At 34.9% G+C, this 144179-nt stretch overlaps 1 protein-coding gene across 1 annotated transcript; it reads right to left on the bottom strand.

Annotated features, from left to right (window-relative positions):
• Positions 1-24003: 24003 nt before the first annotated feature.
• LOC148950813 (discoidin domain-containing receptor tyrosine kinase B-like) lies at positions 24004-141637 on the bottom strand. Its single transcript, XM_089090019.1, has 11 exons — positions 141523-141637; positions 131761-131919; positions 129289-129394; positions 79217-79448; positions 71657-71804; positions 55920-56081; positions 54292-54419; positions 48454-48643; positions 40790-41296; positions 28421-28572; positions 24004-24372 (listed from the first exon to the last, which is right to left on the bottom strand). Exons 2-11 carry the CDS (start codon positions 131858-131860, stop codon positions 24298-24300), a joined length of 1800 nt encoding a protein of 599 aa, XP_088946145.1. The 5' UTR covers positions 131861-131919; positions 141523-141637; the 3' UTR covers positions 24004-24297.
• Positions 141638-144179: the final 2542 nt, after the last annotated feature.

The raw sequence follows: 144179 nt of genomic DNA, 5'->3' as shown, positions 1-144179 counted from the left end.
GTTTCAGACAACAAACACCTATGAGGGACTAAGAATCCTAGCTCTGAAAAGTCCATAAAGCAAACTACACATCCCAAATCATAATTTTCTGACAACACACACCTATGAAAGGCTAAGAAACCTAGCTAATAAAAGCCGGAAATAGCAAATTAACCATCCCAAATCGTAGGTTTGAGACAAAACTCACATATGAAGGACTAAGATATCCAGCTCAGATAAGTCAAAAATAGCAATCCATACATCCCCAACCACAGGTTTCAGACAACACACACCAACGAAAGACTAAGAAATCTAGATCAGAAAAGCCCGAAAAAGTAATTTACATATCCCAAATCATACGTTTCAGACAACACACACCTACGAAATACTAGGAAACCTAGCTCATAAAAGCCTGAAATAGCAAACTATTCATCCCAAACTATAGGTTTCAGACAACAAACGCCTATGAGAGACTAAGAATCCTAGCTCTGAAAAGTCCAACTAGCAAACTACACATCCCAAATCATAATTTTCTGACAACACACACCTATGAAAGGGTAAGATATCCAGCTCAGAAAAGTCAAAAATAGCAAACTACCCATCCCAAACTATATGTTTCAGACAACAAACACCTATGAGGGACTAAGAATCCTAGCTCTGAAAATTCCAAATAGCAAACTACACATCCCAAATCATAATTTTCTGACAAGACACACCTATGAAAGGCTATGAAACCTAGCTAATAAAAGCCGGAAATAGCAAATTAACCATCCCAAATCGTAGGTTTCAGACAAAACACACCTATGAAAGTTTAAGAAACCAGCACATAAAAGTCATAAATAGGAAACAACCCATACCCAATCAGAGTTTTCAGACAATAAACATCAACGAAAAGCCAAGATATCTAGTTCAGAAAAGCCCGAAATAGTAATGTATATATCCCAAATCATAAGTTTCAGACAACCTTCACCTACGAAATTCTAGGAAACCTAGCTCATAAAAGCCTGAAATAGCAAACTATTCATCTCAAAATATAGGTTTCAGACAGCAAACGCCTATGAGAGACTAAGAATCCTAGCTCTGAAAAGTCCAACTTTGCAAACTACACATCCCAAATCATAATTTTCTGACAACACACACCTATGAAAGGGTAAGAAATCCAGCTCAGAAAAGTCAAAAATAGCAAGCCACCCATCCCAAATCATAGGTTTCAGACAACACATACCTATGAAAGACTAAGAACTCCAACTCAGAAAAGTCAAAAATAGCAACCCATACACCCCAAATGATAGGTTTCAGACAACACACATCAACAAAAAACAGGGGCCGGGGAGGGCCTTTGAGGGTCTGGGGGGCCCTTAAAGGGCGGGGTGGTCCTTTGGGTGCTTGGGAGACATTTGTGGACCGGGGGGTTCGTTCGGGGTTGGGTTAGGGGGATCGGAGCCCTTTGGGGTTGGGGTAGAGGACCTCACGACACTGTTCAAATGGAACTTGTGTATTATAACGACTACAGAGTTTCACCCTCAAATCCTCTTCTAAAATCTCTTCAAAAATCATCTTTTAAAATGTCTCTAACTGTTTCGCCGAAATAATTCCCTAAAATAATAATTTGTTCTGAAAAGATATAACAAAGCCTTAAAAAGTATTAAAATGGGGGCTCAGGGGCCTTTGGGGTGCCGGGGGCCCTTTGGGAGCCCGGAGAACCTTTGAGAACCGGGGGCTTCCTTTGGGGTTGGGGTGGGGGATCGGAACCCTTTGGGGTTGGGGTAGGGGACCTCACGACACTGTTCAAATAGAACTTGTGTATTATAACGACCACAGAGTTTCATCCTCAAATCCTTTTCTAAAATCTCTTCAAAATCATCTTTTAAAATGTCTCTAACTGTTTCGCCGAAATAATTCCCTAAAATGTCTAAAACGGTTTCGCCCAAATAACCCCTAAACGTAATTTCAGTGTGTTCCTTTGTTTTTGGCATCTCTGTGGTGTCACATTTCAAATTACTATGAAACATGATTCCCACACTAAAACAATTCATCGCTAAGATCAAAACATCCGCTCGGAAACAATTCTCTTGGTAGAACTCCAAAGACATTAATATAGACATTCGCTCGGAAACAATTCTCTTTGGAAACAACAAATTAATTCCCCTTTCGTGAATCAATAATTCCCCTTAAAAACAACAAATTAATTCCCCTTTCGTTTCAAATCAATCAATCATGACATCAGCTGTCACGTGTGATCTAAACTTTGCTCTGGAAACAATTCTGGTCGAACTCCAAAGACATTAATTAACCATGACGTCACCTGTCAGACATTAATTAACTTCCCCTGAAACAATTTGATTAATGACTGACAGCACAGGTGTTCCATGTCATTGACCCCATTAACCACGTATTCTCCCTAATGACTCTATGCCAATATTTGGTGTTAAAAAAAGTTGTAGGTGGCAGCAGGGGTGAGTATTCTGACCTCCTGAGGCCTTTCTACTCACTCCTCGAAAAAAAATGATAATAAAGGACAAAAAACGTATCCGTTCAGGGGAAAATACAGAAACTCCCAGCATTCCGTTCAGGGGAAAAATTTCTGGTTATGGTAGTTTCATATATCAACTCATGGGTACTCTTTACAATGCAAGCAAAAGTTTACGGCACATTTTTACCGAAATTACCCCTTATTAAGTTGTTTTCTATAATGACACGAAATTTCTGGTGCAGTAATAACTGAACTAATAACTAATTAACAAACACATATTTAGGATCACCATAAAAGCTGACTCTTAGATTTAATGTTATCAATAGTTAGTCTTTTGTACTTTCTTTATTCACAAGGATCGTTATTTACTTACCATTTGTTACTATGAAGAATTCCATTTTTTTTTTATTTTTTTTTTTTTTTCGAACCAAATCATATAGCAAAAATGTTTATTCAAAACTAGAAAGGGGTCACTTAGTCACAAATTAGAATTTATAATTTCCTTATTAAGGGTCAAAATCTATTGGCAGGCAGCCAACAAAGGGGCAACACACATTTTTTTCATAATTTTCTCCTATTATTCTCTTTTTCCTTGGGTTTCCTTATAATTACTTTATAGTCCCAAATTTCCAGGGGGGGGGGCATAAGTCCCCTGCTACTCCCTACCAGCGCCAATGCCTGAATTGGTCATATGCGTACATTGTTATAAAAATCCCGTTGTTTAGAGTTTTTCTTATTATGAATTCGAGTTGTTACCACGGACAGTTAGATAACTTTTTCTTCAAAATGACTGACGTTACCAGGAAAAAAGCTTTTCTAGGAAATTACCGTTAACCATTATGAAGCAATATCGATAATATTAGACCAAAATAGAAAATACCAAATAAAATTTTATATAAATTAAAATTGCCTTTCCCTCCCCCTGTAATTCAATTTTTTTAAGAATTACGTAGAGTAAAGAACACCGTCTGTTGACGTTCAGATATTTTCCTTGGCGGAAGTCATATTCAAACTTCCATTCATTTTGCTATTCAGGATACTGTACTTTAGTTCTTTTCAGAAAACCAGTTAATTAATACAGAAGCTTGGAGGTTCAAACTTTAAAAAATAGAATTTAAGACACTTTAATATTTTAAATTCAAAAAAAGGAATAATTTTTTTATAGCCTCGAAAAATAATTCTTTTCTGGTGTTCTCAGGAGGGAGGTTTCTTTTCCACCAAAACACTCAGAAATATGTGTAAAAATTATATTTTCATTAACTTAAAGTATAAGTTTTATGAATAAGATATTCTTGGAATTTTTTTTTATTTATATCGAAGAGGTTGGCAGTTTAGGAGAAGGTGCCATAATGTAACAGTATTTTGTGGTTAATTTTGTGGGAAATTTTAGAACAATCATAGGGATTCAAGACTCCAGTCAATGATGTATGTCCCAATGCCCCTCCTACTCTTGAATAGCCTGCATGCTTATCCCTACTCATCAAACAGTTCGTGGTAACGAACTGTGAGTAAGGAACGACCCGGCTCGATAGTAACCGAAACTCTAAAAAACGGAATTTTGATACCAATAGATACATCAGAAGAATCGAATTTTAATTCCGATTTCCAATATGTAAGCTTCATCAAGTTTAATCTTGCCTATCATAAGCTACGCGCATGAGAAAATGGTGCTGATTTTGAAAAAATGGGGGAAAGACCCCCTAAAAGTTATAGAACCTTAATGAAAATCACACCATCATATTCAGCGTATCAGAGACCCTACTGTAGAGGTTTCAAGCTTATATTTACAAAAATGTAGAATTTTCCATTTTTTGCCAGAAGATAGATCACGGATGCGTGTTTATTTGTTTTTTGTTTTTTTTTCCCCAGGGGTAATCGTATTGACCCAGTGGTCCTAGAATATCGTAGGAGGGCTCATTGGAACGGAAATTAAAGTTTCTAGTGCCCTTTTTAAGTGACCAAAAAAATAGAGGGCAACTAGGCCCCCTCCCACGCTCATTTTTTTCTCAAAGTCACCCAATTAAAATTTTGAGATAACCATTTTGTTCAGCATAGTCGAAAATTTAATAAATATGTCTTTTAGGATGACTTAATCCCCCACAGTTCCCAGGGGAAGGGCTGCAAGTTATGAATTTTGCCCATTTCTTACATATTGTATTGGTTATTGGGAAGTATACAGACATTTCCAGGAAGGATTTTTCTCTGGTAGGGGGGCTGGAGGAGGGGGTTACTCAGGAGAATCTTTCCGTGGAGGATGTTTCTTTGGGGTAAGGGACATTTCTATGAAGGGGGCGCCGGATCTACAAGCATTATTTAAAAAACGATTAGAAATTAAATACAAAAAACAAGTTTTTTCAACTGAAAGTAAGAAGCAACATTAGAACTTAAAACGAACAGAAATTATTAAGCATGTGAGAGGGTTCTCCGCCAAGTCAATACCTCACTCTTTACGCTACAGTTTTTTTTTTAGTGCTTTCAAAAGAGCTATCTATTCTAATCAAACGGCCTTTATGTTTCAGGGCTTTGTGAATTAATTTTTTTTTAATTTTAACATAAAGAGCGTTGTATTCACTAAGAGGAGAACCCCCTTATATAAGTAATAAAATATGCGTAATAAAAAAAAAAATAAAAAAAACAAGCGACACGGCTCAATAGTAATCGAAACTTTTAAAAACGGAATTTTGAGGTCAATAAATGTATCAAAAGAATGGGCTTATAATGTTAATTCTAAATATATAAATTTCATTAAGTTTAGTATTACTCATCAAATGCTACGAGCCTGAGAAAATTTACCTGATTTTTTAAAGAGGGGGGAAACATCCCCTACGAGTGAAAGAATTTTAATGAAAATCACACCGTCAGATTCAGCGTATCAGACAACCCTATTACATAGGTTTCAAGCTCATATCTGGAAAAATCTGCAACTTTGTATTTTTTGCCAGAAGAAAAATATACGAATATAGAGGTTCGTTACGTAGGTTAATTTGTAAATTACGTCAGAACCAAATTTAGAGACAGCCATTTAGCAAAAGAAAAGAAAAATTTTTATGCAAATTTTGTTTACTTATTCAATGACGATGAGCCAAAATAAAAGCTGCATTAACTAAAAAAGATCAGAAATTAAATTAAAAAAAACAAGTTTTTTAAACTGAAAGTAAGGAGCGACATTAAAACTTAAAACGAACAGAAATTATTCCGTATATGAAAGGGACTGTCCCCTCCTCAACGCCTCGCTCTTTACGCTAAAGTTTGACTCTGTCTCACAACTTTATTTTTTAAAACAATAAACAACTTTAGCGTAAAGAGCGAGGCGTTGAGGAGGGGACATATCGTAAATTGTTTTTCCGCTATTTATAACCTCAACTGATTGCAGGACCAAAATCTCTTTTCATAAAGACTCTCTTTGTTCGCAGCATTTTCATAAAGACTGGCAACCGCAGTCGTTATGTGACAATACTCTCAGAGAGAAACATTAGGGGGGCAAGTAAGAGAGTTTATAGCGTAATTTTCTCTCTTTCTGCTAGCTTATTATTAACATTGGTCTAAAGTTTCTCTGCGTACTCAAGAATAAATTTTCTTTTCTCTGTATTCTGGTTTAAAGTTTTCTTTAATTGATTCTTTCCAAGAAATCCCCTTTGGCGGTCACGGCAGGGCTGGTATTACTTTCCCATGATAATTTCCTTAGTGATTGTCGTCTCCTCGATTATTCACTTTTCTGATATTTGAGTTTAAGAGCCTTTTCTGGTACGTTGGTCCCCCTTCTATCTTGGTTTACAATCATTCTGCTAATTTACTATTAACTACTGAAAATCATAGGTTATTATAAATTATTGATTATTAAATTATGTTTTGATTTATTATAAATTATAAATTATTAAAGAGCTAAAATAAAATAAAGAAGTAAAAATTATAATATGTAGCAGTAATTTCCTTACAAATTGTACAGGAAAATATAAAGCTATAAATAATAAATATGCACATAAATTAAATAAATAAAATTAGTTTTTTTTTCAAATGAAAGCAGAGAGCGAAATTAAAACTTTCGAGGGAAAAATTATTCTGTTTAATTTCCTTGGAAATTATTAAATTATTTTTAATATTGAATAGTATTATTAATATTACAATATTGTTATTGTAATATTATTCTTAATATTATGTTCAATATTATTATTAATAATTATTATGTTGAAATTATTCTGTTTAAGTCTAAACTTCCTCTCCTTTATGTTTAATTTAGCTTTAAATTTATTGAGAACCCGATCAATACCCAAAATAAGTAGGAAAATCTTAAAGAGCAGGAGGCTTAGGATCGACCTATATTGCATCCTCCCCCCCTTAAAAATTTCTGAATCCACCTCTGTGACTAGGGGGCGAACCCCTCATGTACGTAATATTTTCTGTTCGTTTTAAGCTTTAATATTGGTCCTTACTTTCAGTTGAGAAATCTTATTTTTTAATTTAATTTCTAATTGTTTTTTTAAATAATGCTGGGAAATCCAGTGCCCCCCTAATATAAATTTCATTTCCCCCATGAAACCATCCTTCATGGAAAGATCCGCCCACTTAGCCCCCTCATCCAAGCCTCCCCCCCAGCAGAAAAAAATCCCTCCTGAAAACGTCTGTTTACTTCCCAGTAGCCAATACTATATGTATACAATGGGCAAAGTTCATAACTTGCAGCCCTTCCCCTCGGGACCTGGGGGGATTAAGTCATTCTCAAAGACATATTTATTAGATTTTTGAGTATGTTGAACAAATTGGCTATCTAAAAATTTTGATCGGGTTACTTTGGAAAAAAATGAGCGTGGGAGGGAGCCTAGCTGCCCTCCAATTTTTGGTCACTTAAAAATGATACTAGTACTTTTAATTTCCGTTTGAATGAGCCCTCTTGCTATATTCTATGGCCACTGGATCGATAAGATCACCCCTGGGGAAAAAAACAACAAACAAACAAATAAACACGCATCCGTGATCTTTCTTCTGGCAAAAAATACAAAATTCCACATTTTTGCAGATAGGAGCTTGAAACCTCTATAGTAGGGCTCTCTAAAAAGCTCAATTTTATGATTTGTTTCTCATTGAGATTTTACCACTTTTAGGGGATGTTTCCCCCTGTTTTCGAAAACAAGGCAAATTTTTCAGGCTCGTAACTTCGCGGGTAAGACTAAACTTGATGAAACTTATATATTTGGAATCAGCATAAAATTTCAATTCTTTTGATGTATCTACTGGTATCAAAATTCCTTATTTTAGAGTTTTTCTCTAAACTCTTGAGCTTACTTACACTCCTTACTTACAGTTCGTTACCACAAACTGTTTGAAATAACTTCTCACAAAAACGTGGAAAATGTTCGTCTATAAATGCAGGAACCCTCCTCAACATAGAAACATAACTGATAGTTCTTTCAATAGTATCATTTGACTCTTCGTGTTACTACATATACGTTTAATAATATATCCGATCGTTTGTATAGACCGTATATTTGTTTAGGAAGGAATGCAGTAACCGCACGGTAATACGACTTTGGAGCAGGGAAACCATTTAGGCACCTTTTATGCACCATTTAGGCACCTTTTAAGCAGAGTATTTAGCAGGGAAGCCATTTAGTTTTAGTTTTAAGCGTTAGGTTTAGCATTAGTTTTAAGCAGGGAAGCCATTTAGGCACCATTTAGGCACCTTTTAAGCAGTTTATTTTTAGGGTCTTTCTCAGCAATTTTACTCGATAGAATTTTGGCCGTAATTGGGCCAGAATTGTTGTTTCACAGTACAAAATGGATGCAATAAGATCCATCTCACAAAAGTGTAAATCCACTAGTCTAAAGGGATTATCTCTGGTAAAAAAAAGAAACATCAGGAATAAAGACAACAAACAAATAAATAAACACTCAGCCGTGGCCATCCCTTGATGGAAAAATTGAAACATTTTGTGTTTTTTTTATGTATAGGGAATTTGAAAGGTTCTCGGGTTAAATTTCTAGATGATTTTTATCTATATCACCTCTCCTTGGAGACGCGCTGAGAAGTTGCCCTTTTTGCATTCGCATCGCACGAATCGCCACAGCTTGTTACCACGAACTGTTCTAATGACGCAAAATGGTTATTCTATGAATCGTCTTATGTGGTTTTGTAAATTGATATTCTTCCTCCAAAACTCGGATTTAATTTTTATGTTTATTCGATACAAGCATACATGTAGCTGTTGTATCGAATCTAAAAATGTGTTGCTGCGGTATGTCACGGTCAGATCAAATTTCTCAAAGATTTCTACAATTGGAAATAAGATTAATTTCTAAATTTTCAAAAATATTCCCTTTGTCCCTTAAGTAAAAATTGATGCTTGATGTTTCGAGAGAAACCTCTATATTTTACATTTTATGTAAGTCCAATTGTATGCTATAATTGTGTTTCTTCGAAGTACCAATGACATCGAAATGAAAAGTTATTTTGCTCTTCTGGACCTATCTTTGGTCTATTTATGCTTGAAAACCACTACTATCTAAGATTCTTCAATTGAGCTCTCCAAAACTTTGAAGTTTTTAGAGCAGTATTACGTTTTCGTCAGTGTTGCCAAGTTGAAGGGTGAAAATAACTAAGTGCATTTTATCTTTATTTTACTTTCTTGCTTTGAACGGCTATCTGATATATAGCTGAAAAACTCAATTACTTTTCTTCTGCAATTCACTCTCTGCAAAATTCTGTCTTTTCGATGTCCGCTGTAAAAAAAAAAAGGTTTCACCCTCGGTGTTTTTTTTTTTTTTTTTTTTTTTTTTTTTTTTTTTTTTTTGTCGCAAAAACTGAATATGGAATCCTTTTCATGCAAAATTTAATTCCCGATTTTTACTAATGTTTGAAGATAAATGCAGCTGTTTAAGAATCTACTTAAACAATTCAAATAACCAGACTTCATTTCCATTGTCCATGATACTTTAAGGAAATAAAAAAAAAAAAAAAATTCAACTGAAAGTAAGGAGCAATATTAAAACTTAAAACGAACGGAAATTACTACGTATATGAGGGGATTCGCCCCCTAGCCAATACCTCGTTCTTTAGACTAAAGTTAGAATTTTGTTCCAGTTCTTTAAGAATGACCCCTGAATCACAAAAGCCGTTTGATTAGAATAAATAGCTCTTTTGAAAGTACTAAAAACAACTTTAGCGCAAAGAGCGAGGTATCGACTAGGGTGCGAACTCTTTATAGGCCTATACGTAATAATTTCTTTTTGTTTTAAGTTTTAATGATGCTCCTTACTTTCAGATGAAAAAACTGTTATTTTTTTAATTTAATTTCGGCGCCCCCTTCATACAAAATTCCCCTCCCCCACGAAAAATTCCTTCGTGGACAGATTCTCCCACGTAACCCCCTCCCCTCAAATCTACCCCACCAGAAAAGTACCCCCTGAAAACGGTTGTATATTTCCCAAAAACCAATACTGTACGAGGTTAACAATGGGCAAAGTTTATAATTTGTAGCCCTTCCCCCAAGGAATGTGGATGATTAAGTCATCCTCACAGACACAGTTGCTAGATTTTTCAACTATACTGAAGAAAATGGCTATCTCAAAATTTTGATTGGCTGACTTTGGGAAGAAATGAGCGCATGAGGCGGCCTACTTGCCCTCCAATTTTTTTGGTCACTTAAAGAGGGAATAGAACTTTTAATTTTAGTCTGAATTAGCCCTCTCGCGATATTCTAGGACCCCTGGGTCGATTCGATCACCCCTGGAAAAAACCAACAACAAATAAACACGCATCCATGTATCTTTCTTCTGGCAAAAAAAATGCAAAATTTGACATTTTTTCAGATAGGAGCTTGAAACCTCCACAGTAGGATTCGCTGACATACTGAATCTGATGGTGGGATTTTCATTTAGATTCTATGGCTTTTAGGGGCGTTTCATCCTTTTTTGAAAATAAGGCAAATTTCCTCAGGCTTGTAACTTTTGATAGGTAGGACTAAACTTGACAAAACTTGAATATTTAAAATCAGCATAAAAATCTAATTCTTTTGATGTATTTGTCGGTATCAAAATTTCGTTTTTTAAAGTTTCGGTTACTATTGAGCAGGGTCACTTACTTACTTAAGTAAGGTCACAGACTTGCTTACAGTTCGCTACCACGAACTGTTTGATTAAATAAAAAAGAAAATTCAATTGAAATTACTTCAACATTAGGAGCAACACTAAAACTTAAAACGAACAGAAATTATAAAGTATATGAGGGGTTGCCGCCTCCTCAGTACCTCGCTCTCTACTTAAGATAAACTTATTTTTCGCAAAGTATTTTTAATTAATTGTTTTTTGTTTTGATTGCAAAAAGTTTCAAGTTTTTAAAAATTCCTTATTTCAAAATCAAACTTAAAAAAAAAAATCAAATGCTCATCAAAGTACCAAAACTGGTATCAAAGTAACAATATCAAAGTGAAGAATGGGTTTGTGTGAACCTCGGAAGTTTTTTTTATATGATGTTTGAATTATTTTTAACAAAATGGCTATCTCAAAAATGTTTTCTGAATTAATAAAAAAAAACTTTCCAAAAAATAATTTTTTCAAAGAAAAGTAAAGGCCATTTTAAACTTTAGCTCAGCAGATTCAAATACCTGTTAAAATTCAAAGTCAAAACGACCAGAAGCTACTATTAAATAATAAATGAAATCCAAAACGAACAGAAATTAAATAAACAATCATAGCAAAGAACATTCAACAAGTAATATTATAAATGAATAAATAGATCTTACAGCGAGTAATGCTTAGATAGAATATGAAAATCAACCTGAAAACGTAAAAAAAATATTTTGCTATTGAAGTATAATTGAAACTTAAAACAAACAGGAATTAAATAAACAATCAATGCAAACAAACATACAATAGATATTAATGTATATTAATAAATAAATCTTAAAACGAGTGAAACTTAAATTGAATATGCAAAGCAAGCTTGAAACGAATAAAAATCACTACAAAGAAGATTGCAAAAAGTTTCAAGTTTAAAAAATTCCTTATTTCAAAATCAAACTTTAGAAAAATAATCAAATGTTCATCAAAGTATCAAAACTGGCATCAAAGTAACAATATAAAAGTAAAAATGGGTTTGTGTCAACCTCGGAGTTTTTATTATCTGATGTTTGAACTATTTTTAACAAAATAGCTATCTCAAAATTTTTATCGGATTGGTTTGGTGAAAAAGGACGGGGGGGAGACTAATTAGCCTTCGGTTTCTTTTGACTCTTTGAAAGTGAACTAAAACGTTCTATTTTCAATCAAATGAGCCCTCTCTGAAGTTAATACGAGCATCCCTTCTATAAGAACCATATATATCCCCAGAATATAACTTAGAGCGCCTGTCCCTGGGCCCTGGGGGGTTGTGTCAACTCTGGAGTTTTAATATCTGATGGTTGAACTATTTTTAACAAGATGGTCACCTCAAATTTTTATCGGATGGGTTTATCCATCCGATAAACCCTAAGGCGTAGAGGGTGGGAAGGGCTAGTTACCCTCCGATCTTTTTTTACTCTGAGAGAATGAACTATAACTTTTAACTTCCGTTCAAATGAACCCTCTCTGAAGTTTATACGAGTATCCCTTTCATAAGAACCACATACCACCCAAGGAAACAGCTTAAAATGCCTGCCCCCATGGCCCTGGGGGGTTGTGTCGACACCGGAGTTTTTGTTATCAGCCTTTGAACTATTTTGAAAAAATGGCTCTCTCAAAGTTCTTATCATATGGGTTTGAGGAAAATAGGGCGTGGAGAGGGGGGCTAGTTGCCCTCCGATCTCTTTTGACTCTTGAAAAGTGAACGACAACTTTCAATTTCCAATCGTATGAGCCCTCTCCGAAGTTTATACGAGCATACCTTCCATAAGAACCATATATGCCCCCAGAGCAATACTTACAACGCCTGCTCCGGGCCCTGGGGTGGGGGGGGTGTCGACACAGGAGTTTTTCTTATCTGACCTTTGAACTATTTTTAACGAAATGGCCGTACGTAAAGGAGTTTTTGTTATATGACCTTTGAACTATTTTTAACAAAATGGCTACCTCAAATTTTTATCAGATGTATTTGGGGAAAAAGGGCTTGGGGGACTAGTTACCCTCCGATCACTTTCGACTCTTAAAAAGGGCACTAGAACTGTCGAAGTCCAATCGAACGAGCCTTTACGACGACCCCTTCTATATGAAGTGCCTCTGGGAAAAAAATAAATGGAGTGTGGGGGGAGGCTAGCTGCCCGTCAATCACTTTTGACGCTTAAAAAGTGAACTACAACTTTCAATTTCCAATCAAATGAGCCCTCTACGAAGTTTATACGAGCATCCCTTTCATAACAACCATATATGCCCCCAGGGCATAACTTACAACGCCCACCCCTGGGCCCTGGGGGGCTTTGTCGACACCGGAGTTTTTTTTTATCTGAACTTTGAACTATTTTTAACAAAATATCTATCTCAAAATTTTTATCTGATGCAATTAGGATTTGGAGGGGGGGGGGTAGTTGCCCTTCGATCTCTTTTGACTCTTAAAAAAAGAACAAGAACTTTCAATTTCCAATCAAATGAGCCCTCCGAAGTTTATATAAGCATCCCTTATAAGAACTTTATATGCCCCTAGAGCATTATTCATAACGCCTACCACTGGGCCCTGGGGAGTTGCGTCGACACATGAATTTTTCTTATCTGACCTTTGAACTAGTTTTAATGAAATGGCTATTTATCCTCCTGGGACCTGGTGTCCACGTCTGTGGACACCCCCATAACATATTTTTTGTGCAAAGGCCTCGCCACCTAGCAAAGATTTCGTTGTTTCAACATGCTTTTTGGACCTGGAAAGTCATCTACAATTTTTTTCAGAAGTTTCTGCGACTTTTAGTGGTGTTTTTACAAACTAGAAATGGCTAAAATTAGGAGATGAAAACAAGTAAAGGTAAGATAAAAGAAAAAAAAAGAAAGTGATGAGAACGAGCTCTGAAAAAAATCTGGTGTACTCTGTTGATTCTTCACAGTACTTAGATAGTTTGCAAAGCAGTTAGTTTGAAAAGTGCCATCATTTGGAACTTGAAAAACCTCCATGTCCACGTCTGTGGACATGCGGATCCAATCGAGTGAAAATCTAGGGTTGATTTTTGTAGTTCAAATCTAGATTCTAATGGGGATAACAGAGGCCATTGATTGTTTTATTTACTAAATTGGCGACAACCTAGCCGCCACTCACCCATAAGAAATCGCCACCCCTGTAAAGTGTCCCCACCCACCCCCAATCTGTCTCCCATACCCCTTTCTTCCTTACTTTATAAAAAACTTTTATTACCTTTTTTTCAAATAAAATCAAACAAAATCACAACCCCTAAGTCTGCTAAAAATTAAAAGATTTTGTATATATTATTTTTTCATTGTTGAATATTTGGTTATTTTACTTGTTACCCTTTTTATCTTTTTATATTATGACCTTTAAAATATTTTATAGTTATGACCTATATTTATGACTTTTGTATTTCGTATTTTCTGACTGTTACCTGTCGTGTTTTTGTTACAGTGGTAACTATGTGTTGTTATTGTATTATTTTGTTATTTTATTTTTTTTTTACTAAGAAAAGCAAATTTTGTACACTAGGGTTTGTGATAGTTATTTTTCCAATCAGTATCTATCTATCTATCTATCTATCTATCTATCTAGCTATTAGTTTCAAGCTTACTAAACCTGTTCCTTTATTGTAGTTTCCCTCGATGACGCCCTTGGAATGCTCGATGAGAGTGACCTGGACATCTCTGATTTAGATGATGATGAGGAATGGATAAAAAACCACTCCTTGTCGTCTTCAGACTCTGACGGTGAACCAGCTGTTGCAGCCATTCTGTCATCAAGCAGTTATGCTGTTCCTCCAAATGTTGAAAGTGAAGAATCTGATGACAACGCACCCTTAGCAACCCGTGCCAAACGCTTGAAGGCTGACAAAGTATCAGCAACCTTGTCCTGGAGGAAGTCTAGGCGGTTCGATAATCATCGTGGCCCGGACGTGGGCCCCGCTCATTTCCAGGACCACGACGATTGGAGTACAGAACCATTCTTTTTGCAATATTACCCGGAGAGCTTCTTCGAACGTATAGCTTTTTGTATGAACTACAACTATCAGTTGGCCCACCACAAAAGCTTGAATGTAACTCCAGACGAGCTGAAAATTTTTGTTGGCATTGTCATCCTGATGGGGAACCTCAAGTTTCCTTGGATCCGCATGTACTGGTCTGGGAAGTTTAGGGTGGAAGCCATATAACAAAAGATGACTCGAGACATATTCTTCACAATCAGGTCTAACCTGAAGTTCGTTGTTGATTCAGAAATCTAAGACGAAAACAAAAAAAAAACTAGACTTTGAAAGGGGCAGCTAATTCTTGACAACTTCAGGAATATCTTCCTCCAGTTGCCACTTCACATGAACTGTTCAATTGATAAATTGATGATACTTTTTCAGAGTCTATCAACTCTCAAGTACTATACCCGTAACAGGCCCAGTCCGGTTGGATTAAAGGATTTTGTCCTTGCCAGTTCCTCTGGGCTGATAGTCGACTTCCAAATCTACAAAGGAGCCACCACCCTAGGAGAACAGCTGGTAGCACATGGCCTGTCAGCTGGGATCGTACTGCGCTTGTCTGAGACCCTACCAGAAGGTACATACCTCTATTTTGACCGATTCTTCTCGTCTGTTAAGCTCTTCGACATGCTGGCTGAAAGAAAAACAAATACTACCGGAACTATCATGAAGAACCGTTTGGGCGCCAACGGTCCAGCGCTTTTTACCGAAATAGAAATGAAAAGAAAGGGCAGAGGAACCTCTGTCATGTCTGTGCGCTCAGATAGAAAAGTAGCCGTGACCCATTGGTATGGTAACAAAGTGGTTCTCCTGTCTTCAAACTGCAAAGGTATAGAAGAGGAGACAGAGGTCAAACGGTATGACAAGTGCCAGGGGTCTTACGTGCAGGTCAAATGTCCACAAGTAGTCTCCGACTACAACACCTACATGGGTGGGGTCGACCTTCTGGACCGCATGGTCAGCTATTACCGATTTGAGACGCGTACTAAAAAATGGACTGTGCGTCTGTTTCATCATTTTGTGGATGCTGCACTAGCCAATGCATTTCATGAGCTGAAGGGCCATGGGCCAGAATTTTCTGGTGACCTCAAACAGCTCATTGATCTTCGTTTCGACGTGGCCGAGTTTTTGCTCAATTCTGGAAGCTCGGAGTCACGAGGTCAAGAAAATAGCAACGAAGAGCCATTGGGTGAAACTCAACACCGTGTTTTGAGTGTGAAAAAGAGGCCAATCCCTCCACCATATGCCAGAGCTGCACTGCATCTACCAGAATTTTGTGACTTGGCGAATGCAGCCCGGTGCAGAAGGCCTGGATGCTGCAAAAGGTCAAGATGGATGTGCTCGCAGTGTAAAATCATTCTCTGCATGACACGAGACAGCAACTGCTTCAAGAAATTTCATGAAGAGTAATGTTTTGTTTTCAACGTTTTGACAAATCTCTTTTAATAGACGAAACAGATTTTTACTATACTCTTAGCTCGATAGGGACCCAATGTCCACACCTGTGGACATCCTCCAGAGGGAGGGAGGGGGGTTCAACTTTTTTTTTTAGTTGATCAATGGTCAAAATGATTTTTTTTAAGTAAACTACAAAGAAATGAACATAATCAGAAAAGTATTTCTATGGTCAGGTCTCAGGAGGTTATAAAAAAAAATTTCGGATGGGCTTGGGGAAAAAGGGTGTGTGAATGCCTTTGGATGTCTTTTGACTCTTTAAAATTGAACTAGAACTTTCAATTTTCAATCAAATGAGCCCTCTCTGAAGTTTATACGAGCATCCCTTTCATAAGAACCACATACGCCCCCAGAACAACAATTACAACGCCTATCCCCCGAGCCCTGGGGGGAGTTTTTGCTATCTAATTTTTGAACAACAATTTCCGAAAAAATGGCTATCTCAAAATTTGTAACAGATGGGGTTGGGGGAAAAAGGGCTTGGGGGATAGTTGCCCTTAACTCTCTTGACTCTTACAAAGTGAACTAGAACTTTGAATTTCGAATCAAACGAGTCCTCTGTGAAGTTTATACGAGTATTCTTTTCATAAGAACCATACATGCCATTAGGGCATAACTTAGAACGCCTTCCCCTAGGCCCTGAGGGGTTGGATTGACACCGGATTTTTTCTTATCCGACCTTAGAACTATTTTTAACAAAATTTCTTTTCCAAAATTTTCATCAGATGAGTTTTGAAAAAGAAGGCGGGGGGGGGGGCTAGCTGCCCTCGGATCTCTTTTGACTATTAAAAAGTGTTCTCGAACTTTCAATTTCCAATCAAATGAGCCCTGTCTGAAGTTTATACTAGCATCCCTTTCATAAGAACCATATATGTCCTAGGGCATAACTTACAACGCCTACCCCCGGGCCCTTAGGGGTTGTGACGAGACCTGAGCTTTTTTTATCTGACTTTTGAGCAATTTTTAACTTAATGGCTATACCAAAATTTTTATTGGATGCATTTGGGGAAAAATGGGTATGGGGGGGGGCTAGTTTCCCTCCAATCTCTTTTGACTCTAAGAAACTGAACTAGAACTTTCAATTTCCAATCAAATGAGCCCTTTGTGAAGTTTTTACAAGCATCCCTTCAGTAAGAGCCATACATTCCCCCAGGGCATAACTTAAAACACCTGCGCTCGGGCCCTGGAGGGCTGTTTCGACCCCGGAGTTTTCGTTACAAGGTCTTTGAACTATTTTAAAAAAAAGCTATCTCAAAGTTCTTATCGGATGGGTTTGACAAAAAAAAAAGCGTGGAGGGGGAGCTAGGTGTCATCCATTCTCTTTTGACTCTTAAAAAGTGAACTAGAACTTCCAATATCAAATCATATGAGCCCTTTTTGAAGTTAATACGAACATCCCTTCCATAGGATCCATGTATGCCCCCAGGGCATAACTTACAACGCCTGCCCCCGGGCGCTGGGGGGTTGTGTCGACACCTGAATTTTTGTTATGTGATCTTTGAACTATTTTTAACAAAATAGCTATCTTAAAATTTTTATTGTATGCATTTGGGAAAAAAGGGTTTGGGGGGGGGGAAGATGGTTACCCTCCAATATCTTTTGACGCTTAAAAAGTTAACTAGAAGTTTCAATTTCCAATCAAATGAGCCCTCTCTGAGGTTTATACGAGCATTCCTTCCATAAGAACCATATATGCCCCCCGGGTATAACCTAAAACCCTTGCCCTGAAGACTGTGGGGGAGGGAATTGTTATCCTCAAAGACCTAATTTCCTGAATCTTCAACCACGTTGAACAAAATGGTTATCTCAAAATTTTGATTGGATGTGTTTGGGGAAAAGGTGGGCGTGAGAGGGGGGTTAGTTTCCCTCCAATCTATTTCAACTATTAAAAAGGGCACTTATATGCCCCCAGGGCATAACTTACAACCCTTGCCCTGTGGGCAGTGAGAGAGTGTTCTCCTCAAAACCATAATTTCTATTTGGAAATCAATTACGCTGAACAAAATGGTTATCTCAAAATGTTGATTGGATGTGTTTGGGGAACTGGTGGGCGTGGAAGGGGTGTTAGTTGCCTTCTAATCACTTTTGACCCTTAAAAAGGGCACGAGAAATTTTGCTTTCCAATCGAATGAGCCCCTTTTGAAATTTCTACGACGACCCCTTCCATATGAAGTGCCTCTGGGAACTTCATAAAATAAATAATAAAACATTGGAGCCATATGGCCTTTACTATAGGCAACGGTATAGTTTTGCCTCTGAATTATCCAGGTAGAGTACTTCAAAATAAGACTATAAACATAAGAGCCATAGAAATAGCAGGGATACTGTTACCATTTAGTATAACAATGCATTATATTATAGCTGTTCCTGAGATAACAAACAAACACCCTTTTCGGTCTTTTGACTACATAGATGTACAAAGTACCTTCTGATTTTGTCCAAAATACCTAGGTATTTTGGGGGCTAGTTCCCCTCCGATCACTTTGGCTCTTAAAAAGGGCACTAGAACTCTCAATTTCCATTCGAATGAGCCCCTTTTGAAGTTTATACGACGACACCTTCTATATGAGGTGCCTGTGGAAAAAAAAAATGGAGGGTGGGGGGAGGCTAGCTGCCCTCCAATCACTTTTGACTCTTAAAAAGTGAATTACAACTTTCAATTTCCAATCAAATGAGCCCTCTATGAAGTTTATACGAGTATCCCTTTCAGAAAAACCATATACGCCCCCAGGGCATAACTTACAACCCCTACCCCCGGGCCCTGGGGGGCTGTGTCGACACCGGAGTTTTTGTTATCTGAACTTTGAACTATTTTCAGAGGCAACACTATAGCGTTGCCTATAGTAAAGGCCATACGGTTGACTCTATAAAAGTGAACTAGAACTTTGAAGTTCAAAAGAGCATCCCTTCTAGAAGAACCCTATATGTCCCCAAGTCATAACTTACAACGCCTGTCCCAGGGCCCTTGGTGGCTGTGTCAAACCAGAAGTTTTAAGATCTGTTTGAACTATTTCTGATTTTATTTTATTTTATTTATCCATTAATTTTATTATTTTATGGATTTGGGAAAAAAGGGCGTAGAAGGGGGGGGGGCTAGTTGCCTTCTGATCTCTTTTGACTCTTAAAAAGAGCTAGAACTTTCACTTTCAAAATAAATGAGCATCCCTTCCATAGGAACCTTATATGGCCCCAGGGCATAATTTACAACACCTGTTCCGGGGCCCCAAGTGGTTGTGTCAACATCAGAGTTTTGTTTTCTGACAGTTGAACTATTTTTAACAAATTGGCTATCTCAAAATTTTCATTTGATGCAATGGCTACCTCAAATTTTCTATCAGATATATTTGTGGAAAAGGGCTTGGGGGGGTCTAGCTGCCCTTCGATCTCCTTTGAATCTTAAAAATGGCCTTAGAACTCTTGATTTCCAATCGAATGAGCCCCCTTTGAAGTTTATACGACGACTCCTTCTGTATAAAATGCATCTGAGAAAAAAAATAAATGGAGTGTGGGGGAGGCTAGCTGCCCTCCGATCCCTTTTTACTCATAGAAAGTGAATTACAACTTTCAATTCCCAATTAAATGAGAACTCTATAAAATTTATACGAGCATCCTTCCATAACAGCCATATATGCCCCCAGGGAATAACTTACAATGCCTGCCCCCAGGCCCTGGGGGGTCGTGTCGACTCCTGAGTTTTTGTTATCTGACTTTTGAACAATTTTTAGCTTAATGGCTATTTCAAAATTTTTATTGGATGCATTCGGGAATAAAGGGGCGTGGGGGGGGTAAGTGCCCTCCAATAACTGAACAATAACTTTCAATCTCAAATCAAATGAGCCCTCTGAAGTTTTTACGAGCATCCTTTCCATAAGTGCCATATATTCCCTCAGGGCATAATTTACAACGCCTATCCTCAGGCTCTGGGGGGCCGTGTTAACCCTAGAGTTTTCGTTATATCGTCCTTGAACTATTTTAAAAAAAATGGCTATATCAAAGTTCTTATCAGTTGGGTTTGAGAAAAGCAAGGCGTAGAGGGGGGGGACTACGTGCCCATAAAAAGTGAACTAGAACTTTCAATTTCCAATCAAATGAGCCCTCGCTGAAGTTTATACAAGCATCCCTTCCATTAGGACCTTATATGCCCCCAGGGTATAACTTACAATACCTGTCCCCGGGCCCTAGGGGGTTGTATCAACATCAAAGTTTTGTTATCTGACTTTTTAACTATTTTTAACAAAATGGCTATCTCAAGAATTTTATCTGATGCAATGGCTACCTCAAATTTTCTATCAGATATTTTTGTGGAAAAAGAGCTTGGGGGGGGTCTAGTTACCTTCCGATTACCTTTGACTCTTAAAAAGGGCATTAAAACTCTTGATTTCAAATCAAATGAACCCCCTTTAAAGTTTATACGACGACCCCTTCGATATGAAGTGCCTCTGGGAAAAAAATAAATGGAGTGTGGGGGGAGGCTAGCTGCCCTCCGATCACTTTTTACTCATAAAAAGTGAATTAAAATTTCAATTTCCAATCAAATGAGCCCTGTATGAAGCTTATACGAGCATCCATTCCATAACAGCCATATATGCCTCAATGGCATAACTTACAACGCCTACCTCCCGCCCTGGGGGCTGTGCCAACAATGGAGTTTTTTATGTCTGAACTTTGAACTATTTTTAACAAAATGTCTATCTATTTTTATCTGATGCATTTATGGCGTGAAGGGGGGGGGGAGGCTAGTTGCCCTCCGATCTCTTTTGACTCTTAAAAAATGAACGAGAACTTTCAATTTCCATTCAAATGAACCGTCTCCGAAGTTTATACGAGCATCCCTTCCATAAAAACAATATATGCCCCAAGAGTACTACTTACAACAATTGCCTCTGAGCCCCGGGGTTTGCGTCGCCACAGGAGTTTTTCTTGTCTAATCTTTGAACAATTTATGATAAAATGGCTATTTTAAAAATTTAATCGGATCGGGTTGGGGAAAAAAGGGTGTGTGGGGGGAGGGGGCTAGTTACCCTCTGATATCTTTTGACTCCAGAAAAGTGAACTAGAACTTTCAATATCGAATCAAATGAGCCCTCACTGAAGTTTATACGAGCAGCCCTTTCATAAGAACCATATACGTCCCCAGGACAACACTTACAACGCCTACCCCCGGACCCGGGGGGGGGGTGTTGACACCGTAGTCTTTGTTATCTAATTTTTTAGCGATTTTTTAAAAACTGGCTTTCCGAAAATTTGTAGTGAAAATGGGCGGTTTGGGGAAAAGGTCGTGGGGGAGGGGAGAGGGCTTGTTGCCCCTAAATCTCTTGTCTCTTATAAAGATGAACTAGAACTTTCAATTTCAAATCAAATGAGCCCTCTATGAAGTTTTAACGAGCATCTCTATCATAAGAACCATACATACCTTTAGGGCATAACTTAGAACGTCTTCCCCTGGGCCCTGGAGGGTTTTATTGACACCGGAGTTTTTGTCATCCGACCTTAGAACTATTTTTTTTTAACAAAATGTCTATCTCAAAATTTTCATCAGATGGCTTTGGAAAAAGAAGGCGTGGGGGGGTCAATCTCTTTGGATTATTAGAAAGTGAACTCGAACTTTTAATTTACAATCAAATGAGAACTCTCTGAAGTTTATACGACCATTCCTTTCATAAGAACCATGTATGCCCCAGGGCATAACGTCTGCCCCGGGCCCTATAGAGTTTCGTCCGACATCTAAGTTATTGTTATCTGACTTTTGAACAATTTTTAACTTAATGGCTATCTCAAATTTTGTATCGAATGCATTCGGGAAAAAGGGGCGTGGGGGGCCTAGTTGCCCTCCAGTCTGTTTTGACTCTAAAAACCTGAACTAGAACTTTCAATTTCTAATCAAATGAGTCCTCTCTGAAGTTTTTTACGAGCATCCTTTCCATAAGAACCATAAATTCCCCCAGGGCAAAACTTACAAACGCCTGCCCTCGGGCCCTAGGGGGCTGTGTCGACCCCTGAGTTTTCGTTATATGGTATTTGAAATATTTTTAAATAATTGATTATCTCCAAGTTCTTATTATATGGGTTTGAGAAAAAAGGGCGTGGAAGGAGGGCTAGGTGCCCTCCGATCTCTTTTGACTCTTTTGAAGTTCATAATAGTATTCCCTCCTTAAGAACCATATATGCCTCCAGGGCAGTGCCTATAATTCGTGCCTTGAAAATTATGAGGGAAGTATTATGCTCAGACACATAATTTAGGGTTCATTTAATTGTGTTTCCGAATGCAACCGTCTCAAAATTTTTATTTAATGTGCTTGGAGAAATGTTCGATTTAGAACGGGGTGTTAGTTGCATTCCAATTACTTTTGACTATTAAAAAAGGCACTAGCCATTTAAATTTCTAAGCGAATGAGCCCTTTTTGAAGTTTCTACGAAAACGCTTTCTATAAAAAAAAAAAACTTATATGCCCCCAGGGCATAACTTACAACCCTTGCCCTGAGGGCAGTGGGGGAGTTTCCTCCTCAAAACATAATTTGTATTTGGAAACCAACTACGCTGAACAAAATGGATATCTAAAAATTTTGATTGGATGTGTTTGAGGAACTGGTGGGCGTGGAAGGGATATTAGTTGCCTTCCAATCACTTTTGACCCTTAAAAAGTGCACTAGAACTCTCGATTTCCAATCGAACGAACCTCCTTTGAAGTTTTTACGACGAACCCTTCCATATGAAGTGCCTCTGGGAAAACAAATAATAAATAAACAATAAAACATTGGAGCCGTATGGCCTTTACTATAGGCAACGCTATAGCGTTGCCTCTGATTTATAAAAAGCTTACTATTATAATTAAACAGTCCTTGTATATCAGGAGTCATTATTAAATACTTAGAACAAAAAGTCAAACTTTAGCGTAAAGAGTGAGGTACTGAAGAGGGAGCAACCCTCTCGTATACATAATAATTTTGTTCGTTTTAAGTTTTAATGTTGCTCCTTACGTTTAGTTAAAAAAAAAAAATATTCAATGGTATGTAGGTAGGCTCTCTAATATGCTGAATCTGATGGTGTGATTCGCATTAGGAACACTTGATGTTTTTGGGTGTTTCTCTAATTTTCCAAGAAGTGAGCAAATTTTCTCAGGCTCGTAACTTTTGATGGGTACAATTAAACTGAATTTAATCTATTTTGAATCACCATCAAAATTATATCATTTTGAAGTATATATATTGTTATCAAGACTCTATTTCTTAGAGCTTCATTTACCAATGAGCCACGTCGCTTCTTACTTATAGATTGGTACCATGAAGTGTTTGCTTACTGCTATTGACTCGTTGCAGCACCAATTCCTCTACGGTGAATTCGGCTGTGCACGGTCTTTCTCCAGCCGAATTTGACAAGAAATCCACTGTTTGCCCCTTCTAATGAAGTTCTAGTTTCTTCTAGATTCTTCGTAATGGTATCAACCATCCCCGTTCCAGGGACGTCCTACTTTTTGTTTGACTTTTTAGTAAAGACGGAAATTTAGTATTTTTCAAATTCTAGGAGGAGGCGAGGGTAATATTTTCAATATTTTAAGTAAAAATACTGAAAGATGTATCTAAAAAATATAGGGAGGCAATAAAAGCTAGGGAAATCCCCTCTCCTCCATTGGCACTTTTGAAACCTAGATGAAAAGCCAAAAGGTCAGATTTTAGGCTTGTCATTTTCAACACAAAACACAACCTAACCATCTTAACCTCTCATTCATTATAGCCATAGAAGATGAGATGGAGCCAGACTTTAAAGGTGAACTTAAAAGCACTTATAGATTAGCTTTAATTCAAGCAGTCTAAAAACAGAATCACATTCGCTATTTATGCAACAGTACAGCATTGATAAATTAAATGATAAACTTTATCAGTAATAAGTTAAACTTGCCAATGGTAATTGATACATATCTACAAAATTAAGGCGTATTTCTTTTTTAAGTAAGTTTGAACAGTCCCCAATTTACAAAAATCCTACCTTCAAAAAAGTTCAAGTAGTCTAAAAGAGAATCATGTTTAATATCTATATTACAGGAGTATAGCATTGATAAATCAACCGATAAACTTTATCAACATTAATTTAATTTACCAACGGTAATTGATACATATCTACAAAATTAAGACGCTTTCTTGTTGTAGTATGCTCGAACAGCCGTCTGCTTTCAAAAATTTTGTACACTGGATGGAGGAACTGCACTACGCATGATTTGAACTTTGCCATGCGTGGAAAGAGAAGTGGCGATCTTACGTGCAAAATAGGTAGCGGACAATGAGCAGCACCTCGTCTGAAGGTTTTCAGGATATTTAGCTATAACGGCCATTGGAGTGAGTATAACCATTGTTTTCAGTGGCCACTGAGCATGTGGTTGGATCATAAACCTGTATGGGACAAAACTAATTTAAATACATTAAGAAGCAATTAAATATTCAAGTTTAAAATCATCAATATTCTAGTTTTTTTCAGTAACTCATAAGTATTCCATTTTTTCTTGCTATTGGTATATGAAACCCTATATTTGTTAATATTTTAAATTATCTTATATATTTGTATTTTACAAGTCGTATGATATCCTATTCAATGTAAATTGCAGAAGAGGTTAGGTATGGATGCAAGAACTTCAGGGGGACGTGCATTTCCTGAAGGATCCCAAAAACGACCCAAAAAGGACAGACAAACTATACGAAAAGTACAAAATCCTGAGCCCCCGCCTTGATCACAAGCCTAGCAGGAAAAGATTCCCGGTTGCACGCGTCAATATTATGTCATACCTTCTATCAAAACAATCTCATCCCTCTATCAAAACAAACCCATTCTTCCACCAGGTCATTTCGAAATAAAAATTACTAAATAGAAAGGTTGTTTGAAGTTGGCTCTACATAAATTGCACATCTAGAATAGTTGTTTTCTAAATAGCTTAAGAGTTTGCAAGAAAAGGATGAATATGTACATACTCAGAAAAGAATAGGCAGATATACTGTAACAACTGATAAGTACATAATTACAAAAAACAAACTACTAAATAGAAAAGTTGTTTGAAGTTACATAATTTGCACATCTAGAATAGTTGTTTTCTATATCGCCTAAGAGGTTGCAAGAAAATGATGAATATGTACATACTCAGAAAAGATTAGGCAGATATACTGTAACAACTGATAATTACATAAATGAAGATATAAAAATGTATGAACACTGCCGGTACTTTTGAAGTTGGACTATTTCTGCCTGGGCTACTCAAAAGGTGTTATATGGGAAAACATGAATCTTGCAAGAGTGCTGAAAAAACTGAAAAACATGTTTCAAAATTTGGGTACGTTGTTGAGAACCATATGTTTGAATGAAAAGGGTATTTTTTAGCATCCAAGATCCGAAAACAAACAAAAACAATTTTAAGAGATCTATTTCCCAACTGTTTCTGTTGATTAGAAGAGAGCTGACACTTGGGAAAAACAGAAACGTGTAAACATCTTGAGAATCAAATATAGGAAAATGGAATAATCGATAGAACTTGCTTTCGTCTTTATTTCGTGCGATGATGCTTGGAATTTGTTGGGCTGATGAAGTACACCACAACAGGATCAGGTTTATCACTAAGCAACCTCAAATAACCTATGAAGTTCAACTTAAAAGGTGGCGATACTGTGGGCACAAGAATGAAATGAGGCAAGGACAACTTCCCTATGACGTTTGGCGCTGCCCTCCTCTGGGCCGCCAAAAGAGCGGTAGACAACAAATCACCATTGGTCGTTCCCTTAAATCGAGGCAAGAGTAATACGATCATCCCTCAATGAGCTATGGTCTCTGGCTCAGATAGTCCGAAGTGGTGGTCAAACATTGCTGCCTTATACTCCATAGGTGTGGGAGCATCTGAGTCTAATTAAGTAAATTGTTAGCTAATTACTTTATAATTGCACGAAGTGCCTAGTAAACTTGAGCTCAACTTAGAAATTTACGTTACTTAGTCTTATTATACGTTATGGAAAAGTCACTGTAACAGCAACAAAATAGAATTACTGGATGAGCAATGTTTACATTTTTGAATAATTTGCTTGTGTTGATTGTGATTATTTAAGATGGTGATTAAGATGAACTTGTAGAACGTATTGTTAGCTTAGAGTGAAAAGACCCGTTAAGTGTGAAAGGTTTTACTTAATGTAACTTAAACACCTAGCATAGAAAATTACTTCCGAAATGTGAAAGCTTCCTAATAGTGAGTAGTGTTTGATTGAGCATATGTAGCTGGTTCTATTTTTTGATGCAAGTTCTGGTCTTTTTCCATATTTTTTGTTTAAATTTGTTTTTGTTTTTAACTCCATTCACTTTAATATGAACTAATACTAAAGAAAGGTCAAACACATTGTGGGTTCAACTCGTAAATTGCAAAACTTCCTCCACTCATAGTCGTAATTCTACGGCAATTTAAAATTTTGTAGTCAAAATTCCATTCGTAGTCGTATTCTATAATCCAATTCGCAAATTCGTAAATTAACATATATTTTTACATGTTTCTAATTCTTTTGGTCTTTTAAGTAAATGGGCAACAATGCTTCAGTACGTTTATTGGGGAAAGGGTCTCTGAAGGTGGTGGAAGCCCCCTCCAATACCTGGCAACTATTTCTCCTTTCAATATTTAATCATTCTCTACTTAGATGCAAAAATTGCTGTATGTTTATTTACAATAATTTAAAATTGTCTAGTATTTGAATCGATATTTTTGCATAATTAACTCTGTTAACACACACATTCACGGGATATTTTGATCCAAGCTGTTTGAGGAAATTCGCAACTTCTCGTCCATCACACTGCTTTATACGCAATTAGTTATTTTGACCAATTGCTAGTTTTAAATTCATTTCTTTGGCTGAATCTGGATCCCTTTTTTGTAGGAAAATTTTTGGGTACTGTTGGTTTATATGGGCCTTTACAAGGAAACCAGTCACGAAAAACCTGCCCATTCAAGAGACCGCTATAGAGTAATGCAATGCAAGGCTTAGTTTTCATTGTGTTTACGGTATTTAAACTTTTGTTTTTTGGGGTTTAGGGGGGGGAGGTACCTAGGTTAGGTTACGTATTTAATATATGCTATGTTTTACCCCCGCCCCCCTAATGTGTAAATATATAGCCCAAATTTGTTTCTAAACTATTATATATCCATCCTATTTTATTTTATTTGATTAGCATCAACCAAACTAGACTTTTTAGAAAGGCCCATATAATGCAACAATACCAAATTTTGTTATCTTCAAAATCTTTTGTATCTATAAATTTGCTGTTTTTCTTTTAATACTTTTCAATTTGTCTTATTTTTTGCTCAAGTTGTATTTTGCACATAAAACTGTTATAGGTATGTCATTAATACTTCGCTAGAATAGTCCTAATTAGCCCATTCATTATACAGCGTCAAATTAACTCATCTGTCTTAAACCTGAACCTAACTGTTACGACAACAAAGGAACCCAATTTTTCTCCTTGTCAAGATAACTACCATAGTCAAAATAACCATGCCAGTGAACAAATTAGCCTACTGAAAAAAGAAGCTATGCCCGAGACAATACGCATATTGTTGAACAGAGGCAAACATATTCAAAGTTTATGTTATGTTTTTTTGCTTATTATTGACAAGTATTATTAATCTCATCCAGGGGTGGATCCAGGATTTTTTAGGGGGGGGGGCAAAATAGGTTGATCCGATAAACGCGTCAGGAGTAAGTTTATTTAACGCAAAATTGCGTTAATTAAGTAAATTACACTACTTTAGACTACGTCGGGGGAGCGCCTTCTCGCCCCTCCTCTGGATCCACCACTGGTCTCACCTTAACTTGATTGTACTTAAAAAAAAAAAAAAAAAAAAAAAAAAAAAAAAAAAAAAAGAAGAAGAGTTGACTTCTTGCTGATGGGACGACTTTTGGGAAAGATGACTTTTGGAAAGTAGACATTTTAGCCATTGTCTTTTCTAAAATCGGACCTTGTGTTTACAAATTATCCTAATATTAAAAAATAGCTACAGATATTTCAGTCGAAGCACTCACAAACCTGACGAGACTAAAGAAAAAGGAGGTTAACACTACTGGGATTGCTTTTCAGACATGAAAAAAATGGAAAATTCTAGTAATGATACGAGATAAAAACAGTGAAAAAGACGAGAAAAGAAAAAAGTACATCATACATCCTTGATTTTTCTGAAAAGGTGTCCAGAAAAGGTTAAAAAAAACTTGTAGCAAAATAAAAAGCCGTAACACAAAAGAAACAGAAGCAGTACTTATTTCTGCTTAGTTTCTTTTAAAAAGAAGTACATCTGATCCTAGGTTATCCGAGGACCCTTATCTGTTGCTAGACCCTATTGCCCTTTGATGTGTATTGTTGGTTTTACAAGTCAACATAAATACATGGCTTTTAAATTAGTAAGTAATATAAAAAAGAAAAAAGTACCTTCAAGATATTGGAGGATGCATAATGCTTTTCTGGTAACCGTGCAGGAGTCATATAAGATGAATATATCACTTGAGATTGGCATAAAGGTTGAAATGGGTATCTAACGACATTTTGATTGCCAACACTTCGACAAGACGGTGGCTGAAAATCTATGATGAAAAAACATTATATACAGTTCTGATACAACAAGCTATACACCAAACGTTAAAGTAGATCAGAGAATTAAAGGGTTTTCTTTTGGGATTTGGGAATTATTTCAGTTTTCTGCAATAAACGAAAAGTGGCTGGTACAATGAAGATTTTTTGGAATTTTAGATAATTTAAAATTGATTTGATTTCAAATGCTCCGTTCCTTAACTATTTCTGTGACTTGGAAAAGAAGATCCAGTGTATTTTGAAAAAAAAAAACAGGAATTTTATATACCTTGAGCTAATATAGAAGTTAGAACGTAAGTCGAGAATCAAACAGTTCGTGATAACGAACTGTAAGTAAGGAGCGACCCGGCTCAATAGTAACTGAAACTCTAAAAAACGGAATTTTGATACCAATAGATACATCAAAAGAGTCATAATTTTATGCTGATTTAAAAATATATAAGTTCCATCAAGTTTAATCTCACCCATCAAGTTACGCGCCTGAGAAAATTTGGATTATTTTCGAAAAAAGGGGAAACACCCCCTAAAAGTCATAGAACTTAAATGAAAATCGCATCATCAGATTCAGCGTATCAGAGAACCCTATTGAAGAAGTTTCAAGCTCCTATCTGTATGAATGTGGAATTTTGTATTTTTTTTCCAGAAGAAAGATCACGGATGCGTGTTCATTAGTTTTTTTTGTTTGTTTTTTTTTCGCAGGTGTGATTGTATCAAACCAGTGGTCCTAGAATATCGCGGGATAACTCATTTGAACGGAAATTAAAAGCTCTAGTGTCCTTTTTAAACAAAAAAAAATGGAGGGCAACTAGGCCCCCTCCAACACCCACTTTTTTCCCAAAGTCACCCGATCAAAATTTCAAGATAGCCATTTTGTTCAGCATGGTTGAAAAATACAATAGCTATGTCTTTGAGGATGACTTAAACCCTCACAGCCCCCAGGGGAAGGTCTGCAAGTTATGAACTTTGCCCAATGTTTACATATAGGTTATTGGGAAGTATACAGAAGTTTTAAGGGGGATTTTGTCTGGTAGTTTGGGAGAGGGGGTCGGGGGTTACGTGAGAGGATCTTTCCATGGAAGTTTTCATTGGAGAAGAGACATTGCTATGAAGGGGGTGCCGGATTTCCCAGCATTAAAAAAAAACGACCAGAAATTAAATAATAAAAAAAACAATTTTTTTCAACTGAAAGTAAGAAGTAACGTCAAAATTTAAAACGAGCAAAAATTATTGCGTATATGATTGGGTTCGCCTCCTAGTCATTACCTCACTCTTTACGCTAAAGTTTTTTTTTGTACTTTCATCAGAGCTATTTATTCTAATTAACGGCCTTTGTGATTAAGGGGGTCACTTTTAAAGAATTTTAACAAAATTTGAAATTTATCATAAAGAGCGAGGTATTGAACAGTTGGCAAACTCTCTAACATGCGCAATTAAAACACACTAATATAGAAGTTTGCTACGTAAGTTAATTTGTAAGTTACGTCAGAACTAATTTTCGAAAAAGATATTTCGTCAAAAAAAAAAGTAAAATTAATATGCGTATTTCATTTTAATTATTCATGTACGGTGAGCCAAAATCAAAGCTGCATTAATCGAAAAATGTTCAGAAAATTAATTAAAAAAAACAAGTTTTTTTAGTTGAAAGTAAGGAGCGACATTAAAACTTAAAACGAAAAGAAATCATTTCATTTATGAAAGTGGCTGTCCTCTCCTCAACGCCTCGCTCTTTACGCTAAAATTTGACTCTGTCTCTCAACTTTATATTTTAAAACGATAATAATTTCTAGCCTAAAGAGCGAGGCGTTGAGGAGGGTACAGTCCCTACCATATACGGAATAATTTTGTTCGTTTTAAGCTTTAATGTCGCTCCTTACTTACAGGTAAAAAAAAACTTTCTTTTATTTAATCTTAAAAGAGGGCTCTAGATTCGACTGACAAGCCTGTCATTTTTATTTGCACCCTTACTTCAATCTGTATTAATAATGTATATAAACTAGACTAAATAACATTATTTGTCTTTTAGCAGGCACATTCAAATTTAAAGCCTGAATAAATGGAACTTCGTTCATTTGGAAAGCCTCTTCTGTTTCAAATCTGAAGATGTAACCCGACTGTAAGCTTCTTTTAAGTAATATGTGCTATTTCTGATTAATTTGTTTTCTTCATCTATCTTTTTGTGCTTTTTGCCTAAATATGCTGAACTATAACTTAGTTTGTGTCCCTTAGCTGAATATAATTAATATATAATATTTTTAGATATTATAATTTGGATCTGCAGTAATAACTTATTTTTTAAATACTTAAGAAATGTAAATTTTGCAAAAAAAAAGGTAAAGACCAACATTACAACCTACATCGAGCAGAAACTAATCCATATAACACGTCAATGACCCGAGAGCAGAAAAGGCTGGGGTGGGAGAGGGAGGCGGCTGTCCACCCAGTTCCCAGTCAAAGGAGCCCCATCTCCCATAAGGCTGTGTGATTGCACCTTCTATACAATCTGGCCGGGAAAAAAGTAGGCTAATAAATGGAAGAGAAATTGCTCCTTACTTAGTTAGCGTTATTGCGATGACTCGGATAAGCTGAAAAATCTTTCTATAATCCAGCAAGGACGCTCTACTACGCAGTTATATTCTTTAAAGCAAGGCCATACCCAGGATTTTTTTCGGGGGGGGGGTTTACTAAAAAAATTGGGGGGGGGGGGGGGGGGTAAACCAAAAAACCTCAAGAAACGCATACAAAATATTTTTACGTCCATTTTTGCTACTTTTTTACAAGTCAGACAAACATTTCGGGGGGGGGGGTCGAACCCCCTTACCCCCTTTCCTGAATACGGTCTTGCTTTATAGCATCCTTTATTTTTAAAAACCCCCTTTTTTATAATCTGAAGATACAACCTCTTTTCTACTTCACGCGACTGACCCGCAGTTTATTTTAGTTGTTCTTTTTTTTTGTCAAAATATTTTGAGCTGAAATTTGGCTTAGATCTCTTAGTTTTTTCCAAAGAAAAAAAAAGTTCTTTTCCTCAAGTTAACTCTTCGTGTCTCGTAATTCAATCACGGACAGATTGTGACTCTGCATCTTGATGCTGAATTAAGAAGCAGTAAAATACAAATAAACACGATCTGTAAATTGAAAAGACAATATTAGAATTCAGTTTAACACCTTACAAGAAAAATAACACTTGAATTCCGCTATCAAAAAAGTAAATGTTTGTCTGAGAGGAAGTTGTGAGACCATTTATACGTGAAAAACAACAGGCTACTGATAAAAGCCTCCAAGTTTGGATTTCAGCTATGCAAATATTTGCCAAGCAGGCAGAATTGGAAACTTCAATTTAATAGAACTGAGAGTTCTGTGAGAAATTAAGGCAATGGCGATAAGAATCAGAACAACAACAAACACAAATAGATCAGCAACTACTCAAACCTCACCAACCTCATCTTAACAAAACTCAAGAAAATCAAAGTCTCTTAAACAGCACGGAACGCTGTCAATAATTTTTCCAAGAATTAAATCAGTTACCTACGCATTATACTGACCATACTGTTGTTCTCAATCTGTTTAAAACCGGTTTCTCTCTGAGCACTTGAAGATAATCAGCTTAGCCTGAGTAAACTACTATGTAGGTATACTTCAGATAAGATAGGATAGATAAGATAAGATAAGTTTTATTCTTCATTAAATACACATACAATATTAGATGTTATAAATCCCTCAAAGGCTCATTGGCCTGTACAAAGAGGGAAGACATATGAATTACATACTCAAGGATAAAAAACATACTCAATATGAATTACATACTCAAGGATAAAAAACAAAAGAAAATTTAAAATGATCACTTAATCACTTGTTGTAGTTTCCTTCAATTAAATAATTAATATATACAGTTGGTTGTGTTAGGTATTTGATATAATGCTACCTGGACGGCCTGCTTTCCGTAATTCTCTGTTGTAGTTTCCATAATTTACTTACTAAGTCTGGTATTTTCATCATATTTTGTATATTTCATTATGACTAACCTAATTTTAGGTCTTGAATGTGGTCGGTATAATACGTAGGTACCCTAAATCAGGTAAATTTTTCTCAGTTTTTAAATCTGTGGGGGGGGGGTAGCTTTAAAATTAATGAATTTTAGGTATTTAAAATCATAATAAAAAGCCAATTCTTTTTATTCATTATTTTTCTCAAAATTCACTTTTTTAAAGTTTCAGTTACTACTAGCTTGAGTTGCTCCTTACTTACAGTTCCTCACCCCTAATTGATTGATATCTTTATTGTAGTTCCTCTGCACGGTGTTTTCAATTATGTCAAAGGAACGTAGTATAGAACGTATATAGAATGCATTATAACCAATACCCATATTGTTACGATCTTCAGTGTATGTTTTATTTATTCTGCTTGAGTTTACTATGACAAATACCTCTTTCTCTCCTCTCCTTTTTGCACATACGACTGTGGGCAAAAGTAACATAATGATGATTTCAAATGCGTGTCATGGCGTTAATAAGTGCTCTAAATCATGCACCATCAACAGTTATTACTATAGAACATATTCTTTATAATCAGTTAGATAAAAACAAGTTTTCTCAACTGAAAGTAAGGAGCAACATTAAAGCTTAAATGAACACATTTCATTCCGTATAAAAGGGGGCTACCTATCCCCAATACCCCTCTCTTAACGATAAAGTTTTTTCTTAGTATTTTTGAAAAGGGTTCTGATTCTAATTAAATGATCCTCGTGTTTCAGAAACCGTTCTTAAAAAACTGGGACAAAACGACGAACTTTAGCGCAGAGAGTGGAGTATTGAGGACGGGGTAGCCCCCTCATATACAGAAAAATTTTTGTTCGTTTTAAGTTTTAATGTTGCTTCTTGCTTTAAGTAGAAATAACTTTTTTTTTGTTTAATTTCTGATCATTTTTCAAATAATCCCAGGAAATCCACCTTTCCTTCCATGAAAGATTCTCCCCATGAAAGATCCCCACCAGAAACTTCCTTCCACTTAAAATCCTTCCCCCGGACAATTCCTTTCTCGCTGCAAATTCTCCCTAGAATATTTTTTTTGGACGATCCCGCCGGAAAAATACTTCTTAACATACTTCCACTTGAAAAAAGACTCATTTTATTTTAATGTCTGATCGTTTTTCACGTCACGGTGGAATTTTCCGGACCCCCCCCCCATTGGATATTTTCTCCCACAGAAAGTTTCCAAGTGAAAAACTTCTCCTGTTGATAAATTTCCCATGTAGAATTTCTCCCAGTGAAATTTTCCCCTCCAAGTAAAAATCCCCCAGAGGATTCAACTTCGCCACAAATTTTCTCCGGACAGTTTCCCCAGATCATTTCCACATGTAAAATGGGGTTGCCAATGAGGAATTAAGACAAATAAAATGAATTTTGTATATGAATTCTGGCAAATTCCCTTCGTGTAAAATTTCCCCTTGAAAGCTCAACCCCAAAAATGTCCATCTCGATGGGAAATTTTCCCCGTAAGAAATCCACCCCACCCCCACCCCCAAAAAGTACAATTCTTAATAACAAATACGATATGTAAACAATAGGGAAATTTCATAACTTGAAGCCCATCCTTCGAGGGCTGTGGGGGGTCACGCCATCCCCAAAGACATATTTATTGGACCTTTCAACTATAATAAGCAAAATGGCTATTATAAAATTTCGATCGGAACATTTTTGGAGAAAAGGGGTGTGGGAAAGGGCTAATTGCCTTACAATTTCTTAGTTTTTTTTAAAGTATACTAGAAATTTTAATTTCCATTCAAATGAGCTCTCTCTTAATCTTTTAGGATCATTTGTTCGAGACAACAGCCCCAAAGAAGAACTCATCCGTGATATTTCTTCTAGCGAAAAATACAAAATTCATCATTTGTAATTATGTGGGCTTGAAAACTCTGCAGTAGGGTTCTCTGATTACTGGGTCAAGTAGTGCAATTTTTCAAAAAATTCCTTGAATTTTGGTGATGTTTCTCCCCCTTTTTCGAAAACCAGAAAAATTTTCTCAGGCTCGTAGCTTTTGGGTAATACTAAACTAAATGTATCTTATATATTTGGAATCAGCACAAAAAGCCACATTCTTTTAATGCATGCATTGTTATCAAACTTATGTTTTTTGGAGTGTCAGTTACTATTGGGCCGAGTCGCTCCTTACTTACAGTTCGTTACCACGAACTGTTTGATATAGACCTAGAGAATAAAAACTTTGTGCAATAGTCTTAAAACTTTTATGCAGTAAAATTTGGTTTCGCTTTGAATTGCCGTAAAATTGCCGTAAAATTTCGCTTTATGTTTGATCTTTCGCAAACAACAAAACTTGTCTTCATCGATCACCATTTTGAAAATTTCCTATATCCTATATCCGAAGCTTTGAAACATAAAGGTCCCAAAGTCAATTCTTCGCTTATTGCCCAATTAGTGTATAGCTCGAACCATCTTTCCTTGAATATCTAGATGATAGATTATAGTAAAGTTCTAAGCCATTTTGAGGAATTGAATTTTTCGGCTATTCAATTCTAATAAAAAAATGAACTGCAAAATTGGGGGGGGAGTTCAACTTGGCTGTCTGAATCTTGCCATAAGTAACAAGTACTCCCTAAACAAACTTAAATAGCTATATTTCTAGACTAGAAGTGGGTATAGGTCAATGAGTTGTGAAATCTGGCACATGTTGTTGAATGTTTAGCCTATTGAGGCTACCTATTAATGTGTAGCCTAGGTAACCTATGAAAGTTTAGCCTAAGTGTAGCACACTAACAGACTACTCAAAGTTATTTTTCTCTTAGACTTGTCTGAGGATAAACTTTACTTTAGGTAGGATATAAAGTTTGAATTACAGACGCTTTCAGTAAGATTGATAATAGATAAAAAACTAGAGGATTTTATAGAGATGTAATATTATTCTCTTTTTCTCCCTTTCTACAAAGAAGATAACCATGGCTAATGTAAATAGTTGTAAGGCTAACGATGTCGTTTTGGAGTGTATCGAGGGGGATATCTTTTTCTAAGGATCATTAATTTACAAAGTATTTACTAAACTATAAACATTTCCCAAACATCGGTAAAAATGAAGTATCCTCAGTTTGACCCCAAGTCCTTTCCACTATGATACACTTGATTCCCCTCCCCCTCTAAAGGAAAAGGGAAATTACTTTCCTACCCAAGATTTCCTAAATTTTATAAAATAGCGCATCAAAGTCTAGCAATGTCTCTCTTCCCGTTCTAGAGAAAACAAAAAATCTCTGTTTTTTGTCCCGTTCTAGAGAAATAAATACTTGGCAGAATTAAAAAGATAAAAATCCTTTTAAAATACAATTGCTGGATACAACCCTAACTTACTTGTTTCAATCCATGAAAAATGTATTTATTACCAGAAAAAAACGAAGTAATCCATTTATAGAATTAGAGAAACTATAAGAAATATTTCAGCTTAACAATATGTTGAGTTGTATAGAGGAACCAAAGAGACCCCTTTTGCGAGTGTATACACACCCATTCACACAGTTATATTTTACTAACACTAAGATTTAGCTACGGCTAATTTGAACCAATCAGAATTTTTCATACGATTTTTCAGCCAACCAGAAAAATCTATGAAAAATCTTATTGACTTGAACCGCTTATTGATGTTATTGACGTTAAACATCTTATTGACGTTACATCAGCTCTTATTGATTAAACTCTTATTGACGTTAAACATCAGCATCATTAAAGTCTCTTTTGTGAATGGGTCTGACTGGGAATCCAGTGAGTGACTCGGTTGGCCTGTAGGTGTTGAAATCGGAGGCTGGCGAAATGGCTTCTTAGTGTCACATTAGTTACGTTAAATTATAAATACTTAGCGTCACATTAAAATATAAAGTGTTTTTACTTTTATAACTTTAATAGATCAAATAATATTTACATTTTGATTACTAAATATCAGTATATGTATATTAAACTGACAAAGCACATTCATTTGTATTTTTTTCAGTAAAGTACAAAGTTTGTTCTGGCCTCGGGAGGGCATAGGGGTTTTTGAGCCCAATTTATGCTAATTTCTGCTCGCTTTGAGTTTGACTCGGTTATTTATTGTAATTTCTGTTCGTTTTGGGTTTCATTTATTTATCGATTGTGATTTGTGGTAGTTTCACGCTTCGTAGATTATTTGATTTTATTTTTGCTCATTTTTTGTTTAATGAAGTTCTTTACTTTTTTTTGAAAACTCATTTTGTGGAAAATTTTATTTTTATTAATTTCTTTGTTTTATATTTACATAGTCTTTTCAGGGAAAAAGAAAATAATAATTTAAATCTTTTCGTTTTTTAAGACTTTATAGTTTGGCCTGCTATTTGTATGCTGGAGAAAAACTTTCAGAAATTTTTAACAACATACACCCTTTTAAAAATCTGGACCCAAATAGTAGTGTTTAATTTAGTTTCATACCTCCTCTAGTTGACCTGAAATAGAAAACTTAATACCATTCGCAAAAAAATCTGTTTACTTTCTTTGATAGCTTGGATACACTTACGCTATTTTGATTTGGTTGAATTTTAAGATCAGAAGTAGCCCCGAAAGCTTAAATATAATACCCTCAGTCGTTCTTGGGGTACTGCTGAGATGCCTTATTGGGAATTAGCATTAACACAGTGTTTTTTGATTTCATCTTAAGGCAACATTTAGTTTTAAACATAATGGGCAAATGGGAGGGTGGGCGTGGGAGAGAGATTAGTTGCCGTCCAATCACTTTCGCCTATTAAAAATGGCATCAGCCCTTTCTATTGTCAATCGAATGAGCCCTTTTCGAAGTTCCACGACAACTCCTTCCATACGAAGTGCCCTTGTCTAAACAACAACAACAACAAAAATAATACATTATACCCACATCGATCTTTACTATAAAAATGACAAGGCTTTAAATCACTTTCGACTATTAAAAAGGGCACTAGGCCTTTTAATTTCCAATCGAATGAACCCTTTTTGAAACGACAACACTTTCTATAAACACCTTATATGCCCCCAGGGCATAAATTACAACCCTTGCCCTAAGGGCTGTGAGGGTGGCTGTAATCCTGTGAGACTTAATTTCCGGAATTTTCAACTACTTTGCACAAAATGGTTATATAAAAGTTTTCATTGAATATGTTTGTGGAAAGGGTGGGCGTGAGAGGGGCGTTAGTCACTCTCAAATCACTTTCAACTAATAAAAATGGTACTAGCCCTTTCAATTTCTAATCAAATTAGTACTTTTGAAGTTTCTACGACAACAATTTCAATAAAAAGCTTGCCCCCAGGGCATATCTTACAGTCCTTGCCCTGAGGGCTGGCAGGGGGGGATGGTTGTCATTCTCAAAGACCTAATTTCCAGAACTTCCAACTACGTTAAACAAAATGTCGAACTGAAAATTTTGATTCGATGTGTTTGGAGGATTGGTGGGCGTGAGAGGGGGATTAGTTACCCTCCAATCACTTTCGACTATTAAAAAGGGCACTAGCCCTCTCAATTTCCAATTGAATGAGCCCCTTTTGAAGTTTTACGACAACTCTATCTATAAAAACCTTATATGCCCTCAGGGGATAAATTACAACCTTTGCCCTGGGGGCTCTGGGGGGTTTGTCATCCTTAAATACATGATTTCCAGAACTTTCAACTACGTTGAACAAAATGGCTATCTCTAAACTTTGATTGAATATTTTTGGGAAAATGGTGGGCGTGAGAGGGGGGTTAATTACTCTCCACTCACTTTTCACTATTAAAAAGGCCAATTTCAATTTCCAATCAAATGAGCCCTTTTTGAAATTTCTACAACAACTTTTTATATAAACCTTAAATTAAACCCCGGGTATAACTTACAACCCTTGCACCGATGGATCTGAGGGGGTTTTTATCCTAAAGGACCTAATTTCAAGAAATTTCGTCTACGTTGAACAAAATGGATATCTCAAAATTTTGATTGGAAGTGTTTGGGAAAATGGTGGGCGTGAGAGGGGCGTTAGTCACTCTCCAATCACTTTCAGCTATTAAAAAAGGCACTGGCCCTTTCAATTTCCAATTGAATGGGCCCCTTTGAAGTTTCTACGACAACGCTTTCAATAAAAACCTTATACGTCCCCAGGGCATAACTTACAACCCTTGCCCTGAAGGTTGTGGGTGGGAGGGGTTATCATCCCTAAAGTCCTAATTTCCAAAACTTTCAACTACGTTGAATAAAATTGCTATCTAAAAATTTTGATTGGATGTGTTTGGGGAAAAGGCAGGCGTCAGAGGGGGGTTAGTTGCCTTCAAATCACTCTTGACTATTAAAAAGAGCATTAGCCCTTTGAAATTCATATAGAATAAGCCCTTTTTCAAGCTTCTAAGACAAAGATTTCAATAAAAAATTCATATATCCCGAGGGCATAACTTATAGCCATTGCCCCGTAGATTATGGGACGCGTGTCCTGCTCAAAGGTGTAATTTCCTGAACTTGAAACTGTGTGGAACAAAATGGCTATCTAAAATTTTTATTGGATGTGTTTGGGGAAATGGTGGGCGTGGAAAGGGTGTTAGTTGCCCTCCAATCACTTTTGACCACTAAAAAGAACAATAGCCCTTTAAATTCCCAATTGAATGAGCCCTTTTTGAAGTTTCTACGACAACGCGTGCTATAAAAACCTTATATGCCCCCAGGGCATAACTTACAACCCTTGCCCTAAGGGCTGTGGGGGGGGTTGTCATCCTCAAATACACGATTTCCAGAACTTAAAACTATGGTGGACAAAATGGCAATCTCATTACTTTATTCCGATGTGATTTGGAAAAAGGGGGCGTGAGAGGGGGGTTAGTTGCCCTCCAATCACTTTCGACTATTAAAAACGCCACTAGCCCTTTGAATTTCCAATCGAATGAGCCCTTTTTGAAGTTTCTACCAAAGCAAAACCTTCTATGCCTCCAGGGCATAACTTACAACCCTTGCCCTGAGGGTTGTGGGGGATAGTCCTCCTCAAAAACATATTCTCTATCTGGAAATCAACAACGCTGAACAAAATGACCATCTCAAAATTTTGATTGGATGTGTTTGGGGGAATGCTGGGGGTGGGGGGGGGGCTAGTTGCCCTTCAATCACTTTCGACTATTAAAAAGGGCACTAGCCACTCCAATTTTCAATCGACTGAGCCTTTTTCGAAGTTTCTACGACAACTCCTTCAATACGAAGTGCCCTGGTATGAAAAAAAATAAAATAATACCTTGTGCCAACATCGTTCTTTACTTAGGCAGCGCGATTGCTATGCCTATAATTATTAACGAATTGTGTCACAATGTATATGTATTTCTTCTCTTATTTCAAAAATCATTTTCAGAAACCTTCCTATTTGTTAATGTTCCTTGGCTTATTCCAGTGTTTTATTATTGTATTATGTGGCACACTACAAGTCAAGCTTCTTGGGCGAAATAGCCGTTTTAGATTGTAATTGTTTATTTTTTTAGTATTAATAAATGATTGATTGATTGATTGAACGATGTGTTGATTCGCAAAGACAACTATGCCTTCAAAGGGAAGCTACACCATCTTAATCTATTTGGTGGCATATACTTTCAGCTTATATTTTTTCTGGTCCCCCCTTCCCCCTGTTTCATTTTTTTTATTTGGCACCCACTACTGCCCGAAATTGCATAGTTTACTATGCAATTACATAGTTTACCCGAATTTACTTTTTTCCATTAAAAAGTAAATTCCTGATTTTTCTTGATTTTTAAGACATAATTATATGGTTGAGTAAGTTTCCACCCAACCAATTCAATTGATCAGATCTTATTTTTCACCATCCTTTCTACTTTTTTCACATGTTCTTGGTAATTCTCTTCTCTTATTTCAAAATCATTTTCAGAAACCTTTCTATGTGTTAATGGTCCTTGTCTTACTCTAGTGTTTTATTATTGTATGTGTTTTAGTGTCTTATAAAAGTCCAGTGTTTTTTTATTTACTATTTATTTTTATTTATTAATTTAATTTTTTATATTATTGTATTATATTGCCCACTACAAGTCAAGCTTCTTTGGCCAAGTAGGCGTTTTAGGATTATAATTGTTTTGTCTTATTTTTCACCATCCTTGGTTTTCCAAAAATTTCCTTGGTAATTTTACAAAAATGAAAATGTTATACTTACTTCTTGGTGTTAACATGACGCTTCGGTCTCTCCTAAGGAAATTTTACAAAAATGAAAATGTTATACTTACTTCTTGGTGTTAACATGACGCTTCGGTCTCTCCTCATCAAAGTTTCCATCTCGTCTTGAGAAACAACACTGGTATGATTTATAGGTAAAGTTGTGGCTCGATATGGTTCTTGATAAACAGTTGATGAAGTGTCACTATCCGATTCACCTGACATTCTAGCGAACCCATAAAGTTCATTAGAAGGCTGAACTGTCCTTCGCTTACACCATTTCTCCCAACAGTTTTTACCACCTATTGCCTTCTTTTTTTGGAAACACTTCACTATTAGCCAAATAAAGACCATTGTGGTAATAACAATTCCAACAGTGAGTATAGCAGCAAGGACTGCGACATATGTGCGATATTCTACACCAATCAACTGAATCGACTGATCCTTTGATGTATCTCGTTCTGGAGTATTCCTAGACATTGAGGAACTGGTAGTCAGAACTGAATGAATTTTTTGCATATTTAATGGTGGTTTTTCAAATTCCTCTTCCTTGTGAGATAATTTTCCGTTGAATTCGTCTGAAAAGCATATCATGTCAGAGTCATTAAACAAAATTAATGTGAACTTGCATAGAAATGAGAGTTACTGCAAATGGTTAAATCTGTATCACTTGGCAGCAGAGCCTGCAGATCAGAGCAAACGGTAACGTAATGTCCTCTGTGATTAAAAGAGGGAAAATATATCTTGCCCCCTTTACCTTAAAATACAATTCATAACCACCTTACCCCCCCCCCCCCCAAAAAAAAATTCAAGAAAGTTGCAACTAGATATCCTAGTCGTGAGACAAAATACGTTAGACTTTCCAAAGCCAAGCATAAGATTCTTCACCATTGAAGTGAAACCTACTGAATATACAAGGAGAAATACTCGCTTGCCTACAGGCACCCGTTGCATAATTTGGCATAATTTATTCATGGGCTGAAGACTCGTGATTGGCTAAAAGTTGCGAACACTTGCCAATTTTATAGGTAGTTATTGCAGGGACGATTGCTAGGCAAATAAATAAGCCAACAAATTCGGGTACAGAAGTAACTTAAAAACAAAACTATTTTTCATGATTAACTTTCCATTAAGTCTTTAAGGAGAGTAGACGCTGTCATTATTCTTACACAAAATATAAAATAACAAAGAAATGGAAATTACTTTCTGTGATTAAAAATAACTGTCAATTAGCGTTGCCAGTTGCTTGGTCAAAGTGAAAATGCACCGAAAGCTCCATTTTTCTGGTGAAAATGCGCCAAATGATCGATTATCCCACTGAAGAAAATGCGCCGATTCAAAAAATCCAATGCTAAACCGCCACAAAAAAGCGCCAAAATGGCGCAAATGTGCCCCGTATGGCCAACGCGTCAAATATTTGTGTAAGGTAAAGGTTAAAATGTTAGCTGCTGTTCGCCAACAAGGCTCTAGCAGTTTTCCCCATGCGCAGTGATTTAATTTAGGTAATGGTTTATATGTTCATATGTTAAATGGTTATGTTTATATGTTAAATATAAATATATTTATATGTTATTATATTTATATGTTATTTATATGTTATTTATATGTTAAATATATGTTAAATATATGTTTATATGTAAATGTTTATATGTTCAATGTTAAATATGTTTATATGTTAAATGGTTATGTTTATCTGTTAAATGTTGTATGTTTATATGTTAAATATAAATATATTTATATGTTATTTATATTTATATGTTATTTATATGTTAAATATATGTTAAATATATGTTTATATGTAAATGTTTATGTTTATATGTTAGATGTCGTGTGTTTATATGTTAAATATAAATATATTTATATGTTATTTATATTTATATGTTATTTATATGTTAAATATATGTTTGTATGTAAATGTTTATATGTTAAATATGTTCATATGTTAAATGGTTATGTTTATATGTTAAATGTTATATGTTTATATGCTAAATATAAATATATTTATATGTTATTTATATTTATATGTTATTTATATGTTAAATATATGTTAAATATATTTTTATATGTAAATGTTTATATGTTAAATGTTAAATATGTTTATATGTTAAATGGTTATGTTTATATGTTAAATGGTTATGTTTATCTGTTAAATGTTGTATGTTTATATGTTAAATATAAATATATTTATATGTTATTTATATTTATATGTTAAATATATGTTAAATATATGTTTATATGTAAATGTTTATATGTTAAATGTTAAATATATTTATATGTTAAATGGTTATGTTTATATGTTAAATGTCGTATGTTTATATGTTAAATATAAATATATTTATATGTTATTTATATTTATATGTTATTTATATGTTAAATATATGTTTATATGTAAATTTTTATATGTTAAATATGTTTATATGTTAAATGGTTAGGAAATGGTTGTGATTGGTCGTCATGACTAAACTAAACATGAACCACAGCTCAATTTTCCGCTAAAGAGTAGAGAGTTTTTGAGCCATAAAAAGCATTTTGAGCCTTTTGGAGCCTGATTTTGCCTTTAAAAGCATCATAAACACTATTTTGCCTTTTGAGCCGTAAAAAAGGACCAATGGAAACTAGAGCTTACATAAAAGGAAAAAGCAAGGACTGCTTCGCTTTATAAAGCCATAATGAAGACATGGCGTAAAACCCTACTGAGCAAGCAGTAATTGGCTGAGAAAAATGGCCAGAATATCTATAAGAAATGTAAGAAAACCTTCTTGACCCTCTTAAGTGGAGAAAAGTTGTCACTAAGCAGTTCCAGCCAGTCTGACTTAAGGAAAACACTTGGATTTGATGTTCAAAGTCTTTTCCAAGAGGCACGGGCATTGGTTTCTCTTGGTACAAAATTTAGGCTTTGAGATTATATACAGCTAGCTCTTACTGGTGTAACATACTATTAAATTGAATCAAAATAATCAAGAAACTGATAAACTTGAGTAACCTTACGGATTATAATCAATTAGATTTTGTCCGTAAAATAGGCAGTGCCAAGTACACCCGAGCAGGGGCGTAAAAAATGAAAGAAAGAATAGGGAAAATTGGGTCCAACTTTGCCCCCAAACCGGGATTTTGACAAAATTACCCCACTGCACTCCAGCTTTTCATAGAATTTAACGTTCCACGTGTTTATGTTATGCATAAAAAGTAGAAAGAAATAGATTTACTGGATAAATAATAGGCTAAATAAATATTGACAGTTAATCAATAAATTTTTCTTTCATTCCAAATTTTGAGTTTTCGAACAGTTTGTTTATGATGAATATATTGATATTTGATAAGAGAGAGAGAGAGTGAGGAGAGAGAGAGAGAGAGAGAGAGAGAGAGAGAGAGAGAGAGAGAGAGAGAGAGAGAGAGAGAGAGAGAGAGAGAGAGAGAGAGAGAGAGATAAAGAGGGCGAGAGAGAGAGAGAGAAAAAGCAAGAGAGAGAGGGGAGACAGAAAGAGAAAGAGAGAGAGAGAGAGAGAGAGAAAGGGAGAAGGATTTATTTACAAATTGCATAATAAACAAAAACTATTACTACTTCCCCAAAAAAGCAAAGCTTGTCTATGGGTGAGGTAGAGAATACAAGATCCTTAAATTAAAAAAAAGAACACTTGGCCACCGACACGACTAATACCGTCACGCTTAAGAATAAATAATTAAAAAAACGTGATTACTTTACTTTTCCTCCAGGAACATTATATTATCATAACCCCCACAATAAATAAACCAAACTCATATTCTACAAAAATCAGTTTCTTAATGGTTTTTCTAAATATGTGGAGGGGGTTTAATAGTCGATGCGGCTCAATAGTAACAGAAATTCTAAAAAAACTGAGTCTTGATAACAATGGATACATTAAAAGAATCGGATTTTGATGCTTATTCAAAATTTTTAAAATTCATCAAATTTAATGGTAATCATGAAAAGTTTTGAGCCTGGAAAAATTTGCCCAATTTTTGAAAAAGGGCAAACAGATCCCCAAAACATCAAGTGATCTCAGTGAAAGTCATACCATCGGATTCAGCATACTAGAGAACCTGGCTGTAGAGGTTTCAAGGTCTATGTACAAAAATGCGGAACTTTGCATTTTTTGCCAGAAGAAAAATCACGGATGCTTGCTTATTTGTTAGTTTGTTTTGTTTTTTTTTCTTTTGTTTGTATTCCTCAGGGGTGATCATTTCAAACCAGTAATCGTAGAAGATCAGGAGAGGCCTCATTTGATTGGAAATCAAAAGTTCTAGTGCCCTTTTTAAGCGACCAAAAATATTTTAGAACAGCTAGCCCCCTCCCACGCTCATTTTTCCCCAAAGTCACCTGATAAAAGTTTTGAGATAGTCAATTTTTTAGCGTAGTCAAAAAACCTAACAACTATGTCTTTGAGAATTATTTAACCCCCACAGTCCCCGGGGGAAGGGCGGAAAGTTATGAGCTTTGCCCATTGTTTACAAATAATATTGGTTATTGGGAATTATACAGACGTTTTCAGGTGTGGCTTTTCCGTTAGAAGGGAGGGGTACGTTGGAGGATTTTTTCATGGTGTAATTTTCATGGGGGAAGAGAATTTCTCATGGAGAGGGAGTGGGATTTCCCAGCACTATTTAAAAAAACGATCAGAAATTAAATTAAAAAAAACTTTTTTATCCACTGAATGTAAGGAGCAACATTAAAACCTAAAATGAAAAAAAAAATATTATTTATATGAGGGGGGTCACCCCCTCGTTAATACCTTGTTCTCTACGCTAAAGTTTTCTTTGGTACTTGTAAAAGAGCTTTTTATTCTAATTAAACGGCTTTTGTGGTTCAGGAGTCATTCTTATGGGATTGGGACAAAATTCAAACTTTAGCGTAAAGTGCGAGGTATTAACGAGGGGACGCCCCCCCATATGTGTAATAATTTTTGTTCGTTTAATTTTTAATGTGTCTCCTTAATTTCAGTGGAAAAAACCTCTTTTGTAATTTAACATTAAAGATTATGTTTAACCTGACAAAATAAAAAAAAAAACAAGTTTTTTACAACTGAAATTAAAGAGCAAGACCAAAACTTAAAAACAACAGAAACTATTACGTATATGAGGGGCTTCTTCCCCTTGGTGTTATTTGTATTAAGATTCTATGGCTTTTAGGGGGTATTTCCCCCTTTTTTCGAAAACAAAGCAAATTTTGTCAGGCTCTTAAGTTTTGATGGGTAAGAATAAACTTGATGAAATTTATATATTTGAAATCAGCAAAAATTTGATTGTTTCGATGTATCTATCGATGTCAAAATTCCGTTTTTTAGAGTTTCTGTTACTATTGAGCCGGGTCGCTTCTTACTTAGAGTTCCTTGCCATGAACTGTTTGATAAGTGAACTACTCAGCATAAAAAATTAAATACGAACAATGTCAAAGCAAGAAATAAACGAATTTTTCAAGTTAAATTTCGTTCCTAAGAGAAAATCTTTTCAGCTCTTAAGGTTTATTGATTACAAGAAACATATAGTTTTTATCTCACCGAATAATAATTGAATTTCGACTTGAGTATTCTCTCAGGTAGAAACTAAAAAGCAAATATTTAAACTATTTCTATAAATCGCTCTCTCAGACTAAAGAAAAAGTCTCTCCATCCAGGCCCAAATGATTCTTTATGCTTTTCGTTATGTAAATTGCGTGTTAAACAAATTTTGGAATCAGATTCTCTTTGGGTTGAAAGCTAACTTGTCAAGAATAATATTTAAGCAAGAGAGAAACTTAATTCAAGGTTCTGATTAGCAATTTCCATTTTTCCCAACAATACCTCATCTATATTCACGTTGGAATGATTAATAATCTTATTTACTCGCTCGTATTATTTGGCTTTCGCTTTAACCGCACTGTCAATAGAACTCATAACGAGGCCCTTTTCCTTCCGTATGACTATTAAATAGATCTCTATGGCATTCCAAAACTTATCAAATTATCTTTCGAACTAAGTAAATATTATTTGAATCTGATGTATAGCTTTTTAGCTAAATTTGGTTCCTAAGAGATCTTTTCAATTCCTAAGGAGCTTTGATGGTGCGGCTTAAAAAAACAGAAGTTTTCTTATTCTGTCGAGTAGTAATTGAATCTTCAACTTCAGTGTCTGCTCAGGCGGCCTTTGGAAAGAAATTGATTTCTAAACTCTTTTTCAGTTAAAAACTTATTTTTACCAGGTGCTTCTACGCTTTATTGGAATACAATTAGAATAAAAAAGCATATACAAATTGTGTGCTGCCGCAAATATTTTATTTTGAGATTGTATTCAATATTGATAAGCTTTTGAAGATCGCCCAAGTTTTTGCTCATAGTTATTTTTTGAAGAGCTTGAATACTATTGCAAACGGTCTGAGAGGAATGAGAAAAGAAACAATTGAATTATCACAACTCGCTGCACATAAAAAATGTGACTTATCACAATTGAAAATTCAAAACCCAAATAATCTTATATCGTGAGTAAAAAAAAAACGAAAGACAGAAAAAAAAGAATTTTAAACATGTTGGCAACAACTGACAAGCCCTGTATGCAAGCATTTTTTTTTCTTTTTTGAAAAATTTTGTAGATAAAATACATCTAAAATTTCGTTGGTGAGCTTAAGAAAAGTCTGTTCTGGCACACACTCGGCAATTTATTGAGGAGGTTGACTTCAGATTAAACCCCAAGGTAGGGTATTGTACGGAAAATGTATGAGCCTACAGGAAAATCTTGAGATTCGAGGGGGGATTGCATTAAGAAAAAGAACTCACTGCTTAAAGGGCAAAAAACAAAGGTGGATGAAAATGAAACTTTTGTTTTCAGTAGAAATGGTAGAAAACCCTGAAGCAAAGGCGAGCGGAAATATAAATAGTCACTGAAATATATCATTGTATTAGCTCACATTAAGCTTTTTCTTGAGAATTTGTTCAAAAGTATGGAAATTGGGACCTGCTCCCTGCTGATTTCTAATTTCCTCATCAGCAGAAAAAATAGTCGCAAGAAGCTAAGAAAGAGAAATGTTTCGGCTACTAATTAAAAAATTAAAGAAATTAAACCTGTAAGACAAATTAGTTTTCCTGAAATAAGTAACACAGGGTCCTTTTTAGGTTTGTATCAAGGGAATATTATCAAGTGAAGTATGCCACTATGCATGTGCGCTGTCTGTCATGTTTGTATATATTTCTATATATAATTATTGTCCTAATAATATGTTATATTCTAGAAACAATTATTAGAAAAATCATTTGGAAATAAGCACATATTTACAATTTACCGTAAACGAAAACAACATCAAAATTGTTTATCGTTAACTGAAACTCTGAAATCCTTTATAGTTTAATATCCTGAAGTAAAAAACCAGAATGAAAAATGTAGGTAAATAAAATATAAAATAAAAAAAACGCTTTACTATGCATGAAACAAAATAGAAAATTAACTGTAACATAAATTCCCGCAAAAAAGTGCATCAGGGCCTCAGAAATCTCCCCCTTCCCACCTCACAAAGCCCTCGGCGGCGCCCCAATATAAAATTCCATACGAGTCAAAAACTATTGTAATATTCGAGATGAGTGATTGATTGATTGATAATAAAAATTGATTGATTGATAATAAAAAAAAATTGATTGAACCCTTAGGTCAGTTCCCCCCCCCCTCTTTTCCATAGTTTCATAGGTTCCCGGACAATTCAATAAAATTAACAAGGCAACAACAATCAACCATTAATAAATCAACCAACTTACCGGAACTGAAAGCTATTTCACTTATTGCCACTTTCTGTCTTTCAATGAGGAATATTACTTCCAAGTTTTGACAGATTTTCTCATTAAGTGGTATTGTCAAATTGCTCAAGTACTCTTCACCAGAAACGACTGGCTTATAAGCCAAGAACGGAGAATATCCAGGGATAGCAAAGTAAATTGCTGATGGCAGCTAAAAAATAGGGGTCATTAAGAAATCACTATTGAAAAAGGGGACAAGAGCCTGAAATAAGTGGTACTACCAGCAGGGATAAATAAAGAAGAAAACAAAAGTGTTATATATGTTATAAAATCAATCAAAGTCAATAGGATAGGCACTATATATCACTCCATGATTGTCAAATGCCCGGTGGCGTTTAGCCAAGACTAGGCAGAACTAAATGAAGGTTCCAGGGGGGGGCTCCATAATTCAAAGCCTTATGCATCAACGAATTAGACTGGACGACACCCTAGTTGGTGCACTTGAGAGTCATTGCATAAGCGTATTCTAAATATCCCAAAAGGAAAATTTCCCAGAAACTAATCAATGCTATTTAAGCCAACCTTCGTAACCTAAGAGTTGATTTTTTATACTGATTTTTTTCCTTTTTGACTTGTCACGTTTTCGAGTGAAATTGGGCTATCCCTTGCATCCTTTCTCTTTCTTCTAACCAGAATTGTGCTATTCAAGGGCTTTCTAAGGGCTGTTTATGTCATGAACCAAGGGTAAACCTGTATAACCTATCCAGTTGGACCAGTTGTGAACCTGGATCCAAAACGACTGATGTCACTTTTTGTCTCACCTATGGGCTCCCTAAGTTGCACTTTCATCTAAGTTGCGACTCTCCCCTAAGTCGTAGATTAAATAAAAATAAAAACAGATTTTTCAACTTCAAGTAAGGAGCAACATTAAAACTTAAAATGAACAGAAATTATTACGTATACGATGGGGTTCGCCCTCTCCTCAATACCTCGCTCTTTACGCTAAAGTTAGAGTTTCGTTCCAAGTCTTTAAGAATGAACCCTGAATCACAAAAGGCTACTTATTCTATGAATAGAATAAGTAGCTCTTTTGAAAGTACCAAAAAAATATTAGCGTAAAGAGCGAGGTATTGAAGATGGGACGAACCCCCTCATATACGTAATTAAATAAAAAAACAGGTTTTTTCAACTGAAAGTAGGGAGCAACATTAAAACTTTAAACGAACAGAAATTATTACGTATATGAAGTGGTTTCGTAAAGAAAGAAAAACGAGCAAAAAAGGTGTTTTTATAGGCCAAATGAAAATACTGAAAAAATACAACAAAGCAAATATTTCGAGAGTACAAACGCCTCTCTTCTTCAGCGCTGAAACGAAATAATGTATCCAAGGAAAGTACCGAGGAAAAAAACAACAAAAAACAAACGCGTAAAGTAAATGTTAAAACAACCCAAATACGAATGAAAAAAACCAAAAACTGAAAAGATGAAGAAAACTGGATAAAAGCCAAAAATTGAAATAATTAAAACCAAATACCAAACAACAATAAAAGCGAGTTATTCGCCAATATGCGTGATTTGCACAAAATCCAAAAAATGATGAACTGTCATCGGCGGATACTAGCGAACAACTAAGAAATAAGAAAAAAAAACAATTCATTCAATCAAAAACAAAGCGAGCAAGCAATTAAATAGGTTGAACTTTGTCATCTGATTTCGGATTTTAATTGCATTTCTTGCAGACACCCTGTGAGACCTAAGGGGTTGTTCACGTGTTTGATTATATGACTGGGAAAGTGGTTCAAGGTTTATTTCAGGGATTACTAAAGTATCGGCTTCTCTTTTGAGAAAACTGAAATATGACTCATTCGTTTTAAAAATTGCTCGTTTTTCTTGCTTTATGTGATGTCAGGCCAACGTGGTTTAAAAAATTATCTTTATGAAGTGGTTTGTCCCCACCTCAACACCTCACTATACTTTAGGCGAAAGTTCTTAGTACTTTTAAAAAAGCGTCTTATTTTTCTAATTAAACGGCCCTAGTATTTCAGGAGTCATTCTTAAAGAATTGGGACAAAATTCAAACTTTAGGTAAAGAGTGAGGTGTTGAGAAGGGGGGTAACGCCCTCCATATACGTAATAATTCCTGTTCGTTTTAAGTTTTACTCTTACTCCTTACTTTCAGTTGAAAAAACTTGTATTGAATTTTGTTTTTATTTAATTTCTGATCATTTTTTAAATAATGCCAGGGAATCTCGCCCCAACTCCACGAAAAAAACCCCATCCCCAAGGAACTATCCTCTAGACATTTTAATGCCGGTTAAAATATACCCTTAACATTTACTCTTAGCCCCTCTGCGTGTAAAATTGAGACGGAAAAGAAAAAAAAAGAAATCTGAAAATAATTTTGTGTTAGAATTCTGATAAATTCCCGCCAAGTATAATTTCCCCTGGCAAGTTCACTCCCTGAAAACTTCCCTCCCCTTGGAGAATTCCCCCGTCGAAAAAACCCCTACAGAAAAATGTGTCCCCCCACCCACCCGAAAATGTATGCATGAATCCCAATAACAAATACTAAGCGTAAACAATGGACAAATTTTATAACTTTAAGACCTTTCCCCTGGGGCTGCGGGGGGGATAATTTTATACCCAAAGGCACAGTTATTAGGCCTTTTAACTATGATAAACAAAATGGCTATCTCAAAATTTTCATCAGATGATTTTGGGTAAAAAAGGGGCGGAGTAGGGGGCCTAGGTACCCTCCAATTTTTTGGTCACTTAAAAATGGCACTAGAACTTTTTATTTCCGTGTCAATGAGCCCTCTCTTGTTATTCTAGGACCACTGGGTCGATATGCTCACCCCTGGGGTGTTCATATCGACAAAAAAAAAAAAAAAGAAATAAACACGCATCCATGATCTTTCTTCTGGCAAAAAATAGAAAATTCCACGTTTTTCCACATAGGAGCTTGCAACCTATACAGTAGAGTTCTCTCACACGCTGAATCTAATGGTGTAATTTTCATTAAGGTCACTTGAATTTTACGGGGTATTTCCCTCTTTTTTCGAAAATCAGGAAAATTTTCTCCGGCTCGTAACCTTTGATATGTACGACTAAACTTAACACAGTTTATATATTTGAAATCAGCATAAAAATATAATTCTTTTGGTATATTTATTGGTATCAAAATTCCATTTTTAGAGTTTCGGTTACTATTGAGCCGAGTCGCTCCTTACTTATAGCTCGTTACCACGGACTGTTTGATATTTTCCGCTCGTTTTAAGTTTTAATATTGTTCCTTACTTTCAGCTGAAGAAAAAATTTTTCTTGTTTAATTTCTGATCGTCTTTTAAATAATGCCGAATCCGTTGCTCCCTTCGTGGAAAGCTCCTCCCATGAAACCCCCTCCCCCCAACCAGAATAAATCCCCCCTGAAAACGTCTGTATACTTCCCAATCACCAATACTACTATATATAAAGAATGGGCAAAGTTCATAACTTGCAAACCTTCCCCCGGGGACTGTGTGGGATTATGTCATCCTCAAAGACACAGTTATTAGATGTTTAGAATATGCTGAACAAAGTCAAAATTTTAATCAGGTGATTTTGGGGAAAATAAGCGTAGAGGGGGGCTAGTTGCCCTACAATTTTTGATCACTTTAAAAGGGCACTAGAACTTTTAATTTCCGTTCGATTGAGCCATCTTACGATATTCTAAGACCATTGGGTCGATACAATCACCCCTGGGAAAAAAACAACAAATAAACACGCATCCAGGATCTTTCTTCTGGCAAAAAATATACAATTCCACACTTGTGTATATAGTGACTTTAAACTTTAACAGTAAGCTTTTCTGATATGCTGAATCTAGTGTTATGAATTTTACGAGAATTTTTCTACTGTTGGTAGGTTTTCCCCTTTTTCTAAAATAATGCAAGTTTTTTTAGGCTCTTAACTTTTGATAGGTAATATTAAATTTGATGAAACTTCCATACTTAAAATCTGCATAAAAATTCAATTCTTTTAATGTCATATATTGGTATCGAAATTCTATTTTTTAGAGTTTCGGTTACTATTGAGCCGGGTCGCTCGTTACAGTTCGTTACTACGAACTGTTTGATAATTAATTTTAACTTCAAGTTTGGACTAAAAGTTATGCTTTTGTGATAGCTTGTAAAACAGTAATATTTTTCAATAGGTTTTTATTTAAATGTAAAACAGGCTGAAAAAATTCAGAGAGATTCGGAGAAAGGTCTGATAAAAACTTCCATTTTTTAAAAACCGATTCAGATTGACTAAATTACTTGATACAGCAAAAATGAAAGATGTTTATAGATTGAGATAAACATAGCCATTTGAAAACAAAAGATAGCTATTTCATGCCTGGATTAATGAAATGATACTAACCAGTAAGGCCGTATCCACAGGGGAGATGTAGTGGATATGTACCCCTCCCCTGAAATTTTTGCCCGACTTGTAAAAGCGTAACAAAATGCATATAAAAGGATTTTAGTTAAGTTTTAAGTTTTTTGTAGACCCCTCCCTCCCCTCTCGAAAAAAATTATTGATGCGCTCTTGCTCACCGGAGACATTAAATCATGTTATTTACAGGAATCCGTTGACTACTATATTCTATAATCAATAGTGGCTACTGTATAAGGACAATCAATCACAATATAAGAGCAAAGGGAGGTATTAATATTCTAATTCCTGGCGGTATAATCCTCAGGCACAAGTGTCTTCCGAGGATAATAAAGAACTTTTCATTACACGTTTTTCTGCCTGTGTTAGTGGATGTAGGTTAGTTATTGGAAACGAAGGAGGATTAAGGTCTTATGGTAAAGGTATTTTTTCCACGCAAGGACCTGATCTATAGTAGAAATATACAATTGTCATCTCAAATCATGGGTGGAACTGCCAGGGGTGCAATGGAAAACAGGTGTCAGGAACAGAAAGGTGTAACTGTCACCTCCAGGTTATGGGTGGAACTTCATTAATTTTGTTCTCACACATATTTTTAAGAATAGGCTACATTTATGAGTTTATAACTTCAACTTTTTAGATTTTGGATTTCTTTATCAAAGTAACTTTTAATTTTGCTCGACGAAAATCCCTTATTTTTAGATTTAGCCTACTTTATCATGTTTTAATCTAAAAAAAAGGACTTTAGTAATATCGTATAGTTGACTAACTTGGACAAACATCAGCCTAAAATTATCACAGTATCTTCCTAGCCCCAACATTAGGTAAAATTATAAGGACAATTTCGTTTATTATGGATCTACATTAAATTGTAAAACGATTTTTAGGCCTAATTTTAGTTAATTTTATATGAGCTTGTTTTTTTTTCTTTTGGGTTACTTGATACTGCTATTAATAGCTGAAAACCGAAGTAACAGCTTTGTCAATTCCCTTACCTCAACAAAACATATGATAAAAAAAATTGATAAATTTTTTGATGTTCCTATTAATCGCAAAAATGAAACATGAACATACCATTCTGTGCAACGTTTGACGCAGATTTCAATCGCTATAATTGCAGTAATCACTACACTACTCACTATTATCACTAATCACTAGTCACTAATAATCACTACAATTGCAAACATACCGCCAGTAATAGAAGAGCAATAGACGAGCAATAGTAATAGAAGATATATAGTAATAGAATATAATAGTAATAGAAGAGTAATAGAAAAACAATAGAGTAGACGCCAGTAATAGATGAGCAATTGAATAATAGAGAAGCCTCCAAAAATTTTGAAAAAACACATCTTGTTTAGGTACTTCAATCAAGAAAATCAAAAGAAAACTGACCCTCAAAGAGGTAGAAAAAAAAGGAATAAATATAAGACGATGCTTACCGAGTATTCTGAGGTTGTAGCAAAACTAATGGTTAGGGAGCGGAACTTTCTAAGACTGTGAAAGCGGAAAGTGACCGAAAAGTTCTTTCTCTGACCAGACTGAAAAATCACCACTCGTTGCGTTAAAACTAAAATAAAGTAAGGTTTAATAGCCAAAAGAACTAAAACTAGAATTTTAACTAAACTAGAAGAAAACTGAAACTTTCATTTTTGTATACATTAATATTTTAATATTTATATCTATAGAACTAAAATTAATAAAATTATCTTGAGTTTATATGCTGGCGGACCAACTGCGACCCGCAATGGATTATAGTTGGTTATAGAAAAATGAACGCTTATATGTGAAAAAAAAACTTATTTATTACTTAATTACAGGTTTTAGTTACAAACTCAATCATAAAAATAACGAGGCATGTATCAATCATTATCTAACGAGAAAATTAGCTTTTTTGATAAGACAGATGAGTAGGCTCATACCATTTATTTTATCGGATCCATGAGGGGAGCTACTTTATTCTGGACATATCCCGAGGGACTGCAGAGCTAGTAATTTTGAAAGACAGTGAAATTACGATTTGTATTTTAGAGCTAAAACACACATTGGTTAAACTTCAAAAAGGTCAAGGGACTAGGCCACAGGGGCTTAAGGATCTGTGCCCCCGCCCCCAAAAAAGAATTGAAGTTGTTACGGTATTCTTTGTTTGATCTTATCGTTTGATAAATCACGTATCTTTTGAATTTTCAAACGAATTATTCCCCCCCCACTCCTTGAAGCAAAATCAAGTGTATGTGTCTTGACTATATATTGCATTTTTTTATTTTATTTATCCTAACTTTGTTGTCATAAACAGTATTCTCAATATCAACTTAAAATGCTATAGAACCAATTCACGTTTGGGGGAAGAAGTTATATACACCTATGATAAACAGTGCGTAGCCCTTTGGCAAAGACCACGTCCATCATTACTTGATTGACTAATCATGGAGTTAATGGAAAATCAGTTTTATATTTTGAACAGAGATAGTAAACTAAACTTAATAGCCTCAGCTATACTGTTAGAGCTAACTTAACCATATATTCGACCAATCTAATTTTGTCGGCCAATTACCGCGGACGTAACTTAGTAATGACCGTTTTTTGGCTGGCTATACGATCGTGGTAGCTCGTACCTGTGCCCAATATGAACATCACTTTTAAGATTTTTAAATTACACTTTTTTTCTTCTTTTTGCTTTTTAAATAGTTCCTTCAAACAGTTCACTTTCTTTAAATTTTTTGCTCCTTTGTGAAGAATCTTATCATAATCTGTGTTCTTTTGACCATCAACTGATTGCCACCATTCTTATTAGCTTTGTTTTACCTCATCACATCCTGAAAAACTTTTCTATATTATTTAGTACCTATTCAGGGAATAAAAACAGATTTCAATTTAACAGACTTCTCTTTACTTTTCCCTGAGCAGCCTAGCTAGTGAAATTGTGTAGCAACTGAGCGTATCTGGCAGAAGGTGCATGTCGACCAATAATTTGTCTTTATCTGAGTTGATGACGCTTCTAGAACAACTTTCAAAAATAAATTTAATTTTATTATTTAAACTAGAACGTAGTCTTAACACAATTACTAACCGTTTTCCTGATCTTCTTCTTCATCAAGCGGATCAAAAGCTTCAACAGCTCCATCAGCTAAAGTACCAAGTCCACCCATGAGTAGTTTGTCGTCACTTTTGCCATCGTAGTACCCATAATGAACTCCAGTATCGTTCAAAAGTTCATACGAGTCCAAAGGATCTAGAAGTAAGGTATGCACTAGGAATCATAAAATCATACATATTAGAAAGGTGTTTGACAATACCCATGGTTTTGGCCTATTCCATAGCACTTACCTTTATATAGAACGTCTGCATGAACGTGCAAAGATAATTGACATATATTTTTGTTCCGAAGGGCACCAGTCACCAAATAAAACAAAACAAAGGGCTCATTCCCATCTCTTCCAAGTTTCAAAAATTAACCATGCATCTTCAAAATTCAAAAATATGTAATGAAAACCGGGCAGAAATAGGTTTCTTGCAGTCTTGAACCCACCTTTTCCATATTTTTCTCATTTACCCCCTTCCTCCAAAGAAAAAAATTACATATCTACATAGAATTGAATCAAACAGAACGCTTGATATGTTATAAAGATCAGAAAATGTGAGATCAGCGGTGTTCTATAAGGAAAGATGAGCAAAGGCTGGATGAAAACATGAAGATGCTGATTCGCAGAACATGCTGATACAGACAGAAGTTTCTTGAAGAATTAAATAAAGAAAACGAGTTTTTTCAACTGAAAATAAAAAGCAATATTAAAACTTAAGATGGCCAGAACTTATTATGTAGATGAGGGGGATGGCCCCTCCTCAGTATATTGCTCTTTACGCTAAAGTTTGACTTTTTGTTCTAATTATTTAAGAATGACACCTGATGCACAAGGACCGCTTAAATAAAATAACAAGCTTTTTACAAATTAAAAAAACGCTTTAGCGTAAAGAGCGATTTACTGATGAGGCGGCAACCCCCTCATATACTTAATAATTTCTGTCCGTTTTAAGTTTTAATGTTGATCCTTACTTTCATTTGAGAAAAACTTATTTTTTTATTTAATATTCGATAGTTTTTAATTAATGCTGGGAAATCCAGCTCCCTCTTCCAAGGAAAATTCCCTTTCCCCACAAAACTCCTCCGTTGAAAGATCCTTCCAAGTAAGCACCCCACCGGAAAATCCCCCCACCCCAAAAATATCCTTATACTTCTCCATAGCCAATATTATATGTAAGCGATGGGCCAAGTTCATAACTTGCAGCCCTTCCCCTGGGGGCTGTGAAGGGTCAAGTCATCCTCAAAAACATATTTATTAGATCTTTTGATCATGTTGAAGAAAATGGACATCTCAAATTTTTGTCGGACAATTTTGGATAAAACAAGGAGGTGGGAGGGTCAAAATGATCAAAATGAAAATTTTGATCCGATTTTATGGTGACTTAAAAAGAGCATTAGAACTTTTGATTTCCGACCAAATAAGCCCTCACCTAATCTTCTAGTCTTCTAATCTTCTAATTACTGGTTCGATACGATCACCCCTGGGGAAAATAAATAAAAAACAACAACAAATAAATACACATACGTGATCTTGCTTCTGGCAAAAAAATCAAAATTCCACATTATGTTTAGAGCAGCTCTAAACCTCGACAGTAGGGTTCTCTGATATTCTGAATCTCAGGATGTGATTTTTATCACGATTAATTGATTTTTAGGAGTATTTCCCCCTTTTTCAAAAATTACTCAAATTTTCTCAGGCTCGTAAATTTTGATGGGTAATATTAAACTTCATGAATTTTGTATATTTTGAATAAGAATCAAAATTCGATTCTTTTAATGCATTTATTATTATCAAGACTCTGTTTCTTATAGTTTTGGCTACTACTGAGACGCATCACTCCTTCCTTACAGTTCGTTAACATGAACTGTTCGAAAGTTAGTTACCACGAACTAATTTGTGGACTTAGAAAGAATGCCTTGACCAACCAAATCTGGAATTTGATTAAATTGCACCATACTCCCTCTGAAGCCCCGTTGGAAGAAAAGCTATTTTATTTTTGTTTTGGCAGAACTAAATGAAACTTACTGTGTAAGTTCTCTTGTCTGAAACTAGTAAGATATGTATATTGAGAGTCTAAGATTCAAAGATTAGCTTGAAAATTAAAGTTAAGAAGACTAAGTCGGTTAGACTTAAACAAGGAAAAATGAAGGTGAAGAGGTCATGTTGGGTAGCAAGAAGATAAATCAAGGGGATAGCTTTACTTACACGGTTAGTGTTATTAGTAAAGACGAGGAATGCTCTGAAGACGTTAATAGTAGAATGGCCAATTCCCGGGATGTTTTTTTTTTTACAGTTGTTTTAAAAAGTTTTTTTTTTTAGAAAGTTTGTAAGAATAGCAAAATAAGTCTGCAAACCAAGATTAGAATATGCAAGCTAAAATGATGATAGTTGTCAAGCATGGCTTCTGAAGAACCTCGAAGGAGGTACTTCAAAAGAGGGAGAGGGATCAAATGCGGAAGTCCTCTGACAAAACGGAGTATCTACAAAAAATTCGAATTTTAGTTAAGAGTGGATCCCGCCTAATTAGACCAGAAGGAATCCAATGGTACAAACGAAATTATTCTCCGATGCTTAGTTTCGTTGATATTACCTAGTATCTACACAGGAGTTCACCATTGTTTTTGTGTCATACCTAGTATGTACATACTAGAAATCGACATTTATGCATAAATCTAGTATCTGACAAATTACACTGTATCAGTGAAAACAATCAGCAGCACCATACAGTGAGCATCATCACTCCATTGTTAAAAAAAAGAAGTTTTTTAAACTGAAAGTAAGGAGCGACATTAAAACTTAAAACGAACAGAAATTATTTCGTATATGGAAGGGGCTGTCCCCTCCTCAACGCCTCGCTCTTTACGCTAAAGTTTTTTATTGTTTAAAAAAAAATAGAGTTGTGAGAAAGTCAAACTTTAGCGAAAAGAGCAATGCGTTTAGGAGGGCACAGCCCCTTCCATATGCGGAATAATTTTTGTTCGTTTTAAGTTTTAATGTTGTTCCATGCTTTCAATTAAAAAAACTTGTTTTTTATTTAATTTTGAACGTTTTTGAATTAATGCAGGTTTTGATTTTGGCTCACCGTACATGAATAATTAAAACAAAATTTGTATATTAATTTTACTTTTATTTGGTTAAATGGCTTCTTGAAACTTGTTTAATTTATTTACGAATGTTCTTATTAGTAATAAATATACGTAACTTACGAATTAGCTTGCGTAACGAACTTCTATATTCATAGATTTTTAATACGTATATTAGGGGGTTCACACCCTGTTCAATACTTTGCTCTATAAGCTAAAGTTCGAATTTTGTTCCAATTCTTTAAAAATGACCTCTTAATCACAAAGGCCGGTAATTAGAATAAATAGCTCTTATGAAAGTACTAAAAAAATTTTAGCTTGAAGAGCGAGGTATTAACTAGGGGGTGAACCCAATCATACACGTAATATTTTCTATTCGTTTTAAGTTTTGATGTTGCTCCTTACTTTCAGTTGAAAACTTTTTTTATATTTAATTTCTGATCTTTTTCTTTAATAATGATGGGAAATCCGGTACTCCCTTCATAGCAATGTCCCTTCCCCCATGAAAAATTCCTTCATGGAAAGATCCTCCATATAACGCCCGATCCAGCCACCCCCCTCGCCCACCTACCAGAAAAAATCCCCCCTGAAAACGTCTGTATACTTCCCAATAACCAATATTATATGTTAACATTGGGTAAAGTTGATAACTTTCAGCCCTCCCCCCGCGGACTTCGGAGGATTAAGTCATCGTAAAAGACATAGTTATCATATTTTCGACCATGCTAAACAAAATTGCTATCTCAAAATTTTGATCGGGTGACTTTGGGAAAAAAATGAGAGTGGGAAGGGGCCTCCATTTTTTTGGTCACTTGAAAAGGGCACTAGAACTTTTCATTTCAGTTCCAACGAGCCCTCCCAAAATATTCTACGACCACTGGGTCGATAAGATCACCCCTGGGGAAAAAAACAAAAAAAACAACAAATAAACACGCATCCGTGATCTTTCTTCTGGCAAAAAATGCAAAATTTCACATTTTGTAGATAGATACTTGAAACCTCTACAGTAGGGTTATCTTATACGCTGGATATGATGGTGTGATTTTCATTAAGGTTCTATAATTTTTAGGGGGTTTTTCTCCCTTTTTTTGAAAATCAGCCAAATTTTTTCAGGCACTTACCTTTTGGTTAGTTAGATTAGATTCGATTAAATATATATATTTGAAATCAGCATTAACATTTGGTTCTTTTGATGTATCTATTGGTATCAAAGTTCCGTTTTTTAGAGTTTCAATTACCATTGAGCCGGGTCGCTCCTTACTTACAGTTCGTTACCACAAACTGTTTGATAAAGACGGTAAAAATGCATAGAGCAAAACAACGTTTTTGTGTTTCTCTCGGAACTTACTCAGATGTAGATACTAGGTTTTGGCGGAGGACAGGCGAGTGATCCCCTTTTTCGCTTAAATTTTTTAAGTACTGTTAAAAAAGCTTCTTATTGTTCTAGTTAAACGAACATAGTGTTTCAGGAGGCGTTCTTAAAGAATCGGGACAGAATTCTTACTTTAACGTCAAGAGCGAGATGTTGAGGAGGAGCAACCCCTCTCATATACGTAATATTTTCTGTTCGTTTAAGTTTTAATGTCGCTCCTTATTTTCAGTTGAAAGAACCTGTTTTTTTATTTAATTTCTGATTATTGATGATTAATTTCTTATTTACTTAGTTTTTTTAAATAATGCCTAGAAATCTGAACACCTCCTCGGAAAAATCCCTCCTCCTCAAGGATTTGTTCTCTAGACAATTCAATCTTGGGTAAAATTTACCCCGGACAATTACCCTTAAACATTATCCACGCGCAAAATTGAGTCGACGAAGAGAAAGCAAGACATAAGAACAATTTCATATTGGAATTTTCCTAAAAAATCCATCCCCTAGAAACTTCCCTCCCAATGGAAAATTATCCCAGTGGAAAATCCCAACAGGAGAAAATTTCCCCTTCCCTACCCGAAAATGTTGGCATACTTCCCAATAACATCTATCATACGTAAACAATGGAAAAGTTTTGTAACTTAAAGTTCTTTCCTCAAGGCCTGTGGGGGGCTATGATAGCTCCAAAGGCATATATTTTGGCCTTTCAACTATGCTGAACAAACCGGCTATCTCAAAATTTTTATCAGACGATTTTGAGAAAAAGGGGGGGGGGGAGGGGCCTAGTTGACCTTCAATTTTTTTGCCACTTAAAAAGGGCACTAGTACTTTTAATTTCCGTTCAAATGAGCCCTTTTCCGATATCATGGGACCACTGAATCGATACGATTATCCCTGGAAAAAACAACAAAAACAATCAAACAAATAAACACGCATCCGTGATCTTTCTTCTGTCAAAAAATACAAAACTCAACATTTTTGCAGATAGGAGCTTGGAACCTCTACAGTTGGGTTCTCTGATACGCTGGATCTGATGGTGTAATTATCATTAGGATTTTATGGCTTTTAGGGGGGTTTTCCTCCTTTTTCCAAAAATCAGGCAAATTTTATAAGGCTTGTAAATTTTGATGAATAGAGTGATCCTTGAAAGTGAACTTGATGAAACTTATATACTTTAAATCAGCATAAAAATACTGCTACAACTACTACTAACAACTCATCTCAGCACCAAGCTACCTGAGGCCAATACAGCTAAGAACGCTCCTCTTCCATCCCAAATCCATTATAAAAATCCAATCTTTTTATATATCTATTGATATAAAATTTCTGTTTTTTAGAGTTTCGGTTACTATTGAGCCTGATCGCTCCTTACTTACAGTTCTTTACCACAAACTGTTCGGATTTTCGGAGTCTGGAGCTAAGTTATTCAAGGTATTAACGTGAAAATGTAAGCAGTATCCTACAGCTTTGGAACCATGACAATGGGCATAGGCTATGAAAAATTGATAATAAAACCTTAAAAAAGATAAAAAAGCACAACCAAAATCTGGAACTATGACATCATGATAATCTATCAAGCACGTGTTATTGCTCCCCCCCCCCCAATTTCATTTGCAGCTTAATTGTCAAAGCTAGAAACGCAAAATTTTTGTAGAATAATCTTGAACTATTGCAATAAAAATGGACATGAAAATTGAGAAAAAAGAACTGGAAAAAAGATATAGCTACGAATTATTGCTTCGATCTTTACTTGTTTCCAGCCGAGAGATTAGAGACAAAAGATACTCAAGTTTAAAGTTCGGGGATTTAAAAGGGTGACAACAGGCCAGTTAATATTCGTTTATCTTGAGGTGTCCCTTTACTTACTTTTGAAAAATACTAATTTGACTTCCGTTAGTTTTCACTATTATATTGAGCACAATCTAAATACAAGGGGACAACTTTCCCCTCTAACCTCGTTTAGTGCTGAAATTTCGCTTTTTTGGGGTTGATTCTTCGGAAATTATGGCTAATTTCTGTGAATTTGCTTTACACAAAAAAAAATTAGAAGAAACATAAATATTCCTAGCATCAGAAGATTTTGTAAAATACATTAATCTATTATTCAGAGATGTGGTTCTCAAACTGGGGTACGCGTACCCCTCGGGGGTACAAATTTTTTTTTTTTTTGGGGGGGGGGGGGTACGGGGCCGACCATCAAAAAAATACAACAACCCTTTAACTCTAGGACTAGCAATTTTATTTATATTTTAGCTATAGTTTACTTAGTAACAGTAACTGAGAAGGTTTTAAAATGTTTTGTGGGTAAAAAGGGGTACAGAGTCTAAATTAGTTTGAGAACCATTGGTCTAGAGAATCAGAAGGCAGAACCGAGCTAAGTTCAATGTTATAAAGGAACTTTTATATTTAATGAGCGGGGTAGATTTCGCACGAGGCAACATATTCTTTTTCTGATCTTCACAAGAGTGTACATTATGATTTTTTTTTTCTAAATTTATGTTATTTATCAAATAGGCTCTTCTGCCAGTTGTGTAATTATAGATAAATTATTGTTTGGAAAACCTTAAAATGTAGCCGGGATAAGTTCAACACTGCAAATTAACTTCAGTTCACTTTTATGATGACTGTCATTAGCGACTTTTGATTTACTTCCAGAACTAATCAACGAGTTTCCTCCCAGGTGCACAAATCACAATGCCATTAAATCGGGTCTTCTCATCACCCAATATACCCATGGTCGAATGTAACTTATTTATGAGAGAACACTCGACATGGAACGAATGATACATATTAGGGAGCTTATAGGAATAAAGTAGCTAAATGTCCAAAAACTTGGTCATACACATATATACAATGGGAATATGGATCTTAATTGTAAGAGGGGATGTCTTACAATGTCATTAATCAGAGGCAGGGGTGGTTTCATGGGGATATTATTTCCATTGCTGACTGTTAAATCATCTTTATCATTTTTATGCTCAGATCCTTTTCAAGGCGTAGAGTCGACGCAAATAAGAAAATAGCATATAAATTATTTAAAATCTAAGGAAAATTGAAAATTGCACCACTGCTATTAAAGGAATCGTAAGTAAATCTGGTTTGGACAGCTGCGTTTTATTCTGACGTATAATACAGTATGAATAGTGGTTGCCGAGCTGTTTATATCAAATCAAGTTATTCCAACCGTTTAAATAAAAACAGCGAAGCTAGAGGATTAGAATTGGCTAGGACAAAGAATAAAGATTCTCCAGAGCCATTGCAGCCACAAAGGGCGGCGAATCTTTTTTTTACAAGTGTAGGCAGAATCGGTATTTTCGACGTAGTACCTTTAATTAGGGATTCTTTTTTCCATGACCACATTGTCTTTTTACAACGAACAAATAAACGTTCAAATGTGTTTAAGTCCATTAATTAGACAGTGAAAACAGATACAAATCTGGATATTTCGACCACATATACAGCGATCGCCATTAGTAGAAATATTTTGCAGCATTCAGCAGTATATCTGCTGATGACGGTCGCTGTATATGTGGTCAAAATATCCAGACTTTTGTATGTTTTCACTATCTAATAAATGGACTTACCCCAATTTGAATTTATATATTTGTTCGTAAGCGGTATTGTGTAGGAAACTTTGTTTCATAGATGGTTTTCTCCATAGACCTTGTGGTAGCACAGCGGACTGATGCTTTGCTTCGCACTACAGCACTCATGGATCGATTCCACAGTGGTAAGGTTGGCCGAAATGCTTGCTACTTGCCTCTGTAAAAAATTAAATAAAAAAAACAAGTTTTTTAAACTGAAAGTAAGGAGCGAGATTAAAACTTAAAACGAACAGAAATTATTCCGTATATGAAAGGGGCTCTCCCCTCCTCAACGCCTTGCTCTTTACGCAAAAGTTTTTTATTGTTTTAAAAAATAAAGTTGTGAGACAGAGTTAAAATTTTGCGTAAAGAGCGAGGCGTTGAGGAGGGGACAGCCCCTTTCATATGCGGAATAATTTCTGTTCGTTTTAAGTTTTAATGTCGCTCCTTACTTTCAGTTTAAAAAAATTATTTTTAATTTAATTTCTGATCGTTTTTTAGTTAATGAAGCTTTTATTTTGGCTCACCGTCATTGAATAATTAAACAAATTTGCATAAAAATTTTACTTTTCTTTTGCTAAATGGCTGTCTCTACATTCGGTTCTGACGTAATTTACAAATTAACTTACGTAACCCTAGTCAATACCTTGCTCTTTAAGCTAAAGTTCAAATTTTGTTCCAATTCTTTAAAAATGACCCCTTAATCACAAAGGCCGTTAATTAGAATAAATAGCTCCTATGAAAGTACTAAAAAATCTTTGGCTTAAAGACCGAGGCATTGACTAGAAGGTGGACCCAATCATATAGCTAATATTTTTTGTTAGTTTTTAGTTTGATGTTGCTCCTTACTTTCAGTTGAAAAACTTGTTTTTTTACATTTAATTTCTGATTTTTGTTTTAAATAATGATGGGAAATCCAGTGCCCTCTTCATAGCCATATCCCTCCCCCATGAAAACTTCTTTCATGAAAAGATTCTCCCATATAAATTACAGACCCCCCCCCTCCCCCACTCCCAGAAAAAAGTCCCCCTGAAAACGTCTTCTTGCTTCCTAATAACCAATACTATATGTTAACATTGGATAATCTTCATATCTTTAAGCCCTCCCTCTGGGGGCTTCGAGGGATTAAGGCATCCTAAAAGACATAGTTATAATATTTCCGACCATGCTGAACAAAATGGCTATCTCAAAATTTTTATCGGGTGACTTTGGGGAAAAAATGAGCGTGGGAGGGGGCTTAGTTTCCCTCCATTTTTTTTGGTCACTTAAAAAGGGCACTAGAACTTTTAATTTCCGTTTCAATGAACCCTCCCACGATATTCTAGGACCACTGGGTCGATACGATCACCCCTGGGAAAAATAAAAAAAAAATAATTAAAAAAAATAAACACGCACCCGTGATCTTCCTTCTGGCAAAAAAAATGCAAAATTCCACATTTTTGTAGATAAGAGCTTGAAACCTCTACAGTAGGGTTCTCTGATACGCTGAATATGATGGTGTCATTTTCATCAAGGTTCTATAACTTTTAGGGGGTCTTTCCCCATTTTTTCGAAAATCAGCGAAATTTTCTCAGGCGCGTAACTTTTGATTGGTAAGATTAAACTTGATGAAACTTATATATTTGAAATCAAAATTAAAATATGATTTTTTTGAAGTATCTATTGGTATCAAAATTCCATTTTTTAGAGTTTCGGTTACCATTGAGCCGGGTCGCTCCTTACGTACAGTTCGTTACTACGAACTGTTTGAAATCCCAGGCAACTGAAACATCGATTCGACGCCCTATGCATCAACAGTGGTTCTGGAAGATGCTTATCCTTTTCAAACATTTTGTGGTAACAAAATGCAATGAAACTCTAAAGAAAGGAATTTTTATATCAATAAATATATAAAAAAGAATTGGCTTACTATGCTGATTTCGAATATATAAGATTTATTAAGCTTAGTGTTACCCATAAAAGGCTATGAGCCTGAGACAATTTGCCTGATTTTCGAAAAAGGGGGGAAACATCCCCTAAAATTTGATGAATATTAATGAAAATCATACCATTAGATTTAGCGCATCAGAGAACCCTACTGTAGATATTTCAAGCTCCTATCTTGAAAGATGTGGAATTTTGTATTTTTTGCCAGTGTTTTTTTTTCTTATTTTCGTTTTGGCGTGAAAGAGCAGGAGATTGAAGAGGGGACAACTGATACACATATGGAATAATTTCTGTTCGTTTTGATTTTTAATGTTGCTCCTTACTTTTAGTTGAAAAATTTGTTTTTTTAACTTAATTTCATAAATGATCAGTTGAAACATTTTAACGCAGCCACTGAAGCGTTAGGATGCTTGAACTTGTCGCCACACTGGATTAAATTTGACACAAGTCGCAAAAAATGTTGCTTGGTGACAAAAACGCAGCTGTTTGAACCCACGGAAAGCTGGTCATTGTAAAACGCTTCTATTATCCTATATCGATTACCGAGAGGAAGGGTTTACTATCTCAAAGATATACACCAAACATATAAATGGTCCCCCAGGTTTACCCTAATCGCACCTGAATGAAATGGAAAGAATACAATAAAGCTATTTTGGATATCAAGAGAGGTATATTGTAAAGAAAGTACTCCCGATGGATTGCCTTCTTTCATTTAAATAATCAAAAGCGACGTAGACAATGGAAAGCCGTCCTTCCGGAAAATCAAGTTGCTTACAATAAAAAGTAGTGAAGTTACGCCTTGATAATGGAAATTGGGGGAAGAAGTGGGGAAAACAGCATGTGTTTTAAATTGAAGCATGAATAAAGTAGCAGAAGCCGCTCTAACACAAACGAAGAGTGATTGCATGGTAAACATTATCCTTAATTACAAGCTTGAAGGGGTTCATCTATTAAAAATATTAAAAAAAATAATCCTGCTCCCGTTCTTTAACAAAAAAAAAGTTTATCTTGCAATAACCTTACCTTTACAGTAGCTTTTATTTCCCGTTGATTTAAAACAACTAGACAGAAAAAACGGACAATTTGGGGATTATATATATTTTAGACTACCAAAAATGTTTTATTAGTCTTAAAAGAAACAGCTAAAATGCAAGGTGTCAGACTTAGCCTGCAAAAAATTATTACTAAAAGAAATCGTACCAACAAAACCACCTTTTTGAGTTTAAATAATAAATTTGAGGTTAGTAGTGCAACAAAGATAAAATAAAATAAAATAAAAGTAAATTAAAAATTCATCAGTACGAGTTTTAAAAAAGGGCTATATCATATTGAAATCAAATTCATAAAAGGATTTTCAATTTCATAGAAGGATTTATATGGTCCCAAGATCCATGTCCCTTGAAAGCAACCCTTTCAATTCTCACTTTTGTCGAGATTTTGTGCTTCTTTCAGGGAGTTTTTTTGGGAACAATCGTCAAGTTTGTTTGATTTCCACCAATACTGGTCTCTAAGGATTGTTGAATTTGCTTATTCTAATTTGAGGCCTATGCTGTAATACACACATGCAAATCTTTGAAGTACATATTTATCAAATAAGGGACGTTTCAGAACTTGGTGAAACAAAATCATGCAGGGGTTTCCTACACATAAGGTAGCAAAGTCATAAGTGGGACAGTATGGTCTGTGCTCTATACTGAAGGCCACTTACTGAAGTAAATGACCACTTACACCCCAAACTAAATAAAACACGAGATCACATTAAAGCCAATGACAACAACAATTTATTTGGTTTCGAAAACGTATCCAAGACCCCTAATACAAAAATTTAAGCAATTTTTATCTAGGGAATTACCTTTGAGTCTGCTGAAATCAGCCAATTTTAAGCGCCCTTCACCCAACTTTTTGAATAAGAGAAATGGAAGCATTGGTTTAGCTTTTGCTGTTGTGGTGACTGCTACCACCACGGATTTGTTAACCAAAAATTGCAACTATTAACATAACAAACCAACTTCAAGAAAAAATAAAGAGCTGAAATAGAAAACCTGATACCATTCGCAAAAAAATATGTTTACTTTCTTTGATAGCTTGAATACACTTACACTATTTTGATTTGGTTAAATTTTAAGAGCAGAAGTAGCCCCGGAAATTTGAACATAATACCCTCAGTCGTTCTTGAGATACTGCTGAGATGTCTTATTGGGAATTAGCATCAACACAGTTCGTTTGGATTTAATCCTAAGGCAACGTTAAGTTTTTAAACATAATCGGCAAATGGAAGGGTGGGCGGGGAAGGGGGACTAGTTGCCTTCCAATCACTTTCGACTATTAAAAAGGGCATTAGCCCTTTATATTTGCAATCGAATGAGCCCTTTTAACAAGTTCCTAACACAACTCCTTCGATACAAAGTACCCTGGTCTAAACAACAAAAAAAAAAATAAAAATAATAATAATACATTGTATCCACAGCGATCTTTACTATAAAAATGTCAAGTCTTCCAATCACTTTCGAATATTAAAAAGGGCACTAGCCCTTTCAACTTCCAATCGAAGGAGCCCTTTTTGAGTTTCTACGACAACGCTTTCTAAAAATACCTTATATACCCCCAGGGCATAAAATTGCAATCCTTGCCTTGAGGGCTGTGAGGGGGGTTATGGTCCTCAAAGACCTAATTTTCGCAACTTTCAACTACGTGAAACAAAACGGCTATCTCAAAATTTTGACTGGATGTGTTTGGGAAAACGGTGGGCGAGAGAGGGGCGTTAGTTACTCTCCAATCATTTTCAACTATTAAAAAAGACACTAGCCCTTTCAATTTCCAATTGAATGAGCCCTTTTGAAGTTTCTACGACAATGCTTTCAATAAAAAACTTATATGAACCCAGGGCGTAACTTACAACCCTTGACCTGTGGGTTGTGGGGGGGGGGGATGTCATCCTCAAAGACCTAATTTCCAGAACTTTCAACTACTTTGAAGAAAATTGCTATCGCAAAAATTTGATTGGATGTCTTTGGGGAAATGGTGGGCGTGAGAGGGGGATTAGTTGCCCTCCAATCACTCCCGACTGTAAAAAAGGACACTAACCCTTTCAATTTCCAATCGAGTGAGCCCTTTTTGAAGTTTCTACGACAACGCTTTCTATAAAAACCTTTAACTTACAACCCTTGCCCTGAGGGTTGTTAGGGGGTTGTCATCCTCAAAGACATAATTTCCGGACCTTTGAACTACGTTGAACAAAATGATTATCTCAAAATTAAAAAACAATTAAAGGAAATTCACAACGATGATAACAATAGAAGAGAGAATAATTATGCTTACGCTAATTCGACCGACCATAGTTAACCCCATTTTTATTCAGGCATAAGTAGACTAACACATAGAATGTGGCCTTTGAGCCTCGCTCCTCGATTCTTCTAACACAAAAAAAAAGAAAAGAAAAAACTCAAAAATACCAACAAACAAATGAAGAAGAATAAGCTATTCAACAGATCTATCTTAAGAAATTTATCATCGTTTTTAAGTTTCTAAGATTTGATTTTTAAGATTTGATTCTTCATTTGCAGGATAGAAATACATATGGCTTTGAAATTGTTTAAGCAATACTCAAGACCATGGGGTGATCTGATGGAAACCCTACAACATTCTAAAAACTACTTTAAAACAATTGTAAATACTTACTTTTCTCATTCCTAAGGGCACATTGCTTCACTTGACCTTCTCCCCAATGGATAAATATACAACCCACTTTCTACATTGTCATTATATTAGTGCTATTGTCAAACAGTTTGTGGTAATGAACTGTAAGTAAGGAGCGACCCGGCTCAATAGTAACCGAAACTCTAAAAAACGGAATTTTGATACCAATAAATACATCAGAAGAATCAAATTTTTATGCTGATTTGAAATATATGTTTCATCAAGTTTAGTCTTACCCATTAAAAGTTACGCGCCTCAGAAAATTTGCCTTATTTTCAAAAAAGGGGGAAACAATCCCTTAAAAGTCTTATAATTTTAATGAAAATCATACCATCAGATTCAACGTATCAGAGAACCATTCTGTAAAGGTTTCAAGATCTTATCTGAGAAAATTTAGAATTTTTGTATTTTTTGCCTGAAGAAAGATCATGGATGTGTGTTTTTTTATTGTTTTGTGTGTTTGTTATTTTTTGTTTTTTTTTTCCAGGGGTGATCGTATCGATCCAGTAGTCCTAGAATATCGTGAGAGGGTTTATTCGAGCGGAAATTGAAAGTTATAGCGCCCTTTTTAAGTGACCAAAAAAATTGGAGGGCAACTTGGCCCCCTCCCACGCTCATTTTTTTCCGAAGTCACCGAATCAAAATTTTAAGATAGCCATTTTGTTCAGTATAGTCGAAAATTTAATCAATATATCTTCGAGGATGACTTAATCTCCCACTGTTCCCGGGAGAAGGGCTGCAAGTGATAAAATTTGCCCATTGTTTACATATAGTTTTGGTTATTGGGAAGTATACAGGCGTTTTCAGGAGGATAATTTTCTAGTGGGGGTTCGGGGTCAGAGTAGGGGTTACGGGGGAGGATCTTTCCATGGAGGATATTTCCTTGGAGGAAGGAACATTTTTATGAAGGGGGTGCCAGATTTCACAGCATTATTTAAAAAACGATCAGAAATTAAACAAAAAAAAACAAGTTTTTTTCAACTGAAAGTAGGATGCAACATTAAAACTTAAAACGAATAAAAATTATTACTTATATGAGGAGGTTCGTCCCCTAGTCATTGTCTCGCTCTTTACGCTGAAGTTTTTTTAGTAATTTCAAAACGGCTATTCCAACGAAACAGCATTTGTGACTCAGACGTGCGTGATTTATACAAAATTCGAGCTTTAGAGTAAAAAGCAAGGTATTGACCAGGGGGCGAACTCCCTAATATACGTAATAAGAACATACGAATATAGAAATTCGTTACGTAAGTTAATTCGTAAGTTACGTCAGAACAAAATTTTGAAAAAGCCAATTAGCCAAAAAAGGAAAATTAATATGCGAATTTCGTTTTAATTATTCATGTACGGTGAACAAAAATAAAAGCTGCATTAATTCAAAAACGTTCAGAAATTAAATAAAAAAACAAGTTTTTTTAACTGAAAGTAAGGAGTGACATTAAAATTTAAAACGGACAGAAATTATTCCGTATATGAAAGGGGCTGCTCCTCTTCAACGCCTCGCTCTTTACGCTAAAGTTTGACTCTATCTCACAACTTTATTTTTTAAAACAATAAAAAAACTTTAGCGTAAAGAGCAAGGCGTTGAGGAGGGGACAGCCCCTTTCATATACGGAATAATTTCTGTTGCTTTAAGTTTTAATGTCGCTCTTTACTTTCAGCTAAAAAAGACTTGTTTTTTAAGTTAATCATTACAATAGCACTAATGGTACTCTTTTCGTCGCCACTTGATTAGTGTTCATCGTTGTTAAATGTCGGCGTCCGTCCCTTGCTATTGTAAAATATAATGGTAATATATAAAGTTGACTGTGTATTTATCTATTAGGGAGGCTAGAAGCAATATGCCTCCAGGAAAGAGGTGAGTAAGTGTTTAGGATTGTTTAAAAGTGTTTTTTAGAATCTTGTGGAGTTCCCTTTAAATGATCCCATGTTTTTAAGCATTATCGTTATTTTTTACATAGTTTTAGGACGAATTGCTTCTTATGATTTTTCCTTGCGTTCACTCCTTCCTCTAAGCAAAGATATCTGAAAATTAAATGTAAAAGCAAGCAAAATAAAACACTTACTTGTCCACTTACAACCATACATTTCAACCCTCATGCATACAGTTCGAGGGTGGACACTATATGGGAAAAATCGGATTTTTGAAGCAATTATGGGACGATCCAGTTGTTGTTTAACAGAATGCCATGGATTACTGTTCCCAGTTAAGACCTAAAAATAAACATAATTTCCTATTCTATCTGTTTTTATTCAAAAATGTGTAAGTTAAGATATTTATTTTTTTTAAAAATCTATCACAAGCTCCGGAGGGCCGAGTTTCAAGGGCCGAATTGTCTTTCATTCTAGTCTATAATGTCTTCTGAAAGAAACTTTATAAAATTTGCTTTTATTCGTTGATTTTTTTAAATAAGCCCTATAAAACATATAGGTGGCACTATCCGATTCCACAGTCACACCCTTTCCAAATATAATGGTCGTTACCGTAACAATTTCGCCCCATTCCCTCTAACAGTGCCAGATTTAGCCCTAAATAGTGTAATCATCCATTTTATTCCTTACTTGAGTCATCTTATCTCTTTTTTAATGGCACTTATTTGAAACTCGGTTAATAGCGTCAAGTTGTTGCACAAGAATGAAAACAGTGGATAAGTATATTATCTAAATATTAGTTTAAAACGTGGATGAACATGGAATAATATCTGCATTAATTATGTTATATGCTATTATATTATAGGATATTATCTGCATTTTATAATTTTATTATTTCACTCTTTTCTAATAGTTTTAAGTATATAGACCAGAGCTATATTTGGACCCAATAAGGGGGATGGGGTCAAATTTCACAGTATTAACTATTATATTCAGAAAGGATATGGACTGGGAACCAAATGGCCCGACTGCTTTTCATAGAAGAGCCAACAGACTAGAATGCTACCGTTTATAAATGTTCATAAATGCTTATCACAGTTATATACAGACCCTTCCCCCAGAGGCAGCAATCTCACTGGATATGTGTCTGGGCACACGCAGGGTAGGGGGGTCTTGGGCCTGGCTCCAAAAAAATTCTAAACTTTCCTGGATTTATAATTAAAATGATCACTTCCCTAAACAAACTTAGAGCATCGCCCTGAATGATGCAAAATTTTTCTTTTTCAGCATAGATAGGGTAGCAAATAGGAAGTTTCAACATTGTTCTAGCCAAATAACAGTATACAACAATGCCACACCATTGTGTGGTAAAAATGCCAAACCATTGTTATTGGGTGCTAAATCTTAGCGAAAAATCGTTATGTAGTAAAAATTCCATTTCGATTCATAAGAATCCCGACTCTGAAGACATAATTTTTGAAAGTGTTCATATCCATAAAGGCATAAACAATAGATTTTGGCTTGGGTTAATTAAAAAGAAATGTGTGATAATACCCAGCTTCTACAACCTTATCAGCTTATTTAGAGATGCTGAAACACCGATGTTGTAATTTTAGGCCCAAAAACAAACAAAAAAAAATTCTTTTTTTATTAAGTTTCACGTCGCCATCATGTGACGATGTGCCACTAATCCTAGCAATTCCTTTTTTTTCGTATTGACGCTGCAATTTCAAATTGACAAAAAATTAAAGCAACATTTTCGTTTTTTATCTGGTTTCATGTCGTAATCATCTGATGATATACCGTGATTCCCAATATTTCTATTTTTATAATTTTGAAATATTGATTAGGCTACACGTTCTCCAATCTAAAAGGTTTAATTTTGAGGTGCAAAAGAATTCGCTAATTTCGGTGCAATTTCAAATCATTCCCAGATATAATCAAAATGTATTTGCGCTTCTTATCAGATTTTATATCGCCATAATCTGACTATATCCCGCTAATCCAGGCAATTGCAGTTTCTTCTTCAATTTTTTAGTATTTAGCACTTTTTCTGTTAAGACAACAAAGAGTAGGTTATATCCCGCCTACCTAAAAAAAAATTTCAGCCTAGTATTTTATAAGTACAGAAATTGAATATTCTGCATCCAGATCTCTTTTATGAAGGAAACACCATCAAACAGTTCGTGGTAACGAACTGTAAGTAAGGAGCGACCCAGCTCAATAGTAACCAAAACTCTAAAAAACGAATTTTGATACCAATATATATAATATATATATCAAAAGAATCGGTTTTTTATGATGATTTCAAATATATATATATAAATGTCATTAAATTTAGTCTTACCCATCAAAGGTTACGAGCCTGAGAAAAGTTTCCAGATTTTCGGAAAAGGGGAAAACACCCCCTAAAAGTCAAGTGATCTTAATGACAATCATACCGTCAGATTCAGCGTATCGGAGAACCCTAACATGGAGTTTCCAAGCTCCTATCTGCAAAAATGTGGAATTTTGTATTTTTCCGCAGAAGAAAGATCACGGATGCTGTTCATTTGTTTTTGTTTTTTTTTTTGTTTTTTTCCCATGGGTAATCGCATCGACCCAGTGGTCTTAGAATATTGGGAGAGGGCTCATTCGAACGAAAATTAAGTTTCTAGTGCCTTTTTAAGTGACTAAAAATATTGGAGGGCAGCTAGGCCCCCTCCAAACCCCTTTTTCCCAAATTGTCCGATCAAAATTTTGAGACAGCCATTTTGTTCATCATAGTTGAAAGGATTAATAGCTATGCCTTTGGGTATAACATTCCCCCCCCCCCCCAGCCACAGGGGAAAGGATTTTAAGTTATAGAATTTGCCAATTGTTTACGCATAGTATTTGTTATTGGGATGTATGCATACATTTTTTGGGGGGAGGGACAAATTTTCTGCTGGGTGTTTTTCCACGAGGGAATCTTCCATGGGGAGGGAAGTTTCCAGGGAGTTAAACTCGTCAGGGGAAATTATACACTCGGGGAATTTGCCTGAATTCTTATACAAAATTCTTTTTATGTCTTGCTTTCTCTTTCCCGTCAAAATTTTACGCTCAGTGGTTAGAAGTTATTATCCAGGGTAAATTTTCACCGGGATTGAATTGTCTAGAGGATATTTCCGTGGGTAGGGGATTCACTGTTGAGGTGGGGTCAGATTTCCAGGAATTATTTAAAAAACAATAATAAATTAATTAAAAAAGAGTTTTTTCAACTGAAAGTAAGGAGCAACATAAAAACTTAAACTAAGCATAAATTATTACGCATATTAAGGGGATTGCCCCCCTCCTAAACACCTTGCTCTTTACACTAAAGTTTTTTAGTAGGCTACTTTTAAAAAAGCGTCTTATGTTCTAATTAAACGGCCCTTATGTTTCAGGAGTCATTCTTAAAGAATTGGGACAAAATTTAAACTTTAGCGTAAAGAGTGATGTGTTGAGGAGGGGGTAAACCCCTTCATATACGTAATAATTTCTGTTCTTCTTAAGTTTTGGTGTTGCTCCTTACTTTCAGTTGAAAAGTTTGTTGTTGTTTTTTTAATTTAATAACAATCAAAGACTACTACCATTCAAACACTCTTTCCAATCATAATCTACAATTTCTTGACGATTGAAAAATATAAGAATAACACTACTTCTTACTTCTTCTTTTTAAGCACCAAAGAGAAAGGTCAAAACATAAAGAGATAAAACTATGAGAAAAGTAAACGTTAAAAAAAAATAAAACAAAAATATAACCAAAGAGAATGGTCAACAAAAAATACAAATTCTTGTTGACTTTTCACATATTTTGTTTTGGAAACGAAGACATCTTGTGTAGATAATTGAATATGTGTAAATACTGTAAATATTTTGGAGCTAAATATAAGGAAAGCATAGGGGTTTTGACCCAACTTATGTTAATTTTTGCTCGTTTTGAGTTTGACTCGGTTATTTATTGTAATTTCTGTTCGTTTTAGGTTTCATTTATTTATCGATTCTGATTTGTGGTAGTTTCACGCTTGGCAGATTATTTGATTTTATTTTTGCTCAATTTTCGTTTACTGGAGTTTTTTACTTTTCTTTGAAAAACTTATTTTGTGGAAAAAGTTTTTTAATTAATTTCTGTTCGTTTTATATTCACACAGTCTTTTCAGGAAAATAATACTTTAAATCTTTTCATTTTTTAAGACTTTATAGTTTGGCCTGTTATTTGTATGCTGGAGAAAAATTTTCAGCAATTTTTAACAAATTCACCCTTCTAAAAATCTGGACACAAATAGTAGTGTTTAATTTAGTTTCATACCTCCTATAGTTGACCTGAAATGGAAAACTTGATACCATTCGCAAAAAAAATCTATTTGCTTTCTTTGAGAGCTTGGATATAGCCTACTTACGCTACTTAGAATTGGTTAAATTTTAAGAGCAGAAGTAGCCCCGAAAGTTTGAACATAATACCCTCAGTCGTTCTTGGGATAATGCTGATATGCCTTATTGGGAATTAGCATTAACACAGTGCATTTTGATTTAATCTTATGGAAACATTTATTTTTTAAACATAATGGGCAAATGAGAGGGTGGGCGTGGGAGGGGGATTAGTTGCCCTCCATTCAATTTCTACTATTAAAAAGGGCATCAGCCCTTTCTATTTTCAATCGAATGATCCCTTTACGAAGTTCCCACGACAACTCCTTCGATACGAAGTGCCCTGGTCAAAAAAAAAAAAAAAAAAAAAAAAAAAAAAAAAACTTTAGACCCACATCGATCTTTACTATAAAAATGTCAAGCCTTCCAATCATTTTCGACTATTAAAAAGGGCACTACGCCTTTCGATTTCCAATCGAATGAGACCTTTTTGAAACGACAACTCTTTCTATAAATACCTTATATGCCCCTAGGGCATAAATTACAACCCTTACCCTAAGGGTTGTTAGGGTGGTTGTCATTCACTAAGACCTAATTTCCAGAACTTTCAACTACGTTAAACAAAATGGGTATCTCAAAACTTTGATTGGATGTGTTTGGGGAAATGGTTGGCGTGACAGGGGCGTTAATCACTCTCCAATCACTTTCAACCTTTAAAAATGGCACTAGCCCATTCAATTTCCAATCAAATGAGCCCTTTTGAAGTTTCTACGAGAACACTTTCAATAAAAACCTTATATGTCCCCAGGCCACAACTAAAAACACTTGCCCTGAGGGCTGGGGGGGGGTTGTCATTCTCAAAAATCTAATTTCCAGAAATTTCTGGAAAGTTGAACAAAATGGCTATCTGAAAATTTTGATTGGATGTGTTTGAAGGCGTGAGAGGGGGGTTAGATACTCTCCAATCACTTTCGACTATTAAAAAGGGCACTAGCCCTCTCAATTTCAAATTGAATGAGCCCCTTTTGAATTTTTATGACAACTATGTCTATAAAAACCTTATATACCCCAAGGGCATAGCTCACAACCTTTGCCCTGGGGACTCTGGGGTTTTTTCATCCTTAAATACATAATTTCCAGAACTTTCAACTACGTTGAACAAAATGGCTATCTCTAAAATTTGATTGAATGTTTTTGGGGAAATGGGGGGCGTGAGAGGGGTGTTAATAACTCTCCACTCACTTTTGACTATTAAAAAGGGCAATATCAATTTCCAATCAAATGAGCCCTTTTTGAAATTTCCACAAAAACTTTCTATATAAACCTTATATGCCCCCAGGTCATAATTTCCAACCCTTACACTGAGGGCTCTGATGGGTTTATCATCCTGAAAGATCTAATTTCCAGAATGTTCAACTACGTTTAACTAAATCGATACCTCAAAGTTTTGATTGGATGTGTTTGGGAAAATGGTGGGCGTGAGAGGGGCGTTAGTCGTTCTCCAATCACTTTCAACTATTAAGCTAATAATTAAGCAAGAAAAAACGGGTTTTAATTTTTATAAAGCAGTGAATAAATACAATAAAATAAACACTTAATTAAACAAACACTCTCTAAATATTTCAGTCCTACGCTCTGGAGCGTTTCTGAACGAAAAAAAAGGTGAGAATGAAACAAAAAATGTTCTTTTTTAAAACTTAAATTACATCAAAATAAAATATGCTAAACACACGAAGAGAAAGAAAAAACAAAAGAAAAGAAATCTATATGAATCAAAACTCACATATTAAATAACACTTCGAATGACTATTTCCAAAACTTTCAACTACGTTGAATAAAGAGGCTACCTAAAAATTTGGATTGGATGTGTTTGAGGAAAAGGTGGGCGTAAGAGGGGGTTAGTTGCCCTCAAATCACTTTTGACTATTAAAAAGGGCACAATCCCTTTGAATTTTCAATCGATTAAGCCGTTTTTCAAGTTTCCACGACAAAGATTTCAATACAAAACTTATATTTCCCTACGTCATAACTTATAACCCGTGCCCTGAAGACTGTGGGGGTAGTGTCCAGCTCAAATGCAGACTTTCCTGAACTTTAAACTACGTGGAACAAAATGGTTATCTCACAATTTTGATTGGATGTGTTTGGGGAAATGTTGAGCGTGGAAGGGGTGTTAGTTGCCTTCCAATTACTTTCGGCTATTAAAAAGGGCACTAGCCATTTCAATTTCAAAACGAATGAGCCTTTTTTGAAGTTTCTACGACAACGCTTTCTATAAAAGCCTTATATACCCCCAGGACATAACTTACAACCCTTGCCCTGAGGGTTTTGGGGGAGTGTCCTCCTCAAAAATATAATTTCTATCTGGAAATCAACTACGCTGAATAAAATGGCTATCTAAAACTTTTGATTGGATGTATTTCGGGAAATGGTGGGCGTGGAAGGGGTGTTTGTTGCCTTCCAATCACTTTTGACTATTAAGAAGGGCACAAGTCACTCCAATTTCCAATTGAATGAGTCCTTTTCGAAGTTTCTATGACAACTTCTTCGTTACGAAGTGTCCTGGTCTAAAAAAAATAATAATAAATAATAAATTGTCCCAACATCGTTCTTACATGCCCCCAGGGGGCATAACTTAAGACCCTTGTACTGAGGGTTGTGGGGGAGTGTCCTCCTCAAAAATATATTTTATATCTAGAAAACAACTACGCTGAATAAACTGACTATCTCAAAATTTTGATTGGATGTGTTGGGGGGAATGAGAGGTGGAAGGGGGGCTAGTTGCCCTCCAATCACTTTTGACTATTAAAAAGGGTACTAGCCACTTGTATTTTCAATCGAATGAGCCCTTTTTGAAGTTTCTACGACAACTCCTTCGATACGAAGTGCCCTGGACTAAAACCAAGAAAGAAAAAAATAATACATTGTGCCAACATCGTTCTTTACTTAGGCAGCGCGATTGCGCTGCCTATGAAACAACAAAAGTAAACTTAACCATGACAAAGTTAGTCCAACCCTTCTTCCTAACAAAAATGAGCCCCCCCCCCCAACGTAATCCTGGTAATGCCAATTAAATAAAATGTATGAGGAATGCTGTCAGCATAAGAATATGGGAAATCATTGTAAAAGTTCTCTATAAATGTTGCCAGAGAGAGGATCCTAAGATATCAGATGTTCATGGACAATGGCCTCCCTTTAATTTAGCTCAAAATCGGCATACTAGAGGTGAAAAGGATATAATATATCTTTAAAAAGGAAAAGAGATTTTTTCTACTTTCTAGCCCTCCGAGAAAAAATCTTGGCTGTTTGCCCACTACCTTTTACATCCAACCCCTCTCTGCGTGAATTAACCCCTTTGGGTTATTGAGATTCATTGTGTTACTTACATTTCCACCGGTAGCGTTGTGATACTCGGCCCACTCTTGAAGAGTTTCCCTCCAATACTCAATTCGAAATGCCTCTGCGTATTCTTGACCTTGTCCTTTTCCATAACGACCTTGTGTCTCAACAGCTGATATTATATGATCACTATTCAAGTTGATTTCGAGCCATTCATTTACTCCTGATTTAATAACACTAGAGGGGCACCAAGCTCCTCCTCCTTTGTCAATACGGGCTCTGTAAAAACAATTAATTTCAGCATAAGTTTTTGGTCAGAACTCTTTTTGATAAATGAGCTCAAAATGCATTTATTTAAACAAACAAGCCGTTAAAACGGAATACAATGCAATAAGATTCTTATAATGAAATGGTCGATCAATATTTGTCTATATTTAAGGCTGCAACACGATGGGAATCAGGATGGGGAGAATCTGGTACTATCAGCTGAAACTATCAGTATATATCAAAACATTCTGTCAACTTTTTAGGTTTTTTTAAGTAATCTTCGATAATATGACGTTTTTCTTTCTTATGTTATCGATGTAATGATGACAAACAAAAACACTGTTCAAAAGTTTTAAACTGTTCAAAAGGAATAAAAAGCTGTTCAAAAGTTTTTCTTTTATAATGTTAATACATCCAAAAATGCTGAGATTTCCAAATAAGAATATTAGTAGACAATTTTACAATATTTAATATTGCCTACTTTCATTAGTGATTCTCGGTAATCTTGGTCAATACGACGATTTTCTTTCTTTTTTTGTTAAATGTAAGGACAATTAAAAGACACACTGATGGAAATAAAACTGTTTTCAGTAAAGCATAAATGACGTTTTGGCCTTACGAAGCCCTACGGGGTGTTAACCCTGCTATTGTGTGTGGTAATTTAAGTTCGATTGAAGTTTAATTTGATTATTTATTGTAATTTCTGTTCGTTTTGGGTTTAGTTTATACATTGATAGTGATTTCTGTTATTTAAAAATTCAATTATTTTTCGAATGTATTTCTAGTGATTTTCAGATAAATGCGAAACCTCTACTTTTTTTGAAAAACTACTTTGCTGGAATATTTTTTTAATAATCAAACAGTTCGTGATAACGAACTGTAAGTAAGAAGCGATGCATCTCAATAGTAACCGAAACTCTAAGAATCAGGGTCTTGATAACAATTAAATAAAAAAAACAAGTTTTTTAAACTGAAAGTCAGGAGCGACAATAAAACTTAAAACGAACGGAAATTGGTCCTCATATGAAAGGGGTTGTCCGATCCTCAAACCCTCACTATTTGCGCTAAAGTTTTTTATTGTTATAAAAAACAAAGTTTTGTGACACAGTTGAACTTTCGCGTACACAGAGAGGCAGTGAGGAGGGGACAGTCTCTTCTATATATAGCCTAATTTTTGGTTGTTTTAAGTTTTAGTGTCACTTCTTACTTTCAGTTTAAAAAACTTGTTTTTTTTTTAATTTCTGATCGTTTTTTAGTTAATGTAGCTTTTATTTGCATAAAAATTTTACTTTTCTTTTGCTAAATGGATGTCTTTACAAATTAACTTACGTAACTAACTTCTATATTCCTATATTTTTCTTCTGGCAAAAAATACAAAGTTGCAGATTTTTGCATATATGAGCTTGAAACCTATGTAATAGGGTTTTCTGATACGCTGAATCTGACGGTGTGATTTTCATTAAAATTCTTTAACTTGTAGGGGATATTTCACCCCTCTTTAAAAAATCGAGTAAATTTTCTCAGGGTCGTAGCCTTTGATGAGTAATACTAAACTTAATAAAATTTATATATTTAGAATCAGCATTATAAACACATTCTTTTTATACATTTATTGACATCAAAATTCCGTTTTTAAAAGTTTCGATTACTATTGAGCCGTATCGCTTGTTTTTTTATTGTTTTTTTTTGTTACGTATATGTTATTACGTATATGTGGGGGGTGTCCCCTTAGTCAATACCACGCCCTTTACGTTAAAAATTAAAAAAAAAGTTTTTATTAACAAAACCCTGAATAAAAAAAGCCGCTTAATTATAATAAATAGCTATTTTGAAAGAAATAAAAAAAAGTTTAGCTTAAAGAGCGTTTTTTTGACTTGGGGGAGAACCCCCTCACTTACGTTATAATTTCTGTTCGTTTTAAGTTCTAATATTACTTCTTACATTTCAGTTGAAAAAACTTGATTTTTTTTATTTAATTTCTGATCGTTTTTTAAATAATGCTTGGAAATCCGGCGCCCCCTTCATAGAAATGTCCCTTACCCCAAAGAAACATCCTCCACGGACATATTCTTCAGAGTAACCCCCTCCTCTAGCCCCCCCCCTCCAGAAAAAATCCTTCCTGAAAATGGTTGTATACTTCCCAATAACCAATAAATAATGCTGGCAAGTCTGGCACCCCCTTCATGGCAATTTCCCTTCCCCCATGAAAACTTCCTTTATGAACAGATCCTCCAATATAACCCCCGACCCACCCATCGCACCCACTACCCGAAAAAAAAACTCCTGAAAACTTCTGTATACTTCCCAAGAACCAATACTATATGTTAACATTGGGTAAAGTTCATAACTTTTAGCCCTCCCTCTGGGAACTTCGGGGGATTAAGTCATCCTAAAAGACATATTTATCTTATTTTGGACCATGCTGAACAAAATGGCTATCTCAAAATTTTGATTGGGTGACTTTGGGAAAAAAATAAGCGTGGGAGGGGGCCAAGATGTCCTCCAATTTTTTTGGTCACTTAAAAAGGGCACTAGAACTTTTAATATCCGTTCCAATGAGCCCTCCCACGATATTCTAAGACCACTGGGTCAATATGATTACCCCTGGGAAAAAAAAACAAAAAAAAAACAAATAAAAACGCATCCGTGATCTTTCTTCTGGCAAAAAATGTAAAATTCCACATTTTTGTAGATAGGAGCATGAAACCTCTACAGTAGGGTTCTCTGATACGCTGAATCTGATGGTGTGATTTTTATTAAGGTTCTATAACTTTTAGGGGCTCTTTCCCCCTTTTTTCGAAAATCAGCTAAATTTTCTCAGGCGCGTAACTTTTGATGGGTAGCACTAACTTGATGAAAGTTATATATTTGAAATCAGCATTGAAATCTGATTCTTTTGATATATCTATTGGTATCAAAAACCCGTTTTCTAGAGTTTTCGTTACCATTGAGCCGGGTCGCTCCTTACTTACAGTTCGTTACCATTTTGACGATTATTCAAAATATGCAAAATTCATGAAATTTAATGGTACCCCTCAAAAGTTACCAGCCTAAGAAAATATGCCCAATTTTTGTAAAAGGGGGAAACACCCGAAAACATCCAGTGATCTTAATTAAAATCAGTCCATTGGCTTCAGCATACCAGAAAACCCTCCTGTAGAGCTTTCAAGCTCCTATGTACAAAAATGTGGAATTTTGTATTTTTTGCCAGAAGAAAGATCATGGATGCCTGTTTATTTGTTTTTTGTTTTGTTTTTTTCTTCAGGGGTGACCATATCGAACCAGTGACCGCAGAAGATTGGGAGTAGGCTCATTTGATCGGAAATCAAAGTTCTAGTGCCTTTTTAAGTGACCAAAAATATTGGAGGGCAGCTAGTCCCCCTCCCACGCTAATTTTTTCCCCAAACTCACCCGATCAAAATTTTGAGATAGCCATTTTGTTCAGCATAGTCAAAAATTTAATAACTATGTCTTTGAGGACGTCTTAACCCTCCACTTTTCCTGGGGGAAAGGACAGCAAGTTATTAACTTTGCCTTTTTTTTACATATAGTATTGGTCATTTGAAAGTATATAGATATTCTCAGGGGGATTTTCTTGGTGGGGGGGGGGCTTTGTGAGAGGATCTTTCCACGGAGAAATTTTTCATAGGGGAAGGGAATTTTCCATAGAGGGGGAACCAGATTTCCCATTATTATTTAAAACATGATCAGAACTTAGAAAGAAAAATTATTTGAAAGTAAGGAGCAACATTCAAACTTAAAACGAACAGAATTTATTATGTATATGAGGTGGGTCTCCCTCTCGACAATACCTTGCTCTGTACGCTTAAGTATTTTTTAGTACTTTTAAAAGAGCTATTTATTCTAATTTAACGGCCTATATCATTCAGGAGTCATTCTTAAAGAATTGGGACAAATTCGAACTTCAACGTTAAGAGTGAGGTATTGACGAGGGGGCGACTCCACTCATATACGTAATAATATTTGTTCGTTTTAAATTTTACTGTTGCTCCTTACTTTCGGTTGAAAAAAACTTGTTTTTTATTTAATTAATTTAAAGGACCATAATGGTAAATCGTTCTTTGCAAGTTGTTTCCCAAATTTCTTTGAAAAAACAGAGACTTACAAATCTCAAATAAAAAAAATTTACCTACAAGCAAAATAGCTGGGACCGTTATGAAGTTTTCTCTCGTACACTGCAAGAGTATTCTGCAGGTAGGGTTATCGCTTAGCCCTTATAAACTTTATTCTTATAATCCGTCGAAACAGAATTCATCCGGATTTAAAATCAAATTTCTAGAACATCGGATGTTAAATTTAATTCAAAGTACCAAGGACAGTGAAATTCAACACAATTGTTTGAATTGGTAAAGTGGAAGCTTACACAATTAAATATGACATTAAAAATTACGAAAGTTCGAGAATTTAGTTTTTACTGAACATGACTTCCATATGCAGTTATTAAGTTTCTGGTAATAGTGGTCGCACAAAAAAAAGAAACGTGTTTAAAAACAGGGATGGCAGAAGGGGAGGAGATCAAAAGCCCCCTACTTTTTTTATTACCCCTACCCTAGAATTTGGGAAAATGCTTTCCTTCATATTTTCATTGAGAAAAATTACCCTTCTTAGACTTTTATGCAATGCATTTTGACCCCCCTCCCCTAGAATTTTGCGAATTACTGCGCCCTAGTGAAAAATCGGTTTAAAACAAAGGTACTTGTGTGTTAAATGGAACACACCCGAGAAGTGAAGTTAGGTTAATCGTAATGAAATATAAGAGAACATGGTCATGATATAATACTTTGGACGCATAATTAAGTAAACTTCAATAAAGAACTGTGGAAAGTAGGTCGTGCGCGAACGCATTGTATTAAATACCTAGCCTAATTTAACCTAACCCCTAACCACATCAAAATATTAAACATTTAATTAAAATATACCTACGTCGTAGTTTTCTCATTTAAAATAAGCAAATCAAAACCAACTCCAGAGAGGCAAACTGATTTTTCGTCAGATCTTAGACAGCGTAATTCTTGAGTGTGTTCCGTTTAACATACAACAGATATGACAACAAAACAAATATGTAAAAACATATAGCACCAAAGAGCTTAAGAAAGTGTAATTTCCCTTTGAAGATAGAATTGTCTCTGGAAGCCAAAACATCGTTAATGCTTGAATTTTACAGACGAAAAGCGTTGTCAAATTTAACTAATTAGCTATGGGTATTTATTTTCGCGGTTCAAGACGGCAACACTGACGTAAATGTGATACCAACCTAAAAACTTCCCAATTGTGAAACAAACAAAAGATTTTTTTTTGAAAATTTGCAATTTCAAGAGATGATTAGACCTAAGCTAAGTCCGGGGAGCAAAAAATGTTAGTATTTTGATATCTTTGGTAGCTTAAGATTACACCCAAGAGAAATTAGTCAAAAGGAAACAAAGTTGACGGTAAAACTCAAAAATTCAACCTTTCATTTAAATGTCAAATTACTGAAGCGGGCGAAAGCAGCAATAAATAATATCAGAGATTAATTGAAAATTGTTTCGAAAATGAACAGTATCCTTCTGTGACAAGTAAACTATTATCCTGAATGATAGTGGCAGCTTTGTAGAGCTCGTAAAAAAAGCTAAAGGTCAAGGGGTTGTAGATTCCAAGCAGGGAAACCCAACAGTTTCGCCTTTTGTTAAATGTAAGGAAGTTATTATACCAAATTATCTTCTTTGAAAAATGAGATAACTGTGGGAAATGTAAAACAATAATAAAAATATACAGAACTTGTCACGGTCAGACCCTTGCATTAGCCTTGCCTTTTGGCTTCTGAAAAGCGAACTATAGTCAGAACTAAACTTAAAACGCAATAGGGGAATTGGCAAGGAGGAATTATAAAAGGAATATATTTTAAACAATAAGTTAAGCAATACGTATGGTAAAAGCTACGGGCAGAATTATCACCTTCAGTACAATTTGCTTACATTTAGTTATTTTTTAGCTTCACTTCAAACTTCACTTTACCTTCACTTCTCACAAAAATTTGGTACAATTTCACAAAAAAATGAAAACAGTTTTGTAAATCTTGCGAAATAAGCATTATTCGCGAATAGCTTTAAGTTCAACGAAAGTTGGTTTTCAGATTTTTCAAAGCACATTATGATAAATTAAATTATAATACACTATAAATAGAGTTTTTTTTAAGTAGGCATACACGCTCGAATTTCACGTGAAGACAGTGTAAATAAAAGTAGTAATTATTAATGTCTATGACTCTGTTTAGAGATGTTCATATAAACTGAAGAAACATCAAGCCTCTCGCTTTTCTGTTTCGAATGCATGGGCGTAATTTGCGAAATTTTAAGAAACCATGTAAGGAATTTTATATTGATTGTAGAAGTGACAATAGCCCAAAATCCCCCCCTCCTCCACATATGCAAGGTTGAACTACTGCATTTAAAATTGCCAGACTTAAAGTGATTTTTCATATAAATTTTCTTAATGCTGAAAATGTTTAAATTTTGAAATACCGTGATATTTTACTACCCTAATTATTAAAATCAAATGAAATTTTCAAGCAGTTGTAAAATTATTAAACTTAAACGGCTACAGGGGCAATATTACCGTTTTAACGTTAACTTTTGTTTCTTGCATTGTTTCCTTACATCGCTATGGCCTATGGGTATAGGCGTATTACCTGTGGGAAACTTCCGGGGAACAAATTTTTTGAAGAGAAATTTTCCGCGGGGGGACTTTCCGGGGGAAACGCCGGCTCCCATTACCATTACCCATTACCATTAAAGTGAAGCAATAAAATAAACATATGAAGCGTTTTGTGTAATAACAAGGGAGGAATCTCCCTGCAGCACCCTTATTGAGGCTTAGTATAAATGGAAGGAGATGATATATTATCTCCTATCCCCCCTAGGCCCTTTTCTATATTTATCCGAAGGCTCATGGAGAATTAGACAATTCTCGGCTTCTCAATTTTCTGTGTGGGGACTATTCCAGGGGGAAATTATCCCGGGGCAGGGGGTCTTCCGTGGGGGGAGTATACCGGTGAGGACCCTGGCTCCCATTACATGTATGATTAATTGTCAGATTAATTTAAAATACCATCCAGTAAAAAAAACAATCTTTGCAAAAACAACCCATAATTTTAGCCTAAGGGCCATAAAGTATATCCTTGTTTTTTGTTTTTTTTTCTTACTATTGAGCCACTTCTCTTTTGGAACATTGTGAAAAACAAAAACAACCACATAAAAAAATGTTTGAATGAGTGACTTTATCTGAAGAAGAATAAAATGCCAACGGCTATTTTTCAGCAACATATCTGTTAAAGAGAAGGAGTATTTAATTCCCCCAGGCACGGAGGCAGGAATTTAATGGGAACGGGAGATGAAAAAAACACACAAATAGGTTAATTACACTGAACTTGTGTGGTAAATAGTATAACACACAATATGTCAACGAAGAAGATAAGCTCAAATCCCCTTTGCCTGTTCCGGCTTCCACCTATTTCTGGGATAAAGATTTTTAAAGTAAGTGTGTTGAGGACCTGTTAGGTAAATGAAGACCATTCTGTAATGTGTTATATTGAAGTAAAAATAAATCATGAACCTTATAGCATTACATATAATTTTGAGATTGTTTTCCCATCGAAATTAATTAGTTTTTTTCCTTTTTTTTAACCACATTTTTACGTCTTGGGTAAATTGTATTCCTATTGAAAAAAAAACAATAGCTAGAACCTAAGCATGGCCGCCGGCAGGAGGGGGGTAGAAGGGGGCCATGCCCCCCGGAAATTTGGGAATATAATGTAATTATAAGGAAACCAATGGTAAGAGAACAGAATAGGGAAAACCATGGAAAAAATGTGTATTTTCCCATTGCTGACTGCCTGCCAATAGATTTTGACCATTAATAAGGAAAATAAAAGTTCTAATTTGTGACTGAGTGACCCCTTTCGAGTTTCCCACAAAAAAATTTTCTATATGATTTGGTTGGAGCTAAAAAAAAAAAAGAATCAAATTCTCCATATTAATGAATGGTAAGTATATAACGATCCTTGTCAATAACGAAAGTATAAGTGCCTAACTATTGACAACATTCAATCAACGAATCAGCTTTTTGTGGTGATCTTAAATACGTATTTGTTTCAAACAGTTCGTGGTAACGAACTTTACGTAAGGAGCGACCCGGCTCAATGATAACCGAAACTCTAAAAAACGGAATTTTGATGCCAATAGATACATCAAAAGAATCAAATACTAATTCTGATTTCAAATATATAAGTTTCATCAAGTTTAATCTTACCTATCAAAAGTTACGCGCCTGAGAAAATTTGGCTGATTCTCGAAAAAAGGGGGAAAGGCCCCCTAAATGTTATAGAACCTTAATAAAAATTACCCCATCATATTCAGCGTATCAGAGAACCCTTCTGTAGAGATTTCAAGCTCCTATCTATAAAAATGTGGAATTTTCAATTTTTTGCCAGAAGAAAGATCACGGATGCGTGTTTATTTGTTGTTTTTTTTCTTTTCCCCAGTGGTGATCGCATCGACCCAGTGCCCCCAGAATATCGTTAGAGGGCTCATTAGAAAGAAAATTAAAAGTTATAGCCCCACTCTTAAGAGGCCAAAAAAATGGAGGGCAACTAGGCCCCCTCCCTCGCTCATTTTTCCCCAAAGTCACCCGATCAAAATTTTGAGATAACCATTTTGTTCAGCATGGTCGAAAATATTATAACTATGTCTTTTAGGACGACTTAATCCCTCGAAGCCCCCAGGGGGAGGGCTGAAAGTTATGAACTTTACCCAATGTCAGCATATAGTATTGGTTATTGGGAAGTATACAGACGTTTTCAGGGGGAATTTTTTATGGTAGTGGGGGGGGTGTGGGGGTTGGGTCGGGGGTTATATGGGAGGATCTTTTCATGAAGGAAGTTTTCATGGGGGAAGAGACATTTCTATGAAGGGGGCGCCGGATTTCCCATCATTTAAAAAAAAAATCAGAAAATAAATATAAAAAAACAAGTATTTCAACTGAAAGTAAGGAGCAACATCAAAACTTAAACCGAACAAACAAATATTAGCTATATGATTGGGTTCGCCTTCTAGTCAATGCCTCGCTCTTTAAGCCAAAGATTTTTTAGTACTTTCATAAGAGCTATTTATTCTAATTAACGGCCTTTGTGACTAAGAGGTCATTTTTAAAGAATTGGAACAAAATTCGAACTTTAGCTTAAAGAGCAAGGTATTGACTAGGGGGCAAACCCCCTAATATACATATTAAAAATCTATGAATATAGAAGTTCGTTACGTAAGTTAATTCGTAAGTTACGTATATTTATTACTAATAAAAACGTTTGTAAGTAAAAGTCAACCAGTTTCGAGAAAGCCATTTAACCAAATAAAACTAAAATTAATATGCAAATTTTATTTTAATTATTCATGCGCGGTGATCAAAATTCAAAACCAGTATTAATTAAAAAATGTTCACAAATTAAATAAAAAAAAACTAGTTTTTTAACTGAAAGTCAGGAGTGACATCAAAACTTAAAACGAACAGAAATTATTCCGTATATCAAAGGGGTTGTCCCCTCCTCAATGCCTCGCTCTTCACGCTAAAGTTTGACTTTCTAACAACTCAATTTTTTTTAAACAATAAAATTTTGTTTTAATTGCAAATTTTTTTAATTAACTTTAACGAAATTCACACCATCAGATTCAGCTTATCAACAAACATTATTAAAGAAGCTTCAAACTCCTATCTGCAAAATGTGGAATTTTGCATTTTTTATTAACTTTAACAAAAATTACACCATCACATTCAGCTTATCAGAGAACCCTATTAAAGAAGTTTCACGCTCCTATCTGCAAAAAGGTGGAAATTTGCATTTTTTGCTCGAAGAAAGATCACGATGCGTACCCTCCAAAAAATGGAGGGCAACTAGGCCCCCTCCCACGCTCATTTTTTTCTCAAAGTCACCCAATTAAAATTTTGAGATGGCCATTTTGTTCAGCATAGTCGGAAATCTAATAAACATATCTTTTAGGATGACTTAATCCCCCACAGTTCCCAGGGGAAAGGCTGCAAGATATGAAATTTGCCCATTGCTTACATATTGTATTGGTTATTGGGAAGTATACAGACATTTTCAGGAAGGATTTTTTTTGGTGGGGGAGGGGGGCTGGAGGAGGGGGGTACTCGGGAGAATCTTTCTGTGGAGGATGTTTCTTTGGGGTAAGGGACATTTCTATGAAGGGTGTGCCGAATTTCCAAGCATTATTTAAAAAACGATCAGAAATTAAATTAAAAAAAACAAGTTATTTCAACTGAAAGTAAGAAGAAAAATTAGAACTTAAAACAAACAGAAATTATTACGTATATGAGTCAATACCTCGCTCTTTACGCTACAGTTTTTTTTAGTGCTTTCAAAAGAGCTATCTATTCCAACTAAACGGCCTTTGTGATTCAGGGGTTTGTGAATTAAATTTTTTTTAACTTTTAAGGTAAAGAGCGTGGTATTGACTAAGGAGAGAACCTCCTCATATACGTAATAACATATACGTAATAATAAAAAAAAAACAGTGATACGGCTCAATAGTAATCGAAACTTTTAAAACATCCCCTACAAGTGAAAGAATTTTAATGAAAATCCCACCGTCAGATTCAGCGTATCAGAAAACCCTATTAAAAATGTTAGTCTCTAAGCTTCATGAAATAAAGAAAAAAACAAGTTTTTTTTTAACTGAAAATAAGGAGCAACATTAAAAATAAAACGAACAGAAATTATTACGTATATGAGGGGGATGCCACCTCCTCAACACTCCACTCTTTACGCTACAGTTTTTCGGCACTTTAAAAAAAGTTACTTATTTTACTAATTATAAAGACCCTTATGTTTCAGGAGTCGTTTTTAAAGAAATTGTAAAAAATTTAAACTTTAGCGTAAAGAGCGAGGTGTTGAGGAGGGGGCAAAAGCCCTCATATACGTAATAATTTCTGTTCGTTTTAAGTTTTAATGTTGCTCCTTACTTCTAGTCGAAAAAACTCGTTTTTTGTTTAATTTCTGATCGTTTTCTAAATAACTCAAGGAAAAATGGCTCCACCTCCACGGAAAAGCCCCCCTCCCCACAGAAATATTCTCTAGACAATTCAATCCTGGTGTATATTTACCCCGGACAATTACCCTTAACATCTCCATGCGTAAAATTGTATCGGTAAAGAGAAAGCAAGACATATAAAGAAATTTCGTATAGGAATTGTGGCAAATTCACCCAGTGTAAACTTTTCCCTGAAAATTTCACCCCCTGGAAACTTCCCTCTCCACGAAAAATTCTCCCAGCAGAAAATTCGTCCTCCGCTCCCACCCGAAAAATATATGCATACTTCCCAATAAAAAATAAAACAATGGGCAAATTTTATAACTTAAAAACCTTTCCCCGGGGGCTTTAGAGGGCCATTTTATGTCCCAAAGACATAGTTATCGGGCCTTTCAACTATCTGAACAAAAACGCTATCTCAAAATTTTGATCGGACTATTATGGGAAATAAAGTAGCTTAAGAAGGGGCCCAGTTGCCCTCCAATTTTTAATCACGTAAAAAGGGCAAAAGGACCAAAATGAACCCTCTCCCGACGTTCTAGGCCCACTGGGTCGATACGATTCCCCCTAAAAAAAAAACAACAAATAAACATGCATCCATGATCTTTCTTCCGGCGATAATTAGAAAATTCCACATTTTTGCAGATATGAGCTTGAAACCTCTACAGTAGGGTTCTTTGATACGCTGAATCTGAGTGTTTTTAATTAAAATTCTATGACTTCTAGGGGGTCTTTTCCCCTTTGTTTGAAAATCAGACGAATTTTCTTAGGCTCATAGCTTTTGATGGGTAAGACTAAACTTAATGAAACTTAAATATTTAAAATCAGCATAATAAGCCAATACTTTTTATATATCTATTGGTACCGAAATTCCGTCTTTAAGAATTTCGGTTACTATTGAGCTGGGTCGCTCCTTACTCTACAGTTCCTTACCACAAACTGTTTGATTATCCATCAAAATCCAAATGGAGGTTATTGAAATATTGATAGTTTTTCTCTGCACTACCAAAAGTATTGTATTCATCAAACTTTACAGTTTCATGAAAGGTAATTAAACTAATAGAAAAGGTTTTTCAACTAAAGTAAGGTGCAAGTTTAAAACTTAAAATAAATATAAATTACTCTGTATAGAAAGGGAACAGCCCCCTTCTAACCGCTTTGTTCAAAAACAGTTTTTTAGTGCTTTGAAACATTTTTTTTTCCCATTTCATATTTTCTTAAGAATTTGGAAAAAAGCCAAACTTCACAGTAAAGAGTAGGGTGCTAAGGAGCAGACAGCCCCTCTCACATAAAGAATATTCTGTTCAAATAGGTTCCAAATCTGTTCCTTGCTTTCAGTTTAAAAGCTTCTTTTTCTTATTTAATTTCAGATTATTTTCCCAGTCATACCTATGCCTCACCAAAATATAATTTGAGGCACAGGTCCCTTAAATCCCTGGTTAATGGCTTTTAAAAAGTGTAAATCAATAATGTACGTTGATAAGTACCATCCTACGTTAAAATCTCCAATTTCAATTTTGGACAAAATTTGAATGTACTTAAAAAATTGGCGATGAATAGTAATTTTAGTGAAAAGTCCTTCTTAATATTACTGCTAAAGAATTTCGGTTGGATGAAAAGGAGTATTATTGTTTGTATGGATGGACATTCTCTGAGACTTTTGATATTCTACATAACTGAAGCCATCACTACCTCTACAATAGGACTTTCTTATCGATAAACAGATTACATTCATTCGTTTAAATGCATTGAAGTACTTCATATAAATAGAAAAAGAAAAATATTCCCATTTAAAATTGCTGAAAACTAAGTTCCTAGCAGTATTTGCCACCCCAAAGAAATTTCCTGGCGACGCTGATGAGAACCTGCCTTGCCTTTTCCATATATGTGCTTTTAGATACGGGAATGTAGCATTTTAGCTGTATAGAGAAACACTTAATTAATTCCTACTCGCCCCTACCTCTTTCAACATTTACCTGAAGCCTCAGGAAGAGTAAGCAGTTTGTCCATTAAAATGTACTTTTGAAGGAATCTACCATACCCCCAAATTAACAATGACTCACCCCCCTTCATTATAGCTGATATGCAATTACAGATCACTAAACGTAGCCCAATGTCGTTGCAAATAAAGCGAGTCAACTTTGTTGAATCCAGTACTGCCACCGTTTGGTCTTACTTCTTCGGGGGCAAATTCGTCCTCTTCGGATTAAAGTCGTAGTTTGGTGCCCTAAACCACCTAAACTGTCACCCAACCACCACTGCTATTTTGGGGTCTGCCCCTCCCCCTAGAAAATTATCTGCCGGCACCCTTGAAACTAAGCCAGACACGTGCTTAAGAATTAGGAGAAATGGGGACAAACGGTTTTTTGAAGGGTTATCCCAAACAAAGGATGTGAAAAACTAAGAAATTATGAAGAAAATCATAAAAATAAAGATGTTCAGAACGAGGGGTGATGGCTTTTGCACATAGTGTGAAAACTCATCAAAAACATCAACAATGCTTGAAAGACAATAGCTATCATACAAAAAGCTTCAGTTGGGGCCCGAAAACGAAAAGAAAAAAAATACAGACTGAAAGAAAATGAAAAAAAGACCAAACGACAATAAAGGTCATTGTCAACCGTCAGCCGGTGAACAGCAAAACAAAGTTGTAATTTTGGCAAAAACCATCACTAAACCGTTTTCAGTGTTGAAAAATATCTTGATTCTAAAATAAAAACCTAACCTTTGGAATTAACCTTAGCGAGAAGCAAAAAGTCACGTTAAAATTAACTTTTAAAGTCACTATTAATTTTAGAAAACTCCGTACGACTGAAACATCATCTTTGTTTGGGCTGTAAACTGGCTAAAATTAGTTCTCGTTGTCATTTCGGCGCTCCATTTTTGCGTTCTTGGAATTTTCGTATATCATGTACAGTTAGTGTGGTGCACAGTTTATATAATTAGTTTATATAATCTATAAACTGTGGTGTGGTGTCAAACTTATCTCAGTGCCACAATAACAATTACATAATTAGAATTGTTCCAGTAATTTAAGTGCAAGAACTAGCACTGATTGAAATAAGTTTTATTCTAGGAATTATAATTTAAATATAATATTAAGATGAGTATGTGTAAATAATGTGTTGTTGCAGATTCTGCATATGTAAATAATAATAATGATAAAATTTTATAGTAAACCCGCTTACAAAACATAAGAAACAATGTAGAACTGAAATAAAAAATCAAACTTCTAAAAAAGCAATAAAAAGAAAATATTACGGCAAGACACAAATATTGTCATTCAAGCCTCAGGGAAGAAAGTCAATGGCATGTCAAAGAACACGGTTTGGTGCTTTTGTATCGACCATTTTTTTTAAATTCAAGGCTAAAAAAAACACGGTCAGCGATGCAGTACTTATCTAAAATTAAAGAAAACGAAATTTGTTTTTCAAACTAAGGAAAGAAGGAAATTTAAAACTTAAAACAAACACAAATTATTTCATGTCTGAGGGGAGCAGCCCCCTTCTAAATCTTACGTTCTGTCCCCTCAATCCCCACGTATCCAAACTAATTTTTGTCCGTTTTACGTCTTGACGTTGCTCGTTTCTTTTAGCTGAAAATAAAACTTGTATTTTTTTTTTATTTAGTTTCTGACAGTTTTTGAAATGATGCTGGGAAATTCTCTTCCCCTCAGTGGAGAATACTCCACTAAAACATTCCTTCCCGAGTAGAATTCCACCCCGTGAACCCCACCCCACTAAAATTTTCCTCCTGCCATCTCCAGAGGCATAATAATTGAACAACTATACTGAAACAAATTGGCATCTCAAAATTTTGATTGGATGTCTTTTGGGCAACTAAAACTTTTAATTTCTATTTCAATAAACCATCTACCGATTTTCTAGGACCTTTAGCTTGATACGATCACCCCTGGGGGGAAAAAATAAACACGATTCCTTGATTTTTTCTTCTTAAAAAACAAAACAAATTTCCAAATTTTTGTAGATGGGAGCTTTAAACCTCAACAGTATGATTTTTTAATATGGTGAACCTGATGGCGTCATTTTCTTTACTTTACTCGTACTTATGAAGGAAGTCAGGCGTTTCCAACTTTCCCGGTGTCAAGGATCTTCGAGACCTGTTTGAACCACGTAGTGCGGTCTTCTGCCAGCTAAATTGCAAATGGGAGCCATTGAGTTGTCCATCTGTGATCAAACTTTCTGAACCCCGCAATAGGTTCAAGGTCTGATTTAACCAAGTTCCACCGGCTTTTTCGCTGTCCTCCTTGGTGTCTCTTCCATGAGCTAAGTGGCTCAGCTAGAAAGATTCGGCGAGGCATGTACTTTGTTGGCCTCTGTAAGACAAGGCCCAACTATTTCAGTAGACGCTCCTTGATCGTGATGGCGACGCATCTCTAGATCACATAGATTCTTCGTATATCCACGTTTGGATATGCGATCATTCAGATTTAACCTGAGAGTGCTATGCAGACAGGTATGCTCAAACACCTTCAGTGCATTTTAATGTAGTCGCTTCACTGACCAAGTTTTACATCCATAAAGAAGGATTGTTCGAACCAAAGCCAGGGAGACTGGAAATTTAGTTCTTACACTAATTTCACGCTGGTTCCACATCGGTTTTCTAAGGGTAGCAAAGAACCGTCTGTGCTTTCTGAAATTGCTTTTGAATATCGGCATCAGATGATCCATCAGTACAAAATTGGGAGCCACGGTATGTGAAGCTGTTGACCTGACCAAACTGTACTTATCTTACAGTTAAGGAAATAGAATCGGTGTGATTTATTGTCATAAATTTTGTCTTCCCTGTACTGGCTTTGAAGTCAATTCGATCTCCCCAAGTAACAATATCATCGACCATAGTTTGAGCTTGTTTTGGGCCCGAGAGGATTGCAACATCTTTAGCGTATTCTAGGTCTCAAAGTAAAAGGTTCTGTCCACTCTGAACTCCTGGATGGGATCATAGTTCATTTTCAAGCACCCAATCAATACAGTAGTTAAACAGAGTTGGAGATAGGAAGCAGCCCTGTTTTACTCCAAACTCAACCGGAAATTCTTCAGTCTCTTCTCCATAAGCTCGAACTCGGATCACAGAACCCTTGTAGTATGCTTTAAGCAGATCGACAAGTCTTAGGGCGTTTCATCATTTTCAAGAATTTTCCAAAGGTTTTGGCTAGCGATCGAATCGAAAGCAGAAACGAAGTCCAGAAATATAAGAGTCAGGGGCACATTATACTTTTCAAACTGCTGGATAATGAGGAGGAGTGCAAAAATATTATCAGTAATTACTTTTATAATCACAAAATTACTTTTTTATAGTGTGATTTTCTTTGAGATTGTTTGAGGTTTTGGGGATGTTTCTCCCCTTTTTTTAAATTAAGAAAATTTTTTCCTACTCGTAGCTTTTGATGGGTAACATTACACATAATGCATCTTATACATTTGGAATTAGCATGGAAACCCAATTCTTTTGATGTATTAATTTTTTCAAAGTTACTTTTTTAGATTTCCGGTTACTGTTGGGCTTGTTCGTTCTTTACTTACAGTTCTTTACCACGAGCTGTTTGACGCTTCGTAGATAAAGTGGAAGGCTCAGTAGAAACTTTAGGTAATTACATAGGCCTAAACAAATACCAAGACTGTCTGTGTTTGCAAGCCAATGCTGTAATAGAGAAACATAATAGAAAGTCAGGAGTGCAACTGCTGAGAACAGACAAGCTAAATATACGTTTGTTAAAATTAAGCTTAGGGGCTACAACCAATTTTGCGCAGCTCAGCATAAGCCAGCAATAATTCGATCAAATACTAGAAGCATTGAGGTTTTTAAACCTCCAGATACTTGAGATTCAGTCCAGGAAAAATGAAAACCTTCTCTCCTTAAATCTTAACGCATAAGGACCATGGGTAGGATGGAGTTTTAGGTGACAAAGACGGTTCAAGAACACCAAACTTGGTTTTTGACTGACTCGGCACTCAGGCTTATATTTGACTTACCCTTGAGCAGAATATTAATATTGGATTGTAAGAAAATGATTGAAGTTCTAATCAAGAATGCACCATTGGCATGACACAACAAGTTCAAGTTCATCTCATCCGCAGAAAAATTACCGGATAAATGTCAAGTTACGGTAGATGTTGACGCGTTGAACAGTATCGGATTCAGAACCGAACCTTGTCGCTGGCCATCATACAGCTTCATCACTGAGGAATAAAAACTTTCAAAGGGTTGCCACAAAAGAGCTATTAGAATATTAAACCCATAACGTTAAAGCAAAGTAAGTGTTAACAGCTTTATCCAGCAAAATCAAAGCTTTAAATACATCACCAAATCAAATGTGGCAGATATATCAACGCAGAACATTAACAGAGATTGTCTATATTGCTGGGCCTAAGCTATAACACATGTAAAATGACGAGACACAACATCACCACCCAACTGATAGCAGAAACCGAACAATCTGTTATAAACTTGATTCTTCATAGTCAGCTTAGAAAGAGTCTTTCAAAAATTTTACATAACCTAGGCCTAGGCTTACCTAGGCTTACCTAGGACATAACCTAGGCTTACCTAGGCACCTTGGTTAGTCTTTAACTAGAACAGAGGTTCGATTTGTTTCAGAACATTTGACACATCCGGAATAGCAAGGTAAGAGGATCAACTAACAATCGGAACAATGCCTAAAATGCTCTGCCAGGCTCTTTTCCAATCTTGTTAAAGCAAAAAATTTGTTACAGCTGATGAAACAGCATTTTTGGTAACCTCCAAATAGTTTTGTTGTCTTTGTAAAGTTTGTCAATGCTTCATAACTTAAAGATGATTTTTGGCTGTGGTACCTAACTTTAAACATATTAATGTTGAGCTTAAACCATTGTTCTTTATTAATATTAAATAAAAAAAGTTTTTTAAACTGAAAGTAAGGAGTGACATTAAAACTTAAAACGAACAGAACTTATTCCGTATAGGAAAGGGGCTGTCCCTCCTCAACGCCTCGCTCTTTACGCTAATGTTTTTTATTGTTTAAAAAAATAAAGTTGTGAGACAGAGTCAAACTTTAGCATAAAGAGCGAGGCGTTGAGGAAGGACAGCCCCTTTCATATACGGAATAATTTCTGTTCGTTTTAAGTTTTAATGTCACTCCTTTTTTTTCAGTTTAAAAAACTCGTTTTTTTATTTAATTTCTGATCGTTTTTTAGATAATGCAGCTTTTATTTTGGCTCACCGTCATTGAATAAGTAACCAAAATTTGCATAAAAATTTTACTTTTCTTTTGCTAAATGGCTGTCTCTAAATTTTGTTCTGACGTAATTTACAAATTAGTTTACGTAACGAACTTCTATATTCGTATATTTTTCTTCTGGCAAAAAATATAAAACCTATGTAATAAGCTTGAAACCTATGTAATAGGGTTTTCTGATACGCTGAATCTGACGGTGTGATTTTCATTAAAGTTCTATCACTTGTAGGGGATTTTTCACCCCTCTTTAAAAAATCAGGTAAATTTTCTCAGGCTCGTAGCCTTTGATGATTAATACTATACTTAATAAAGTTTATATATTAGAATCAGCATTATAAGCCCATTCTTTTGATACATTCATCGATTACTATTGAGCCGCATTTCGATTACTATTGAGCCGTATCGCTTGTTTGTTTTTTTTATTGTTTATTTTATTACGTATGTGTTATTACGTATATGAGGGGGTTCTCCCCTTAGTCATTACCACGCTCTTTACGCTAAAAGTTGAAAAAAAATTAATTCACAAACCCCTGAATCACAAAGGCCGTTTAATTAGAATAGATAGCTCTTTTGAAAGCACTAAAATAAACTGTAGCGTATAGAGCGAGGTATTGAGGAGGCAACCCCCCTCATATACGTTATAATTTCTGTTCATTTTAAGTTCTAATGTTACTTCTTACTTTCAGTTGAAAGAACTTGTTTTTTTAATTTAATTTCTGATCGTTTTTTAAATAATGCTTGGAAATCCTGCGCCCCCTTCATAGAAATGTCCCTTACCCCAAAGAAACATCCTCCACGGAAAGGTTCTCCCGAGTAACCCCCTCCGCCCTCCCCCCCCGCCACCAGAAAATAATCCTTCCTGAAAATGTCTGTATACTTCCCAATAACCAATACAATGTGTAAGCAATGGGCAAAGTTCGTAACTTGCAGCCCTTCCCCTGGGAACTGTGGGGGATTAAGTCATCGTAAAAGATATATTTATTAAATTTTCGACTATGCTGAACAAAATGGCTATCTCAAAATTTTAATTGGGTGACTTTGAGAAAAAAATGAGCGTGGGAGGGGGCCTAGTTGTCCTCCATTTTTTTGTCACTTAAAAAGGGCACTAGAGCTTTTAATTTCCGTTCCAATGAGCCCTCCTACGATATTCTAGGACTACTGGGTCAATACGATTACCCCTGGGGAAAAAACCACAAAAAAAACAAATAAACACGCATCCGTGATCTATCTTCTGGCAAAAAATAAAAAATTCTACATTTTTGTAGATAGGAGCTTCAAACCTCTACAGTAGGGTTCTCTAATACGCTGAATATGATGGTATGATTTTCATTAAGGTTCTATAACTTTTAGGGGGTCTTTCCACCTTTTTGGAAAATCAGCCAAATTTTTTCAGGCGCGTAACTTTTGATGGGTAAGATTAAACTTGATGAAACTTATCTATTTGAAATCAGAATTAAAATCTGATTCTTTTGATGTATCTATTGGTATCAAAATTCCGTTTTTTAGAGTTTCGGTTAGCATTGAGCCGGGTCGCTCCTTACTTACAGTTAGTAACCACGAACTGTTTGATTAGTCGAAAGGTTCAGATGAGGTTTAAATTGTTTGAAGGATTTCCCCATGGAGTTAGCACTAGTTTTAGCCTCTAAGGACACACGATTAGCTTCTTGGACTTCAAAAATTTTGACCGACATGTTATACGCTATTTTATTTAATTTGTGATAATGGAATACGACACTGGAGTGTATTTTGTCACAGTCAAGCAATAGTAAATACCAGAACTTAGCCCGATTTTACTGATGTCCAACTTGAAACGGCGAGCAGGGACTGAAGCCTGCCGGGTGGTTTTCATAGCGAGGGTAATTTCGGGTACAATACATCTCCAATGCTATATATATGTTATATCATACAAAAGTAATTGGTAAGGCACTTTGATTTTTAGTCAGGATTACGTCACAGGTTCCTATGTAAAGATCTGAACTCATTGTGTTCCACTCCACCTTAGCGGCGTAACCGCTCTGACGCTTGAGTGGTACAGGGTTTAAGCCGGCGTTAAGACTAAGACCCAATTAATTGTTCATAATGCGCTCACCATCTACATAAAGAGTGTCACGCAGTTTGAATTGAGCCAGTACCTGGTCAATATTGGTTGTAGCTCCTATATTGTGAATACATGCACAAGAATCGTCCTTATGGCAAACTGGGATTTCCTAGGGGATACTGAACAGCAGTACTTCTGTGATCTTGTTGTTCACTGTATCTAGATTGCACTGAAACTAACCCTTGACTATCACCCTGCGGGCACCAAGCCTCACCACAAAAAGAAAAGGCGAATGAAAGCTTTTACGATTTCATCAGTCCAATGGATTCCCAGAATGCGCGTCAGACAATCGTTCACAAACCCCTGCATTCATTTTCAAAAGTATTTTTTCGAAACCATTAATAATTTACTGTTTAAGTGTTTTATCATTTGTTATTTAAACTATTATCAATTATTATAAATCAACTATTTATATATATTATGATTTCATTATTTTCAACTTATTTTTACTTTATAGATTAATTGATGATTCATTAACTATTTCATTTCTTAGGCTAACTGTACCATTTACTTTAATAAAAAATTAAATTTCAAAATTACAAATGCGGATCTAAAGCAAACTTTGGCGGGAGCATGTGAAAAGGGCGCCAATAAGAAAAATCAGAGGGGGGGGGGATGTGACAAGGGCGCAAATAATTTACCAAATTAACAAATTTATAAAAAAAAAGAGTGAAAAACAAAAAAAAGTTTAAGAGTGCCTGAAAAAAACTGGGAGGCTTAACCCCGGCCCCTCTGGATCGGACTTCGAACTTAGAGCTGAAGCACAACATGGTAACCCCAGAAAAAGATAATTATCTGGGAAGGAAGATTTTATATCTCCCCTCCTTTGTAGTGCCCTTCAGTACCCTTATAGCCTGTGAAGTCCATTGCAAACGAGCATTTTTCTTCTCTGCGTTTTCTTTCGTTTTGTGTAGCCATTTTGAATATCGTTTAAACATAAGCACGATTTGACTAAGTTTTAAAAACAACCCTAACCTGATAACGCAAAGGACGAGGGAGCCCAGAAAAATATATGCTCTTCTGCAAGAAGCCGGAAGCTCAGACCCAGACAAGGTTGGAAGCCACATTGTTCATATTACTAGGTAAGTAAACTCTCGTAGGGACAAGGCCACCAGGCTAAGGCAATTCCACCCTAAAATCCAGTATTCACTGAATTTGACATTTTAACAACTCAATGAGCGGTCAATAATCATAGCTGTGCCTCCACTGAGCCTCGCACGAACGGAAGATCGCTTAACTTCGTGTACGAACAACAAATTTTTGTGGCAACTGTTCAGGCAGCTGAAAGTTATCTGAAGTAATTAAATTTTCCTGCAGATCCACAATGCCTCATACAGTCCAATTTAACTGAGTTTTTTCCAAAATAATTCAAGAAGATATGGATTAATTAGATATCCTTTTTTTACTACAAAAGGTATACATACTTACTATAAATAGTAAGTATCAAAAAGCATACCATAAACATATTAGAACGGAAACTGGTATTAGTGTTGAAAATAAAATTAACAATGCCATCTAGTGTCTGGCGACTTTATTTGGCCGGAAGCTGCTGTATAATTTTATTTGCATGTACTTTCAAATTTGAGCAGTAAGGGCAAAAAACGTAAAATTCCATCCTCAGTAGTTGTACCATCTTAAAGTCAACTAGCCTACATAAACCTACCAAGATTTTCCAAAGTTAACCCGGACCCAAATTGTGCAGACAGATTTCTACTTTAGATATTTCTTTAAAGACAAAAATACTGATTAACTATAAAGTACAGAACAATTTCATTTTTACATCTATTGCATTAAGATGAATCATATCAAATATCCAGCTTTCATAAGTTTCATATTTCCTTAGCTAAGTAGAGCAACATGCAACGGATCTGGTTCGAAGAAATATTGTTTTCTTAAAGTCTTCAGATCAGAACACTTACAGTATTACATATTAGAAAACATGTTTTTTGTGTATAAGCTATTATATTTAAAATGAATACGGTGAGCGTTTATTCGAGAAAAACGAAACGTTAATATAGATTGTCCGTCTAGGAACCTGTTTGACGCTTGAGTCAAGCGTTGATGGTGGTTGATAGAAGGTTTGAATGACTCAATCGGTTCCTAGACGGGCAATCATGCTATAATCAATTAATTGACGGAAGCTTTTGATCAAAATGATTCACCGTCTAAGGTGTCCTTTGCATTTTATGAAGCGATAACGGCCTCAAAACAAAAATTCACCATACAGAAACAGTTTTGGAGAAGCGAAAACCGAGTGGGTTGTTGTTGTTTACATATGAATAAAGCAAGAACACTGTTAAGAAATACTTAATAACCTTTATGAGGATGTTGCTGCAGAAGAGAGTCTTTTTAATTTAAAAAACATAGGTTTTGGAATTAAAATACTTTTTTAAAAGAGTAGTTTGCACGTTTCATTCTTACATTTTCATACACCTTCCTTAATACCAAAATGGGTATGATGGCTGGTAAATACTTAGTTGAGGTATTATTGAACGAAAACTTTAATATAATAAAATTATAAATTTGCTAGATGTTTTCCAGGGAAATTGCCTACGGATTGGATTCTAATAGGACTGTTGCCGTATCTAACGGTAAGCTGTACAAAGATGTGGTTCAATCCTGGTTTCTAGGGCAATAATGAGACAAAGATTGAGATAACTTGGATATGTTCTGTAGATAAAGGATGACAGATCACCAAAGAGCGTCCTTATTGGCCAACCATCTTGGGCCAAACGAAAAACAGGGTCTTCCCCCAAAAGGGGTGGGAGGATGTTGTAGGAAAGCTTTAAAGGAAAAGGGAACTTTTTGGGAGGGTTTAAAAAGGGAGTTTTTAACAGACTGAGATGAAGGAGGAGTGTGCTTAGCTGTGTTGGCCTAAGGTATAGCATGGTGCGACAGTAAGTTACTAGAGGAAGTAGTAATAGCAATAATATAGAAATATAATCATAAAAATAATTTCTTATTGTTTCTTCTTAAGTATACACCAAATAATGCCAAACTCAAACTTATAAGTAGGGAGAGGGTATTCAGGTCTGTAGTACTACTTCTGAACAATCTCTTACCTTAAAATTTCTCCCTAATTTCTTATATGTTTTAATATTACAATTTGGCTATTTTCGTCCTTTTTTAACCTTTTCTACCTCAAAATAGGCTTTTACGCCTTTGCGTAGTCACATATTACGAAATGTCTATTTTATCCAATTGTTGAAAACTCATTGAAGAATTCTAACTTGAAGAAAGAAGTACATAAGAGCTCGTGTACACTCATTTACTTAGTTTCGTCCTTTTTGTTCAAATTCATTCCACCTCCTAAAATAATTTCCTTGCGCACTTGTCCTGTCAGGCTATTTTAGAGTGGCGTAAATGGTAGAGGGGAAGGGGGATATACACCCGAAGCTTTTCTTGCCACCGCTCTAGATTTTCTAATATATCTTTTTTGGTGGTATTTTAGGGAAAAAATGCCTTTTTTGGCAGCTTATTGAATAATCGAAAAAACAAATTTACCCCACTTTTTATTTTTAAAAGCAAATTGCCCCCCCCCCTAAATTTATGTGAATTGACGCCATTGCTACGAATATCATAGAAGTTCGTTTAAATTCATTAATTTGGTTTAGTTCCTTTTTTCAAGTTTATTCCAAAAAAAACAACAAAGATAAAAATCTCTAAAAAAAAACAACAAACAAACGAGACTGTGGCAAGTGGAGAGAAAAGGAAAACAACATAAACAAAAAAACGCGGATATGTCACCTTTATAACAACAAGGGGTCTTAAGCACGAAAGACACAAAAAAAAACAAACAAACAAGATAAAAAAAAAAACCAATAAAGCCACCACCAAAAAAAAAAAAAAAAAAAAAAATGTACAATCGGCGCAAAATAAAACACGTATGGAAAATTTGCTAAAAAATAGGTACTTCAGTGAGTACAACAGACCAACTGAGGAAAAATAAAAAAAAACTGTAAATTACTTTAATTATTTAGTTGCGAAATAATCCTTTTGTTAGCTATTACTGAAGCAAATGGTTTTGGTCTAACAGGTAAAACAGTCCCCTGGTGATTATTTAAAATCTTTACTCCCTTATTGACAATTGATTCACTCTTTAGAAGGTTATCATAAATTGGATCAATATTTAAATTACCCGTGTCCCTATTTATGGAAAGGTTAGCAAACATATGTTTTTTAATTTCTATGGCTTCACTGGCCCATTGGGTATACCCCTTGTCATTAGAAACAGCCAAGGCTTCATCAAATTTTACAAAATGATCTGGTTGAAGCCAAATATGCTCTGCTAAAGCTGAAACAAAAGTTTCTGGAGGCTTGCTTAATTGTAGGGTTTTTTCTATTGAATTACGGTGTTCAATAAACCTTTCAACAAATTGTTGGTGAGTCCTTCCAATATAGAACTTCCCACAAGAACACGGAATTTTATACACCCCACTTACTAAATTTCCCCGAGTTAAATCCTTACCAGAACTAAAAAAAACTACTCATTGGCCTCAGCGATTGGAAACATGTATCAATACCAAATTTACGTAAAACCCGTGAAAGTTTCTCCCCCAAACCAGGTACATATGGTAATGAAATGAAGCTTTTTGATACAACTAAATCTAAAGACTGAAAAACCTCAATAACCCTACTACTATGTTTGGCCCGTCTATTTTCAATTATCTTATCAATGAACTTAATTGGATAACTATTACAAAATAAAATATCCCTCAAGTATAACAATTCCGAATCCAGAAATTCCTGGGAACAGATTTTAAAGGCTCTATCCACTAGTGAAATTACAACCCCCTTTTCACCGACATAGGGTGGCAAGAATGAAAATCTAAATACCTATCATTGTGCGTCGGTTTTCTGTAAATCGAGAAAAGTAAATGGAAATCCCTTTTAATTAATAAAATATCCAGAAAAGGTAATTTATTATTATCCTCAAATTCAACTGTAAATTTAATATTATTATCAAAACTATTTAAATGCTTACAAAAAAGGTCTAAGGAGTCCAACCCATGTTTCCAAACGCAGACCACATCATCCATGAACCTACCAGTAGAGGAGGGGGTACCAGCCCTGACCCTCACCCCTGCTGCCATCTACAATTTAGTTTAATGCTGACGGGACATAATTTATTCAAGGATTATCGATCGAGTCTATTGTGGGTGTGTCAAGGTCAATCGATCTGTTGTTGTTGTTGTTTGGCCACGTGCGAATGACATGAGGAGTGATTTACATAGTCTATGGGAGAGTTATTGATTCACGAGCGTGGGGACTTATGAAACAATATGGTCATAGAGTCCCTTGGGAGAAAGATTACGTAATCACTCAATGACCTCTTTTTCCAAGATCGATTTATTTGTTGTTTCTATGTGTAATAACTCGGGGGACGAAGGTTGCACATGCGCATTGAATTCTAACGGGAACAATGTTATTGATCTAGGACTCGAGGGGGAAGTGAATTTCCCGTGGATTTACATAATCGCTGGGGAAATTATTGATTCACGAATGGGGGAATTAAGAAACAAACATGGCTTCATTGTTGTTTGGCTAGCTTAACCAGTGAAATTTATTTACATAATCGCTAGGGGAAATTATTGATTCACGAAGGGGAGAATTAAGAAACATTAAGGCTTCTTTAATCTTAGGTCTGAGGGATAAACAGTCTTTAGGACAGAGAGAAAAAGTAATATTCTATTTTTAAATAGGGCTTCAGTGATCTTTAGTGTCAGGACTCATAATTACCATCACTTGTTATCTTGGAATTATGTGGGAGTCTAAAGAGATAGAAATTCTATTTTTAAATACGGCTTCACGGAGCTTTAAGTCGGAGAGAAAATTGATATTCTAACGAAACCCTAATAGTTTAGCTAGGAACATTTATGAGATGAAGAGATTAACGTAGGAAAGGCTTTCCTAGAAATTTGAAATGCGTTAGCGCAGAGATGCCAAACAAAAGGAACACGCTGAAATTACGTTTAGGGATTATTTGGGCGAAACGGTTTTAGACAGGTTATGGAACTATTTCGGCGAAACAGTTAGAGACATTTTGAAAGAAGATTTTAGGAAAGGTTTTAGAAGAGAATTTGAGGGTGAAACTCTATGGTCGTTATAATACACAAGTTCCATTTGAACAGTGTTGTGAGGTCCTCTAACCCAACCCCAAAGGGTTCCAATCCTCCTACCCCAACCCCAAAGGAAGCCCCCGGTCCTCAAAGGCCCACCAGGCCCCCTCAGTGCCCCCGGACCCCCAAAGGCCATCCCTGTGCTCCAAAGGCCCTCCCTGTGCCCCCAAAGGCCCTCCTCCGGTCGCCAAAGGCCCATCGAGCTTCCAAAGGACCAACGGGGTCCCAAAGGCCCCCCACCGGTCCCCAACTGCCCCTCCGGACCCCCAAAGGCCCTCCCTGTGCCCCAAAAGCCCCCCCCCCTGTGCCCCAAAGGGCCTCCTCCCGTCCCCAAAGGCCCATAGAGCTCCCAAAGGACCAACGGGGTCCCAAAGGCCCTCCACCGGTCCCCAACTGCCTCTCCGGACCCCCAAAGGCCCACCACCGGCCCCCAAAGGTCTCCCACGCCCCCAAAGGTCCCCCCCGGCGCCCCAAAGGCCCACCCATACCCCCAAATGCCATCCCCGGACCCCCAAAGCCCATCCCCCGGTCCCCAAAGGTCCCCCCCGAGCTCCCAAAGGACCACCGACCCTCAAGGGACCCACAGACCCTCAAAGGCTCTCCCCGTGCACCCGTCTTTCGTTGAGGTGTGTTGTCTGAAACCGCTGATTTGGGATGTGTAGTTTGCTACTTCAGGCTTTTCTGAGCTAAGGTTTCTTAGTCTTTCGTTGGTGTGTGTTGTCTGAAACAAATAGTTTGGGATGTGTAATTTGCTATTTCCGACTTTTCATAACCGGATTTCTTAGTCTTTCGTAGGTGTGTGGTGTCTGAAACCTATGATTTGGGATGTGTGGATTGCTATTTCAGGCTTTTCTGAGCTGGATTTCTTAGTCTTTCATATGTGTGTAGTGTCTGAAACCTATGATTTGGGGTGGGTGTATTGCTACTTTTGACTTTTCTGAGTTGGATTTCTTAGCTTTTCATAGGTGTTTGTTGTCTGAAACCTATGATTTGGGATTTGTAATTTGCTATTTCCGACTTTTCATAACCGGATTTCTTAGTCTTTCATAGGTGTGTAGTGTCTGAAACCAATGATTTGGGATGTGTGGGTTGCTATTTTGACTTTTCTGAGTTGGATTTCTTAGCCTTTCATAGGTGTGTGTTGACTGAAACCTATGATTTGGGATGGTTAATTTGCTATTTTTGACTTTTCTGAGCTAGATTTCTTAGCCTATCATATGTGTGTCCTTTCAGAAAATTATGAATTAGGAGGTGTAGTTTGCTTTTTGGACTTTTCAGAGCTAGGATTCTTAGTCACTCATAGGTGTTTGTTGTCTGAAACTTCGAGTTTGGGATGAGTAGTTGGCTATTTCAGACTTTTCTGAGCTAAGGTTTCTTAGTATTTCGTAGGTGAATGCTGTCTGAAACTTATGATTTGGGATATGTAAATTACTATTTCGGGCTGTTCTGAGTTGGATTTCTTAGTCTTTCATAGGTGTGTAGTGTCTGAAACCTATGATTTGGGATGTGTAGTTTGCTATTTTCGACTTTTCTGAGCTAGGTTTCTTAGCCTTTCATAGGTATGTGTTGTCAGAACATTATGATTTGGGATGTGTAGTTTGCTATTTCAGGCTTTTCTGAGCTAAAGTTTTCTAGTATTTCGTAGGTGAATGATGTCTGAAACCAATAGTTTGGGATGTGTAATTTGCTATTTCCGACTTTTCATAACCGGATTTCTTAGTCTTTCGTAGGTGTGTGGTGTCTGAAACCTATGATTTGGGATGTGTGGGTTGCAATTTCAGGCTTTTCTGAGTTGGATTCTAAATCTTCTTAAATTCAATTCCGACCTTTCTCAAAGAGATGAAAAAAATTAAAGTTCTGTTCCAAATATTTTCCCGGAAGAAGAAAAATTCAACTTCAATTCTGAATTTTCTCAAGGAAAATGAAAAAGTTATTGATCAAATCTTTTTTCCCAAAAATAATAAAAAAATTTACACTTTAGTTCAGATTTTTTTCTCAAAGAGATGAAAAAATTTAAAATATTGTTCCAAATTTTTCATAGAAGATTGGACAAGTTATACTTTGATCGTGAATATTCGAGTTCTAATCTGAATTTTACCAAAGAACACAATTCATTTCTAATTTCCCCAATAACAAATTTAAACTTCGATTCTAAATTTTTCGGTGGAAGATAGAAAAAGTAATACCATACTTGTGAATATTTTCATGGAAGATAAAAATTTCTAGTTCAATTTAAAATTTTCTCAATGAAGTGAAGAAGAATTCAAGGTCTCTTCTAAATTTTACCAAAGAACACAATTCATTTCTAATTTCACCATAGAAAACAAAAATCTTCCACGTCAGTTCTTGATTTCACAAAGACATAAAGAAATGTAATGTTCAATTCAATATTTTTTGGTGGAATATAGAAAAAGTAATACCATACTTGTGAATATTTTCATGGAAGATAAAAAGTTCTAGTTCAATTTTAAATTTTCTCAACGAAGTCAAGAAAAGTTCAAGTTCTCTTCTGAATTTTCTCAATGAAAAAGAAATTAGTCATTGATCATTTCTATTTCTCCAAATAATATAAAAATTTTCACTTTAGTTCAGATCTGACTCGAAGAGATGAAAAATTTAAAATACTGTTCCAAATTTTTCACTGAAGATAAAAAAGTTCAATCTGGCTCGAAGAGATGAAAAATTTAAAATAGTGTTCCAAATTTTCTCAACGAAGTGAAGAAAGGTTCAAGTTCTCTTCTGAACTTTACCAAAGAACACAATTCAATTCTAATTTCTCCAGAGAAAATAAAAATCTTCCACTTCAGTTCTTTATTTCACAAAGACATAGATAAATTTAAAGTTCATTTCATAATTTTTCGGTGGAAGATAGAAAAAGTAATACCATACTTGTGAATATTTTCATGGAAGATAAAAAGTTCTAGTTCAATTTTAAATTTTCTCAACGAAGTTAAGAAAAATTCAAGTTCTCTTCTGCATTTTACCAAAGAACACACTTCAATTCTAATTTCTCCAGAGAAAACAAAAATCTTCCAATTAAGTTCTTTATTTCACAAAGACATAAAGAAATTTAAAGTTCATTTCTAAATTTTTCTGTGGAAGATAGAAAAAGTAATACCATACTTGTGAATATTTTCACGGAAGATAAAAAGTTGTAGTTCAATTTAAAATTTTCTCAACGAAGTAAAGAAAAGTTCAAGTTCGCTTCTGAACTTTACCAAAGAACACACTTCAATTCTAATTTCTCCAGAGAAAAAAAAAATCTTCCACTTCAGTTATTTATTTCACAAAGACAAATAAATTTAAAGTTCATTTCTAAATTTTTCAATGGAAGATAGAAAAAGTAATATCCCACTAGTGAATATTTTCACGGAAGATAAAAAGTTCTAGTTCAATTTAAAATTTTCTCAACGATGTCAAGGAAAGTTCAAGTTCTCTTCTGAACTTTATCAAAGAACACACTTCAATTTTTATTTCTCCAGAGAAAACAAAAAGCTGCCACTTCAGTTCTTTATTTCACAAAGACATAAAGAAATTTAAAGTTAAATTCTAAATTTTTCGGTGGGAGATAGAAAAATTAATACCATACTTGTGAGACTAAAAATGAAGATATTTATGCAGAGTTTCAACTAGCTATGGCTAAGTTTGCTAAAGACAAACTATTTTCTTGCGAAAACACACAAACTCAGAAAAAATGTTCAATGTTACTTTAGTACATACGCACTTAGACTAAAAATGAAGATATTTATGCAGAGTTTAAACTAGCTATGGCTAAGTTTGCTAATGAAAAGCTATTTTCTTGGGAAAACACACAAAATCAGAAGAAAAATGTTCAATGTTCCTATAGTACCTACGCAATTAGGCTTAAATGAAGATATTTATGCAGAGTTTCAACTACCTATGGCTAAGTTTGCTAAAGACAAGCTATTTTCTTGCGAAAACACAAACAAAATCAGAAGTAAAATGTTCAATGTTCCTTTAGTACCTACGCAATTAGGCTAAAAATGAAGATATTTATGCAGAGTTTCAACTAGCTATGGCTAAGTTTGCTAAAGACAAGCTATTTTCTTGCGAAAACACACAAAATCAGAAGTAAAATGTTCAATGTTCCTTTAGTACCTAAGCAATTAGGCTAAAAATGAAGATATTTATGCACAGTTTCAACTATCTATGGCTAAGTTTGCTAAAGACAAGCTATTTTCCTGCGAAAACACACAAAATCAGAAGTAAAATGTTCAATATTCCTGTAGTACCGGCGCAATTACGCTTAAATGAAGATATTTATGCACAGTTTCAAATATCTATGGCTAAGTTTGCTAAAGACAAGCTATTTTCTTGCAAAAACACCCAAAATAAGACTTAAACTGTTCAATGTTCATCTAGTAACTACGCAATTAGGCTTAAATGAAGATATTTATGCAGAGTTTCAACTAGCTATGTCTAAGTTTGCTAAAGACAAGCTATTTTCTTGCGAAAACACACAAACTCATAAAAAATGTTCAATGTTCCTTTAGTACCTACGCAATTGGGCTTAAATGAAGATATTTATGCAGAGTTTCAACTAGCTATGGCTAAGTTTGCTAAAGACAAGCTATTTTCTTGCGAAAACACAAACAAAATCAGAAAAAATTTTCAGTGTTCCTTTAGTACATACACAATTAGGCTAAAAATGAAGATATTTATGCACAGTTTCAACTAGCTATGGCTAAGTCTTGCTAAAGACAAGCTAAATACGAAAAATCAGATAAAAAATCAGGTTCCTAGTACCTATGCAATTAGTTAAAAATGAAGATATTTATGCACAGTTTCAAATCTATCTAATGTGTATTTCAGAAACACACTAGATTCAATGTTACCTTTAGTACCTACGCAATTAGGCTGAAATGAAGATATTTATGCAGAGTTTCAACTATCTATGGCTAAGTTTGCTAAAGACAAGCTATTTTCTTGCGAAAACACACAAAATCAGAAAAATTCAATGTTCCTTTAGTATCTACGCAATTAGGTTTAAATGAAGATATTTATGCAGAGTTTCAACTAGCTATGGCTAAGTTTGCTAAAGACAAGCTATTTTCTTGCGAAAACACAAACAAAATCAGAAAAAATTTTCAGTGTTCATTTAGTACATACACAATTAGGCTAAAAATGAAGATATTTAGGCACAGTTTCAACTAGCTATGGCTAAGTTTGCTAAAGACAAGCTATTTTCTTGCGAAAACATACAAAATCAGAAAAAATGTTCAGTGTTCCTTTAGTACCTATGCAATTAGTCTAAAAATGAAGATATTTATGCACAGTTTCAACTATCTATGGCTAAGTTTGCTAAAGACAAGATATTTTCTTGCGAAAACACACAAAATCAGAAAAAATGTTCAATGTTCCTTTAGTACATACGCAATTAGGCTGAAATGAAGATATTTATGCAGAGTTTCAACTATCTATGGCTAAGTTTGCTAAAGACAAAGCTATTTTCTTGCGAAAACACACAAAATCAGACACTATGTTCAATGTTCCTTTAGTACCTACGCAATGGGGCTTAAATGAAGATATTTATGCAGAGTTTCAACTAGCTATGATTAATTTTGCTAAAGACAAGATATTTTCATACGAAAACACAACAAAAATAAGAAAAAATGTTAACTGTTCCTTTAGTACCTATGTAACTAGACTAAAAATGAAGATATTTATGCAGAGTTTCAACTAGCTATGGCTAAGTTTGCTAAAGACAAGCTATTTTCTTACGAAAACATACAAAATCAGAAAAAATGTTCAGTTTTCATTGATTAAATACACAATTAGGCTAAAAATTAATTTATTTAGGCACTGTTAAATAGATATATTGATCATTTTCATAAAGAAAAGATATTTTATAGCGAAATCACAAAACATCTGAAAAAATTTTAATTGTTACTTTATTACCTACGATATTTTAAATATTCGAATATTTTTATGCACATTTACAACTATTTATGTCGTTGAGTTTTAAATAAAAGAAATTTTATAGAGAACAAAACAAACAACAGAAAAATGTACTAGGTTAATTTATATCATACACACTTCGAATATAAATGTCGGTAGTAGTGAATTTTGTATACTCAATAAGTCTAATAATTAACTATAAAAGCCATTTTCTATCGAAAACACACACAAAATCAGGAAAAATGAAAAATATTCTCTTAGTATCTGCTAATATACGATAAAAACTAAGTTAGTTATGTACAGTTCCAACTATATTCGAATAAGTTCGCGAAAGACAAGATTTCTGCATTCGAACACACACACACACAGAAAAAAGTTAAATGTGACTTGTGTAACGACACCTTGAGACTGAAAAATAAGATATCTATGCACAGTTTCAACTAGATTTGGCTAAGTTTGCTAAAGACGAGCTATTTTCATGCGAAAACACACAAAATCAGAAAAAATATTGGTAGGTTAGGTTCAGTTAGATTAGGTTAGGTTAGCCTACGTACGCAGCATTTAGGTCAGTTTACTATAGGCTAGGGTAGGTTAGGTTAGGTTTGGTAAGGTTAGGTTAGGTTAGGTTAGGATAGGTTAGGTTAGGTTAGCCTACGTACGCGCGCGTACGTAGGCTAACCTAGCCTAACCTAACTTAACCTAACCTAACTTAATCTAACCTAACCTAACCTAACTTAACCTAACCTAACTTAATCCAACCTAACCTAACCTATATGCGCGTACGTAGGCTAACCTAACCTAATCTAACTTAACCTAACCTAACAATATTTTTTCTGATTTTGTGTGTTTTCGCATGAAAATAGCTTGTCTTTAGCAAACTTAGCCATAGCTAGTTGAAACACTGCATAAATATCTTCATTTTTAGACTAATTAAGTAGGTACTAAAGGAACATTGAACATTTTTTCTGATTTTGTGTGTTTTCTCAAGAAAATAGCTTGTCTTTAGCAAACTTAGCCATAGCTAGTTGAAACTCTGCTTAAATATCTTCATTTTTAGACTAATTGCGTAGGTACTAAAGGAACATTGAACATTTTTTCTGATTTTTTTTGTGTTTTCGCAAGAAAATAGATTGTCTTTAGCAAACTTAGCAATAGTTAGTTTAAACTCTGCATAAATATCTTCATTTTTAGCCTAATTGAGTATGTACTAAAGGAACATTGAACATTTTTTGTGATTTTGTGTGTTTTCGCAAGAAAATAGCTTGTCTTTAGCAAACTTAGCCATAGATAGTTGAAACTCTGCATAAATATATTCATTTCAGCCTAATTTCGTAGGTACTAAACGAAAATTGAAAATATTTTCTGATTTTGTATGTTTTCGCAAGAAAATAGCTTGTCTTTAGCAAACTTAGCCATAGCTAGTTGAAACTAAGCATAAATATCTTCATTTTTAGCCTAATTGTGTATGTACTAAAGGAACACTGAACATTTTTTTTGATTTTGTATGTTTTCGCAAGAAAATAGCATGTCTTTAGCAAACTTAGCCATAGCTAGTTGAAACTCTGCATAAATATCTTCATTTTTAGTCAAATTGCGTAGGTACTAAAGGAGCATTGAACATTCTTTCTGATTTTGTTTGTTTTTTCGAAATAAAATAGCTTGTATTTAGCAAACTTAGCCATATATAGTTGAAACTATGAATAAATCTCTTCATTTAATATTAAGTACATATGTACTAAAGAACCATTGAACATTTTTTCTGATTTTGTGTGTTTTCGCAAAAAAATAGCTTGTCTTTAGCAAACTTCTCCATATATATTTGAAACTGTGCATAAATATCATCATTTTTAGACTAATTGATTAGGTACTAAAGGACCCATGAACATTTTTTCTGATTTTGTATGTTTTCGCAAGAAAATAGCTTGTCTTTAGCAAACTTAGTCATAGCTAGTTGAAACTCTGCCTAAATATCTTCATTTTTAGACTAATTGCGTAGGTACTAAAGGACCACTGAACATTTTACTTCTGATTTTGTTTGTGTTTTTGGAAGAAAGTTCCTTGTCTTTAGCAAACTTAGCCATAGTTAGTTGAAACTCTGCATAAATATCTTCATTTAAGCCCAATTGCGTAGGTACTAAATTAACATTGAACATTTTTCTGATTTTGTGTGTTTTCGCTAGAAAAAAGCTTGTCTTTAGCAAACTTAGCCATAGCTAGTTGAAACTCTGCATAAATATCTTCATTTAAGACTAATTGCGTATGTACTAAAGGAACATTGAACATTTTAATTCTGATTTTGTGTGTTTTAGCAAGAAAATAGCTTGTCTTTAGCAAACTTAGCCATAGATAGTTGAAACTCTGCATAAATATCGTCAGTTAAGCCTATTTGCGTATGTACTAGAGGAACATTGAACATTTTACTTCTGATTTTGTGTATTTTCGCACGAAAATAGCTTGTATTTAGCAAACTTAGCCATAGATAGTTGAAACTCTGCATAAATATCTTCATTTTTAGTCTAATTGCGTAGGTACTAAAGGAACATTGAAAATTTTTTCTGAGTTTGTGTGTTTTCGCAGGAAAAAATAGATTGTCTTTAGCAAACTTAGCCATAGATAGTTGAAACTCTGCATAAATATCTTAATTTAAGCCCAAGTGCATAGGTACTAAAGGAAAATTGAAAATTTTTCTTCTGATTTTGTGTGTTTTCGCAAGAAAATAGATTGTCTTTAGCAAACTTAGCCATAGGTAGTTGAAACTCTGCATGAATATCTTCATTTAAGAATAAGTTAGTATGTAATATAGGAACATTGTAAATTTTAATTGTGTGTTTGTGTCTTTTCGCACGAAAATAGCTTGTCTTTAGCAAACTTAGCCGTAGCTAGTTGAAACTCTGCATAAATATCTTCATTTTTAGTCTAATTGCGTAGGTACTAAAGCAACATTGAACATTTTTTCTGAGTTTGTGTGTTTTCGCAAGAAAATAGCTTGTCTTTAGCAAACTTAGCCATAGCTAGTTGAAACTGCATAAATATCTTCATTTTTAGTCTCACAAGTATGGTATTAATTTTTCTATCTCCCACCGAAAAATTTAGAATTTAACTTTAAATTTCTTTATGTCTTTGTGAAATAAAGAACTGAAGTGGCAGCTTTTTGTTTTCTCTGGAGAAATTAGAATTGAAGTGTGTTCTTTGGTAAAGTTCAGAAGAGAACTTGAACTTTACTTGACATCGTTGAGAAAATTTTAAATTGAACTAGAACTTTTTATCTTCCGTGAAAATATTCACTAGTGTGATATTACTTTTTCTATCTTCCATTGAAAAATTTAGAATTGAACTTTATATTTCTTTGTCTGTGTGAAATAAATAACTGAAGTGGAAGATTTTTGTTTTCTCTGGAGAAATTAGAATTGAAGTGTGTTCTTTGGTAAAGTTCAGAAGAGAACTTGAACTTTTCTTCACTTCGTTGAGAAAATTTTAAATTGAACTAGAACTTTTTATCCTCCGTGAAAATATTCACAAGTATGGTATTACTTTTTCTATCTTCCATCGAAAAATTTAGAAATGAGCTTTAAATTTCTTTATGTCTTTGTGAAATAAAGAACTGAAGTGGAAGATTTTTGTTTTCTCTGGAGAAATTAGAATTGAAGTGTGTTCTTTGGTAAACTTCAGAAGAGAACTTGAACTTTTCTTCACTTCGTTGAGAAAATTTTAAATTGAACTAGAACTTTTTATCTTCCGTGAAAATATTCACAAGTATGGTATTACTTTTTCTATCTTCCACCGAAAAATTAGAAATGAACTTTAAATTTCTATATGTCTTTGTGAAATAAAGAACTGAAGTGGAAGTTTTTTATTTTCTCTGGAGAAATTAGAATTGAAGTGTGTTCTTTGGTAAAGTTCAGAAGAGAACTTGCACTTTTCTTCACTTCGTTGAGAAAATTTTGAAAAGTATTTTAAATTTTTCATCTCTTCGAGCCAGATTGAACTTTTTTATCTTCATTGAAAAATTTGGAACAGTATTTTAAATTTTTCATCTCTTCAAGTCAGATCTGAACTAAAGTGAAAAATTTTTATATTATTTGGAAAAATAGAAATGATCAATGACTAATTTCTTTTTCATTGAGAAAATTCAGAAGAGAACTTGAACTTTCCTTCACTTCGTTGATAAAATTTTAAATTGAACTAGAACTTTTTATCTTCCGTGAAAATATTCACAAGCATGGTATTACTTTTTCTATCTTCCACCGAAAAATTTAGAATTGAGCTTTTAATTTCTTTATGTCTTTGTGAAATAAAGAACTGAAGTGGAAGATTTTTATTTTCTCTGGTGAAATAAGAAATGAATTGTGTTCTTTGGTAAAATTTAGAAGAGAACTTGAATTCTTCTTCACTTCATTGAGAAAATTTTAAATTGAACTAGAACTTTTTATCTTCCATGAAAATATTCACCAGTATGGTATTACTTTTTCTATCTTCCACAGAAAAATTTAGAATTGAAGTTTAAATTTTTTATTGGGGAAATTAGAATTGAATTGTGTTCTTTGGTAAAATTCAGATTAGAACTCGAATATTCACCATCAAAGTATAACTTTTCCAATCTTCTATGAAAAATTTGGAACAATATTTTAAATTTTTTCATCTCTTTGAGAAAAAAATCTGAACTAAAGTGGAAATTTTTTTTATTATTTTTGGGAAAAAAGATTTGATCAATAACTTTTTCATTTTCATTGAGAAAATTCAGAATTGAAGTTGAACTTTTCTTCTACCGGGAAAATATTTGGAACAGAACTTTAATTTTTTTCATCTCTTTGAGAAAGCTCGGAAGTAAATTTAAGAAGATGTAGAATCCAACTCAGAAAAGACTGAAATAGCAACCCACACATCCCAAATCATAGGTTTCAGACACTACACACCTACGAAAGGCTAAGAAATCCGGTTATGAAAAGTCGGAAATAGCAAATTACACATCCCAAACTATTGGTTTCAGACATCATTCACCTACGAAATACTAGAAAACTTTAGCTCAGAAAAGCCTGAAATAGCAAACTACACATCCCAAATCATAATGTTCTGACAACACATACCTATGAAAGGCTAAGAAACCTAGCTCAGAAAAGTCGAAAATAGCAAACTACACATCCCAAATCATAGGTTTCAGACACTACACACCTATGAAAGACTAAGAAATCCAACTCAGAAAAGCCCGAAATAGTAATTTACATATCCCAAATCATAAGTTTCAGACAGCATTCACCTACGAAATACTAAGAAACCTTAGCTCAGAAAAGTCTGAAATAGCCAACTACTCATCCCAAACTCGAAGTTTCAGACAACAAACACCTATGAGTGACTAAGAATCCTAGCTCTGAAAAGTCCAAAAAGCAAACTACACCTCCCAATTCATAATTTTCTGAAAGGAAACACATATGATAGGCTAAGAAATCTAGCTCAGAAAAGTCAAAAATAGCAAATTAACCATCCCAAATCATAGGTTTCAGTCAACACACACCTATGAAAGACTAAGAAATCCAACTCAGAAAAGTCAAAAATAGAAACCCACACATCCCAAATCATATGTTTCAGACACCACACACCTACGAAAGACTAAGAAATCCGGTTATGAAAACTCGGAAATAGCAAATTACATATCCCAAATCATAGGTCTCAGACAACAAACACCGATGAAAGGCTAAGAAATCCAACTCAGAAAAGTCAAAAGTAGCAATCCACCCACCCCAAATCATAGGTTTCAGACACTACACACCTATGAAAGACTAAGAAATCCAGCTCAGAAAAGACTGAAATAGCAACCCACACATCCCAAATCATAGGTTTCAGACACCACACACCTACGAAAGACTAAGAAATCCGGTTATGAAAAGTCGGAAATAGCAAATTACAAATCCCAAACTAGTGGTTTCAGACAACACACACCAATGAAAGACTAAGAAACCTTAGCTCAGAAAAGCCTGAAGTAGCAAACGAAACATCCCAAATCATAGGTTTCAGACAACACACATCAACGAAAGACGGGTGCACGGGGAGAGCCTTTGAGGGTCTGTGGGCCCCTTGAGGGTCGGTGGTCCTTTGGGAGCTCGGGGGGACCTTTGGGGACCGGGGGCTGGGCTTTGGGGGTCCGGGGATGGCATTTGGGGGGGTGGGTGGGCCTTGGGGGCGCGGGGGGGACCTTTGGGTGCCTGGGGGACATTTGGGGGCCGGTGGAGGGCCTTTGGGGGTCCGGAGAGGCAGTTGGGGACCGGTGGAGGGCCTTTGGGACCCCGTTGGTCCTTTGGGAGCTCGATGGGCCTTTGGGGACCGGAGGAGGACCTTTGGGGCACAGGGAGGGGGGCTTTTGGGGCACAGGGAGGGCCTTTGGGGGTCCGGAGGGGCAAGTGGGGACCGGTGGAGGGCCGTTTGGACCCCGTTGGTCCTTTGGACGCTCGATGGGCCTTTGGGGACCGGAGGAGGGCCTTTGGGGGCACAGGGAGGGCCTTTGGAGCACAGGGATGGCCTTTGGGGGTCCGGGGGGGCAGATGGGGCCTGGTGGGCCTTTGAGGACCGGGGGCTTCCTTCGGGGTTGGGGTAGGAGGATTGGAACCCTTTGGGGTTGGGTTAGAGGACCTCACAACACTGTTCAAATGGAACTTGTGTATTATAATGACCACAGAGTTTCACCCTCAAATTCTCTTCTAAAAACTTTCCTAAAATCTTCTTTCAAAATGTCTCTAACGGTTTCTCCGAAATAAGCCCATAACCTGTCTAAAACAGTTTCGCCCCAATAATCCATAAACGTAATTCAGCGTGTTCCTTTTGTTTGGCATCTCTATGCTAATGCATTTCAAATTTCTAGGAAACCCTTTCCTACGTTAATCTCTTCATCTCATAAATTTTCCTAGCTAAACTATTAGATTTTCGTTAGGATATCAATTTATCTCTCCGACTTAAAGCTCCGTGAAGCCGTGTTTAAAAATAGAATTTCTATCTCTTTAGACTCCCGCATAATTCCAAGATAACAAGTGATGTTAATTATGATCCCTGACACTAAAGATCAATGAAGCCCTATTTAAAAATAGAATATTAATTTTTCTCTCTGTCCTAAAGAATGTTTATCCCTCAGACCTAAGATTAAAGAAGCCTTAATGTTTCTTAATTCTTCCCTTCGTGAATCAATAATTTCCCCTAGCGATTATGTAAATCAATTTCACAGGTTAAGCTAACCAAACAACAATGAAGCCATGTTTGTTTCTTAATTCCCCCATTCGTGAATCAATAATTTCCACAGCGATTATGTAAATCCACGGAAATTCACTTCCCCCTCGAGTCCTAGATCAATAACATTGGTCCCGTTAGAACTCAATGCGCAGGTGCAACCTTCGTCCCCCGAGTTATTACACATAGAAACAACAAATAAATCGATCTTGGAAAAAGAGGTCATTGAGTGACTACGTAATCTTTCTCCCTAGGGACTCTATGACCATATTGTTTCATAATTCCCCACGCTCGTGAATCAATAATTCCCCCATCGATTATGTAAATCACTCCTCATGTCATTCGCACGTGGCCAAACAACAACAACAACAGATCGATTGACCTTGACACACCCACATTAGACTCGATCGATAATCCTTGAATAAATTATGTCCCGTCAGCATTAAACTAAATTGTAGATGGTAGCAGGGATGAGGGTCAGGGCTGGTACCCCCTCCTCTACTCCTACCCCAGAAGCAAGGGGAGATTCTAAAACTGTTTATAGCGGAGGTTTCAATGGCATCTATAAATAGATTTGCCAATAAAGGAGAAAGAGAAGCCCCCATAGGTAACCCAAAAATTTGTCTATAAAACTCCCCTCGAAAACCAAAATAAAAAGAAAATTCATTTACCAGCATAATTAGTTTCATAATGACATCAATATCCAGACTGTCTAAAATCACATCTTGTATTAAATCTAAGTATTTTTCTTAATTACTTTTTAAAATATCCTCGCACCTTTTTAAATCACAACTTGAATACATGTACACAACATTGTAACTACAAAGAACTGAGGTATCCGCCAGCGTGAAATTTCGCACTTTATTAGTAAGATCAGTCGAATTTTGTAAATATGATTTTTGTGTTCCCAAAAGTGGACGCAAAGCTACCGACAACCAGTGTCCTAATTTTGAAACAGGTGACAGAAAAGTTGACACACTGGGGTGGAGGGGGGATCCAGTCTGATGAATCTTATGTAGACCATAGATCTTGGGTGCCGAACAACCCCTAGGATAATATTTGTTATAAAACTGTGGGGTAATGTGAAAATTATTTTTCATTGACTCTATTTCCTTTCTTGTTGATTTTACATTTTTATCTGTAGGATCAAAATCAAGTTTTTTGTATGTAATAGTGTCCGAAATAATGGAATTCATTTGATTATTATAATCTTCAGTGTTCATAATTCTCCCCGGGCCCCCGTCTCGAGTGGATTGGTATTTTTTATTTTTTTGTCTCGTTTGTTGTTGTGTTTCCTTGAGTTCCCGGTCGGCGTTCTTTATGTAATTAGTAATTTTTACGGGAAACAATTATCCACTTCTGTCAATTATTATTTTTATTTAGTTAAAAAACATGCAAATCTATTAAATCAACTAATTTTCTTAAAAAATGCAAGAAGGAATCAGTGATTCCGAAATCTTTTAAAATATGTACCCATTTTGGAACTGAAAATGAAACAAAATTAAAAAATAAATTTAGCCTAATAGCTTTAAATAACGTAATTTATGAACAAAAACAGAGACGTTTTCAAATGTCTAAGGACTTAAATTCTGTTGAAAATTTTTTAAGAATTAACCTTCCATCTGATATTTTTATACGAATTAAGGAAATGGCCATGAGATCTTTTCGCCATGATTTTAATTTGTCCAAGGTTCGGTTGGTTGACAAGTTTAATAAACTTTTGATTGAGAATTTCCAAGATTCAGATGTTTTTTATCCTCGTCATTGTCTGGGTCCAGCAATTAAGAATTTGTCTTCTAAGCCTCTTAATATTCAACAGGAAGCCGTTTTGTTGAAAGGTTCAAAGTTCTGTTTTCCAACACCAGTCTCTTATTCAAAAATAATTTCAAAGATGGAGTCAGGAATTATGGCTGATATAGATAAGGTTGATACTCCTCAAGAACTCAGAGCTGAGATCGTAAGAAAACTAAACACCTTTAATATGAACTTCATTGGTAAAGACATTTTACAAAAAAATGACCTTAAAATCCTTTCTGATTTGAAAAAGGATAGATTCCTTACTATCAACAGAGCCGATAAGGGGAACACGATCGTAATTATGAACACTGAAGACTATAATAATCAAATGAAATCCATTATTTTGGACACTATTACATACAAAAAACTTGATTTTGATCCTACGGATAGATATGTAAAATAAACAAGAAAGGAATTAGAGTCAATGAACAATAATTTTCACATTACCCGAGAGTTTTATAACAAATATTATCCTAGGGGTTGTTCGGCATCCAAGATCTATGGTCTACCTAAGATTCATAAGATTGGATCCCCTTCCGCCCCATTGTGTCAACTTGTCTGTCACCTGTTTCAAAATTAGGAAAATGGTTGTTGGTAGCTTTGCGTTCACTTTTGGGAACACAAAAATCATATTTAAAAAATTTGACTGCTCTTAATACTAAATTGCGCAAGTTCACGTTGGAGGAGAGTTCAATTCTTTGCAGTTTTGATGTTGTGTCCATGTATTCAAATTGTGATTTAAAAAGGTGCGAGGATATTTTAAAAAGTAAATTAGAAAAACACTTTGATTTAATACAGGATGTGACGTTAGCCAGTTTGGATATTGATGTCATTATGAGACTGATTATTCTGGTAAATGAATTTTCTTTCTGTTTTTGTTTTCGAGGGGATTTTTATAGACAAATGTTTTGGGTTACCTATGGGGGCGTTTCTTTCTCCTTTATTGGCAAATATATTCATAGAAGTCATTGAAACATCCAGTGTAAACAGTTTTATAATCTCCTTTTGCTTCTGGGGTAGGTTCATGGATGATGTGGTGTACGTTTGGAAACATGGTTTGGACTCTTTAGACCTTTTTTGTAAGCATTTAAATAGTTTTGATAATAATATTAAATTTACAGTTGAATTTGAGGATAATAATAAATTACCTTTTCTGGATATTTTATTAATTAAAAGGGATTTCCATTTACTTTTCTCGATTTACAGAAAACCTACGCACAATGATAGGTATTTAAATTTTCATTCTTGCCTCCCTATGTCGATGAAAAGGGGGGTTGTAATTTCACTAGTGGATAGAGACTTTAAAATCTGTTCCCAGGAATTTCTGGATTCGGAATTGTTATACTTGAGGGATATTTTATTTTGTAATAGTTATCCAATTAAGTTCATTGATAAAATAATTGAAAATAGACGGACCAAACATAGTAGTAGGGTTATTGAGGTTTCTCAGTCTTTAGATTTAGTTGTATCAAAAAGCTTCATTTCACTACCATATGTACCTGGTTTGGGGGAGAAACTTTCACGGGTTTTACGTAAATTTGGTATTGATACATGTTTCCAATCGCTGAGGCCAATGAGTAGTTTTTTTAGTTCTGGTAAGGATTTAACTCGGGGAAATTTAGTAAGTGGGGTGTATAAAATTCCGTGTTCTTGTGGGAAGTTCTATATTGGAAGGACTCACCAACAATTTGTTGAAAGGTTTATTGAACACCGAAATTCAATAGAAAAAACCCTACAATTAAGCAAGCCTCCAGAAACTTTCGTTTCAGCTTTAGCAGAGCATATTTGGCTTCAACCAGATCATTTTGTAAAATTTGATGAAGCCTTGGCTGTTTCTAATGATAAGGGGTACACCCAATGGGCCAGGGAAGCCATAGAAATTAAAAAACATATGTTTGCTAACCTTTCCATAAAGAGGGACATGGGTAATTTAAATATTGACCCAATTTATGATAACCTTCTAAAGAGTGAATCAATTGTCAATAAGGGAGTAAAGATTTTAAATAATCACCAGGGGACTATTTTACCTGTTAGACCAAAACGATTTGCTTCAATAACAGCTAACAAAAGGATTATTTTGCAACTGAATAATTAAAGTAATTTACAGTTTTTTTATTTTTCCTCAGTTTCTCTGGTGTCCTCACTGAAGTAACTCTATATTAGCATCTTTAACATACGTGGAGTCGTTTGCGCCGATTGTACATTTTTGTTTTTTTTTTTTGGTGGTGGTTTTATTGGTGTTTAGTTTCATATTGTTTTTTGTTTTTTTTTTGTCTTTCGTGCTTAAGACGCCTTGTTTGTATACAGGCGAAATATCCGCGTTGTTTTGTTTCTGTTGTTTTTCTTTTCTCTCCACTGGCCACAGTCTCGTTTGTTTGTTTTTTTTTAGAGATTTTTCTCTTTGTTGGTTTTTTGTCATGGCTGGCCAGTTCGGCTTAAGATCTTTCAAGTTCACTCCACCTCCTAAAATCAATTCTTGTGCACTTGTCCTGTCAGGCTATCTTAGAGTGGCGTAGATGGTGGGGGGAGAGGCAAATAACCTAATGTTTTCTTGCCCACTCTCTCGATTTTTCAAAGATACCTCTTTTGGTGGTATTTTAATTAAAAAAAATGGATTTTTTGGCAATTTTTAGAATAATTGAAAAAATGACAAATTCGCCCCACCCTTTAGTTTGAAAAACAAATTTGACCCCTCCCCCTATATTTCAATGACTTGACACTACTGATATCATAAAATTTAAGCTATTTGATTTATTGATTGAGCAGCCTACCCTTTTTAGGTGTTGAAAAAAAAGGATACAGCGCGCAAAAAAATAAAAATATATACAATATATTCAGTCCGTTCAAAATATATACAATCCTAAGAAAAATTTATACATATACAAATATAAAAAATATGTATACAAAATTATATACAATCCGTTTTTTATTTGCGTTAGAACCCTTTATTCTATAATTGAACTCCCACGCTATGACATGTAGCATAATATTCAAACATGGGGTTGATAAGAATCAATTTGGCGCCTGCCGCCTAGCATCTGTGACAGCCAAAAGTCTGAAATCACTGAGAGTACTTATTTACAGAGCAAATAAAGGAATCCCCTTATCTTTTCAAACCCCCCTCCAAAATTCCGGGCGTGGTAATAATTGGATACTTGTCCGAGGTGTGAAAGCTCAAGTTCAGTGGAAACTTATAATTGAATCTGAACGTGATGCCTACTCTACTGATTTCTATTAGAAGTTCGGACTAAAGCTCATTTTTTCTATGAAAGCGATGTGATACATGAATATATTCTGAGATAAAAAGAAACAATTTGGATGCCCAATGCACAATAGGCTGTAGTAGCTTTCCGGCTATGTCCGTTGTTTCCAATACTAAGTAGTTTAGTTACGTTATGTTATGTGCAACCATTCAAACTTAAACAGGTCCTTTCACACTATTAAATAAAAAAAACAAGTTTTTTTAAACTGAAAGTAAGGAGCGGCATTAAAATTTAAAACGAACAGAAATTATTCCGTATATGAAAGGGGCTGTCCCCTCGAAAAAAAAATCGAAAAATCGAAAAAAAAAATTATATATTTAGAATCAGCATTATAAGCCCATTCTTTTGATACATTTATTGACATCAAAATTCCGTTTTTAAAAGTTTCGATTACTATTGAGCCGTATCGCTTGTTTTTTTTATTACGTATATGTTATTACGTACATGAGGGGGTTCTCCCCTTAGTCAATACCACGCTCTTTACGTTAAAAGTAAAAAAAAAAATTAAATTCACAAACCGCTGAATCACAACGGTCGTTTAACTAGAATAGATAGTTTTTTTGAAAGCACTAAAAAGAACTAGCGTAAAGAGCAAGGTATTGACTTGGGGGAGAACCCACTCATATACGTAATAATTTCTGTTCGTTTTAAGTTCTAATGTTGCTTCTTACTTTTAGTTGAAAAAACTTGTTTTTTTTTAATTTAATTTCTGATCGTTTTTTAAATAATGCTTGGAAATCCGGCGCCCCCTTTATAGAAATCTCCCTTACCCCAAAGAAAAATCCTCCACGGAAATATTCTCCCGAGTAAACCCCTCCTCCGGCCCCACCCCCACCAGAAAAAAATCCTCCCTGAAAATGTCTGTATACTTCCCAATAACCAATACAATATGTAAGCAATGGGCAAAGTTCATAACTTACAGCCCTTCCCCTGGGAACTGTGGAGGATTAAGTCATCCTAAAAGACATATTTATTATATTTTGGACTATGCTGAACAAAATGGCTATCTCAAAATTTTAATTGGGTAACTTTTGAGAAAAAAATCAGCGCGGGAGGGGGCCTAGTTGCCCTCCATTTTCTTGTTCACTTAAAAATGGCACTAGAACTTTTAATTTCCGTTCCAATGAACCCTCCTACGATATTCTACGACCACTGGGTCAATACGATTACCCCTGGGGAAAAGAAAAAACAAAACAAAAAAAAACAAATAAACACGCACCCGTGATCTTTCTTCTGGCAAAAAAATGCAAAATTCCACATTTTTGTAGATAGGAGCTTGAAACCTCTTTACTAGGGTTCTCTGATACGCTGAATATGATGGTGCCATTTTCATTAAGGTTCTATAACTTTTAGGGGGTCTTTCCCACTTTTTTCGAAAATCAGCCAAATGTTCTCAGACGCGTAACTTTTGATAGGTAAGATTAAACTTGATGAAAGTTATATATTTGAAATCAGAATTAAGATTTGATTCTTTTTATGTATCTATTGGTATCAAATTTTTTTAGAGCTATTGGTATAAAAACTATTGGTATCAATAATTTTTCAGAATCAAAATCATTTTTTAGAGTTTCGGTTACCATTGAGCCGGGTCGCTCCTTACTTACGGTTCGTTACCACGAACTGTTTGATGATAGTACAAAAACCATAAAACCACTAGTACTACCTTCTAAAATCATCACAATTTTTAAAAAATTACAAATTAAAATGCGAAATGCAGATTTCTAGAAAAAGTTTAATAATTTGTTGGTAAATTTCTAGGTGGCCTTATAATTTAGCTAGGATGACAGTGAAAATATCATTTGATACCTTTTTTTATGCTCTTTCAGAACTCAATAATTGCTTCTATTGGAAATTGCATCTTGAGCCCTTAAAGAGGCCCCGAAGGTATTTTATATGAATTATGAAAGAGCAAATGATGTTTTCACTTTCATCCTAGCTAAATTATATAGCCCACTGCAAATTTACCCATGAACTTGGCCCCCCCCCCCCCCACCTCCCTAATGTGCAAATATATACCCTGAATTGGAATATAACCTGAATTGTTGAGGGCAAAGTTTCGAATCGCAAAATTCAGTGATATTTTTGTCGACGGCATTTGAAAAACTTGAATCGGTAGGAAAACGGTTTGAATTGAAAATCAAGTATTTTGCAGGTTAGGTTAGGTTATAAACTCTTTGTGTGGTTACAAAAATTAAATACCTTTGGGGCCGCTTTAAGGATTTAAGATGCAATTTATGACAGAAGCGATTATTGTATTATGAAAGAGCATAAAAAAGGCATCAAATAATTTTTTCACTTTCATTCTAGCTAAATTATAGGGCCACCTAGAATTCTACCATTTGTTTTCATAATTTATTAATCACTCATCAAGAACTTGTGTTCTTTTTTTTTTGCTGGGATATTGACTATTCCATAAATTTTCCTTAACATAAAATTCGACATAGAGCTTGAAATTACTTGACACTGACTACATTACGAACAATTTTTTTTTTCCAAAATTTGTTTATAATTTTTCCTGAATACTTCTTTTCTTCTTGTATCGTTTGCTGAAATAGCTAACAAATAGGAATGCAATAATATAATATATAAAAATAAAAATAAATAATTTGTAATAGAGAAGGAAGCTTCTGATACCAAAGTCTTCTGTTGAATGACGGTTTGGCAATTGAAAAGAAGAAAAATGTATTCTTAGTAAAGTAACAGACGAATATTAAGAATAAAAGAAAACCGAATTTCTTCCGCTTTTTTTATCAAGTATTTTGAATTATTTCGAAAAAAACGAATAATTCATTTTGTGATTTGCCTGCAAGTTTATGCGTTGAAATATAACGTCCATCGAATAGACGTAGCAGAAGTGAATGCATTTTTATAGTAATTAATTAAAAAAATTGAAAAAAAAGTTTTTCAAAAAAAAATTTCGAACTTTCAAGCAGTTTATGGTAAGGAAGATTAAGAAAGAAGCGACTGGGCCCAATAGTTACCAAAAATCTAAAAATAGGAATTTTGATCACAATTGGCTTTCTCTGCTGATTTCAAATACATAAAATTCATTTGATTTCGTGTTACCCACGAAAAATACGATTCTAAGAACAATTTGCTTTATTTCAAAAAAAAGTAGAGAAACACCCCCAAAAAGTCAAGTTTTCTTAAAGAAAATCCCACCATCAGATTCAACACATCAGCCAATCTTGCTGTAGAGGTTTCAAGCTCCCATCTACAAAATGTGGAATTTTGTATTTTTTTTGCTAGAAGAAAGATCACGAATGTATTTTTTTTTCTCAGGGAAGATCGTATGGAACCAATCATCCTAAAAGATCGGGAGAAGGCTCAATCGAACGGAAATTAAAAGTTGTGGTGCCTTTTTACGTGACTAAAGTGATTTAACGGCAGCTAGACATGCTCCCACACCCCAAATATCTCAAAGACACCCGATCAAAGTCTTGAGATAATAATTTTGTTCAGCATAATTTTAAGCTCCAATAGCTATACCTATGGTGATGACGGAAACCCCCGCGGATCCTTGGGAAAGGGTTGTAAGTTATAAAATTTGCCCATAGTTTGCATATAGTATTTGTGATTGGGAAATACACAGACATTTTTTTGGTCGGAAGATTTTCTGCGGGGGGAGTGATGTTTCAAGGGGATAATTTTCCAGATGAGGATAGGTTTCATGAGGAATTTTCCCGGGGAAATGTAACACACAAGGAATTTGCAAGAATTCATAGATGGAATTTTTTTTGTCTTACTTTCTCTTTGGCGACTCAATTTTACATGTGAGTATTCACGGAGGATTTCACGGGGTAAACTTTTTGCTGAAAGGGAATTGTCTGGGAGATTGTTTCCATTTGAGGGGGGGGAGATTTTCCGGGAGATAAATTCTCTATAGGAGAATTTTCCACGAGAGAAACTAGAGAACAAACAATAATATCATTTATAAACCTAGGCATAAATTTATATTTTCATGGAAAAACAATACCATATTCGTTTAACTCAAATTATTTAATCAAGCTGTTAAGTTAATGAGTCAAGCTACTAAATTAATCAGCTGATAAACCTATATTGAAGCCGATCATATGTTTATTATTCGCAGCTTTAAAAACGGAAGAATAATACCAATCTAATACCAATCAATACGATTGAAGGCTGGGTCAGGACTAAAAATCGAGTCACCCTGATTGGGGACTGTAACCAATGGAGTTGAACCACCTACCAGGTCTTAGTACCAAATCAAACACGAATAGAAATACTAGTGATCGAACCAACATCAGTCATTATCGTAACAGTAGTTTCCAAAGAACAGGGATATATTCTCCCATTATGATGTAAACCCATCTCCTCTGCATAATCGAAATGCTAAAATAGAGAATTGCCTCTTCTTTTCTACCAGTCGCTGTGTAAAGTTTTTTTTTATCGAATAATGAACATCATTACACCCCCCCCCCCCGAAATTAATAAACCATCCCAATAATTTCCATCTTCCCTGTTATTTAGACCATTTCTCTGGTTTACCACCTCTTTTTTGTTTTCTTTACTGGTTTTATTAATTTTTTTTATTTATTTAATTTTAATTAAATTATATTAATTTAATGTATTAATTAATTTATATTAATTTAATTTATTAATTAATTTATATTATTTAATTATATTATTATTTATATTACTTAATTTATTTATATTATTATTATATTATTTTCATTTTTATAGTTTTATTTATATTATTTAATTAAATTTATATTAATTAATTTATATCAATTTAAAATAAATTATATTAATTTAATTTATTTTATAATTAGTTTTATTAATTTTTTTATAAATTCTACTACTTTTAAATGTTTCTTATCGTTTTGACGTGTTGACTTATGTATATATGTTTTTTTTTACGTATTTGTTTTTTGCCATTTTACTTTCTAATTTGACTCTAAAAAGGGAGATTGGTTCATCTGAGCTTGTGATAGATGTTTTTTTGAAAATAAATTTCATCTTATATTCTCCAGCTTTGTACTGCAATGTGTCTCCCAACTGAAACAGATTTCGTTCACAAAATCTTAATTTATAAAACATACAAAAATAAATAAAATCTGAACCCTAATAGAGTCTTCGTTATTTTAACTTACCTAGCATGCACAGGACTAACACTTTTCACATAAGATGAAGATGCACTCAAATTGTCATCACTAATTTGACTTGATTCCATCCCAAGCGAAAAATCACATTTAAAATCTGAAATTAAATTTAATAAAGGCTTAAATGCTAACAAGAATAATTTTAATTTTGCGAATTTTTACCATCTGCAAATAGCAAAAAACCCTTTAGTCGATTCATAAAAATTTAGGGAAAGGAGGAATGTTTTTTTTATATATATAGGTGGGGGGGGGAGACTTGTCCTCTTTATTCAATTTCAATACCATAAAAATACCTTTTACAGTGAATACCCCAACAAAGATATTCATCAAAATTTAGTGGGGAGAAAAATCGTTTCCTGAGATAAATATGAAACGCCATAACTCTAGGTGCAGAAGGCACAGAAGAAAGAAAAAAAAAATCATTTAAACAATAATAATTCTAATATACCAAATAATATTAAAAAAATGAAAGAAATAGAGAGACTAAGCACTGAAAAGAAATAAAATCACACAGTTGTAATTGCTCAAAAACTTATTCAATGATATAATATTTCCAAAATTAAATTCCAGATGAAGTGCACATTGGCGGATCCAGGGGGGCCGGATTAGAGACTTTCTTATGACAAATTATTCTCATTTACTTGCTTTACATTTGCTAAGGTAAATATTTTATGTTGAAAGATGTGATATGCGTTACCAAAAAATAAATAAATAATTTGTAACATGTTCTCACCACCCTAAGCCTTAAAGGTATGGTCTAGACCCTAGATGAGGATCAGAAGATCTTTCCAGGGAGTGGTGATGTTTCTGAAAAGTGGATTTTGAAACTTTAAAGAAAACACCCTGATAAAAATCGTTCGTGGCTACAGGAAGGGATTAAGACTAAATAATTAGAAAATGTCGGGACATATAATGTTTGCAAAAGACTTTCCTATTTGTACAAAATACAATACACATTGTGTAAGCATGTCTTTAGTTTTTAAACTTGAATTAATACTACTTACTGTTATTTTTTTCCTTTGAGACTGAAACGTTTTTTTTTTTAGACCTAAACTTAAAGATATTTTCATTACATTAGAATACATATTCATGAAATAAGTCGTCTAAGTTGTCAAAAAAGTAAACCAACAATCAAGGAGGTGCCAACTTTCAAAAATCATATAAACCAGATGGCGCACGAGCGTTGCAGGGACTGTGCCATGTGTTACGTAACAGTGCCGAGCGTGGCGAAAGTGCCAAGAGAACGTGGTACTCCGAGACGTACACCAGGTGGTGGACGTTGGGCGACCCCTCGCTAACAATTTGATTGTACTTTTCTATGGTTTTCTATATTTTCTATACTTTTCTATATTTTCTATGATTTCTCATATCTTTCATTAAAACTGACTCACTTACGTGTAAAACTTGCAAAAAATTTTGGTCTATGCAGTGGCGTCAACTTACGAAAAGTTAGACGGGACAAAATGTATTTTTCAAAATTTAATCGGTTTAAAATTGTCTCTTCCGAATTTTTTTTTATATAATCAAAATAAACATTTTTTCAATCAAAATATCCAAAAAAAAGTATTTTTCAGAATCCAGAGAGAGAGGGATAAACTTGACACTAGTAATTTATTAATTAGTATTTAATTCATAGTTAATATTACGCAAAAAAAACTTATTAAACAATTATACTCGAATCTTCAAGATGAGAGACTAGTTAATGCATGTGCGGGAGGGGGTAAGCAAAAGACTCAAGGAAAATATACACGAAAAAACTTATGCGCTTAGCCTTAGAAAGGATACAAAATTCAGAAGGAAAAAAATTATGCCAGTTCGCCAAGCAGCATTAGATATCTCTTGTCCCCTCCCAGTTATATTTGCTAAATTATTCACCTATTTTTAGTGATTTCTTTTTAAAGTTACCCCACTCCTGAAATATTAATCCCACGATACAAAATCTAACGTCGGAGAAATGAACAATTTAGAACAAATTTTTACTTCTTTTGATCACCTTAAAACTATGTTGATATCCGTAATTGGTGATTTAACAATAACTAAGGTTATAGTAATAAGGGCAAGTTAAATAAAGTAAATATAAGTAAACTCATCCTGAGTTACAAATACCATGTTTCTTATAGTAAGAAAACTGATTCACTGATGTGATTGACAAAAACATAAGCGTTTGTCTAAGGAAATATTTCATAATCCTGATTATGGTTCATCGCACAGCGCTTGTTAAAGGATATTCTTTACAGCCCTGATTATGGTTGATCGTACATCGCTTGATATTCTTTATAGCCCTGATTATGGTTGATCGCACTTTTTCTCGTGAATTTAATTTTTTTTTAACACATCTGATAGAACACAAATAAAGGAGGTACAGATCCAAAACCAGGTAGAAACCCGAACGGTTAAACCCGTACAATTCTATTCAAATAAGCAATGTGGTAAATATGTACTAAAAAGCAATTAAAATCTTACTTGTTCCTTTAACACTGGCAATAAAGAGTTGAAAATGAACAAAGATCGGTAAAATTCGATGCATAAGGACTTCTAAATCGATGTATAACTGCTTCATCATACCAAGATCCGTAGAAAAAAAAACAAATCTTTGTCGGCTGGAAGTAATAACTGTATGGCCTGCAAAAAAGCAATCATCTAATCCAAACCTAAAGCTTTATTATCCCTAATATTTGATCCATCGAGCAAAGTGAGATAATTAATTATTTTGGTGGAATTTATTTGCCCCCAAAATTAATATAACAGCTTATCCTTTCTCGTTTATTACTATTTTTCTTCCCAGAACCAAAAAAGCAATTTGAACTACTTTACGGTTGGATGATTCAATATTGAAATGGGATGTAGCATGTGTGTTGACAAGAATTTGTTTAAACCCAACAGACATGAGTAATAATCACCCTAAGAAAAAGAAGCAGAAAAAAATAGATTGGACAACTGCAATGTATAATTGAATTTCTGTATTTTCCATTTTATAAACAAAATTAACTTAATACAGACAGTGGCACCTATTCAAGAAAACATGGAGGGGCGGAGGGACAAAGTGCATTTTTTAAAATCTAGCGTAGGGTTATTTATACAACTTTTTTTTAATCTTCAATGAGAATTCCAATAAAATTATTTTTGAATAAGAATACAAAATGAAGGTATCTTCAAAATATTTGGGAGAAGAAAATATTCTAAAGGGCAATAGACCCCCACCCCCTCTTACCAAAACCCCTGATTACAGGTTTTTTATTGACAACAGTCAAAAACGCTTGCTTAAAGAAAGTAGAGAGAGAAAATAAGAAAATGGAGAATATGAGAAAATACTGGAGCATGAAAAAACAAATTGATTCACAGCCAGTAAAGTGAGGAAGAAAGGCCAAAATTTTGGCCTTTCACACTGATCAACCATCATGGGTGTGAGAAGAGTAAAAAAGGTAGATAAAGGTCAATGGAACATAGAATTTAGTCTTTTATTTATTTTTTTGCACTGAGGCGGGGTAAGGGGAGATTTTAGAGAGAGAGAGAAAAAAAAATATATAGAACAAAAAAGGGAGGGTATTGGGCATACAAATTAAATTAATTAACACTTTTGCACTTAAAAACTCGAACAAGGTTCAGTAAAATTGGCTAAAATTGACTAAAATTCCAGCTGTAATCTATTGACATGTAAAATGAGCAAACAAAAATATCTCTCTTTCTCTCTCTCTCCCTCTCATTATCCGTCTTTCTCTTTCTATTAGTCTCTCTCAGTCTTATTGGTTTGAGCTGTGTAAATTTGATACCAAAACAGGCACTGGTGCAGAAATTTATCTCGGGCTGGACTTTTTGTTCGGGGGGGGGGGACGGCTAAGCTTTAAATCTGAAAATGAATATGAATATCAAGTGAAAAGTATAAAAACGAAAGGAAAGGTCGTAAGACTTTTGAGATTTGTTGCGGGGGCATTGGCTCTTGGGCCCTCTCACCCCCAAAATCCAAGGGGAGAGGGTGAGTACAAGAACATGATTTATTTTTATTTTTGAAAAATTGTCTCAGTGGGCAATCAGTAATGTGCAGATTTGCTAATAGCGCTTTTTCTTTCTTTTTTCACAGTTGACACGCATTTCTGTCCTTTTTGAAACCATTTTAAAATAACATATTTAGAATACAAAAATAGTGAGTAATTGATTTAAGCATTTTTCATTTGTTTTTGAATATCCATTATCAGCAACTTATTAATATCGTTAAAAAAATATATTATGAGTTTTACAACCATTCCAAACCATCAAAAATTAAGAATATCAGAACCTAAGGCAATTGATATTGTCAACCCCTTCATCTGATGAATGGCACGCGTATCTAATTCACAAATCCCACGTCACAGTCAGGGGTTTCGACTCTTGTCCGCACCCATTAAAACTCAAAGCCATTTAGCAGAAATTACTATGCAACCCTTCTGATATTGTTAGCCTGTATTCACAGTGAGGGGTAGGATTCACCCCTGATGAGATGGGTGCTTAATATTTTCAAATTTGTTCATTTCACATGCAGAAATAACTGTTTCAGACTAAAATTTATGATTATTTGTATTTAGGCGCTGGTGAACAGGATATATGAGAAAAGCTTTTCTTGTATAGCTTTGACTAGATTAGCTAAGCTTTATTTTGATTTTGTTAAAACTTCCATAATACTTTAGCTATTATAGATCAAAACATATTATTTACATTTTTCACAATTTTTAGCGAGATTCACGAGTACCAAGGTCAGTACTAAGGGGGGAGGGGAAGGGTTCTGGTTGGAGTTTTTTCTTGAGGATATATAAATGTAAGTGAAAATAAGAGGCGCGAAACGAAATCGGCTTTACATAACAGATATTAAATTGATATTAAGTTATCAACATGGGCGCCCATAAGCTGAAATTTAGGGGGGGGCTTACTTGGTCTAATTGGCACTTCCAATGTTGTGTAATTGAAATCTCGAGACAAAAATACAAAATATAAGGCAGTGTCATTCAGCCAGGGGGAGGGGGGCTGAAGCCCCCCTCCTCTCCCCATATGGGCATTCATGGTTATAATTTCTTAAATGAAACAAGTTGGTGAGTTGCGTCAAATGGGCCCAACCCGTTTTGTGCTCCTCGTACTCACTTATATTCCTAGATTTTCGAAAAAAATATATTTTCTAATGATCAGTTCATTAAGCAACAGCTTTAGCTTATCATATATGAGTTTGTTTCATTTCTCTTATATTTTGTTATAGGGTTTTTTTTTATCGTTTTGTGTTACTTTCCAGTTGTGGATTAACTGTTTAGTCTAGTTTTCTTTTCTTTGTTCTTTCATTAGTAAGGACTTACGGATGTGAAACCAATTTGTTGAGACATTTAAGAAAACAGCATTGTAACAGTAACTTATATAACCTATCTAATGTTGTTGTAATACGACATGTGTAATATATAATGTATATTTAATGTTGTTGTATTTGCTATAGTATGTAGAATAGATTATGTTGTCCTTGTCTTTTGACTTATGTTCTTACAGCATCACATGTGTGTAACTTAGGTTTGGACAGTTGTTTTGAATCTGGCGTGTTCTTCGCATGCTTTAATGAAATTTACTATTTCTTTCCACGATCTTGTGTTCCTCCCACAATACAAAGCATTTAGTAAAAAACAAAGCACATACAAAAAAAAAAAAAAAAGACTTAGCAATGAACCTTGTCTTCCGTTAATTTAAACATTACAATTATTGTATAGATGTGAAAAACTGATATGGATTCAAAGGGCTCGACAGACTAGTATTTTCTTTCAACGTCTTAAGAGTCTACATGTGCAAATAATAATCTGGATTTTTCATAGAAAAATAAACTTATTCTTGGAAAATTATTTTAAATTTCTAAAACATGGACTCGAAACGAAGACAAGTTGCTTTGTCAAGCCATTAAGTAGCTTATTAAATGAGCTAGTAAGTGACTCCACAAATGCTAAAGTTTGAAATTTGTCCCAATTCCTTAAGAAACCCTCCTGAAACGCAAGGGTTGTTTATATAGAAAAATAAGAAGCTTTTTTAAAAATTACTAAAAATCTTTCGCGTAAAGAGAGAGACGTTGAGGAGGAGGCAATCCCCTTCATGTACGTTATAATTTCTGTTCCTTTTCAGTTTTAATGTTGCTCCTTACTTTCAGTTGGAAAAATTTTTTTTTGTTTAATTATTTACACGTGTGACTCGAGTATTTAAGCATTTGATCCGGTCTAAAGAGGTATTTTACAGCTACATAATCTTCCAACACTTTTAACAATATATTATTTCTACTTCCAACTCGAAAGCTATTGAAATTCTTGAACGATTAGGGTCTTATCGTTGGCGTCTGTGAAGTTGCCGACACTTTTCGGTCAGTCGTCGATGTCCATGGGGTTGCCATTATTAACCCTCGTATATTGGTATTTGTTCAAACAGGTGATATACCGCATACCTATTTAATTAGTTTGGGGTACAAAGTGACAGAACCAATTTTCGACTGTCATTCGATATAATCATGTCTGCTTCAGAAATTTAAAACAAATTGAATCAACAGGATCGGTTTGTTTCTCTCGTTTGCGTCCCAAATGTAAAAAAAATTAGACATAACATTAAATGATAGAGACACGTCGTAATATCATCTATAATCGAAACGTAGAATAAACGTTTTTTCGATTTTTTGTTTCAAAACAAACTAAGACAAATTTTTCAACCCTAGTCTGCACCGAAATATGTTTCTCCACACAAATAAAAACCACGAAATCACAGTTTGATTTTGTTAAAATATAATTTATAACTATCAGTATTTTACGTATTTGTGTATTAGCTGATACCCACGCGAGAAGTCAAGTTTGGTTAATGCTAGTGAAATAAAACAAAATACGATGAAAATATAATAATTTAGAAACAAATTTGGACTATTTTTTTTGCAAATTGGGGGGGGGGGGGGTAAGGCATAGCATATATTAAATACATAACCTAACCTAGGTACATCCCCCCCACTAAATCCAAAAAAACAATAGTTTAAAATATTGTAAACGCAATGACAAACCACGCTTTGCAACCCATTTCTCTATTGACCGATACCCGCTTGACTAGTTTCCTTTAGAACAATATATCACGTGGGTACCAGCTAATATACAAGTACCGTATTTTATTATAAGCGTCACTTTAAATACTATACTAAAAACTTATTTTGAAACATTCGTAGAGGTTAGAAAAATTTTCCATTTGTAAGTATTTCAGCTGAGTTTCATATTTTTCATATATTCCCTTAAGAGGACGAACTTAAGAAAATACATAAAAAAGGAAATTAAAAACTTCTTTGAATTTAATAAAAAAAATAAGAATGCCGAGATTTAAGACGGCAATGGCTGTATCACTAACCCATGCGCAAAAATATCCGACCAAAAAAAAAAAAAAAAAAAAAAACGAGCTTAAAACCAACTTTCAGAAATCAAACAGAACAGGTGGTGTATGGCGAGTGTTCAGGGACCGTGCCACGCGTGGTGGAACTGTGCTGCAAGTAGCAGAACTGTGTAGCACACGTTCCGAGACGTTCACTAGGTGATAGAAAATGGGCAACCCCTCGAAACCATCTAGATCAGTAGCTATTTTAGTTGAACATTGATGCCAGTGTATGGGGGTTGAAGATCACCGTATTTAATTTTTTCGACAGTTTGTTGTGCAATATGGTTTTTATACCATATTAAATAAAAAAAAACAAGTTTTTTTAACTGAAAGTAAGGAACGACGTTAAAACTTAAAACGAACAGAAATTATTCCGTATATGAAGGGGGCTGTCCCCTCCTCAACGCCTCGCTCTTTACGCTAAAGTTTTTTTATTGTTTAAAAAAATAGAGTTGTGAGAAAGTCAAACTTTAGCGTAAAGAGCGAGGCGTTGAGGAGGGGACAGCCCCTTCATATACGGAATAATTTCTGTTCGTTTTAAGTTTTAACGTCGTTCCTTACTTTCAGTTAAAAAAACTTGTTTTTTTTTACTTAATTTTTGAACGTTTTTGAATTAATGCAGGTTTTGATTTTGGCTCACCGTACATGAATAATTAAAACAAAATTTGCACATTATATTTGGTTAAATGGCTTTCTCGAAACTTGTTTAATTTTATTTACGAACGTTTTTATTAGTAATAAATATACGTAACTTAGAATTAACTTACGTAACGAACTTCTATATTCATAAATTTTTAACACGTATATTAGGGGGTTCGCCCCCTAGTCAATACCCTGCTCTTTAAACTATAGTTCGAATTTTTTTTCCAGTTCTTTAAAAACGACCTCTTAATCACAATCAGTTGATCAGTTGAAAAACTTTTTTTTAAATTTAATTCCTGATCTTTTTCTTTAATAATGCTGGGAAATCCGGCGCCCCCTTCATAGAAATGTCCCTTCCCCCATGAAAACTTCCTTCATGGAAAGATCCTTCCATCTATCCCCCGGCCCTCTCCTTTCCCCACCTACACCACCCAAAAAACTCATAAAAAGTCATTATAAAAAACAAAAAAAACAAATCAATTATAAAATTTATTAAATATAATAACTATAAGACCTCCCCCAGGGGACTTTGGGGAATCAAGTCATCCTAAAAGACATTTTTATCATATTTTCGACCATGCTGAACAAAATGGCTGTCTCAAAACTTTGATTGGGTGACTTTGGGAAGAAAATGAGCGTGGGAGGGGGCCTAGTTGCCCTCCATTTTTTTCGTTTAGTTAAAAAGGGCACTAGAACTTTTAATTTCCGTTCCAATGAGTCCTTCCACGATATTCTAGGACCACTGGGTCGATACGATCACCCCTGGGGAAAAAAAAACAAAAAAAACAAATACACACGTACCCATGATCTTTCTTCTGGGAAAAAGTAGAAAATTCCAAATTTTTGTAGATAGGAGCTTGAAACCTCTATAATAGGGTTATCTGATACGTTGAATATGATGGTGTGATTTAAATTAAGGTTCTATAACTTTTAGGGGGTCTTTCCCCCTTTTTTCGAAAATCAGCCAAATTTTCTCAGGCACGTAACTTCTGATGGGTAAGATTAAACTTAATGAAACTTATATATTTGAAATCAGAATTAAAATCTGATTCTTTTGATGTATCTATTGGTATCAAAATCCCGTTTTTTAGAGTTTCGGTTACCATTGAGCCGGGTCGCTCCTTACTTACAGTTCGTTACCACGAACTGTTTGATTACGATAGTTTTTTAGGCGGTAGTTTTTATTTTATCGAGATCTGTCGGTGTAATATTATGGTATTTGCTCAAATATATGTAATAGATTGACCTGTCTTTGTATTTTCATTTATTATCTTTTTTTATTGTCCGTCTGTGATATGTGTAGCTGAAAAGGTTTTCACTAAGTTCATCCACTGTTTCAAAGTTCCATGAAAGAAATATAGTTTCTTCAATAACACCCTCTAATACTGTTCTATGTGCCTTATCTTAAATATTTCCCTGCATAACAGGGGGGGGGGCTTTAAGAATTGTATTTTAGTTAATTATTTTCAGGTCCCGGGAAAAATTAATTAGTGAGGTTAAATGACCTATCTTTGAGGTACTCCTAGAAGCGAGTGAGATCGTTTCAATAGCTTCCCTTCCTCCATCTTCTGTAGTTGGGGATAAATTAGGAAATTATTCTATCGACATATATTCGTGTTAATTAACAGTCTTAGAATTTTGTAGCATGTATTGTTGGAATCAAATCTTTAGGGAAAGAGGCTAGTTCCAATTAACCTATTAGTTTGATATTGTGTTCAAACAAGAGTCAAGATTAGGATTACTTATGCAAACAATATATATATATATATATATATATATATATATATATATATATATATATATATATATATATATATATATATATATATATATATATATATATATATATATATATATATATATATATATATATATAAATAAATAAATATATATATATATATATATATATATATATATATATATATATATATACATATATATATATATATATATATATATATATATATATATATATATATATATATATATATATATATATATATATATATATATATATATATATATATATATATATATATATATATATATACATATATATATAAAGTAAAAGTAACACTGTATGCAAGTCAGCTGATATTCTGTATTTGTCATTTTTGAAAACTTCAATTAGCCTTAAATTACAAAAGATATAAAAAATCAAAATATTTCTTTCCCCTGCGACTTATTTTAGGTCTATTCATACCTGAAAACTACGATTTTTTACAATTTTTGTTTTGTTGTTTCAAAATTGTGAAGTTACTAGGGCAGCGTCACATTCGTAATTTTGACCGTATTGAACGATGAAAATAAATAAGCGAAAAAAACTGAAAAAATTGACACTTTTTGTCCGCTTCTAGTTCAAAGCTTCGTAATCGGTGGATTCTCACTGAAAACTACACTGTCAAAGGAAAACTACACCTTCTTATACTGTTCAGTGCCATACACTTTCAGGTTTATTTGCAAATTTATCCAAATTTTTTTTTTTTTTTTGCGCCTGCTACTATCTAAAACCGCATAACTGTATGTTATGTTGAAAACTGAATTCCCTTTTTTAAATATTTTTTTAATACATATGGTTGTACAAGTTTCCACTTAACCATTTTCATAATCAGATTTCATTGTCACTGTCCTTGGTGCTTAGTAATTAAAAAAGAACAAATCCACTTTAATCGACTTTTATCTTTGGAAATGGTCTACTCAGGTGAATAGAACTTCCAAGAACGGATTCAAAGCCTTAAATTGTAAAATATTTTCAAGCTTATATCTTTAGTCCTTCTCTATTTCTAGGGCCTAGAATTTTCCTCAGAAACAAAAAAAAAAATGTTTGAGTCGACTATTCTTTGACTTCTTATTTTGAAAAAACTATTCCCATGATCTGAATAAGAGTTTAAGCCATATTAGAGTTTGCTTTCTAACCTAAGAAATCTTTGTCAGTTAATTTATTGTCAATAAAGAAAAAACAATTCAAGTAAACGAGGACTCTTTCGAGACAGCCACAAGGGAACCAATTTATGCAAATATTTCGGCTGTGTAACCACAGACACTTCAACAAAGTAGAAGATTTACTAAACAATAACCTTGAAAGTTAAATAAAGGAAATCAAAATACTCAAAATAAGTAAAACTCAAAATAAAAGAACGGTAGCCTTCTTTTATATAGCCTCTTCGGAACTAATCATTACAATGACAAAAAGTGGTACCATTCGATTTCCCATTCAAAAATACATCCAAATATGGTATTTGCTACTGTTAGCCCCTAACCCCCCTTAAAGCGGGAGCTATGCCTTAAAGCTCCATAAATAAAACATGTTAATTCCGTAAGTTTGTATTATTTTCGTAATTATGGTAGTAACAATTGGGTTGATAAAGCAAAATATTCCAACTAAAAAGGAGGGGGAAAAAAGAAAAGTTTGTGTATATAGCCTATTGCTATATCTGACCTTACTTGGAAGATGGGGATAGGACATAATTTTATCGTAGTGAGCATTAATTATATTTGGCAACAGTGTTAAATGGACAGTCAAACGGCAATGCGCTTTTGGTATTATAGTTCAGAAGACTATAATACCGAGAACTTTAACTAAAGAAACTCCCCAATAAAACTATAAAAATCAAATTAAAATTCCAGTTTCAAGACAAATTTTGTAAAAATCCTTTATCTCATGTTTCAAAATCTTTTGATTTTTTAACCATGTTTCACCATTAGGCATCAATTTAGTGGCGGATTACTTCTAAAAGAAACATACTAAATAAATAATAGTACAGGGTGTTTCTAATAATGACACTATCATGTTTACTTCCCTCGTTTTCCGCAAGCATAAATTATATTTAAGTAATATTCGATATCCAACATGGGCTATATGAAATATAGGTCTTTTGGTTTTTACGGGTCATTTTACCCATCTATAAGGAAAACAAAGCATCGACGATCTAAAATTACAGAGACATTAATTAATTAAGGGCATATATAAAACAATGGGGTGAGATGTATATGCTAGTGAAAGGATTATTATATTTAGAAAGAGCACGAGATAAGGCATTGACTGGTGAGTTTACTTAATCTCTATATGAATCCTTTATATATTTACCCTTTTATTTAATATATTTTTATTAGAAGGGGTGACCAACTAAATTGATACCCAGCATCAATAATGCCACTCATAAAACACAACATGAATTTAGAAGCATTGCAACTTACAATTAACAACAGTATATCCGCAATTAATAGCAGTTAATACAAAGCGCTTTTATCAGTTGCTTTCCAGCAAAGCGAACAGCCAACTGAAGTTGCAACCATCTACACCAGTTTCCAGCAGAAACATTCTGGAACAAGATGCTCCCTCTTCGCGCCGGAGACCCGCTCTCATTGGTCAATGTAACACCGACAATACTCATCGTTTTGTTCCGGTTGTAGCTGAAGTGACAATAAAACGATTTAGCTGATAGTACTTATTGTCATAGGTGATTAATTGCCAGGATCTATGACTGTGCAATTATAGATACAAAATTAAGGAGGTGAGAGCTTCAGATGACAGCCACACTTGGAAAACCTGTAAAGTTTGAGCAGGATCCAGGGGCACCAATTGGGGGGGGGGGGCAATTCCCCTCATGATTTTGAAAAATACCATTAATGGTATTTTTCACAAATCTTGAAATATTGTGTTTAGATATTGTGTTATAAATATTGTGTTTGTTTGATATGGTATTTTTCACTGAAAAATACTTTTCTTGCTATTCTCATTGAAAAAAATCGAAATAAAACAGAATTCTCTTCGCCCCCTAGATTTTGAAAAATACATGTTGCCCCTTTCCTACATTTTGGTGAATTGAAACCACTGGCAAGATCCCGAAGGGCACCAGTTGGAACCACAGATCTTTAGAAATACCTTTTTGATATTTTCATTGAAACGGGGAAATAAAAAAACTCTCCCCCCCCTCCCTATGATTTGAAATATATCATTCTTCATTAAGAAAAAATAACAAATCCAAAGAAAAATCTTTGGTCCCCATCATTTTGGTGAATTGGTGCCTGGTCAACATTGTCAAGAGATCCTTGATATCATATCTTTCAGCTTTGTTTTCTCCCCCTCTGAGAGTAGACAAATCTAAACGGCTCTTCAATTCTATTTATTACTCCTACGGATCGTGTTCTCCGGCCGTCCTCGGCGACGGGTGCTTTCTGGCTGCAAGTAGAGAAACATTTTTGAAAGTCTATGATCTAGCCATGGCATCATGGCTTTGTTGGCTCACAACTTAGGCGATTTCAAGTTAGCCAGCGTGGGGATCGATTTTGTCGTTGCTGATACGGCCTTTCAACCTGACCCATAGGATCCGTCAAAGACAATAATTTTCAATGACAGTAAGGCATTTTTGCTGTTCTGGGGTTAACTGTAATATTTTAAAATAAATACACCGAACAGTTTTTTTAATCATTTCTATATTCGAAAATGAGAAAGAAATAAATTTTTTTTTGATTTGAATACCTTATCAGTATACTATTCTGAATTAATTCTTTTAGTTATCTTATTGGTATTTACCTATCCGACACATAAACTGCATAACCAAATATACCTTGACACTTACCAGAACATAAGAGCATAACCTTTCTTGAAACATATTCAAATGGTGTCCCAGAGATTCTGCACCTGGGGACAGTGTAGGCTTTTGTCCCCTTAAAGCTACACCACTGTAGCTAATATTTCATACTAAAATTGCTCCACGTGTTGCTGAAAAAATAAAGGAGCATCAAAAAGTTAGCTCAAAACAGTGGCAGATCCAGGGGTGGGCGAGGAGGGCGCGCCCCTCTAACGTAGTCTAAAGTAGTTTAATTTACTTAATTAACACAAGTTTGCGTTAAATAAACTTGCTCCTAGTGCAAGTTTATGGAATCAGCCTATTTTGCGCCCCCTCCGCTCAAAAAAATCCTGGATCCGCCCCTGGCTCAAAACAAAGCTTTTCTGGATTAAAATGTGGAATTCTTATGTGGATTATGTGGGAAATCACATTAATTAGCATGTTTAAATTTTTTCGATTAGACTTTCTTATAAACTGAAGACTAAATGCATTCTATGAATTTTGTTCTATCTCCTTCCTCTATTTGTGCTGCGCTAAATTCACGAAAATACAGTTTTCCCACGAAAGTTGAAGGGCGAACTTAAAACTTAAACTAGCATAAATTAAGTTGAGCAAGATTTCTGGCATAAAATGAACGAAAATTATCATGAATAAGAGCGAGAGATAGAGGAACCAAGAGATTCTTCTGGTATAGATTCTAGAGTTAGTTTCCGGCTTGATTTTTAATCGATTCAAGTAAACTTTGTTTGAGTATTTATGTTAAAAAACAGTGAATAAATTTAGGTTACTTAAGTTATTCATCATTTTTTTTTTAATTCAATAAATTTTTTTTCTGTCATGTGCTGATTTCACTTTTCTACAATGGCGTACTACTCTTCATGTTGCCTTATGTAATACATAAATTAAAAAAAAGAAGGGTGTTAACCCCCTTCTTAATACCAGATTCTTCACGCAAAATTTTTTAGCACTTTCAAAAAAGCTTCATTTATTCCCAGTCAACCATGCCTAAAGGCATGGTTGTTTGATCTTTGAACTATTTTGAACAAAATGATTATCTCAAAATTTTGACCAAATGCATTCGGGGTAAAAACATCGTGGGGGGGACTGGTTGTCATCCTATCACTTTTAACTCTTAAAAAAGCACTAAAATTTTTAATAAAAACCAACAAAGAGAAAAATCTAAAAAAAAACAACAAACAAACGAGACTGTGGCCAGTGGAAAGAAAAGAAAAAACATCTGTAAAACAACGCGGATATTTCACCTGTATCCAAACAAGGCGT

Source organism: Artemia sp. Qi Xiang Cuo, chromosome 6 (genome assembly GCF_049724085.1).
Source record: "Artemia sp. Qi Xiang Cuo chromosome 6, ASM4972408v1, whole genome shotgun sequence".
NCBI classification, from domain to species: Eukaryota; Metazoa; Arthropoda; class Branchiopoda; order Anostraca; family Artemiidae; genus Artemia; species Artemia sp. Qi Xiang Cuo.
This window is presented reverse-complemented; position numbering and strand designations above follow the sequence as displayed.

Excerpts from the sequence above, each read along its gene's own strand:
- LOC148950813 (XM_089090019.1), bottom strand. The coding sequence starts at position 131,860 with ATGATGAAGCAGTTATACATCGATTTAGAAGTCCTTATGCATCGAATT. Across the intron at positions 71,805-79,216 it reads ACAACGCTACCGGTGGAAAT|GTCTTAACTGGGAACAGTAA; the intron begins GTAAGTAACACA and ends GTTTATTTTTAG. Across the intron at positions 54,420-55,919 it reads AGAAGAAGATCAGGAAAACG|TTTTAACGCAACGAGTGGTG; the intron begins GTTAGTAATTGT and ends ACTTTATTTTAG.